This window comes from Haliotis rufescens, unplaced genomic scaffold (assembly GCF_023055435.1).
Source record: "Haliotis rufescens isolate VD_foot unplaced genomic scaffold, xgHalRufe1.0.p SCAF_88, whole genome shotgun sequence".
NCBI lineage: Eukaryota > Metazoa > Mollusca > Gastropoda > Lepetellida > Haliotidae > Haliotis > Haliotis rufescens.
The window spans coordinates 251,347-381,911 of record NW_025964381.1 but is presented as its reverse complement, the minus strand read 5'-3'; the positions used below and the strand labels follow the sequence as shown (position 1 = coordinate 381,911).

Below are 130,565 nucleotides of genomic sequence, written 5' to 3'. Positions count from 1 at the left end.
GTGAAGTATGCAGCAAGAACATGCCAGAGTCTTCATGAGATGGGCTGTCATGTTGAATCCGTCAGGTCGGAAGTCACACCGGAATAGATTCTAGAGACAGCACTTTTTGATCTGATCTTTCACTGACTACTCCTCACTGCTTTTTGCAGAAGTGACACTGCCAGGAGCTGGGAGTGCAGGTGTTGTCACATTTACACTGTCAATTGAAACAAAGGACTGAAATCTCACACTACTGCAGACAACTCCAACAATGTGCAGTTTGTGACACAAGCAGTTAGTGCCATGAGCTGCAGTTTGTTACATGAGCTGCAGTTTGTTACATGAGCTGCAGTTTGTTACACGAGCTGCAGTTTTTTTACATGAGCTGCAGTTTTTTATACCAGCTGCAGTTTGTTACACAAGCTGTGGTTTGTTACACGAGCCGCAGTTTGTTATATGAGCTGCAGTTTATTACACAAGCTACAGTTTGTTACATGAGCTGCAGTTTGTTACATGAGCCGCAGCTTGTTACATGAGCTGCAGTTTGTTACAAAAGCTGCAGTTTATTACACAAGCTACAGTTTGTTACACGAGCTGCAGTTTATTACACGAGCCGCAGTTTGTTACACGAGCCGCAGCTTGTTACATGAGCTAGTTTGTTACACGAGCTGCAGTTTATTACACGAGCCGCAGCTTGTTACATGAGCTACAGTTTGTTACACGAGGTGCAGTTTATTACACGAGCCGCAGTTTGTTACATGAGCTGCAGTTTGTTACATGAGCTGCAGTTTGTTACATGAGCTGCGGTTTGTTACACAAGTGTCAGTAAATAGGTAGAGAAAATAAAAGGCAGACTTGCCTGACTTGCTGCAGACAAACAAAACAATCAGCTTCAGTTGCTCAAGGACAAACTCAAATTAGAAGATCTTTTGTTTGTTTTCATAAAATTTAGTAACAAGTACATTTGACAAAAAATGTAAACTTCTCGAGAAGGACCAATCCAACTGATGACAGCATGTTGTTTACTTTCTGGTTTTGATACTGATCACGCTTTAAAACAACACTATCTAACATTAATACAACACTGTCTAACAAGAATACAACACTGTATAACAAGAATACAGCAGTCCAACAAGAATACAACACTGTCCAACAATACAACAGTAACAAGAATACAACACTGTTCAACAAGAATACAACGCTGTCTAACAAGAATACAACACTGTCTAGCAAGAATACAACTCTGTATAACAAGAATACAACAGTAACAAGAATACAACACTGTCCAACAAGAATACAACACTGTCCAACAATACAACAGTAACAAGAATACAACACTGTTCAACAAGAATACAGCACTGTCCAACAAGAATACAACACTGTTCAACAATACAACAGTAACAAGAATACAACACTGTCCAACAAGAATACAACACTGTTCAACAAGAATACAACACTGTCCAACAAGAATACAACACTGTTCAACAAGAATACAACCCTGTTCAACAAGAATACAACACTGTCCAACAATACAACAGTAACACGAAAACAACCCTGTCCAACAAGAATACAACACTGTCCAACAAGAATACAACACTGTCCAACAATACAACAGTAACAAGAATACAACAAGAATACAACACTGTCCAACAAGAATACCACACTGTCTAACAAGAATACAACACTGTCCAACAATACAACAGTAACAAGAATACAACACTGTTCAACTAGAATACAACGCTGTCCAAAAAGAATACAACACTGTCCAACAATACAACAGTAACATGAAAACAACCCTGTCCAACAAGAATACAACACTGTCCAACAAGAATACAACACTGTCCAACAATACAACAGTAACAAGAATACAACACTGTTCAACAAGAATACAACACTGTCCAACAAGAATACAACACTGTTCAACAAGAATACAACACTGTCCAACAAGAATACAACACTGTTCAACAAGAATACAACACTGTTCAACAAGAATACAACACTGTCCAACAAGAATACAACACTGTCCAACAAGAATACAACACTGTCCAACAATACAACAGTAACAAGAAAACAACACTGTTCAACTAGAATACAACACTGTCCAACAAGAATACAACACTGTCTAACAAGAATACAACACCTTTTCAACAAGAATACAACACTGTTCGACAAGAATACAATACTGGCCAACAAGAATAGAACACTGTTCAACAAGAATACAACACTGTCCAACAAGAATACAACACTGTCCAACAATACAACAGTAACAAGAATACAACACTGTTCAACTAGAATACAACACTGTCCAACAAGAATACAACACTGTCTAACAAGAATACAACACCTTTTCAACAAGAATACAACACTGTTCGACAAGAATACAATACTGGCCAACAAGAATACAACACTGTTCAACAAGAATACAACACTGTCTAACAAGAATACAACACTGTCCAACAATACAACAGTAACATGAAAACAACCCTGTCCAACAAGAATACAACACTGTCCAACAAGAATACAACACTGTCCAACAATACAACAGTAACAAGAATACAACACTGTCCAACAAGAATACAACACTGTCCAACAAGAATACAACACTGTCCAACAAGAATACAACACTGTTCAACAAGAATACAACACTGTTCAACAAGAATACAACACTGTCCAACAATACAACAGTAACACGAAAACAACCCTGTCCATCAAGAATACAACACTGTCCAACAAGAATACAACACTGTCCAACAAGAATACAACACTGTCCAACAATACAACAGTAACAAGAATACAACACTGTTCAACTAGAATACAACACTGTCCAACAAGAATACAACACCTTTTCAACAAGAATACAACACTGTTCGACAAGAATACAATACTGGCCAACAAGAATAGAACACTGTTCAACAAGAATACAACACTGTCTAACAAGAATACAACACTGTTCAACAAGGATACAACACTGTCCAACAAGAATACAACACTGTCCAACAATACAACAGTAACAAGAATACAACACTGTTCAACAAGAATACCACACTGTCCAAAAATGATTGTCGATATAGTTAACCAGTTAATGTGGATTTGAAACATGTTATGCTTCACAAGATCAAACTGAATTCATCTGTGAAACTTTTCTGTGACAACATTTTAATATTTATCTTTTCTGACCATTCCATGTGTACGAGGGCAGTGAAAATATTCACCTCTCTCTCACAGCCCATTGTAGTCTGCCCATATTTTTACAAATTCCTTGGGCAAGTAATAATTCTGTTATTATATTTACATGTCATCATTTTGGGGTATGTGCTGAAAACAATCATTTTTCTCCAATGAAAGCTACCTGTCATCTTGGTTATATTCTATTTATGTATGGCATGGGGATTCTGGGATATTCTGGCCCTACATTGTGTCTCATCGTATCTCCAGGGCATTGGTAGATGTTGGGATTCTGGGATACCGTCTGTCCCGGCCCTACATTGCGTGTCATCGTATCTCAAGGTCATGGGTAGATTTGGGGATTCTGGGATACCATCTGTCCCCTCCCCTCCATGGCGTGTCATCGTATCTCAAGGTCATGGGTAGATGGGGGGATTCTGGGATACCATCTGTCCCATGCCCTCCATGGCGTGTCATCGTATCTCAAGATCATGGGTAGATGTTGGGATTCTGGGATACCATCTGTCCCCTGCCCTCCATGGCGTGTCATCGTATCTCAAGATCATGGGTAGATGTTGGGATTCTGGGATACCATCTGTCCCCTGCCCTCCATGGCGTGTCATCGTATCTCAAGATCATGGGTAGATGTTGGGATTCTGGGATACCATCTGTCCCCTGCCCTCCATGGCGTGTCATCGTATCTCAAGATCATGGGTAGATGTAGGGATTCTGGGATACCATCTGTCCCCTGCCCTCCATGGCGTGTCATCGTATCTCAAGATCATGGGTAGATGTTGGGATTCTGGGATACCATCTGTCCCCTGCCCTCCATGGCGTGTCATCGTATCTCAAGATCATTGGTAGATGTTGGGATTCTGGGATACCATCTGTCCCCTGCCCTCCATGGCGTGTCATCGTATCTCAAGATCATGGGTAGATGTTGGGATTCTGGGATACCATCTGTCCCCTGCCCTCCATGGCGTGTCATCGTATCTCAAGATCATGGGTAGATGTGGGGATTCTGGGATACCATCTGTCCCCTCCCCTCCATGGCGTGTCATCGTATCTCAAGATCATGGGTAGATGTAGGGATTCTGGGATACCGTCTGTCCCCGGCCCTACATGGCGTGTCATCGTATCTCAAGATCATGGGTAGATGTTGGGATTCTGGGATACCATCTGTCCCCTGCCCTCCATGGCGTGTCATCGTATCTCAAGATCATGGGTAGATGTGGGGATTCTGGGATACCATCTGTCCCCTGCCCTACATGGCGTGTCATCGTATCTCAAGGTCATGGGTAGAAACAGGGATATGGTGTCATGCTGAAAGCAGCACAAAACCCAACTCACTCACTCACTCATTGTACCGTGTGTATGTGCTGACACTCGTCCTGACTTGCTCCTGGTTTGTTTGCTCCAAACAGGCCAGAATTTTTTAAACTTGGTTTACAAATCCTCCAACTCAAAAATTTTGAAAACGAAAACAAATAAAAAGATAAAAAAAGAGCAGTGTTTTTATAGTCCTCCGACCAGAAACAGGTAAAATGATAAATATGAATACAATATTTAAAGTACTATTATTAAATCCTGTTGAAATTTATCTTAAAAACTACATTTTAAACATTTTTACGAAATCAAAACTAAAATTTGGAATTTAATCTTTTCAAACTGACCTAAATTTTAGGCCAAAAATCCATAATCCATAAAGTCTGGCCACATCCGATTCCCATCACACGGAGCACCTGCTGACTCTGGCAGTATTGATGAGCACAGCAGTAAACCCATATATTCAGTCACCGCATGTATTTGAGTGAGAGATTTATGAATAGAAATTTTATTGAGACTGCCAAATATATATCCGTCCAAACATTGTATTAAAAAATTGTGTATTTATTTGCAACATTTGTATATATGATACCAACTTAACTTATTAAAACAATTATTGGAAAATATTTGTACTTTTGTTGTTATTTGAGTTAATATTTGCACAGCAGCCTCATCTGATTCTGTTGTGTACACTACATTACGAGTTATGTAGGTAGAAGCTAAATTTTAGATGATGACAAGCAAGCTGTACAGAATTATTGATTGTCTGCCTTGAGTTACTTAATTAATGTATGTCCTCTGAGGACATCGCTGGTTGTTGCAAGTCAGGGTTAATCTATAGTTCTGGGTAATGGATGTTGTATCCATTACTGTGATGTCGATCAAATGTAAATTGTCAATACATCTGATGCAGGCACAGACTAGAATCTGGAACAATGTTAGTTGCTGAAAATTACTGTTGCCCAACACCCATGTGCAGTAATGTTTGCCGTCTGGGGAGTCCGGGTTAGAATAGGTCCCCAGCAACCTGTGCTGGTCCTTAAGAAGTGACACCATTGGGATTCCGGGTTAGAAGAGGTCCCTAGCAACCTGTGCTGGTCCTTAAGAGGTGACACCATGGGGATTCCGGGTTAGAAGAGGTCCCCAGCAACCTGTGCTGGTCCTTAAGAAGTGACACCATTGGGATTCCGGGTTAGAAGAGGTCCCTAGCAACCTGTGCTGGTCCTTAAGAGGTGACCCTGTGTGGATTCCAGGTTAGAAGAGGTCCCTAGCAACCTGTGCTGGTCCTTAAGAGGTGACACCGTGTGGATTCCGGGTTAGAAGAGGTCCCTAGCAACCTGTGCTGGTCCTTAAGAGGTGACACCATGGGGATTCCGGGTTAGAAGAGGTCCCTAGCAACCTGTGCTGGTCCTTAAGAGGTGACACCATGGGGATTCCGGGTTAGAAGAGGTCCCTAGCAACCTGTGCTGGTCCTTAAGAGGTGACACCATGGGGATTCCGGGTTAGAAGAGGTCCCTAGCAACCTGTGCTGGTCCTTAAGAGGTGACACCGTGTGGATTCCGGGTTAGAAGAGGTCCCTAGCAACCTGTGCTGGTCATAAGAGGGGACCCTGTGTGGATTCCAGGTTAGAAGAGGTCCCTAGCAACCTAGGCTCGTCATAAGAGGGACCATGTGTGGATTCCAGGTTAGAATAGGTCCCTAGCAACCTAGGCTCGTCATAAGAGGTTACTATATTGGTCGGTGGTCAGACTGGGTGACGGGGTTCATAGTGTGTCATCGTACCTGACGGTGTGGATAGTTGCTCACAATATCCAACACTGGATTGTCTGGTCCAGACTGGATTATTTTACAGGATAGACAGGATTATTTTACAAACCTGACCTTCGGTCACCCCTTAGGACAAACAGAGGTTACTATATGGGCCTATTCTAAACCAGACACCACAATTGCTTAACCAAAGTGAGTTTTAAATTCGCCAACTTCAGAGTTACATGTATCACTTGCGGGGGTGTAGGATTCTACGAGATGCGTGGGCGTGGGCACCACGAGAGACTGAAGCTCAGGGCCTCCGCTGGCTGGCATTAGGATACCATAACCTCATGACGTTTTGCCTGTCACCCCAGATCCCTACTGACACATATAACTAACTCATAGTCTTGTAACCACCTCCGTTTTCTAGTGGATAGAGCGTCATACCAAAAAGACGTCACAAGGTGGTGTTTTCTCGCCTGTCGCTCGGCATTATGGGAATACAACACGGACTGGTCGGCTCGGGGTCAGGAGACAGTGTTTGATTTGGGTGTTCATGTTAAACTGCGGCATGGTATCTCATGGTAGTTTTTGAAAACCAAATGGGGGGGTGAGGCTCACTCCGTGCATGTTTGGTTTCTGTCTCCTTGAGACCGCCTCCGTGGTCTAGTGGTAGAGCGTCCGCCCGGAGAGCGGAAGGTCCGGGGTTCGATCCCCGGCCGCGTCATACCAAAAGACGTTAAAAGATGGTACTTGTTGTTACCCTGTCTGGCGCTCGTCATTTAGGGGCTAAAACAAGGACAGGTCGTCTCGGAGTCAGTATACTGTGTCTGAGTGGGGTATTCATGTTAAACTGCGGCATGGTGAGCTAGGACTATAAATCGACATCAGTCCGGACTAGTACAAGCAGCCACACAAACACACACACGTACATGTACGTAGCTATATATATCTTGGACGCGACGTTAAACCCCATTTCACCTCACCTCACCTCACCTCTGTCTCCTTGAGACACGCTCAGGTATAGCCTTGGCCCCGTTACACGAACTGTCTTAGTGCTAAGCCGTTCGTTACTCCATTGAACTCCGGGCTACGATTTAAGAAATCGGTTACGTTACAAGTAAATACACAATAAGCAGATCCGGGTTAGAAAAGGTTGTTGGTTTGTTGTTTTACGCCGCACTCAGCAATATTCCAGCTATATGATGGCGGTCTGTAAATTATCGAGTCTGGACCAGACAATCCAGTGATTTATATCATGAGCATCGATCCATGCAATTGGTATCGATGACATGCTTCAACCAAGTCAGCGAGCCTGATCACTGGTTGGAATAGGTCTTCAGCAAGCCATGCTTGCCGTAAAAGGCGACTAACGGGATTCTAAATAATAATGATATTCCTGCATTAAGAAAAAAATCTTCAGCCGTATCGATCGTATTATCGTGCTGACACACAAGATGCGCATATTGCAGGGCGTCAACGTTGAAGCGTATTTAACCCTAAGTGCGACCACATCTCCGGTATCACGGAGTCGCTAGCAAACTCACGACGCCCATGGCAGCGATAGGGTTAACGTTGTTTTCACGTCGAATTGTACGAGATCCAAATGTTCACGTGCTTACAGATCACGTGACGTACCGCCGCGCGTAATTTCACTCGAACAGTCCACGGCTTCAGACAGACACAAAATGAACGACATTTTACTCAATTTGAATGTATAAACTTGAGTCAAATGCCGTTCATTTTGGGTTTCGACCCTTGTGCGTACCAGAATCCTATGATCGTGGGAAAATGAGCTTCCATTGTGATTCTTGGTTTGCCATTTGGTAAGTCAACGTACAACACGGTAAAATAACGTTTCGCAAAAACTGACGGCGCCTTCCGCCTCCTCCCCTGAATCCCAAATATCATCTGAGTCTCGTGACTCACCCCTGAATCCGAAATACCATCTCTGAGTCTCGTGACTCACCCCTGAATCCCCAATACCATCTCTGAGTCTCGTGACTCACCCCTGAATCCCCAATACCATCTCTGAGTCTCGTGACTCACCCCTGAATCCCAAATACCATCTCTGAGTCTCGTGACTCACCCCTGAATCCCAAATACCATCTCTGAGTCTCGTGACTCATCCCTGAATCCCGGACCGCCTCCGTGGTCTAGTTGAAGAGCGTCCGCCCGGAGAGTGGAAGGTCCGGGGTTCGAACCTCGGCCGCGTCATACCAAACGACGTTAAAAGATGGTACTTGTTGTTACCCTGCCTGCCGCTCGCGGCATTAAGGGGCTGACACAACCTCAAAGCTGATCCACTCCATGTGGAGTTGCGAGAAACCTTTAAAAGAATAATAGTAAATTGGCTGTCGTTGTGACAACTTTAGCGCCATGTGCCCATCGGATATACTGAACAGACTGCAATGCTGGCCCAGTCGTCAAAGACGTCACAAGCACGAGTTCTTATCCCATATTCGTCCTCATCGTGTTTCTAAGTTTGTCATGGGCGCGGGTGGCGGAGAGTTGCGTCCCTTAGGCGTGCCAGGAACCTGTGAATATAGTGGTTCTAATCACAGATTCGGACGGATTATGGTTCTAGATTTGTCAGTACTATCCTCGTGCTCGTGGGTTTCACCAAAGTTGTAAACGTCTAAGACCTGCATCACTTTGGGCTTTCCTCTCAATTCAAGCTCCCACGCCTTGGTGTTGTAAACGATTAATGTTTCCGGACGAAAGAATATTAGCAAAATATTCCAGTGTCAGTAAGAAACCGGCTGTGGAAATAATATCCAGTGGATTTTTTCACCTGGGATATTACTTTCTCCTGGAAAAAAATCTTTATGGGGAATAAATATCCTATTACACAACCATTCATAAGGTGCCGAGTGAGTTACAATGAGTTCTGCGTCAGTAAACAAGTGTCACTGCCCAAAAGAATTCGATTTAAGACAAAGGATATCTTCAATATACGCATATGCCGAACAGGGCTTGGGAGAGTCTCGCGACGCTACCGTCTCACAGCCAATCACTGTTGCAGATCAAACAATGCTTGTGTGATTAATCCAGTTTCATGCGCCTTTTATTCTGGCAATAAATGGTTGTCCGACTCCAAAGAATTATGCTACTCAAAAGAAGTTAGAGAACACGCGATTCTTTCGTATTACTGAAGTTAATCTGTATTGCCATACAGGGGACAGCAAGTAGTTATCCAAATAAGGACATGGTCTGTGTCACACAGGGTAGTAGGTTTGTTTGTTTGTTTGTTTGTTTGTTTGTTGTTCAACGCCGCACTCAGTAATATTCCAGATATATGACGGCGGTCTGTAAATAATCGAGTCTGGACCAGACAATCCAGTGATTTACATCATGAGCACCGATCCACGCAATTGGGATACGATGACATGCATGAACCAAGTCAGCGTGCCTGACCACCCGATCCCGTTAGTCGCCTCTTACGGCAAGCATGGGTTGCTGAAGACCTATTCTACCCCGGATCTTCACGGGTCGGGTAGTAGGTAGTTATCCAGGGTAGTAATTTCTACATCTGAACCCTGGCTAGAAATGGACACCAGAGATAGACTGACATTTATTCCTAGAAATAAACTTATATTATTCAAGAATATATGTCTACAAAATAGACAAAATATAATCTAAATGGAGCCCAGAACGATCCTTAATTTCAGAGCTGAGACAATCTAGACTTGCTAAATCATTCAAGACTTGAGTTGGGCTCTTTTTTCAAGGGGCGGTCGGGTAGCCTAGTGGTTAAAGCGTTCGCTCGTAACGCCGAAGACCCGGGTTCGATTCCCGACATGGGTACAATGTGTGAAGCCCATTTAAGGTGTCCCCCGCCGTGATATCGCTAGAATATTGCTAAAAGCGGCGTTAAACCATACTCACTCGCTCACTCACTCTTTTTTCAAAAAAATTTCTCTCTCTTGTCTGGGAGACAGACTATGCCAGAGAGTACATGTGCGGTCAGGGTCGGACACTTGGCTCGCCAACTTGTCCTGGACATTTAACGAGCGCTTCAAGTTGTGATGATATCGCGCTCGTTTCGAATCTGGCCATTAAGACATCGCTGTAAATTATACTCCGCTGTCCGACCTTTTCTGTGACCCAGATAATTCAAACACGACCTGATTACTCTAATTTCACAGGACATTGTCTCAATTACTCGCACGGTGTCCATGACAACGCGGAAACCTTCGCGCATAGTGGTCATGGCCCGGGACATCGAATATCTGTCCTGCAGAAGGTAACATTCGTCCGCTGTCTTGGTACCTGCTGTGAATCTGATAATTCGATGTCCCGACACCGTTTTACCTAATCTGTGGTTAGCATCAAATAGAGATGGGATATTCAGGTTAAAATCAGGGTATACAAACATCACTTAATTCGTCTACTACAGTTTTTTAAAGCTTGTTCACTCTGACAGTGAGTAAGTTTGACGTGGAATCTGGACTTTTACAGTCAGTTATCTCCCTTGCCTAGGGAAGCCGCACCATGGCAGCAATAATTGACAGTGGACATCCTCCGCCTTCACCAGACTTGCCACCGATTTGAAACTCTTTCCAAACTTGATGAAAGAACCGTCTGCCCCGCGCTGCAGCCATATCGAAGGGGTCAGTCGTAGTCACAGCTCGCGAGCTGTGATAACCAGTGCTTGTCTCCCGCGTGACCTGGGGTGTATCGTAGCTTGTTGGTCGTTATCTTCCTCTGCTTTGTATGCAGAGAGAGGCACACACACCTTGGATCAGAATGTCAACTGGCATAAACTGACGTCAGCGAGTCGAGTGCGTGTGTGCGTGGGTGCGTGAGTGAGTGTGTGGGTGTGTGCGTGTGTGTGTGAGTGTGAGAGGGTGTGTGCGTGTGTGTGTGAGTGTGAGAGAGTGTGTGCGTGTGTGTGTGGGTGTGGGTGTGAGAGGGTGTGTGCGTGTGAGTGTGAGAGGGTGTGTGTGTGGGTGTGTGCGTGGGTGGGTGAGTGAGTGTGTGCGTGGGTGGGTGAGTGAGTGTGTGCGTGGATGGGTGGGTGGTTGAGTGTGAGAGAGTGTGTGGGTGGGTGCGTGGGTGGTTGAGTGTGTGCGTGGGTGCGTGAGTGAGTGTGTGGGTGTGTGCGTGGGTGGGTGAGTGAGTGTGTGCGTGGATGGGTGGGTGGTTGAGTGTGTGGGTGTGTGCGTGGGTGGGTGGGTGGTTGAGTGTGTGGGTGTGTGCGTGGGTGGGTGAGTGGGTGTGTGCGTGGGTGGGTGGGTGGTTGAGTGTGGGTGTGAGTGAGTGTATGGGGGGTGGGTGAGTGTGTGGGTGGGTGGGTGGTTGAGTGAGTGAGTGAGTGTATGGGTGGGTGGGTGAGTGAGTGTATGGTGAGTGTGTGGGTGAATGAGTGAGTGTATGGGTGGGTGAGTGAGTGAGTGTGTGGGTGGGTGAGTGAGAGTGTATGGGTGGGTGGGTGAGTGAGTGAGTGAGTATATGGGTGGGTGAGTGAGTCTGTGGGTGGGTGGGTGAGTGAGTGAGTATATGGGTGGGTGAGTGAGTGGGTTGGTGGGTGAGTGTACAAGAGAGTCAGCTCAAGTGGTTTAATGTTGTTTTTCACTCGCGTGTAAGATCTGAGTATTACATAAAAACTCAGTACACGTGACCAACACGGCCCATATCTTCCCGAGATAATTGATAAAAGCGGTAGAGACAAGGGACGCCACCATCTGCTGTCGTGGGCGTCAACGCCTCGCAGAGTAACTCAGTCGACAGCTTAGTGGCCTTACGCATGGCTTGTTGAACGGTGTTTCATGTAAAAACAAGTTCGGCGTAAACATTGATACTGTACCGTTTCTGTCATGCAGGGTTTCACATAGAATTGCCAGTGCCGATTCCGACTGAGAAGGTCCCCAGTTGCGTGAGTAAGTGAGTGAGTTTGTGTTAACGCCGCTTTGAGCAATATATCACGGCGATGCAGGTCTTGGGGGTGAACTACTAAGGTGAAACCATCAAGCACGGGTATGGATCTAGAACCTTGAGTGAGTGAGTGAGTGAGTCGGGTTTAACGCCGCTTTTAACAGTAGTCCAGTTATATCGCGGCGTGTCGGCTTAATGTGGGAGGAAAGTTTACCACTTCGGTGAAACCCACAAGCACAGGTATGGTGCTGACAAACATAGAAACATAATCGGGGCGAACAATCATAGGTTTCTGGCGTACCAAAGGGACGCAACTCTTCACAGTGAATCGCGGCGCCTTAGACGACTGGACCTCCCGTGCCCCCCTAGAACCTAGAAACATAATAAGAGCGAATCTGGGATTCGAACCCATGATCGTAGGTTCCTGGCACGCCTACGGGAGGCAACTCTGCACCGCCGTACAGACAGCTGGTCCACCCGTGCACACCGCCCCGGGTACCTATGCTAGTAAAAGAGGTGGCACAATAGATGAAGTGGTCAGCCTCCGTGATTTAAATTACGTGTTCGTAGCCCGACGACATGGGGCGTTGCTCTTAACATCAATCACTGGTTTGTCAGTCTAACTTTGGATAAAAAGGGAGAACGAAAGGCATTTACCACTTTGGTGACACCCTCGGGTACGTGCACCATGCCAACAAAGATTTATAATGGGCGCGCACTTGGGATTCGAACACACGACCAGTGGTTCCTGGCTAAGATGTGCCATTCTGCACAGGCAGTTGCTAATTCAGGAAGCTGTTATGACGAGCAAGCATCGAATAGAAGCTGGTTTAACCAGATCTTAGAGGTTTGGTTTTCTTTTACATATTAGAGGCTGGTCTTCGGGGCTTGTTTTTAACCAATATTAGAGGCTGGTTTGAACTAATCTTAGAGGCTTGGTTGTTTTAACCAATATTAGAGGCTGTTTTAAACTAATCTTAGAGGCTTGGATTTTTTTAACAAATATTAGAGGCTGGTTTAAACCGATCTAAGAGGCTTTTTTTGTTAACCATTTTTAGAGGCTTTTTTGTAAACCGATCTTAGTTATTAACACACATGGAACAAAAGAACGTGTCATAATTTGTCCCATGGTATAAATATATGTAATAAATATGTGGGACGCAATAAGGTATGTAAACTAAACTGACAGACAAAAGAAAGTGTACACTCGAAAACTGGATTTGACGAAACAATGTCAAACATTATGAAAAGGTTACAGGGCTGAAAAAAGCCGACAAAACACTGCAGACTTAGGGTCCCCCCCCTAACCACAACAAATACATCCCCATCGAATAACCATTCTTGTTTGTTTCGGTTGTAGCCACCATCAAACATGGCTGTATAGACTTTCTTTAACCCCGGCAGTTAAATTAGCATCGCTGAAACAATTCAATCATTAAGGTGTCCGCCAGTCCGCGGTCTTCCCCAACAGTCTCCATTTTATAACATCATGTCGATAATATATCACATGGCTTAAACAAACAAACAAACAAACAAACAAACAAACAAACAAAATGGACTCCACCGCACCCCAAATTTCTATAAATAATTGAAACATTGTTCCCAAATGTTCTGAAATCGTGACTGTTTCTTGGTGTTTTTTTATGCAGTTGGAACACGCCAAGGAAGAGAAAAAAATACATATTTCGGATTTTTTTAATACTTTTAAAATTCGTACAGGAAACAGGGGCAGCTTCAAAGACAATGGTATGTGAGGTACTTCAAATCCATAATTGGTGCCTCGATTACAGAGTATTTAGAGTGTATTGATGATATGCACCCCAAGCTTCCTTTCAAGGATTTACGGTATCTGGAAATGAATGCCCCCTCCTACTAGTGTACGTATTATTTCTGACATCCGTTTTCACGAAATACGCGGCTTGACAACAGAGAAAAAAAATCTTGCATTCCATTTTGTGCGTTACATGTGTAGCATTTGTTCGGGGACAGTATTACATTTTGTTGAAGTGCTGACACTCCAAATTGCGTACATTCTCAGAGATGCAACAAATTCTATACAACATATTGAGCCATCTAGTCTTTTAAATGAAAATAGTTTACACAAAATGCAGTTGTTAAATTATCTTCATTAAATAATATTAAAAAAACAGCATAGATACTGAAACTGCAGTTATCGAGACTTGCTACCTGTTATAGACTTGCATGGGCTGTATTGGATATTTTTGTTTCAATGTTTGTATGACAGACTAAGCCGTTCCGTGTGAGCGGGACTGCTGTTTATTTAGTATGTCGCACAAACAACAATGAACATGTGTTTGTTATGAAAGTACGCTTCGATGCGTGGAATAATACCCCAGTGAAAGTGATGATTGGAATTGGTCCTCACCAACCCTTGCTTGACATAACGGGATCGGGTGGTCAGGCTCGCTGACTTGGTTTGATGCACGTTATCATATCCCAATTGCGTGGATCGATGCTCATACTGTCAATCACTAGATTATCTGCTCCAAACTCGATTATTTACAGACCGCCGTCATTTAGCTTGAACTCTGCTGAGTGCGACGTTAAAAAAAACAAAAACAAAACAAAACACAATTACAGTAAACTACGGTTATAACGAACTCAAAGGGACTATTAATTTTAGTTCGTTATAACCGTAATTCGTTATAAGCATATATACAGCATAACTACAGCATATAGTCGGGACTAAAAAGTTAGTTCGTTATATCCGTTAGTTCGTTATAAGCGTGTTCGTTATAACCGTAGTTTAGTTTATGTAGTAATTGTCCATAATATGTGTCACTGTGATTAATTACACCAGCTGCCAGAATGTTCCCCAGATACTTTAAATATTATTATTTATTGAAAAAATAATTTTCTGCGAACATAATTATGAATATTCACAACATGTTATCTGAGACAATCGACACCCGCAATAGCCGGAGTCTTTCCGGTTATTAAACACAGAACTTAATGGCTGTTGGCGCGCCATTGTATAATTCAGAAAAAGCTAACTCGCTTTGAGAACAAAGATCAAGTGTGTGTAAAAGGAAACTCATTCAATGAAATTTTTTTTATACAAATGTTGAATTATTTTTCATTATGATGGCCCCACCCTCTTCAATGAATGGCGTTTTCTTTTGGACTTTGTTCGTCTGGTTACTTGTGTCCGCTCCGCTAGATTCCAGAGCGCAATGATTGTGTATGGCACCGTGCCCGCTTTTGTTTCAGTCTGTGTTAAATTTTATTTATAAAATGAAATAATTGTTAACTTTAACGAAACTTGAATGAGCACACACTTGTGCGTTATATTGGTACATTTGTAAAAAACTCAGTCTTGGATACATGCTCCGTCAGTAATGACTTACAACTGAGTGTTTGTTTTATCAATATTTTTTACGAATGAACTCGTGCAATAACATCACGTGCTATGTTCTTTGTTACATCAGTTTTGTGACTATGCAGTCGGGTTATGATTAATGTCCGACTATCCCGTGGATGAGTTTATTCCATTAACTGTGGTGAATTTGAAGTCACGTTAAACGACAGTCTAGTTTGTCCGATGACTTCATTGAAGGTGGGAGGTCATGAGACAAGTGACCTCGTGGGGTCACTGCGAGTGGGTCATGACGTCGTTTCCTTCCCGTCATGCAATGCCTGTAATGTCCGCCATTATCGCCGACTGACAGTGATATTTAGGTATAAGCTTACTTGTTTTGTGAATTGCATTGTTTTGAAAGGCATTATTGGAATCAAAATGTAATGTATGCCTCGGGAAGTGGTATATGACTCTTACGGAGTTGACTATGTGTGCCTGATTGAACCATGTCGCTCAAGAGAGCCCCTGTTTTGATTGTACGTGTTTGCTGCTAGACTCACGAGTCCGAGCAAAATGGCTGACACAAGGGTTTGTGACGATCCCAGTTTGCCAAAGAAAAAGAGCACGTTCAAAATAACAAGTGTCACTAAACCTACTCGTGGTGGAAGCGGTGAGTTACAAAATGACGCCGATGGAGACATGGATAGTATGGATGATCTGGACGAGAGTCATACGGAAGACTTCAGCTCAGAAATACTTGACAGCTCCAAAGCCACTGACATAGAACAGGATGCTGTGCTTACTCCAGAAGAGATTTTCAAACCAGCAGATGCCCAGTCTAGGTTCAGGGTAGTTAAAATAGAAACTAAAGAGCCATTTCGTCGTGGTAGATGGCTGTGTCATGACTTTTTAGACACACAACCAGCTTCGGAAAAGTCAGAGGTAAAACATGCTGATGAAATACACGTTCATTCTGGTACAAATAGTGCCAATAGTTCCATGCATTATGTGCATGGGGTGGATGATCCTTCAAGGAACCCCCTCGCTGCTGGTGCCTTGGGAACTGTACAGCATCTCTCTGATGCTAGATCTGCTAGTTTTTCTCCAAATCCAGGTGAAACATTTAAACCAATCCATCCAGCCCCCCAAGCTAGTCAAGCCCCTGCTATGCCAGTAACCGCTATTCCACCACAACGAAAAACTTCTGGTGTTGATACAATGATACAAAATCAGAACCAAACCATAAATGCTGGACAGCAGATAGGTACAACTATCCAACAAGGAAATCCTCAAATGCAACAGCCCATGCACATACCCGTCGCTTCACACCCAAACATACAGCAAGTGCCCCAAGCTCAAACAAGTACAGCACCAAGCATACCACAAACAGTAATGGCTACAAACGTACAACCCTCAATGCACGTACATCAGAGCATGGGGCAGAGTGTAAATGTGCACGGCCAGGCAGGGAACGTGGGTGCAGGACAAGGTGGTAAGCAGCTACCCCCTAACCATATTGGCCAGGGTGTTATGCAACCACAATCAATAGACCCTCACACACCACAAAGCCAGAACTTCCCCGCGATGACATCAATGTCCATTGATCAGATGTCGCAGGGCCAAGTTTCCCAGAATCAACTGGCCCAGCAACATTATGGACAGGTAAATCAGACTGGAAGTCACAGTATTAATGTCAGTGCTTCTCAGCAGAACCACGTTTCAAATCCAGATAATCAACCTGACAGTGTACATTCTCAGGTCCCCGATAGTGGCCAGGGGGGGCATCAGCAAGTGACGCATGGACAGGATGTTAACGCTTTATCACGGCCAGGGTCCATTTCCTTAACGAATGACCATGATTCGAACAAGGACCTTATGAGGGATGTGGGAAATGATTCGTCGGGACCACAGGCTCTTCTGAGTCCCCTTGCTGCAGCAGTTAGTGGCATGTCGCAGCCAGCTGACGAGATCAAGGATGATAGGTATGTACTGGGAATTATGTGTTCAAAGCGTTGCAATATGTTTTGTATCCAATCAAGAATACAACATTACCAAAAGCGGGGACACCGTAGTGATTACAGTTGTGTACAGGTGCTCAGTGTCACTATACAACTGGGGGCACGGGTGGCCCAGTCATCTAAGGCGCTGCGATTCGCTGTGCAGAGTTGCGTCCCTTGGGCGCGCCAGAAACCTATGATTGTGGGTTCGAATCCCGGTTCGCCCCAACTATGTTTCTAGGTTTGTCAGCACCATACCCGTGCTTGTGGGTTTCACCGAAGTGGTAAACGTCTGAGACCTGCATCACTTAGGGCTTTCCTCCCACATTAAGCTGACACGCCGCGATATAACTGGAATACTGTTAGAAGCGGCGTTAAACCCAACTCACTCACTCACTCACTATACAACTATATGGATTTGAAACAACACAGAATCCAATATGTTGGTTGATATTGCCATATTGGTCATGACATGTCTATGTCTATTATGATGATTATTTATATTTCTTTTCCCCTCTTAAAAACTGAGCATAATAAATGCCAGTTCAATATACAGAAACATACAGAGCCACACACTTCAAGTGGGATAGGGTCTAATAAAAAAAATCTTGTGGTTCCGATTACCTGACTGACCCTATGTAATGCTTCCGCCACTAATGTTATTTTCACTTTTAATTAACTTGATTAACATTCGATTGACACCGTTTTCCCAATCGCCAGTTTCCTGATTACAATGGAACTCGTCTCGTCGCACTTCTTGTCTGTGTCAATGAACATTTTGATAGCTCCATAAAGTGATGCAAGGATTCTGACACCTAAATGATTGTACTGTGTGCGGTGCATCGAATCGAGTTTATGAACTCTCGACATATGTAGACCGTACCGCTGATAACATCCTGCCAAGTACAATGAACTACTTCCCATCTCCACACAGAAAAAACATGATCGTTCCACCGAAAGTTGTGAGCGAAAACAATGACAGTTGAGTTGGACTTGATAATAGTGATGGTGGACACGGTTCCCTGTGGATGGACGCAGATCATGCAGATGAAGACATGGAGAAACCATCTTTGTACAAAATAAGATACACATGTAAGATAATTCAACACTGATAAAAACTTTATGAAATACAATTATCATGATTATAAGATACAAATTTCAGAAAACAAATTTTATTACTTCAAATGATTTGTTCTGTCACTTGAAGCTTGAGACACAATACAAATGGAGACACTTACCTGACACTTAAAATGTGAATTTTAGTTTTTTTTAAATATATTTTATTTTTTCAAAAGACACAGTATGTCATGACATGATGCAGCGCATGATTTGACACAGCAAAGCATTCAGTTTAGCAATTTTAGTGGTCTTCTTGGAAAGATAAATCAAATTTGTTTAAAAGTTAAAAAAATAAATCCCATCCTACAAACCTACCTACCCTATTTAAGAATTGCTGTAATCGGAACCACAACATATTTTTTGTGTCTATGTAACATGGTACTTATGTCATATGAGAATAATTGCGTTTGTACTCGATAACCATTTTAATACAATAAGTGCACGCCAGATAACTATGGTTGTGGGTTCGAATCCCGCTTCGTCCCCATAGTATTTCTAGGTTTGCCAGCACCATATCTGCATCACTTCAGCCTTCCTTCTACTGTAACGGGACATGCTTTGATATAACTGGAATACTGTTCAAAGCAGCGTTTAACCCAAATCACAAATACACAATGTTATTACCCACACGTATAAGCATGTTGGTTTTGAACACAGGGCTAATTGTACTCTTGTGCCAAGCCCCAGTTGTGTTATAGGGCCTTTGGTCACTGGAAGTATCCCAGTGTTCTGTGAGACGACTCACTAGATCTACCCACCTGCCTACTGACTGACCCTAATCCTTGATCCTTGTGTCAAGTCATGGTAATCACTACCAGGGGTATTTGACACACCCTTTTGGGTCCGCAACATTCATCACCCTGCTTAACCAGATACAAGGAAATGGATTTAATGGGTTAATGGGTTAAGTGTATCAGTGATAATTGTTTGGGATGGGATTTGACCTTTCACTTGATGCTTTTTTTGGCCCATTTTTTTTCCTGATTGTCTCTCATGTATTATTATGTTGTGCATGTTACATTTTGATAAAAATAATGTGGTTCCGATTATGCTTATTTCCAAACAGGGCGAAGAGTGCTGCAGGGTTAGACAAAAACTCGGGAGCATTACTAGCCCAAGACTGAATAATACACCCTTGTAATGTTAAACCTATGGGGAAATTGGGAAGACGTTCGTTCTTGCCCACAAGAATTTGCATCAGCCCTGAGCTAGTGGGCTTGTGTTACGTTCAAATCCTGGTGTTGCTTTTATTTGGAAACCCTGAAATTATGCTTCAGAACTGCTGTCAATGGGGCAGTGTTTGGTGTATTTGTAATGTGCATTCTTTGTTTATGAAAGTGACTATCACAGCAAAGGTGAAGGTCAGTAACTTAATCGGAACCACATCATATTTATTTAGGCCTTATGTTGTGTGGTCGCAGCCCTAAAGGAATCAGACTTAACTTTCACATTTGATCCAGCCTCACGTGTTATTGTCGTTAGTGTATTGACTTCATAAAATTGATTTCACTTCATTAATGAAAACACAACTTTATGAATGATGAACATTATATATTTTGACCGATGATACTTGAAAGATTATCTTTTGTTTGTTAGATGATACCTCTGCAGTGCTTGAGACTAACCAAAATATGTCAGTAGTCCAAAGGACAAGCACCAAAGGTTCTACTGGTCCTGTTTGATCTCTACTAGACACAATGGTGCTTAGAGTTTAGACTTGATCTGTAGCTGATTTCAAAAGTCGGACAAACTTAAGTACTTTGTTCATCCCAAAAAACTAACTAGACCATCGGACCATCATTTATTTTATTTTACTGGCCCTTAAGAAGACTCAGTGTGAGTGTCGAGCACTGCTCCGTATTACGCTTGTCATACCTGTTTATGGATGTACAGGAAATAAGATTCCTTTAGGGGCTGCCACACCTAAGTCATTCATCCTGCTCTTAAATAGAACTTATTTAGATATCATATAGATGTCACCATAGAATTGTTTATTGCCAGACCTTCGCAGTTGCCTTGTTTGCTTCTGTCTTCATCATCATGTAGCTGTGAGCTGATTTCCTTTGTTTTCCATCACGTCTTACCATGCTTACTCCAAGGTTGTATTTAGTTTCATTTAGTTACCAGATTTACTGCTGACCATTGTAGCGTGTTCTTATAAGTGTAAGCAAGGGTGACTGGAGTTCAGTTGTTATGGTTACAGGGAGAAAGGGGGTAAATTGAAACTGTTAACATTATCATAAGTGAGGATATCATTTTGTAAATGTCTGTGATTATACAAATACTTTTTGTTTTCTTCATATTCTTAATGGTTCAATGATATGGTTTCAGTCAAACATACCATATTGTATAGTTTCACGTTTGTTGACCTGCCATTACTGAATATGATTGAATTATTTCTACAAGTGACATGGTAGGCTCAATCATAAACAAGAAAGTTATCGGGTCTATTTAAATGTGAAGAGAAAACAATACCAGGGGGCAGTCCTCAGTAACTTTGGAGTTGCTGTCAAAGGGAGACAACTCTGATTAAGCCACCTCTCCCTTTCTCTCCATGTCAATGAAGAGGGCATGACTGAATGATGTACGCATTCATTTCTGGCTTTATTCAGATTATTGAGGAAACACATACTTTTATCCTCTGCTTCTCTGCAACCTGGTAAGTGCAGAATGAAAATAAAAGTGAAAGGCTTTTGTTGGTAAGATGCAGGAAAATATCATGAGTGAAAATTGATATCCGACAGATTGACTCAGCTCAATTAGTCCATTAGTGGCAACACAGTTTTTCCAGTCTTGGATTCATCCGTCCTGTATTTACATCTTAGCCTTCACAAGTGTTCCAATGTCTGAAATAGGCTTGTCCTGGGGTCCTTGATTTTTTTCCTGCTATTTCTAAATCCAGTGACTCCCTAAATCTTCAACATTTTACAGAAGAGATATGGCAAGGACCTCTAGACTTAATTGTGTTTAATTTTGGAACACTGTTACCATGGTTATTGTTAGGTAACTTTACATCAGCCCAGGACTGCCCCATTTTAATGTCAGGATAACATTGCAGCATTCAGCCCTGGCAAAAGGAAGCATGCTTGTTAAAATTTAAAGTACGGCAGGTATTGGCAAATCAATGTGTTCGTAACATGCTTAAAGGTTATCTTATTCAATTACGCACATAGAAAGGGAATTTGTCTGAAGCTCATGTTCAAAGACCTGCATGATTTGCTGCAGGAGAATCTATCTGAAAGGCTGGTTGCATTTAGGTTTCAGGACCAACTACATGGCTTTCGGCAACCAAACATATTTGACTTTAATTGCAGTTGCTGTGCTGATTTTCCATCAAGTCAATGTTAACATCAAATGGATCACAGGTTATCCTGAAATAGAATTTGAATTGCATTACACTTGAGTAAGGGTTGATTTTATCTGGAGACATTTTGTTTTATACGAGATTCCCTAGAAAACAAAATGTTTGGATGAGATCTGACATTTGGTTGTGGCGTACAACGTTGACGGTTATGGCTGATGGCAACTCTGTAGAGGATCAGTTTTGTGGACTGGTGAACATAAATATTCAATTCTAGTCCAGGTTGTAAGATGAGAAACCCAACATTCGCTTGTGGTGGCCTGTTAGAGGCTCCAGCAGTGTTGCTTGTGCCTAGAGTCATCAGTCAAGAAGGGACCTGTGGAGATCCGGGGTACAATAGGTCTTCAACAACCCATGCTTGCCGTAAAAGGCGACTATGCTTGTCGTATGAGGTGACTAACGCGATCAGTTGGTCACACTCGCTGACTTGGTTGATGCATGTCATCGATCCCAATTGCGTGGATCGATGTTCATGATGTCAATCACTGGATTGTCTGGTCCAGACTCGATCATTTACAGACCGCCGTCATATAGCTGGAATACTGCTGAGTTCGGCCTTAAACAACAAACAATCAAACAAACAAACAAACAGTCAAGGAGGAGTCTGTTCCAGCCAGCAGTGCATCCCAGCAGTATAGCCTGTGCATCATCTGCTGCAATATGATCTAAGTGGGACACGTCAATACCATCAGTCCTTGGTTTCATATTCAAGCAAAATGAATTCTGCATAAGTCAGCAGGATTTCGTTGGACTTGTGGCTCTTTTTGAAAACAGACTTTTTAGAAATATTAGTTTCTATTCCTGGTGCCCGAACCGCTCATGTAGAAATCATCTTCTAAAATCAAATCTTGTGATGTTTACTGTATGAAATACGAGTGTTTGGCATTACCAGTATATCAGGAAGCTTGTTTTTTCAGTCATTGATAACCGCTCGCTAGACACGCCAAAGACCCAGGTTCGATTCCGGACAGGGGTACAATGTGTGAAGCCCATTTCTGGTGTCCCCCGCCGTGACATTGCTGGAATATTGCTAAAAGCGGCGTAAAACTATACTCACTCATTCACTCACTCTTTCAATGATATGTATCAAGATATTATTTCAATGGGTCGGTTGATTTCAATATCAGTTTTGATAATGTGTTGAGTTGTTGATACCAAATACCTTCAAAATACCTTAATAATGTTCTGTAATATGAAATTGCAAAGTGGTTTGATTCTCGGGGAGATCATTGTCAGTTCATAGTTACCTCCCTAAGGTGCAGACCGCCTCTGTGGTCCAGTGGTAGAGCGTCCGCCCGGAGAGCGGAAGGTCCGGAGTTCGATCCCCGGCCACGTCATACCAAAAGACGTTAAAAGATGGTACTTGTTGTTACCCTGTCTGGCGCTCAGCATAAAGGGGCTAACACAAGGACTGGTCGGCTCGAAGTCAGTATACTGTGTCTGAGTGGGGTATTCATGTAAAACTGTGGCATGGTATCTCAGTGAGCTAGCACTATAAATCGGCATCAGTCCGGACTAGTACAAGCAGCCACACACACACATGCATGCACGTCGCTATAAAAGTGCAATAATCTTGGATGGAACGTTAAGGTGCATTCACAGAGTTAGTTGCATTTCCACCAACCACGATGGGAGAACTTCCCCTCCATAGCGACAGTCACACTTCCACATGGAAAGTAAACTGTCTGGTCCGGACTCGGTTATTTACTGGCTGGTGTCATATAACTGACATATAAACATCTTCACATCTATGAATCAATATTTGGAGAATTAGCTTATTTTGATTTCAGTCTGTTTGATGACATGTTTGCAATGAAGTATGAAAGGCAAGGGTTCTCATCATAACCTTAAACTTAAAAGTTTGAATAACTAGCGCCTGGGACTATAGAACCAGAGCTAATCACTATCCTTGCTCAGTGTGATAAGCCGCTGAGATGTATGTAGTAAATCGGTGTACTTGTGGGAATCATTTTTTATTGTTCCAGACAAAGAAAGAAATTGTTCTCGGGTTATACATGCTGTTCAGACGATAGCAATAACTAGCTAGTAAGTCGATGCTCAACTTCAATTTCTACTGTTTTCTTTTCCTAACTTCGCAGTATTTTAGAAATTGACAAATGTTTTTATTGGGCTGAAATAAACGCATTTCCTCATAGTTCTAAAAAAATCAAAGTCTGTACAGTAAACTTACAGGAAACAGTAAATAACAGAAAAAATGACGCAGTAGTTGTTGCCACCGCCCAGGACACGTCTCAGCATGGTGTAGTCTCGGGATCAGTCAGTCACGTGGTGTATTGTTCGACTGTTGGAAGATAACCGCGTTTGTATTGAGGATATACGCTGTTTATCTTTCACTATCTGTCATTTTCCCATATCTGCTGATGTGTACATGGTATATGGCATGTGTGAAGTGTTGGGATACAACAGATATGTTACTTGTTCGTACAGATTGCTGGTAAACATTGTGATGTTGGTGCAGCAGTCCACACTGTAGGCAAAATAAAATTAAATTCTGCGGCCAAGTTTTGAAAATTCTGTAATCAAATTTTGATAATTCTGCAAACTTTTTAGCTTGGTTTTTCGTTAATTTCATAGTTTTGCACATATTTGACTAGAGGCAGGGATGGGGGGGGGAGAAGGAAGCCTGCTTACATCTTTGAGATACTTTCTCATTGAATTCTTGGTTTCCAGTAACACCTCAACCTGATTCACTTGTGTCCCTGACAGTGTAAGGACCTGTGTGACTGGTCATGGTACATGTTAAAGAGTAAAAATTAGGATGTTAACTCATGGTCATTGGAAATTGTTGACTGGAGCATGATCTATGATAATACATTTTATATTAGCAGACCGAGTCAGTTATAAATGCCTTGAATGAGGCTGGCAAGGACTGGGTCAATCCAAAACGACGCCCCTTTAAATAAGGTCAGAGATATGGGTCATGCAGTCAGTATCTGGTGAGTGAGTGGGTTTCAGTGACGGTCGTCGTGACTGATGGGTTGTTAGGTACATTGATTTTGTGGGGACAGTTTGGTTGACAGTCAGTCAGTGTCCTGGAAGATGAACTGATCCGAAGCCAGGTGTAGGACAGGCAAGGGAACTATGTCTAGCATCAGCACGTCGGTAGACAAACACGGCATTGTAGGTGGGAGGTCAAGGTCGCGGGTGAAGCTTTTTGACAATCGGAGTTGGGACTAATTGGGCATGAAACGATTTTGACTCAAGTATGACAGGTGTTCTTTGATATGTCAAAGTAGAAACTCATACTTGTCATTTATGATATCTGGTGTTAGAAGTTAAGGTGTGTGTGTGTGTGTGGGGGGGGCCCTTGAGGTATGCTGCTGTGATATTTGAATCTACTGCCTCAGATTCTTTCTGTGGCACCTCCGATCATGGGTTGGGCCTAGTTCGCCACCATTAAACTGTATTCTTAGGTTTCACCAAAGTGGTAAACGACATGCGTGATATCACCTCAGGCTTTCCTCGCATATTAAGAGGTGAGGTGAAATTTGGTTTAATGTCGCGTCCAAGATTATTGCACTTATATAGCAACGTGCATGCACGTGTGTGTGTGTGCGGCTGCTTGTACTAGACCGGACTGTTGCCGATTTATAGTGCTAGCCCACTGAGATACCATGCCGCAGTTTAACATGAATACCCCACTCAGACACAGTATACTGACTCAGAGCCGACCAGTCCTTGTTTTAGCCCCTTAATGCAGAGTGCCAGACAGGGTAAGAACAAGTACCATCTTTTAACGTCTTTTGGTATGACGCGGCCGGGGATCAAACCCTGGACCTTCCGCTCTCCGGGCGGACGCTCTACCACTAGACCAAGGAGGCGGTCCTCGCATATTAAGATGACACATCATCATATTTAAGAGGCATTAATCCCAACTCACTCACTCAGCTTAAACAAGAAACATGACACTACTTTGAACAATGTTTCATGATGTCCCAGTGTGTCAGTGGAGGACGGAAGCCTGAATTGATGCAGGTCTTAAACATCTACTACTTGATGACTATAAACCATAACTCACTCACTCACTCACTTGATGAAACACACCAGTGAAGATCCAGGATAGATTAGGTCTTCAGCAACCCATGCTTCCCTGTAAGAGGTGACTGACGGGATCGGGTGGTCAGGCTCAATTATGTACAGACCGCTGGAATATTGCTGAGTGAAACGTTAAACAACGATCAAACAAACAAACTTGATGGAACCTACCAGCCCCTGTATGGCCCAGACAAACCGTGGATCGTTGCTGGAATACTACTGAAACTCAACCCACTCCTGGTGACCATTACGTGTACATGCCAGAGTGAATTCAAGTGTTTCCTTTATTGCTGTTTTATATCATGCTGTGTAATATGTAATATTGATGAGAAGAATGCTTCATTTTAATTTAACTAGTCAGCCAGTGACAAAATCTATTAGTCATTGGACAAAAACAGATGTGACAGTTAATATCTCTTTGATGCATCTTGCAGTGACAATATTTATTAGATAGTAAAAAAATTATTTGGTACAAAAGGCAGATGTGACAGTTAATAGAATGACTTTGAGGATGTTTTGTGGGATACCTCCTTCAGTGTTGTTCCATGTTGTTATGGGATTTGTAAGGCTGCAATGTCTTTTGTAGGCAGTCAGCGTTTTGAACTTTTATTACTCAGGAAATAGCACGTAGGACATCGAAAAAAAGTGAAGTCTGAAGAGTCAAAGAAGTTTTTGACAGTATTTACAAAGAACTACATGTGTGCAGTTTATCTGGCAGTATTGGGTGAATGAAAGTCTCCAGGGGTTGTTAACTTAGCTAAGTGTTAACACAATAGACCACGGGGGCACCTGCATGCAGGCAGGCAGGCTAGGAGCACATTAATCATGCACCGTGTGTATAGGTAGTTCAAGTCTGCTAACAGTAGGTCAACACGCTGATCAATAATGGACTAAATTATTATCAAATATTAACACTGGAGATGACATCTTGAAGATTCGTTTGTGGAACTTGTGAAGAGTGTATTCATCATGATCTTAATAATAAAAAAGCCTGTCTGCTAGGTAAACTGGTGCTGGCTGTATAATCTGCTTGGTGGGCTAAGTCAACAGACTCATGCTGTGTGGACAGACTGCCTTGTGGCGCGTGGTGGAGTGAAAGAGGGGAAGAAGTCGATTTATTCGGAACTTGAGGGTGGACCCGAGTTGTGGGGTGTTGGTTCCTGCTAACTTGTGGCATCACTTTCAGTAGATGTAGACTAAGGACCCTTGTTAGCTTAACTTGGTAGAGTGACACCCATGTTAAGAATTGTTTGTTTGTACCAAACTCAGCAATATTCCAGCTGTATGATGGCGCTCTGTAAATCCTTTAGTCTGGACCAGACAATCCAGTGATTGATATCATGAGCATTGATCCATATAATTAGGATCTGATGATATGCATAAACCAAGTCAGCGAGCCTGGGCAATATATTACCCAGAATCCCCAGAGGTTTTGTGTTCCAGCCTACTGTCTGAAGTTGCCGACACAAAGCTTATTGGTTTGATTGTAGAAACGCCGATGAATTTCAATCAATGTTGATCAGTTTTAGACTTTTCTTGTACAACATGGACTATACATGTTCTGACCCTGCAGTTTACTAAATAGAACAAAACAAAGAAATGTTTGACAATTTTTTTAGAAAAAAACCTTTTTTTCACCATTACCCTATCTATGGATTAGAAAATAGTATACACCAAGAAATAAAAAACACCTTATTTTGCCCAAGGGAAGTAACTCATGTGTTCCATTCAGAACATCTGTGGCCCTGTTGGTGATATTCTTCTGTTAGCCCCAAACCAAACTGTTGTCATATAATGGTTCAATTCAATTTGGGTCAGAAATAATTTTTTTATCATGTAAATTGAAATCAAAAGAAGAAAATCTGCTTGACAAACAAATTTCTGATCTGATGTCCAGAAAGCAGATATAGCACTATCTGTGAGTTCCGCCACTTCCTCTGACGACCAAGTCTTGTGAACTATTTAGTCCAGTTTGCTCAGCTATGACAGTTAATACTGTATGATACTTAATAATACTACAATGCTTCTCATAAGAGGCGAATAACGGGATCGGCTGGTCAGCCTTGCTGACTTGGTAGATGCATGTCATCGTATCCCAATTGTGTAAATAGATGTTCATGATATCAATAACTGGATTTTCTGGTCCAGACCAGACTCGATTATTTGCAGACCACCTTCATATAGCTGGTATATTGCTGAGTGCGGCGTTAAACAACAAAGAAACAAAACAAACAAATAATACTAAAAACCATTGAAGAAGATGCCAGGAGACAATTCTGGGAAAGAAGTGTCAGGAGTTTTTGCACAGACTGGTGTCTTAATGCCCTGATGACGTAGATCGGTGCTCGTAATATCAGTCACTGTTTTAAGAGGCCCTCATCATTTAATTGGAATAGTGCTGAGTGCGGCATTATACAACAAGCACATTCAGAAAATATTGGCCTTACAGTTACGCCAGTAATACTTTGGCCCTAGTTTTCAGTACCTGTACTGCACTCACTTCCTGAACCATGTGTGTCTACGTCTGTCATCTCAAGTAGACTGTGATCAGTCTGCAACTTGAGCCACTAGTTCTCAGTCCGCAACTTGAGCCACTAGTTCTCAGTCCGAAACTTGAGCCACTAGTTCTCAGTCCGAAACTTGAGCCACTAGTTCTCAGTCCGCAACTTGAGCCACTAGTTCTCAGTCCGCAACTTGAGCCACTAGTTCTCAGTCCGCAACTTGAGCCACTAGTTCTCAGTCCGCAACTTGAGCCACTAGTTCTCAGTCCGCAACTTGAGCCACTAGTCCTCAGTCCGCAACCTGAGCCACTAGTTCTCAGTCCGCAACTTGAGCCACTAGTTCTCAGTCCGCAACTTGAGCCGCTAGTTCCCAGTCCGCAACTTGAGCCACTTGTTCTCAGTCCGCAACTTGAGCCACTAGTTCTCAGTCCTCAACTTGAGCCACTAGTTCTCAGTCCGCAACTTGAGCCACTAGTTCTCAGTCCGCAACTTGTGCCACTAGTTCTCAGTCCTCAACTTGAGCCACTAGTTCTCAGTCCGAAGCCAGTGTCAAGTGACTTTCCTTTGGCAGCTTGAAACCAGCAGTGACAGCTCTTGTGTTGGAAGACTGCAGAGCTCCAGATAACTATCTGAGCAATTGAGTTTTTACTCAAAGGTTTCTATTTTAATTGGGTTATTACATTTTTCATTGGGCTACCAATATTTTTTCACTCATCTATTCATCACTCTATTGGGTTTTTTCCAAAATAAGTAAACATTTTGGGATTTCAAAAAAATATATTAATGTTTTAGATGTATATAATGGTTGTAACGGTGATTATTATAACAGTAATTGTGTTTCGGAAATGAGCTCCATTGCACGCATGCTGAAATTTGAGTTTTTCATTTCATGCATGTGTTTCTGTAAGCAAGATAATTGAAAGTTATTGGGTTTTGAATATTTTTGGGGAGTATTTTACGCAGATATGCTGCTTATCTGTAGCTCTGAGACTGGTAGACTTTGGCCGGCCCAAGGTGAGACATATTCACACACTCACTGCAAGTATTTTGGAATTGAACTTCCTGTATGTGTGTCAGTCCAGAAAACAAGTTCCGATGTCTTACCATGCTAACAACCATGACATATCCATCATGCTGCACAGCAACCTGGTCATGTGACGTCTCAAGTGCACAGTTGCCTCCCTTAGTACCAGGATCCGCTGATAGAGGTTTCGCATCTCAGCTACGTATGACACCCCTGCTCTTGGGACTAGACTGATGTCACCATTGGCTTCGGTCCCACATTATGGGAGGTCGAGGTTTCGAATCTCAACTTCATATGACACCCCTGCTCTTGGGACTAGACTGATGTCACCATTGGCTTCGGTCCCACATTATGGGAGGTCGGGGTTTCGAATCTCAACTACGTATGACACCCCTGCTCTTGGGACTAGACTGATGTCATCATTGGCTTCAGTCCCACATTAAGAATTTGCTTTTAGTACAGTTTGCATTTTGAATGTAAAAACGGCAAAAACATATTTGAGTCAACACTAAATGAATATGCTACTCAACATATGCTAAGGACCAAAATACTCATCTTCAGTCAAAGGTTTGGTTAGCAAATAACACTAGCAGACAACAATATGAAATCAGTGGCGTCATTCAGCGCAATAATGTAACGCAACAGCCAATCAGGAAACAGTGGTCAGTTAGTGGGTGTGGCCTCTTTTTTTAAGATTTTTATGGAAACAAACAATCCAATTGCATGGTTAGCCAATCAGATCGCGTGTCATCAGTTGCCATGAATTTATAATCATATTACTAAAGTTCTCTTCAAGTTGCAATTAATTTATTTCCTCATGCCGTAATAGATTAGCATATAGTCTCTGAAATCTTTGTTACACAATAGCTCTATTTATCATCTCTAAAAATCTAACAATGATTTTCCTGATTATTAATAGAGCTGGTTAGACCATGTAGACTTGCATTTGATTGGTTTTTGTTTCACAGTATACCTGTATTCCAGAGTCAGAGCATAGGATATCCTTGCACAAGTCTCTGAAGCAATAATTATTAGTTTAAATAATAATTTCTAGACTATGTAAATAATAAGAACAAGTTGTCCCTAAAAGAGACTGGAGTCCTTACTGTCCACATATCTTGACTTGCCTATTAGGAGGATAGAATTACTACACATCCATGGACTACTTTTTAAAACGCTGTGAAATCACAGGATCCCTATGTGAAGTGCCCGGTAAAGGGGTGAAAGGGGCCCCCGGTCTTGGGGGGTGTCTGACAGGCTCACCTTTACAGCGTGACCCACATTGACACGGTTGTCTCTCAAACGCTGTTTTATCAGGTACACATGTGGTCCAGTCCACCATACATACATACAGTCATTCTCAGTGGGAAACTGGGTCAAGCTATCAGCCCTTGTGAGCCAGTCAATGGCCTTTTTTTTTCACTCAGTTGTGATGTGTCAAAAAATCATTAGCCTTCTTATTGCTGAATCAGCTTGAATTGAAGGCCTTTTTACCCTGAATGCCAGGAAATAAATTTGTGTTAAATATTTATGCTTGTTGGTGTTACAAATACAAATATGATCTAGAGATGCTTGAGTGAGTGAGTGAGTGAGTGAGTGTTGATGTTATGCAGGATAGCGACTGGTTGATTGAAACACACTTAACCGCTGACAGTTACTCCCCAATCTATATTTAACCCATGTTATGCTGTCCTGTGCGGGACCGCCTCTGTGGTGTAGTGGAAGAGTGTCTGTCCGGAGAGTGGAAGGTCCAGGGTTTGATCCCCGGCCTCGTCATAGCAAAAGACATTAAAAGATGGTTCTTGTTTTTATCCCCGCTCGGCAAAAACAAGGACTGGTCGGCTCGAGTCCACACACACACACACTCACACTCACACTCACTCTCACTCACTCACTCACTCACTCACTCACTCACTCACTCACTCACTCACTCACTCACTCACTCACTCACTCACTCACTCACTCACTCACTCACTCACTCACTCATTGCTTTATAAGTCACTATTAAGGGATGTTAAACCCCATTGCACCTCACCTCACCTTTCCCGTGTTGGTTCCAAGAAATCATTTGTCGCCAGCAACCTGTGCCTGTCGTAAGGGCTATTAAATGGATCGGATGGACAGGCTTGCTGACTTGGTTGATCGCATGTCATTGTATCCCGATTGTTGGGAGCCAGCAGATTTGTAAACCAAGCTCTTAGATATATTCTGGCCTAACAGACAACAGTTTGTTAGATGTTACGTGTGAAAATATGTCAACTATTTCATGTGGTGATGTAGAAGCACTGTTGTCCCTACAGTGTTGCATTCACTGGAAATCAAGCCTGTGAGTCACATCAGTTGTCAGAGTGCCCCCCCTTTACCCCGCTCCCCATCCCCATCCCCATCCCCCTCCCCATCCCCCTCCCTTCTCGTCCATGTGGGGCCAGGAAAAATGCATTTCACATTCCAAATGTGTACGTTATATGAGTTGGTTGTGTAGCTGATGAAAGGGGAAATGCACAAAGAATGTATTTAGATGAGAAGATGTCAGATTACTTGAGGGGATGTTATGACATGAGTTTGTTTCATGTTGGAGTTAGGAGGGACCCCGTGCTTTAAGGTGCCTTGTTCACTTTGGTGAGTGGCCTTCCCCGCATCAGATTGGGGTCAGATGCTTGTGGGTCCAAATCCCATGTTCTTCAGCACTAGGAGTCAGGGTTGTCAATCAGAAAATGAACCAATCTGAAACCCTGTTCACGGGTTTCACTTTGAGTTTCACTTTGGGTTTCACTTTGGGTTTCACTTTGGGTTTCACTCCATGTTTGGCAGTAGTATCACTGAAATACTGAACAGGACATTTCAGAAACTGCCAAACAAAATGTCAAAACCACTTTTCAATTTTCATGCAGGACGATTTGAAAATATTTGTATAAGTTTGGACACATGATGACTTACAGTGGCCCACAAATCCAAACCAATGAGTGATTAAATGTGGATTGTAGTGTGAAAGTCAAGCTGTGATAAGTGGAGTGGAGGATGATGCAACTCGACTGCCTCCCTCCTCCATGGTGACCTACAGACTGGGATTACATATTCCAACAACTACTTACATATAGTGTGGTATCCCAGACATGCCGCTGTGGCAAGTCACATGGTTGGTAGGCCGCAGTATTTAGAAACATGAGAGAGTGTGGAGTGCAGTTCCGTGTCTGGAGGCGATCCGTGTCATGGGTGTATTTGTTGGGGGGTGAGGGAGTGTGGAGTGCAGTTTGGTGTCTGTGGAGGTGATCCGTGTCATGGGTGTATTTGTTGGGGGGTATGTGTCTGGAGATGATCCGTGTCATGGATGTATTTGTTTGGGGGTGAGGGAGTGTGGAGTGCAGTTCGGTGTCTGTGGAGGTGATCCGTGTCATGGGTGTATTTGTTGGGGGGTGAGAGAGTGTGGAGTGCAGTTCCGTGTCTGTGGAGGTGATCTGTGTCATGGGTGTATTTGTTGGGGGGTGAGGGAGTGTGGAGTGTAGTTTGGTGTCAGTGGAGGTGATCCGTGTCATGGGTGTATTTGTTGGGGGGTGAGGGAGTGTGGAGTGCAGTTCGGTGTCGGCCGAGGTGATCCGTGTCATGGGTGTTGGGGAGTGTGGAGTGCAGTTCGGTGTCGGTGGAGGTGATCCGTGTCATGGGTGTATTTGTTGGGGGGTGATGGAGTGTGGAGTGCAGTTCCGTGTCTGTGGAGGTGATCCGTGTCATGGGTGTATTTGTTGGGGGGTGAGGGAGTGTGGAGTGCAGTTCCGTGTCTGTGGAGGTGATCCGTGTCATGGGTGTATTTGTTGGGGGGTGAGGGAGTGTGGAGTGCAGTTCGGTGTCTGTGAAGGTGATCCGTGTCATGGGTGTATTTGTTGGGGGGTGAGGGAGTGTGGAGTGCAGTTCGGTGTCTGTGGAGGTGATCCGTGTCATGGGTGTATTTGTTGGGGGGTGAGGGAGTGTGGAGTGCAGTTCGGTGTCTGTGGAGGTGATCCGTGTCATGGGTGTATTTGTTGGGGGGTGAGGGAGTGTGGAGTGCAGTTCGGTGTCAGGGGAGGTGATCCGTGTCATGGGTGTATTTGTTGGGGGGTGAGGGAGTGTGGAGTGCAGTTCGGTGTCTGCGGAGGTGATCCGTGTCATGGGTGTATTTGTTGGGGCATAAGGGAGTTTGAAAAAAAATATTTTTGTTTCGTAATCCTAAGCAAATCTTCACATTTTGATTATCATGAAAGAACTTGAAAAAATGGTGTCCTGAGATTTCTCTTGTAATATTTCTCATATTAGTTCACATTTTGTCTTTGAAAGGTAAATATTTCAAAGTTTTCTTTCGGTTTTCTTTTAATATGTGTACATGAGCACTGATTAAGCACCAACTGATTCTAATTCCAATTTTAAAAAATGATGACAAGCAGTGGAACCCAAACAGCATGTTGTAAATGTCTGCTGCCGAGTGGGAACTGGAGACCTCCAGTTCAAGACCTAAATGGTCTGACCCAGGCACGGCACCAGAGGATGTGGATAGTCAGACGTCTGATCAGCAGACACGCCTCACGAATGTCATACTATTTTGTCTTCTTCTTACTCTGGGGCGGTCGGGTAGCCTAGTGGTTAAAGCGCTGCTCGTCACGCCGAAGACCCGGGTTCGATTCCCGACATGGGTACAATGTGTGAAGCCCATTTCTGGTGTTCAGAGTTAGCCCCCTTTGTTACCAGGATCTGTTGTCAGAGGTTTGAATCCCAGATATTCCTGATTGTGATCACAATGGTGAAGTATATGATCCGTTTCACAGCTTTCTCTTCCACTTGATGCTCGTCACACCAAAGACCTGGGTTAGATTCCCGACATGGGTACAATGTGTGAAGCCCATTTCTGGTGTAACCCGCCGTGATATTGCTGGAATATTGCTAAAAGCGGTGTAAAACCCTACTCACTCACTCACTGTAGTTGAATAGATCAACCTTGTGTCATTGGGCACTGCTGGGATGCCATGATAGTTAATATGATGTTGCATCGTTTGTTTGCTAATTAGGGAGGGTGAGGTGGCCTAGTGGTTAAAGTGTTCACTCGTCATGCTTGAAGGCCTGGGTTTGATTTCGTTGTATGGGTATAATGTGTGAAGCCTATTTCAGCGTGCGACTCAGCAAGAAGAACTTCTCCCATATCAGATTCGAGTTTCATGACAGTGTTGAGAGGGCTCTCTTCATTTCAGGTAGACACACCAGCCCTCACAGGCACTAGTGTTATTCAATAGGGGCGGTCGGGTAGCCTAGTGGTTAAAGGGTTCGCTCGTCACGCCGAAGACCCGGGTTCGATTCCCGACATGGGTACAATGTGTGAAGCCCATTTCTGGTGTCCCCCGCCGTCATATTGCTGGAATAATGCTAAAAGCGGCGTAAAACCATACTCACTCACTCACTCACTCACTCACTCACTCATCTTACTCTGCTTCCTGCAGCTTAGCCTACTAAATCATTAAAACGGCAAGAACAAACATGGCCTGGCCACATCAAATATAAACTCAATCACTGTTTGTACAGGATCATATGAGTTTTATCTCATTTTGTCAGTGTTGTCTATGTCGACTCCATTCCTGCCACAACTACTTCCTGTGTTTTGTTGTGAGGCCGCAAGATGCCCAGTTGTCTGAAAGCAGTACAGAGTTGCTTCCCCTAGCCAGTATCTACCTTCCTCACTTCAAGTATTTTGGACTTTGTGTTTGAAGAATCTTATCAGTCCAAAAAATCAAGATCCAGTTTTTGACTTTGAAATCATATCCAGCAATGTACAGTGGCATGTGCATGTCAAATCTTGTATGAGTTGGGGCGGTCGGGTAGCCTAGTGGTTAAAGCGTTCGCTCGTCACGCTGAAGACCCGGGTTCGATTCCTGACATGGGTACAATGTGTGAAGCCCATTTCTGGTGTCCCCCGCCGTGATATTGCTGGAATATTGCTAAAAGCGGCGTAAAACCATACTCACTCACTCACTTGTATGAGTTACCTCCCTTGGTACCAGGCTCCACAAGCCCCTTCCCAGCGCACTCCCCCTTCGTTACACTCTCAGTAACATCGCTGACGGCAGTGTGGTGGCGGAATCTTGAAATCTTCCATTTTACCCCAAATGTAGTCACGTTTATATTTTTTAAACATTTTTTTTATGTCATGGCGATTTTTGAAAAGGTTTACAACTGACCAATTTTTTCTAGATGGATTTACCTTTTTGTTTGTTCGATCAGATTAGTTTGAGATTGCAGACAAACGGAAAATCAACCAACTGCCACCTTACATTTGTACTGTACCAGTTACATGATAGTTGAAATGAAACAAGTTCAAATTGACAAACAAAGAAACTAATTTTGCAGTCACAGGGTCCTTGTAATAACCCTGATGTTGGACGTTCAACATGTCAGACATTCCAGATCTGATACTACAGCAGCATACCAAACCACCCCTGGACTCCAGCACTTAGAAGGACTGAAAAGGAATGATAGACACGATAACTATAACATGTTTCCTTTATTAATAGAAACGGGGGGCACGGGTGGCCCAGTCGTCTAAGGCGTCGCGATTCGCTGTGCAGAGTTGCGTCCCTTGGGCACGCCAGAAACCTATGATTGTGGGTTCGAATCCCGGTTTGCCCCAATTATGTTTCTAGGTTTGTCAGCACCATACCCGTGCTCGTGGGTTTCACCGAAGTGGTAAACCTCTGAGACCTGCATCACTTCGGGCTTTCCTCCCACATTAAGCTGACACGCCGTGATATAACTGGAATACTGTTAAAAGCGGCGTTAAACACAACTCACTCACTCAATTATTAATAGAAACGTGAAATATTCATGGAAAACACAACTAATAATTATGTAAGTTAACAATATTTGCTATCTCCACAAGAAGATGTTTTCTGAAAAAGGTTTCATTAATTACTTTGAAAACATTTTTATTTAACTTTAGAATTTTTTTTGGAGGGGGGTGGGTGGGGGGTGGGGGGTGCTGGTTCAAGCCAAAACACAACTCTTAGGGGTTGGTCACTTTTAGTTCCACGCAGTTCATGTAAAACAGAATAAATACTAATCCCTCACTCACTCTCTGAAATCCTCCACAGACTCAATCTCGATATGCTTGTCCAGTGAAGACATGGCGACGGTACTAATGGTAACATGTCGAACAGCTCAACATACCAACATGCAGAGGGAATTTTAATGCATTTTCCCTATCATTTCAAAGTTTCTATCAAGATCCGGTATAGGTAGGAGAAATATTTGACGTGATGATTTGCAAATTTTAGGTGTGCCACTTGTTGGTCCACTTAGCGCCATTGTCCTGGAAGTTGAAAACATCCAGTAGTTGGGTGTAGCTTCCAGCCTGCCAGGGGGGTCCGTCAGGGACGGATGTGGGGGACTTGACGACGTGGAAGTCGCTTACAGGGTTTGGTTGGGCAATTGTGGGCCAGATATTTCCCATTTCTGACAGGATGCTTTCCTCGGGGTCTTGCTCGAGTTTGTCTGCGGATGGAAAATATTGTAACATGTTTGTTTTCAATTTGCGAAGGTGTATTGTATAATGGTAATGGATGCCACGAAGCGTTCTGAATGCAGTCAAGGTCAAGTTTGTTGTTGTAAATATGGGTATTGATGATTTGGGTCCAGCAGGAGATGCTGTTGACATTTCTTATTAAAAAATTATGCATATATTCTAAATTTGGTCGAGAATACCAGAAAATATAAGTTATAAGTTCAGATTGTGAAACAAAAACAACAAATAGATTTACCTGGATGTTCGGAACAAATTGTGTTCCCCACATTGTTCAACTCCTCCGTTTATAGAAAGTGGTGTACACTGTGAGGCTCGAGGTGGGGAGAGTGCGTTTGAGAGCAATGATGATAATAGGTAAAGATTTTGCCACTTGGACCAGACAAACCAGTGATTGATATTGTGAGCAATGATCAACACCATCGGGGTGCGATGACACACAATCAACCAAGTCGCCAAGATTGACCACCTGATTAGTAGTGGGATGATGCATCGTTGGATTGCATTTTCGCTTCTCAATACAAGTATTGGTCACAATCACACACTAAGTATAAAGTATCGATTCTTACCTTAAATATATTCTTCAATAAGTGTTACATCCAAACACTAATTACTCGTGAAAATAGTAGAGAAAACGTCAATATTTTCATCCATTGCGCCATACTTGACACTGCCAACTGTAAATCGTCTGTGAGCCAGGTATCTAGCATCTTGTCTATGAAAAAAATGGCGAACATCACACATAAGAATATCGGATGCGTATCGGATCGCAGTCTCCTCTTACGTCCAGCATCTAATCTGGCATACCCATGGCTGTTTTATAGCATGTGATAAGGTGAGGTGAAATGGGGTTTAACGTCGCGTCCAAGATTATTGCACTTATATAGCGACGTGCTTGTACGTGTTTGTGTTTGTGTGGCTGTTTGTACTAGTCCGGACTGATGCCGATTTATAGTGCTAGCTCACTGAGATACCATGCCGTAGTTTAACATGAATACCCCACTGAGACACAGTATACTGACTCCGAGCCGACTGGTCCTTGTTTTAGCCCTTTATGCCGAGCGCCAGACAGGGTAACAACAAGTACCATCTTTTAACGTCTTTTGGTATGACACGGGCGGACGCTCTACCACTAGACCACGGAGGCGGTCCTATAGCATGTGATAAAGTTATGGAGATGCATCTTGTATTGCAACAAAGTGCACCGCTGCAATTCCAACTGTTGTACTTACATTATGTAATGCTGACGTTATAATAGTGACACAATAAAGAACTGACTAGGGGTACAGTGAGACAGGTTTATTGTAATGACAACTATCTGGTGGTATGAATCCTGTACCTAACTTGACTCCTGATCTATGGGTTTGTGTCCTGATGTTGATAAGTACAGGATCTAAAACAAGCACCTGTCACCTTATCTCTAGCGATAACTCACAACAAAGGAACAGGTACAACTGACCAGCTGACCTGGTCACTGGCCCAGATTCCACGATGGTGTTTGCCCGTGCCCCATTTCAAGGCATCGTGGGTAATCTGCCCACCCACTCCATCCAGTATGTGCTGGTTGTGGTTGGTCACAACAGGCTCTATGCCGTCTCTCATCACCAGGACATGTAAATTATGTGATATGGTGCTGAACTAGGTTATTGTGTGATGAGTTGTTGACATTGTTGTTGAGATGTGGCTGATTGTGGTGTGGCCTCTCACAGTTCAATCTGTCTAAAAATACTGATTCCCTGGTTCTGAGTGTCCTTGATGAAGTGAAGTTCTGGTGAAGCGGCTTCAGTTTTTGTGTGACATAAATAGAGGATATTTCATGTGTCGAGTGCAATATCATGTTTCTCTCATCGAGTGTTCTGTTTACTGCAATGAAAATATCACTTTTCCCAACTTTGGAGAACTTGGTCTTTCAAGCTGAAGTTTATATTAATGTTTTAACTTCAAATCTTGGTTACTATACATCTGCAGGAGACATGCAATTTTTAATGTTCATCCTAAAACATGTTTTAAATTGGGGTCTACAGACCACCAGGTTTTGGGCTGTGGTATTTGAATCCATTTGAGACCGTTGACATCATTTTCAGTAGATCTTAGTGTTAATGTGTGGAACTTTAGTAGCAAGGCTTACAAGACGGGATGGAGGTTTTCTAGCCTTGGGCAAAGTCTTAGTGGCTAAAGTCACAGATGGTAGGACTATTTTGGGATGTTTCAAAGTGAACATTTTGCATTGATTGGTTGTTTGTTGTTTAACGTCGCACTCCAGCTATATGATAGAGGTCTGTAAATAATCGAGTCTGGACCAGACAGTCCAGTGATTGACATCATGAGCACTGATCTACGCAATTGGGATACGATAACATACATCAACCAAGTCAGAAAGCCTGACCACCCGTTCCCGTTAGCCGCCTCTTACGACAGCGAGTCCTGTGTTGATTAGGTATGTGCCTAGTCCCTTATGTGTTTGTAAGTTGTTTAATGGGTTTAGAAGAGTTGGTAGTGTCAACTGGTTGTTGTGGTTAAGTGTAGTTTTGAGTGTTGTTCTATGTTGTTCTCTTTGCCTAGTCTGATGAGATTGTTGGAGCTTTTTAGTATCTGAAGGATTAGTTTTGGACGTTTTTTTTAATTTTTATTATTGATTTTTTATTGCCTGGAGCCCACTCAGTGAGTCTGTAAGGACTAAGGTTTTTTGGTGTTTTTTAGTTTGGGCGCTGTGTAGAGCTGTTAATATTCCCATTAGTTCTGCTGTGAAGATTGATTGGTTGTTGGGGAGCCTATAGGATTTGGTTTCTCTTGTAGGTTTGTGGTTTTGGGTGCTGAAACCTGTACATTTTGTGTCCGGGTCAGGGGACCTGTCTGTGTTAATGTGACACCAATTTGGCCATTTTTCGTGTTTGTATGCTAATTTCGTGGATTTGGCGGTATTTGGGTCAGTTTCTTTATTTAGTTTAGTGGAGAGGGTTATATCTATTTTGGGGGTTTTGAGTTTGGGTATAAAAGAGTTAAATGGTGTTGTATTTAGTTTTGAATCGTTTAGATTGTGTGGTTTACAATGCGCTGAGAGATGGGAACTAGCACTTGGAGTCGGGGGGGGGCTTAAGTCATTATGAATTATTCTTTGGATTTGGGGCTTATCTCAACCAGCTTGAACACACAGGCCTGCCAATCAGTCTCACCTGCCAGCTTGCTAGAATTGTTTCACTGAAATACTATTTGTGATTCCAAACTGGCTCTTGTTTGAGCACTAGTTACACAGCTAATGAAGCCTTGTTGTGTCATTACCTAACCTGTTACGTCACTGTAGGTACAGGGCTATAGAACAAACATCGGGGCTTTGTTGCAGGATCAGATGGGCTGATCTTACTCTTGTGTCATTTAATTAACATCAGTCCTGTAGTGACGGCAATGTTTGACTTGAAGATTAGTGCCTCGGTGTTATTATTTCCCTCTCTGTGGTCCTTGACCGCATGAATTCTGTGTTTGTTCATCATGTTTATTTTCAGTAAACTGCGTGACAGGGATGACATGAGAAATCTATAAGATGTTGATTAAGTTTAATGATTTTTATTCAGGTGTAAAATATGTTTTGGGGAAAATAGTTTGTATATTTATATGATTTATAAAGATTTGGCGATTTGATCGTGAATATCCTTTGTAATGAAACAGATGGGTTATTTCATTGACATGACCAGAGGACCAAAACGCATAAACTGGAAACAAAATGTTAAAAGTATGTCAAAACATTTATCAGTGGAATTGGAGCAAATTGTTAGGATTTCTCTAAGTAGGTGTATGAATGTATTAGCTGTGTGTTGTCAGTGGAAGACATTGAGGGCACATTCAGTTGACTTAAGGATAAAGGAGACATGTTAGCGAGTTTATCATATAGCTCATTAATTTATGTTTATTCAAGCATTGGCATTGATCAAGTTCCACAGACAATAAGTTGGGAGATTTTTCCTAGGATCCCACTGATCAAATAATCATTATGCTGCGGCCTTCAGTTAGTTCACTGCCTAGTGTAGCATTACATGACTGTCATGATTGCTGTAAACATGTCCTGCTGGTATAAGTGGGCTTCAAGGATTGGTAACTGTTTTCCTGTACGAGGAGAAATCTGTTGTGTTTGAGGAGGCAGTTACGTGCAGGCTAGCTAAGAATGATATTCATTGATTGTCAAGTCCCTTATGCACCAGCAAGTAAGTAAAGCTATATTGATGAATGAACCAGACTCTGGCCAACCCATATGCAAGCAGGATTCTGATTGGTGGAGCTTATTTATGCTAGGTCAGAATGTAAACATTGTCGCATGCAGTGTAGTTCAGCCATGTGGTTTCTGGTCTGGGAGGTCGCTGTCGGAAACTAGCACCTGTAAGACATCGCGTTAACTTGAGGCGTGGTGTGTTACGTGTAGCCAGCTCACACAATGACTATCTTACTTACATATATATATAGAGTGTGGAGTGTGTCCCCGCTTCAGACTGTCCTTGTCAGCAAGCTGGATTCATGCGGTTGCTCTTGATGATGTAATATAGCCTGACACCTATCCCACACTTCAGACTAAGGTTGGACTGGCCCACTGGAATTTCCTCCTCTGATCAGTTAGGACTTATACAGCTGAAGTGGAATTGAACTGCTAGAAATTTGATTTGTGAATTACAGTTCTGAAAAAGAATTGACTGGAAAACAAGCTTTGTTTGCTGTGTGAAGCATTGGCTGCCTAGGAAGACCAATTTTGCTGTTTCATTGGATTTGCTGTTATGTAGGATTATTCTTGGCCGAACCGATTGGTGACGACGAGGATTGTAACATTGGGTCAGTGCTGCAGACAGATGACTGAGGATCGTGTGTAACTTGTGGATGTTATCGCTTCTGTGACTGTGAGCTTAGTTCCAGTGTCACCAGTGACTGAGACCATCGCAAGCTACGCCAGTGAACAATTGCGTCACAGATCAGGTGCTGTAACAAATGAGCAGACTTAGAGAAGGCTTGCTTGTTGTTGGCCTCCAGAAGGAGACAAATTTACCATTTGCTGTCTGACAATTTTGTGAAAGAACATCAAATGCTACTGTGAATTAATGCTTTTTGGTTCGGGTTAAGCTGCAGTTAGAGATCTAGTGTCCCCCAGAGGGAACCGGGAAGTCACAGTAGCTTTCAGCAGCTATTGGAGTCTTATTGAACTAGTCTGCAGGGGCCATCGCTGTCAAGGCTCAGAAGACTGTGAGAAATTGAGTTATTATTGACGTGGAAAGGTAATTAGTCGTTCTACTGGACCACTGGCTTCGTGCGGTGTCACTGATCTCGAGGATTTAAGCCGTGGGTTGTTTCGTAGCATTTGGAAGAACTCTGAGAGGCAGGACAAGATTATTTTTATGATCTTACAGAAGTAAAAACACATCTGTTTTCTGGCATTCGTAATGTTTGTGAAGCCAGTAAACTTGGTGACTTCGTTGTGGAGACTTGGATAACGTTTGAACAGTGACACCTGCTTTGTACTGAGTGACTTCACGGATCCTTATCATCTACCAACACCGGAAAGACGGGTAGAGATATGACATAGACTCAGTAGTTCTCAAATCCAGTTTAAGTGGATTATTTTTGAGAGTTCATTTTCATACTGCGGCAGTGTTGAGGACAGTGATACTATAGTGAGCAGCTATACAGTGTTTAAACACCCAGGTGTGAAGTGCGGAGACTATACGGATCTCTAAGTAACACGGACATCTACGTCAAACAAACTGCAACACTGGATGACGTGTTTACTTAGAAGTATGCATGGATATTAATACTGATCCATTCACAAACATACCACCTTGCAATTGGGACTGCCTGTTGACGTCTGCCCACTCCAGTCACGTCTGCTTCACATAGATATAATCATTCAGCTGTAACCATGGTGATAATATCCTGAAGGATTGTCATTATTCTCTGATACTTGGCTGATGCTGATATTTGACATTTCCTGAAGAGTCCTTACGAAGAAAAGCCAAATTCGGAAATATATAGCCACATGTACGCAGGTCGTATCTGCTGCCTGGGGTCTTAGTTTAACATTGCCAGTGATTTGTTTAAGGAATAATTTTTTTTTGAGAAGTGGAGTTCCGTAAATTTTGATTTTATTGTCATTTGAATGAACATTTCCCTACCATTTGTAATGACAGTTGAGGCATTTTGATTGGCATATTAGACATTGAGGTTTCTAGCTACCATTGTTGTGACAGCATTGTTTTATAACGCGTTGGATCAGAATTGTGATCATCACAACAAAGTGCTGACAAATGAGGATTGTGACTCGGCTGCTGAGCCTCTAAACTGACCATCAAAACATAGCCCAGCCCAGCCTGTGCTGGAGTTGTCCACTGAGTGGTGGTAGTTTGTCACTGTCCAATTAGTGCTGAGGGCTCCGTGTGCTCAAACAGTTTGTGGAGGGTTTCGCTTGACTGCCCCTGGATTCCCTGACCTCGAGATCACCTGGTGTTGTGTTTACATCCTCACCTCGGCCAGACCCGGACCCCAGTCACAGGAGACAACCGAACTTTCTGTCTACCCTTATTGATCAACCACTGTGGTCTAGGGACAGTCCACCCCTCCCTTGGTCATAGTTTCTACCCTCATCAGCTCCCCATGGACACTGTTATAGTTCACCCAAGTACATTTCAGAAAGGGAGTTTTTAAAATTGTATATTGATGAGAGCATAAATCAGTGTCACTGATAGTTTTATGATCTGGCGAGATTGATTTGAACAGGACATCTTTGATCTGGTTGTTTGATTTTGACCTTTGGAGAAGATCACAGCAGCGCAAGAGATATTGTGATCAGTGGGTATTCTGGAGCTTGGCTAATTAGAGCAAATTACAGAACTAAGTAATCTTGGGACAGAACCAGTGAGACTGCTGCAGTGTGTACGTTTATGATCATCTCTATGACCATCAAGCTTAAAAATCTGTACCCCAGGGATTTCTAGAAGTCTGTGGAGACTTTGAGGATAATAAACACGTGATTTCATCAGGTGTAGCTACTCAGCCTCGCTAAACTGGAAGCAGATTATCCTGTGATTTCATCAGGTCAGGCTACCTAAGACTCACAAACTTGGCAGCATACCATACCGTGATTTGATCAAGTTTTTGGAGGTGCCCACACCATGCAGAAGTCCACCTCCCTCGACATGAAGGACCTACCACGAGTACACCCGTACACCATGTGTTCCGCCTGCCCTGCGATCGGCTCGTATGTGTACTCCCCGCAGTACACCTATGTGGTGTACCCGAGCCAGGTACCCACAGTTAGCATGTCCAGTAAACTGCGATACCGCTCCATGAGCTGCGACGACACCTACCTACGGTGAGTTTACGGCTATGTCGTGTGTAACTCTGCATATTCATATAACACTGTTCTCGTACTATATAATGACCGTGAAGATTCCGGGTTAGAATAGGTCTTCAGCAACCCATGCTTGCTGTAAAAGGTGACTCTGCTTGTCGTAAAAGGCGACTAACGGGATCGGGTGGTCAGGCTCGCTGACTTGGTTGATGCATGTCATTGATCCCAATTGCGTGGATCGATGCTCCTGATATTAATCACTGGATTGTCTGGTCCAGACTCGATTATTTACAGACCGCCGTCATATAGCTGGAATATTGCCGAGTGCGGCGTTAAACAACAAACCAACCAACCGTCAGTGTATAACACTGTTCTCGTACTATACCGTCAGTGTATAACACTGTTCTCGTACTACATGTAAGTGTATGATACTATTCTCGTACCACGTGTAAGTGTATAACACTATTCTCAAACTATATTATTCTCATTTCACATACTTATGCCCAGAATAAGGATTTTGTAAAAAGAGTTTTGAATTAGTTGGCATTTCATCTTTGCAATAGTGGCTAAAGTCTCAGTCTTAGTCTTGTGGTTCTGGCGTTCGCTTGTGGTGCCGTATATCCCCCATGTTCAAATGCAGGACACGTTCATCCTCAGACTGTGCTGTTCCCTGCATCTTCAAACAGATTTACATATAGAAAGGACAGAACACTCTCATCTCCTTTGAGTAGTATATGTCCAGATTAGCAAATCTATGTGTAGTAATTTCCCTGTAATAGGAGATCCCAGCAGTATTTGACTGGAGAGCAGGGCTCTGGATTAACAAGGTATGGACTTCAGGGGTGAAGCTTAAATTTTTAGCAAGAAAGCATTGAGGCAGTGTAAAGTCAGGAATAGTTTTAAACTTATATCCCATGAAGTGTTTCTTTTAGCCAGTGGTGGCGCACACTCCTGTTATTTTACAGTATAGGCTGGGGCAAGGTTGGCCAAGTGGTTTTATGTGCCCTGAACAGAGTTGTGTCCCTTGTCAGGGTTTGCAGCAATTGCTTGTTAGCGGGGCTCTCCATACTATCGTCACAGCTCCCCGCTGCTCTAGCGCTCTCAACCATGCAAGGAGTTGAACTCGCAACTGATTGACTTATTTTTACAAACATGTGATGAATGTCGGGAGGCTGAATATTCTTTCCCAGCTAAATTATTTTCTTTATTTGACAATTTATATTTACTTTTCATTTCAACTATCAGGTAATTGGTATAGTACGAATGTAAGGTGGAAGTTGGGTGTTTTTCCGTTGGTCTGCAATCCCGAACTAACCTGATTAAACAAACGTAAATGAAGGTGTCGCATACTAGGAAGGCCTTTGGTGTACTTGACATGATCCTCCTCATCACCTTGAATGGATACACTGGACCACTAGGATGAACTAGCTTACTCAGCTCTAGAATGTTTGTTTGTTGTTTAATGCAGCACTCAGCAATATTCCAGCTATATGACGGCGGTCTGTAAATAATCAGGTCTGGACCAGACAATCCAGTGATTGACATTATGAGCATCAATCCAACCAATTGGGATACGATTACATACATCAACCAAGTCACCTAACCTGATCTTGTTAGTCGGCTCTTATGACAAACGTGAATTGCTGAAGACACACTCTAACCCGGATCTTTGAGGGGTGGAGTGGAAGGGAGCATAAGTAAGGTACTTGGTCTCTCAGCTCCACTCCACTCCACTCCACTCCACTCCACTCCACTCCACTCCACTCCACTCCACTCCACTCCACTCCACTCCACTCCACTCCACTCCACTCCACTCCACTCCACTCCACTCCACTCCACTCCACTCCACTCCACTCCACTCCAGGATGCATTCTGTCCAGCTCTTGTCAGTGCATGTTTGTATTGCTGTGTTGCAAACTAAGATAGTTTCCTGGGTATGTAGAGCAGTGAATCACACCTCATCTTGATGTCGCAAAGCGTCACCATATACCACAATCGTGACTTTGTTCTCCGCTTTTATCACATAACACCCACAATAATTACTTCAAAGACATATTGTCGATACAGACCATTGATAAAATACCAGAAGCGACAGTTGGCTGTGTTATTAAACTAATGATGTCGGGATATACAGATCGTATTACACACAAGATAGCATTGGCCACAACTCTTGGAGTGGCAGTATATTTCGGTGCTACTGCGGTCACAACTGGGTTTGTGAAGTAGGAAGTCAATGGCAGCACTCGGGGGAAGTTTCCAGTGAAGAAAACAGGACATGAACTGCATACTAAAGTTCAGATATTTCTATATCTAATGATGGACCATCTGTCCTACTGTCCTGCTGAGGCGTTGTCTGTATTTAATTAGGGAAATCATTATCTGCTTGATAGATAATAAAGTGTGCACACTATATAAGCAAAGTTGGTTTCAGTGACTTGCTGGGTGCTGGGTCTGCCTGTGGGCCGCCGATCCTTGTCTCCCTTTAAGTCAGATTCATATAACTCTAAACAGGATGGGAATTTTTGTAGCATTGTGAAGCCATTGACTCCTGACACCCAGAGATAATCACATGGGACAGCCCAGGAAATCATTTGCAGTGTTAGAAATTGGCACTAGTCCTGTAGTCCTTGCCAAACTGCCCAATAGTTAAGGTATCATAAGGACTAGTAGAGATTGGCACTAGTCCTGTAGTCCTTGCCAAACGGACCAATAGTTAAGGTATCATAAGGACTAGTAGAGATTGGCACTGGTCCTGTAGTCCTTGCCAAACGGCCCAATAGTTAAGGTATCATAAGGACTAGTAGAAATTTTCCATTTTTAAGGATTTTGCTATATGTTATTGTAGGGACTGGTGGACTAAAAATGTTAGTTTCTACTGCTGATTTGTAATGAAAAAATCTTTACCAGGTTTAACCATTCACACAACATTAGGAGTATACAATGCAGACATCCAGGCAGTGATATTGGTAGGGTTCTTCAGGGTTAGAAACTAACAGTTATAGTCAACTAGTCCTTATAATGATAACATATAGAAAACCCCTTAAATTGGCAAATTTCTACTTGTCCTTATGATACCTTAACTATTGGACAGATTGGCAAGGACTATAGGACTAGTGCCAATTTCTAACGCTGTTCTTATGGAACCATCTTTCTGCACAGCGTATGGAATGATGTGTCTCAGTTCAAAAGTGTAAAAAAACTACAAGTCATATTTTAGCATGCTTGCTGTAAGAGGCGACTATGCTTGTCGTAAAAGGTGACTTATAGGACTGGTTGTTGCATTTCATCGTATCCCAGTTGTGTGGTTCGATGCTCATGATGTCAGTCACTGGATTGTCTGGTCCAGACTCGATTATTTACAGACTGTCGTCATACAGCTAGAATATTGCTGAGTGTGGAGTTATACAACAAACAAACACACATCCTCAGATGATGAAGAGGCAGTAAGTAGCCACGGAACAGTGACAAGAGCAGTACAGAAGTTGTTGTTCATGAAAACAGGCTTTTATTCCAACTGCCTGTCAAAGTGTGAAGGTTTTTTCATGGGTCTGTGATTCATGACCCTGCCTTCATTTCGGAACAGTGTTTTGGTTACAGGCCTATATAGTAATCTATTATATTTTGTTCAAGTTGTGCTTGATAAGCATGATAAGATAGGTGTATTTATAAAACAGTTGACCCCACCTAGAAAGTAGCAGAACAACATGGCTGTGTTGTGTGGGCTGCAGTTAGTCCATGTCTCAGACTCTAGAGACTAAAGGGGGCACGGGTGGCCCGGTGTCTAAGGTGCCGTGATTCGCACAGAGTTGTGTCCCTTGGGCATGCAAGTATCCTATGATTGTGGGTTTGAATCCCGGTTTGCCCCGATTATGTTTCTAGGTTTGTCAGCACCATACCCATACTTGTGGGTTTCACCGAAGTGATAAACGTCTGACACCTGCATCACTCGGGCTTTCCTCCTACATTAAGCTGACACGCCGTGATATAACTGGAATACTATTAAAAGCGGCGTTAAACCCAACTCACTCACTCACGACTAAATTAAGAATACAGTGTTTGACCAGGTGCACCTCAACATTGTGGGATGCTTTTACAGTCAATCTCTGGATTGTCTGGCCCAGACTTAATCTTCCACTGGCTGCCTCTATACAGCTGGAATATTGCTGACTGCAGCCAAAAAATGAAATCCACTCTTTCACTCACATAAAACAGACTACAATTACAAGATTTGGTTAAAAAAAGTTTGAACGAGCCAGGGCCTGCTGAAAACAACACAACAAATCCTTCGCCTGCAATAAACACTCAGGGGTACGAAAACCAGGTGTATGTTTTCAATTTCAGAAAAATTAGGTTAGACCAAATTTTAGTCTCCGGAATGGAGCCCAATTTAGCTTTATTTTTTAACAACGTATATACTTCCTGTGTTGTAAGTAGTGCACATTTGTCTTCGATTTCATACTTTGAATGAAACAATACGAGTTCCAGACCAAATTTTAGAGTCTTGTTCGGGCGTTTCCCGACTACCATATCCGCTCTCCAGGTGATTGTAAACAAATGTTGAGTAATATGTGACAGAGTATACGTGTGACGTTCATTACTTCGCGGGAAACTCGGGTACAGAAAAAATCAACTTCATTGAAAATATGTGGCACAGGAGAGAAGGGAAGAAGTTGAATTGAAATCATTAAGTGCAAAAGTCTGACTTGCAGACTTAGACTTTTGACATAGTCATGATAATGGGAATAATTTCTGTTATTTTGAGAGTGCATACAACATGATAGGAATCAGGAAAAATACTTGTACGATATTGTGAAACCGGTAGTCATTTTAATTTAATTTGGAAGTTTTTTTACTGAAATTATTTTGGTGTCCTGCTGTTTTGGGATAGAGATATATATATATGTCTTTTGGTTCATTTGAAATTGTAGGCTATACAGAACAATGGTCACCTGTAATCATGATGGAAAGATTGGTAATTTTCTCCGTTCTAATGCAAACTGATATTTCTTGAGACATATTCTTGATTTGGAGACAGTAAATTAGGAACTGACACTGGGTGGTCAGTATGGTTGTGATGAAAGTATTGGTGACAAACAAACTGATCGTCTCTCAACTGATGAGTGAGAGAAATGGTTCAAAATTATCGCCCTCAAATGCTACTACTCCATGAGGACTACCATTGATTTTGACCGGTCCTCAGCAGACCCTAAAGATCCGGGGTAGAATTGGCCTTCAACGACCCATGCTTGCCGTAAAGGGTGAGTAACGGGATCAGGTGGTCAGGCTCGCTGATTTGGTTGATGCATGTCATCGTGTCCCAATTGGCTGGATGGATGCTCATGATGTTTATTTACAAACTGCTGTCATATAGCTGGAACATTGCTGTGTGTGGCGTTAAACAACAAACAAAACATATCCTCAGCACAATGTAGTAGTCTGGGGCTAGCAATGTGTGAATGTCAAAGGCTGTTATTGTTAGGACTTAGAAATTTGCCACCTGTGATGAACTGACACAATCTCATTACAATCTGAACCTATACTCGGATACAACTTTCTTTCTGCATGAGAATTGGAAAACCCTCCTGAGAGGTCGTATCAGGCGAACTTTCTAATCAGCTTTTAGGCTTCTAAATTCCTGGTCCATGTGAAGAATTCAGAAAATGAATATCAGCAGTCAGTTCCTAATGGAAAATTAAAGGCAGTGCTAATTGTTTGGGATGTTTTGTACACCCTGTCATTACTGAGCACAATGGGATGACTTAGGTGCAAAGGGGGGAGGGGGGACTTTTGAGGGAATATTTGTCTTCTGTGTAGAGTTTATTTGTTATGATCCAACTATATCAATCAAGAGAGCGATCTCTCGTCACGCTGAAGACAATAGTTCGATTCCCCCTTGGGGTACAATGTGTGAAGCCCATTTCTGGTATCCCCCGGCGTGATATTGCTGGAATATTTCTAAAAGCAGCGTAAGACAATTCACTCACTCACTCACTCACTCACTCACTCACTCACTCACTCACTCACTCACTCACTCACTCAGGGTTGAAAAGAGTTTTAAAAGAATCGTTTAAGAAAGCTAGCATCTGATTGGCTGAAGTGAGTTTTGTTTAGATTGGGTGATCAAAGTTTCGTGAGTGTCACCTTATAGGACCTCTTGTCAGATCATCACCCAGAGAGGGATCACATCAGAGTACAATGTCTGATTTTAATGAGATTGTCAACTGACATGTTGTACCTGATACATTATCCACTGAACGTTTGCCCATACTGCATACACTTCACTGTCTGCATAACACTAGGGCTGTCACGATTCACTCACGTATACGGTGGATCGAACCGTATCCCTTCATGAACTGAATTCGTTATTCGCAGTCACTGGAATCAAATATTTACAATTTTAAAGAGTGTTTTTTACTTGAATTTGTCTGTTATGTTATAGATTTCTTAAGAAAGACAACTCTTATATATTTCATTTGACAGTAATGTGGTCACTGGACATTGTCACATTTGAGCAGATACTACCTGAATAAGTGCAGTATATAAATGTATAATGATAATAATTAACACGGTCAACATGGTCAAACCATGACAAATAATTTATTTTGTTATTGTTTCACTGAATACGATAAATAATACATCAACGGCTGACTTCTTGTATTCATGAATTAATATTCGTATTTGTTACCCTATTTTTCGTGATATGCATTGTTTTGGCCTCATAGTGTATTCATTGCAGCCCAAATATCAATCCATTCTCTTAAACTGTCGGGGCGGTCGGCCAGCCTAGTGGTTAAAGCGTTCGCTTGTCATGCCAAAGACCCTGGTTCGATTCCCGACATGGGTACAATGTGTGAAGCCCATTTCTGGTGTCCCCAGCCGTGATATTGCTGGAATATTGCTAAGCTGTAAAACTCACTCACTCACTCACTCACTCAAAAACTCAAAAACTCAAAAACTCAGAAACTCAAAAACTCTAAACTGTCATAAGAACCAAAATATATGAATGATATTTTTTCTAAAATTGAAACTTTGTTGAGGACCTGGTCAGTGATCTTTATGTCACCAAAATCTGTCCAGACTCCATTGTTTTGAAATTAGTTTTAGTGAAGGGAGATAATGTTGTTCGACCTGTCCCTCACATGTTTGATATTACAAATACAATGTAACAACCCCAGGCGATGTGTGAGAGGATGTGACGATGTGATACTACACACGTGTCTGGGCGGCCTCCACGGGAGTGGATGTGTCAACAGTCACTACCCCACGTGGTGTAGGTTTCGCTGTGCACTCACAGACTTGCTATTGTAAATATGTTGGTCAAGGTCTTGAAGCAAAAAAACATGTGGGGACAATCCTTGTTATGAAATGTTTTCATTATGAACATGATGAATACTTTCCTTCAGTAGAAGAGGTGATTAATAGAAGCATAATGGATTTAGTTCATTCTCCTGGTCGGAATTGGTAACGGCTATATCAATTTTATAGGATGTGACTGTTTAGACAGATGGATTGTCGATCAATGATGTGGGAGAAATGTGTGGTCAAGGGGAGGCAACTCTGAATGAATGACGAAAGTGCAGTGTTGACAAAGTGGGAGAAGTTTTCATAAAATATATATGCTATACAGGCAAGTCTTTCACATTGATTTTGTATCCAGCCCATGGGTTTTAGAGTTGACACACAACTCTTAGCGGTGAACAAACAGACTGTTGCCTGTAGTACTGAATACATTCTTTCTGTCTGTGCTAGGTTGACGTGTTTCATGTCAAGTCCCAGAAATCATGTTGAGGATTTGAAATTGAAATTGATTCTAAGTAGTCATTTTAAGTCAGTTATAATTGACAATTGACAATGGAACCCAGCTTGTACGAAGCTAGTTGTCCAGAAATCCTGCCGGCCGGACAACTGTTGTGAAAAATGAAAATATTACTGTATAATGCTCCGTTTGTCTGGATATTTCACAAACCAATAATGCAATCGCAAACTATTATTATAACACATTCTAGTTACTACTATGCTCCAATTTCCTGGACGGGGTAGAATAGGTCTTCAGCAACCCATGCTTGCCGTAAAAGGCAACTATGCTTGTCGTTAAAGGCAACTAATGGGATCGGATGGTCAGGCTCGCTAACTTGGTTGATACATGTCATCGATCCCAATTGCTTGGATCGATGCTCATGATATCAATCACTGGATTGTCTGGTCCAGACTCGATTATTTACAGACTGTCATCATATATCTGGAATATTGCTGAGTGCGGCGTTAAACAATAAAACAACCAACCAACCAATTCCTGGACAGCATCAATGCAGGACAAGGGTGTGGAAGACCTCTGGCCCCTTCCATGATTGGTTGATTGCTATTGCCATTTTATTGTAATTCATTTGTTTTACTGGAATAGGGGGAATGTGGTGTGTAAGTGAGCTGTTTGTGTTTGAGTTGTTAGGGGAGCTGCATCTGGTCAGTGAGCTGTTTGAGTTGTTAGGGGAGCTGCACCTGGTCAGTGAGCTGTTTGAGTTGTTAGGGGAGCTGCACCTGGTCAGTGAGCTGTTTGAGTTGTTAGGGGAGCTGCACCTGGTCAGTGAGCTGTTTGTGTTTGAGTTGTTAGGGGAGCTGCATAGAGTCAGTGAGCTGTTTGAGTTGTTAGGGGAGCTGCATCTTGTCAGTGAGCTGTTTGTGTTTGAGTTGTTAGGGGAGCTGCATCTGGTCAGTGAGCTGTTTGTGTTTGAGTTGTTAGGGGAGCTGCATCTGGTCAGTGAGCTGTTTGTGTTTGAGTTGTTAGGGGAGCTGCATCTAGTCAGTGAGCTGTTTGAGTTTGAGTTGTTAGGGGAGCTGCATCTGGTCAGTGAGCTGTTTGTGTTTGAGTTGTTAGGGGAGCTGCATCTGGTCAGTGAGCTGTTTGTGTTTGAGTTGTTAGGGGAGCTGCATCTGGTCAGTGAGCTGTTTGAGTTGTTAGGGGAGCTGCATCTGGTCAGTGAGCTGTTTGTGTTTGAGTTGTTAGGGGAGCTGCATCTGGTCAGTGAGCTGTTTGTGTTTGAGTTGTTAGAGGAGCTGCATCTGGTCAGTGAGCTGTTTGTGTTTGAGTTGTTAGGGGAGCTGCATCTAGTCAGTTTGATCCATTCACTAATAAAAAAGTTGTTTACCTAGATGGTTCTCAGAACAACGCTACAGGGTTTAACCTTGACTTACAGGGGGCACGGGTGGCCCAGTCATCTAAGGCGCGCGATTTGCTGTGCAGAGTTGCGTCCATAAGGCACACCAGAAACCTATGATTGTGGTTTTCGCCACAATAATGAGAAGTTAACTGATTATTTATTGATTACATTCACACCACCAGTGGGGGGCGGTCGGGTAGCCTAGTGGTTAAAGCGTTCGCTCGTCACGCCGAAGACCCGGGTTCGATTCCTGACATGGGTACAATGTGTGAAGCCCATTTCTGGTGTCCCCTGCCGTGATATTGCTGGAATATTGCTAAAAGCGGCATAAAACCATACTCATTCACTCACACCACCAGTGGTCAAGGCTTTCAAGTGGACAAACAGAAACAGACAGACTGTTCTGATAGAAGGGTTAAGGAGTCGCAATTTGCTCTGGACCAGGAGCGACACTTTGTGTGTGGATTTGAATCCATATTTGCCTCAATTACATTCCTTTGTCTCTCAGAACCATGCACATACTTGGGGGTTCCACCAGAATGTATGTCCTGCATCACTTTCTGAGATGCCAACCCAGACGATGGAAATAGTTACTTAAACTCACCATTAAGAACCCCATTATGATTGCCTTGACTAAAAGTAAAGAATTAGAAAAAAATGACTTATCATGTCATTTTTCAAACATTAATTATGTCTATTACAGGTGTATGTTCAACAAGTTCCCAAATGTCTTCTCATGATGTTAGACTATACATTTGTAGTATTTTTTTTATTTTAACAGCATTTAAAAATGATTTTATGAATTGCACCAATCTTGAATTGCCATCTACCACCCAAATGACATGTCCATGATACACTTGAAATAGTGGTAGCTGTTGTGTCTGTGATTTGGGATGTTTACCATCTTGTTGTGTGTTAATCTCAGATGGTTTGCCTTGACCGCTAATGGAAATAAGGTCACATTTATATCTAATATTGCTGATGCCACAAAGTAGGTGTCTTTGTTTGTATTGGAAACTTGGGCATAAAAACAACTGTTCATTTTACGTTTCAGTAAGGGGACATAACTCTTGTTGACTTGGTTTCACAAGCGGTTGCAAATGTCAGTGAAGATTTTATGTACGCTTCAGTCAGTTGCTGAAAATGCATATGTTCCTCATTCAATGCCAAGTTCTTTAGTAAACATTTTTCAATTTGGCTTTAACATCATGAAATGAAAATGGCTCTTGCATAATATTTAGAAACTTTCAAGATCATGAGCTCTTATCCTAATGATTGTTGATTCATAATAAACATTTAACAATGGCTTCAAATGTCCTTAAAACATTGATTTGAGTTCAGTTGGTGACATTCCAACATACTTCAAGTCCAGCCAGTCGAAGGGAGAGTAGGTCGTTCCCAGGACATGCTGCTACCTTAGGACGTTCCAGTGTCAGTAGGCAGCTTACCGTGTAGCTAGCATCTGAAGCCGTCATCCATCACAGGACCTTTTCCACTTGTATGATGGAGAGTCGTGTCTGTTTTGTGTGCATTGCCAGTCAGCTCAGTCATGTATAGACTAGTTTAAGTAGTTACCTCCCTTGCCTGCATCAGCATGGGTTAAGCAGAAAAGTTGGGAACTTGACAGATTTGACTTTGACTGTCTGTCTACAACTGAAATGTGAAAATATCAGAAAACACTAAGACGCCTTTCTGTTTTTTCTGACATGAGCACTGATGTTAACTTTCTTTACACTCTTCCAGTCCATTTTTGGCTCGACTGTAAATTTGGAGCCGGTCTCCCTGATTGTCAGCTTTGCCCTGAGTTTGTTGATACAGCAGCAACTCAATCTCATTTAAATCTGATCCTCGTTCGCTTTGTTTAGCGGAAGCGAGAACCAAGACCTGGTTTTAATGAGATTGAGCTGCAACTCAACGTCTTTGGTCCAGTCGTCTAAGGCGCTGCGATTCGCTGTGCAGAGTTGCGTCCCTTGGGCACGCCAGATACCTATGATTGTGGGTTTGAATCCCGGGTTCACCCTGATTATGTTTCTAGATTTGTCAGCACCATACCCGTGCTCGTGGGTTTCACCGAAGTGGTTAAGGTCTTAGACCTACATCACTGGGCTTTCCTCCCACATTAAGCTGACACGCCACGATATAACTGGAATACTGTTAAAAGCGGCGTTAAACCAAACTCACTCACTCACTTTAATATGAAAGCCATCAGTATTGAGGCATCTTTTTCCTTTGCTATGTAAATGAGCAATCATGGCTGACATGAACGTTCATGGCTGACAAATTCAATGGCGTCATCTCTGAAGTGATGGTCCACAGGTACTGACAGTCACATGAATTACCGGTCTAAGCCTAATTTTTCCGGAAAAAAACTTCCTGGTAATTACTGTAAACAGGAAGACTGTTACCACCTCCTGCCATCCAGGGGGTAGTCTTAGTACAGAATTCCACATCACATGTGTTGATGTTGTTGTTGTTTTTGATGATGATGTTATCGGTGATGGAGCTGCTGGAGGTAGGGGAGGGGGTTTGTGACGTCTGTCAGCCAGGTGTTTCAGTGTCCCTCAGCCGTATCATCATTGAGCCATCTTCTTATAGGGAGTGCCTGAAGTCATTGTGTTTATATATAATACTTATGTACTATTTGAAACTGATTACAGACCACTGGTATCTGAACTGCGAACAAGTACGGGAATAAGTGTCAAAGTTTAAAGTCTTAAACAAATTGTTGGACTGAGTTGTGACATTTAGAAGTCAGCTGATTGTTGACTTACCAGGGATGTATCGGGGATATTGGGATATTTTTATATTTTGTTCAAAATTTAGATGCTTTTAATGTTCCTAGTTTCTTAATTTCAGAAGTATTTCAACACTGTTAATTAACGTTACATTCAATGCAACAATTGAAGTATAATAGCCTCTTCCGATTGGTCCTTTTCTGTTGTTGTTGATGATGATAATGCTTTTTGTTTATATTTCTTTTTGGAGTACACAAGCAATAAGTTATAGAATACAGTTCACGTACAATCTTAAATACATACAAGTTACAAAGGACATCAATAGATAATAGCAAACAACTACCGGCCTTGGAGGAGCAGGTCTACATGTATCCCTGTGAACGTCCCAGATTTCCTCCCTTCTCGTACCTGGCTTGTTTCAGTAAGTGATGAAAGTGGGAGACGTGCTGTAACCGCATCTCACTCTTCCAGTGATAACCTGTGTTTGTTTATAAGCACAGAATATCTACTTCCTGTCTGTAGGACTGCATTATCTCATACCCATGGAGATTCTGGCTGAGAATATAGATCCCCAGCAACCCATGCTTGTTGTTTGAGGCGACGACGTGGACCGTGGACGGGGTGGTTAGACTCGCTGACCACTGACGTTATTGTATTTCAATTCCATGGATCGATACTAGTGATGTCAATCACTGAATTGCTTGGCCCAGGCTCGATTATTTACAGACCACTGTCATATTATTTTAAGGTTGACATAAGCTTGTGTTGTATAGCAGGGACCTTCACATCTCTCATCAGGACCCTTGAACAAAAAATATTTAGGTCCCGTTGATAATGGCAATAATTACCTGGTATTTGTAAAGTAAAATTTGAATACCTTATATCTATAATGTGATAAATTATCTGAGATTGAAGTAAAGTTGTTTTCATCAGACAATTCTCACTATTCATGCTGGTCTTATGAAATATAGAAAAGGGGAATAACCCCGCTCAAACAAAATGCCAGTTGACCCCATTGTGATCAGTTTACAAACCTCTGCCTTTCAGAGTGTTTGACAAAACTTAAGGAAAGAAGTGAGACAATTGTTTCTTTTAATGAATGAAATAACATTTACCATCAATAACCAAATATCTTCAGCAATGGCATCATTGTGTTGAAATGTAATTTTGGGATTAGGATTGGTGACTTGCTGTGATACAAGCTGGGTCTGATGTGTTAGTTCTGGTGATGAAGCTGTCGTGTGAGGCTCTGTTTCATCTCTGTCAGAACAGGATGCTGGGGATGAATGGAACATGGAGGATCCTCGACAGGACAGGCTCCCCCTCCCCAGCTCACCCACCATGCTTGTGTCTTTGTCACTTTCCGGGACAGTTTATTTGTTTGTTGTTTTCCACACCACTTAGCAATGTTTGATCTATAATTACGTCAGTCTGTAAATAATCAAATCTGGACCAAACAATTCAGTGATAGATGTCATGAGCTTCGATCCACTCAAAGGGGATACGGTGACATGCATCAACCAAGTCAGCGAGTCTGACCGACCAAACCTGTTAATCCTCTTTGACGACAGGTGTGGGTTGCTGAAGGCAAGTTCTGTCTTACCTGGATCTCCATGGGGACACTTGATTGTGCCTTTTCGTGGGATGTCATGAATATAAGCCACTCTCTCCTCCCTCCTAGGGATTCATTGATCTGTCACAATTTGTGTCCTTATTAGGCATGAAAAGAAGTGTTTACGTTGGCCAAAACAGCATGTACTGTTATTGAATTTGAAAGTACTTGCTGAGATATATTTTTTTATAAAAATATTTTTAAAATCGATTTCTTCACACTAGTATCTCATAATGACATTTAGTGTTTTATTAAATTTATACATATGAAACAATTTGAAACAATTTGCAAGACTGATGAAAAGTGGTTACCTATCGAGACATTGAGATTGTATGTGTTTGTGTGTTTCTTCGTGTCCTCCCGCCTTTGTTGACAAATGTGGCTGCCGTGTGGGAGGAACCGGACCCAATTAGAAGGGGACTTATCTCGTGCTTCATGCAGGTGTGTCCCACAGTGCAGCATGATGTAAGGCAGATGCTCTATACCTGGAAAGGCTATTGTAAAGCTCAACCTCTATCCTAGGTAATCTGCCCACATTTACCTGCTTGCATCGCTACAGGTACGCTCACCCCATTGTCAAGAAAGGAAAGGGTGTTCACACTTTCCGTGATAACCGAATACTCAGAATTCTTTCGGAGAAAAAACCTGCCGAACCACTACATGTTGTGTTAGCTGTGCTGGGTTTAGCTGTGGAGGTTTGCTTTGAGCTTATGTGTTTGGGTTAAATGAGTGAAAATAGACCTGTGACTGTGAAGTGAACAGTTTGACCCAGGGTGGTTGATCGTCCTATCCTTTACCACACTGCCTGATGAACAAGCTCCAGTTGGGTGATGAGTCAAGGGTCATTTCCCAGAACCCGATGCAACTATGGTCTACCATAATACTCAAACGATTGCTTTAAAGCAAGTCAGCTTCTGTGAACATGAAGTGTTTGATAGGCATGACTTAGAAGTTGATGGATGACAAGGTAGACACAATGTATGGACAACAACTTCTTTAATACTGTAAAAGCGTTCGGTATAGATCCTTTTTACCATTGTCAAGGAAGGACAACGGTATAAGGATCTATACCGAAACGTTGCCTTTACAGTATTACAGAAGTTGTTATTCATAAATTGTGTCTACTTTGTTATGTGAACATGGTTGTCTGGTATGGTTTTATCCAACTGTGAGCAATGAGGACATTACAATAAGATCTGAAATGCATTATAACATGACATTTTCAACTCCCATTCGGAAGAAAAAAACTCTGTACAATAACGTTGTGAATTTGAACATTTGTTTGGGGTGATCTCCAAGTATGAGCTACGTAAAATATTTGTTAGCAGTTTGAAAATGTGAGCATGTGGTGATTGCAGTCCGTCAGTGGGTGAAAACAAGCGGCCTTGATTTGTGGCAGAGACAGTGTTGTAGTTCCAGAAGGGCTTGTATTGATTGGGGAACACCCCTGACTCAAGCTCTATTTATAGAGACAATTATGTTTTAAGTCTCTGTTGGTGAAGTTTTATGAATGGAGACCAATCACATCCAAGACGAGGGTTCATGAGATCCACATGTTAGCCCTTGGCGTATGTTTAGACTAATTGGTCTGTAGAATGATTATGATTACATCTGGTGTCTCTGATGTTTTGATCAAATATACCTACAGGGCATCATCATAGATTAATGTTGGCTGTATGAGGATTCTCGGTATTGTGGGGAGGTGGGTAGACTAACATCTAGTCTCTGAAATGAACATATCGTACAGAAAAAACAATAGTTGTTCAATTATCTTAATAAAAATATAATAAAAGGGAGCCCAGAGACTCTCTTCATTTTCAGATACTGATACTACAGTAATCTAGACTTGACAAACACTATAGACTTGCATGGGCTGTATTTGATATATTTGTATCAGGGTCTGTGAGACAGATGAAGGAGGTGGGGTGAAGTGGGATTAACATTGCTTTCAAGATAATTGCACTGATATAGCGTGTGTGTGTGTGTGTGCATGCTAGTGCTAGTGCTAGTGCTGGTGCTAGTCAGGACTAATGTCAGTTTTATAGTGTTTGCTCACTGAGATACCATGCTGCAGTTTAACATGGACACTAAGACACAATGTCCTGACTCTGAACTGCTAAAAACAAATATTCCCGTAATACAGAAACCAGGCAAGGTAACAACAAGTAACATTTTTGTTGTCTTTTGCTGTCTTTTGCTATGGCTGGGAGTCAAACCACCAAACCTCTTCTTTCTGGGCACTCCCTCTTTTCTCTAGACCACGGAGGCGGACCTGTTGGTAATGAGTGTGGTTAATGCTACAATTGATCGTGAGATCATCTTGGAGATACCTGGTGTGGATTCACGGGTAGAATTGTGAATTGGTAGATTCGACTATTGGGGATCGGGTGGTCAGGCTTGGTGACTTGGCTCGTACCCGGATTGTGGGGATCGGTGCATGTGCTTTCAGTTAATTTGTCCAGTCCAGACTTGAGTATTTACATGTGGCTGTGAAATAACTTTGATATTGCTGACTACCTATCACTATATGGCGTGCAAAAGCAGTTAGGAGGCGACAAATGGGATCGGGTGGTCAGGCTCGCTGTCATCGTATCCCAATTACGTGGATCGATGGTCATGATGTCAATCATTGGATTGTCTGGCCCAGACTCAATTAATTTAAGACTGCCATCATATAGCTTGCATATTGGTGAATGCAGGGTTAAAGAAGTTAAAGAACACTGTTTCTTTCATGTTACTATTGTTAATATGTTAATGACAGATTAACTATAGTAATAAAGAAGAATAGAAGTTTCTTTTAGTACTTTTGAGTAACATATATTCTATTACATGTGGTAATAGAGTTAAACCAATGTTACCTAAAGACATATGTAAATAAGGTACAGTTTGAAAAAATAATTCACAATCAGTCTTAAAAAAATAAATGCTTTTGGCAAGGTGTTGATTTCATATGTAGCTGTTGGTGTGATTCTTTTGCCCTGAGAATTCAAAACACTGACTTAAAGACCTTGTTTACAAGCTGCAGTATTTGACACAATCCCAACAAACCCCATAGCCAGGACATCAGAATATGGAGCTGTGGTATTTAGGGAGTTTAATACACGATCGAGGGGTCACTGACATCTCGTCTAATCCCTACACACTGCAGTGGCCTTTCCTGTATACAGAGTTGTTGTTGACAGCGTGAATGTTATCCAGATGCATTGTGGCATGTGGTGGTTATTGCTTCAAGTCTTCTAAGGCAACCAGTATGAATACATGGTGGCATGTATGCAGGTAGTACTATGCCTTTGGAAATAGGTTGTGTGCTTGACATGTATTGATCACATATAAAAGGCTGTGGTATACATTCTAAATAACATACAGCCAGGTAACACCTGCCATAAATAGAAATTGAATTGAGTGTTATTTTGTATCGATCCTAACTCCATGAACTAGATGTCGTCATGGCTCTGAGTCTAGTCCCGCCGAGCCAGCAGTAACAACACTGGGTTTGTTATTGCGGGCTTCATGAATAGTAATGAGGCGACCAGGCCTGCTGGATGCTGATTGGCTGTCCTCCATGCGTGAAAGTGGTGATCAGCTGAGATGAGAGTCTGAATGCTGTGTGAGAGAGAGAGAGAGTGCCACCTGAAGGCTGGAAGACTGATATACATGCCATTACCAGCAGATGTGCCTGTACTGCTGACTGGTGGCCAGACCAGCTAGCAAGTGGTCGTGGGAGTAAAGTGTGTGTCACGCTGGTTTGGTGTGTGTGTTATAAACAGACAATCCGGTGCAGGTCTTGGTGCTTTGCTATTATTCCTGCCACGGTGGAGTCATACGTCGGCGTCTTCATGCCGGAACTTATGTGCCAGGTAAGGAAGGAGAACTTGGCCGTCTCAATGAGTGCCGCCGCTGTGATTATCAGAACGATGGAAAAATCGGCGGACATGGTTGAACAGTTTCCCTCGTTCCATTCGCCGGATCGGAAATTCCCGGACAGTTTTCTGGTGGCAGCATTCTCCTACCTCAAGTCCTATGGGTAAGGGAGGTGGGGGGGTAGTGCTTGTATCAATACTCTTCTCTTGCAGGGGTGGAGCGGAAGACTTGCACTGTTAGGTGGCTTCTCGTCTCTGCATGATGTGGTAGGGGGATCAATGAAGCTTATCATAATATTGATGTGCTGTGAGGCTGGTGTACCAGGATACCTGGAGTGTATCAGGGGAGAGGGAGATGTGTATGCTGGGATGCCAGTCACCATCGACCACTTGCTTGTAGAAGCATCCCCCTATACTGTTGGTTGTTATTTGGATTTAGGTAACCAGGAAACTAGAATCGGCGCCAGGAGGGAGTGTGCCTGTTGAATTGTGTTGGGCATCAGTCAGGAAATGCATTCAGAGTTATTGAATTTTTTAAAAATGCGCCAAACAAAATCGATGAAAGCTAATTGTGTATGGTTTGGAAAATAACATATTTGTAAGTTAGAAAAGATATTTTGTGTAGAGAGACTCTTTTGGGGCAACACTAAAGGACATGAACTAGCTGGTATGTTTCAAATAATGAGGCAGATATGTTGCATTGTTGACAAAATTAAGTCTATTCAGAATCGGCCTTAAGCTAGCAGGCAATACCACGTACCTTGGAGAACAAGGTAGAAGGGCTGTCACCATTGTTATTGACAACAAAGAAGGGAACAAGCAATTGAAAATAAGATCACCAATTTCAGCCCTTTTTTGTTGAGATCAAAGTCCACGTCCAGCATCAGTTGTCAGTCACAGAAAGGTGTGTTCGGTTATAGAAGCATGTCATGGTGTTGAATAGGGAATGTCACCGGATGGGTCTGCCCTGTATTGTTGTCAGATCAAAGGCTACAAAGCAGGTGCTTGGTGCACCTGACAGTGACGACCATTTGAAGATAGTTAGCACAGTGACCACAATCTCTAGACAGGTAGCACGGTGACCACAATCTCGAGACAGGTAACACAGTGACCACGATCTCGAGACAGGTAGCACAGTGACCACAATCTCGAGACAGGTAGCACAGTGACCACGATCTCGAGACAGGTAGCACAGTGACCACAATCTCGAGACAGGTAACACAGTGACCAAGATCTCGAGACAGGTAACACAATGACCACAATCTTGAGACAGGTAGCACAGTGACCACAATCTCCAGACAGGTAGCACAGTGATGATCTCAAGACAGGTAGCACAGTGATGATCTCGAGACAGGTAGCACAGTGACCACGATTTCGAGACAGGTAGCACAATGACCACAATCTAGAGACAGGTAGCACAGTGACCACAATCTCCAGACAGGTAGCACAGTTACCACGATCTCGAGACAGGTAACACAGTGACCACAATCTCGTGACATAGGCAACTTTGTGATGATGATGATGATCATCATCATCATCATGACGATGATAGGTGACACCAACATGATCACAAAATAGGTTCGGTAGCCTAGTGGTTAAAGCGTTTGCTCATCACATCACTAAGACCCAGGTTTGATTCCCGACATGGGTACAATGTGTGAAGCCCATTTCTGGTGTCTCCTGCCGTGATATTGCTGGAATATTCCAAAAAGCGGCGTAAAACCATACTCATCAACTCACTCACTCACTCTCAAAATAGGTAAAAGATGCTATGATCTTAATAGTTAGCACAGTGGCTCCAACAGCTGACGATCCCTTGACAACTAACACACCTGCCAGGTAGGCAGACAGACAGGTCGACAGGTATCCCACCATACATTTGCTTTAGTTTTAGTTTTGAAATCCTCATAGTATTCTCATCACACGTCGGAGACATGAGCAGCACACAGCGCTGTGATTTACTGACAGACTGGTTATGTTGAGTCTTGTGTCTGGTTCTGTCCTGACATTACAGACTTACTTGTGATTCATCCACACAAGGAGTTTCTCTAGTTTGCAGTGTTTACAATTAACATAAGTCGCCTAGTCTGTGTAGTAAAAGGGGCGGTCGGGTAGCTCGTCACGTCGAAGACCCGGATGATTCCCGACATGGATACAATGTGTGAAGCCCATTTCTGGTGTCCCTTGCCGTGATATTGCTGAATATTGCTGAAAGGGGCGTAAAACCATACTCACTCACTCACTCACTCACTCACTCACTCACTCACTCACTCACTCACTCACTCACTCACTCACTCACTCACTCACTGTAATAAAATGTAAGGACATGTGACATTTCCTTGTGCACAACCCCTTTTACCTTTAGGGAGACAACACAGATAATTTTTGCGGACTAGTGAATATAAGGGTTGTAACGATTCACAAATACCTACAATATTATTGATACTTAGGTACACACAGTACTTGAAACATCAGTTTGTGAGATCACAATATGCTATTAATAGAACAGGAACTAATAGAGTTACCTCCCATAATGGCAGAAGTTGACACCTGTATGCTTGTATGGTGGAGTAGCCTGGTGGTTAAAGCGTTTGCTTGTCAGGGCGAAGACAAGGGTTTAATTCCCCGCAATCCATGAAGTCAGTTTCTGGTGGCCCCATATATTGCTGGAAAGTGGCAACTCACTCACTAACCCAACTTCCGGGGTAGAATAGGTCTTCAGCAACCCATGCTTGCCGTAAAAGGTGACTCTGCTTGTCGTAAAAGGCGACTAACGGGATCGGGTGGTCAGGCTTGCTGACTTGGTTGATGCATGCCATCGATCCCAATTGCGTGGATCGATGCTCATGATATTAATCACTGGATTGTCTGGTCCAGACTCGATTATTTAGAGACCGCCGTCATATAGCTGGAATATTGCTGAGTGTTGCGTTAAACAACAAACCAACCAACCAACCAACCCAGCTCACTAACGCTGTTCTGCAGTGCACCGTACAAATTAATACATATACATATATATAATGTTACAAATTGAATAATCTGAATAATCAAAACTTTATTGAGTCAAATAAATTAGAAAAGAACAGCCTGTGGTCACATGAAAATCTGCTCAATATGATGCAAGACATTTCAAAAGGGTTTCCATAGCGATGACATATGCAGGGAATGCGGACACAGTAACGGGTATTATTTGAGTCGCTGCATGTATTAAACAACATGCAAGAAACCAGACAGTTTTACATCTGAATTTGATACATTAGAATTTCATCATGTCAAACAAGTGAAGTTTATTGTTCCCGAATGAGGAAGTGTTGCAACCCTTGTCAGTGTATAACCTCCCCAGGCAGAAAAAACAACACTTGTGGTTAAAATCAGGAATTTCTAGATACATTTTCAATCCTCCACAAATGTATAATTGGATGATGTTTTTATTACTAGAATTGCTACAAAACTTTAAGTCAGTACGGTCATTGAAAAATGAAGATTATTTTCCCCTTGTGTTTTGCGATGGTATCCTGTATCCGCCTACCGTATTCGACGTAATACCCGCCCAGGGCGCTCTCAAAATTGAGTTGAAAGATAAATTTCGTGGTTTATGCTGACAGCCTGAAATGTTCATGAACGACAGATATATTTTTCCAGAATTTAATTGCCCATAATGAAGGGTGCATATAACACACGATTGCGTATTATACGCGAATAAATAAGTCTTGTGTACATTGATCAATCGAAAGGGGTGCTAATTGGGATTGTTCACTAGCTAATATGTTAGCAATTATCGCCATGGGCGCTTATTAGAGCGGGGCGCTTATTACGTCGAATACGGTATATCCACTGGCGCCATGTTAATAACTCACCCATACAGGAATTAACATGTCTGACAGTGTATGTGAAAAGTGTGTCGGAAATTCATATTCACAAGGGATGTAGGTATTTGTATGACTAACAGGTAAAAATGTTACAGATGTAAATTATATTTTAATTACATCTCCAGGTGAATAATTACAGGTGTGCTGCCGACTTAATTAACATGCCATTGTGATGAGCATCATGCTCTATGTTGTGATGGGACGACATGGTGTAATTGTCCACACAACGGGGAATAATGTTTTGATTCCATCACAGGGACAAATTGCAGATGTAGTGTGGGCGTGTCAGATATATAATTATAGATGTGATTTCTTCTGATGTCATGGAATCCGTTGTAACGATAAGAAGTCTTCATTAGACTGTGAGACTCTAATAGGGACATTTTACAAGCTCTGATGAGCATAATATGCAGTCAAGTTATGATGAAGTCAATTTACAATACAGTCATGGTGGTGAGTATCAGAATAGTTGGATTTGATAACTGGAAAAATATTAACCCAGAAATATTGTAACCATTGAGATTTCTGGGAGATTAGAGCTGCTGACCTGTTTGTAATAATAGTAATCATAATCATAATCATAATCGTAATCATAATGGCGGTCAGGTAGTCTAGTGGTTAAAGCGTTCGCTCGTCAAGCCGAAGACCCGGGTGCGGTTCCTGACGTGGGTACAATTTGTGAAGCCCATTTCTGGTGTCCCCCACCGTGATATTGCTGGAATATTGCTCAAAGCGGATAAAACCATACTCACTCACTCAAAATCATAATCAGCATATTTATGATGCACCAAATCATCACCCTACAGCATCCTTAGGGCGCTACATTATTACCCCGGTCAATGGATCACCTTTCTCTGCTCCCTGGGGAGTATACACCCCAAGCTGCCTATAAAGGCGCTGGATGGTTAACAGTACCCATTCACTGCTGGTCCAAAAATCCAACTACAATAAAAATTGGTTTTGTGGTATTCAGGGGTCCCTGGTTTCAAATTGTATGGGAGCGAGTCTCAAAGACCCATGACCCCAGGGATACCCTAAATTTCGAACACTCATTGAAGATCCGGGGTAGAATTGGTCTTCAGCAACCCATGCTTATCGTAAGAGGAGGCTAATTTGGATCAAGTGGTATGCTCGCTGACTTGGTTCATGCATGTATCCCAATTGTGTGGATCCATGCTCATGATGTCAATCAGTGGATTGTCTAGTCCAGACTCAATTGTTTACAGATCGCCTTCATATAGCTGGAATATTGCTGAGTGTGGCTTGAAACAACAAACAAACAAACAAACAAACATGACCATAATCAATGTCCAACTGTACCCAGCCCCAAGTGTATCTATACACAACAGATTATCTTATCTTATCTTATCGTGCAGCCACCTGAAGCCATGTGACAGGCAGGGTGATCTGGTTCGTTAAGCTCCTCCCCCCACCTGCCTGACCTGAAATGACCCCTTGGTGTGAAGTCCGCCCTGTCCCGGTGTAAGTGTGAAGTGTCCTTGTGTGGCAGGTGACCCACGACCCCGCGGAACAGATGTGTAGTAGTAGCAAGGTGGTTGTTTACCTCGACCACAGTCTCACGACAGAAGCGTGGCAGTGTTTACTTATCGCTGTAAGCTGATAACACTGAAGGTGCCCTGCACTGCTGTTGACGGCTGGTCTTCGCTGTTTGCAGATGTACGCCAGTATTTACCCAAGGTCAAGGCCATGACTTGTTTGTGGTTACGAACGTGGCCCCGTGGCCGATCAGTGACCCCTCGGTCACAACCTGTAATGTATTTCACCATTTTACCATAACAATAAAATTGTGACCTGTAATCTTAGATTGGATGTTTCAGTGACAAATCTTTATGAACAACCCCTTTGCATTCTCCGGGATATTGTCCATGACAGGACCACAAGCGAAGCATGGTCTTCGCACATGTTGATGTAGACTTGGCCACATTCCTCCTTTGATGTTTTTATGGCGAGATGTGATCCATGGTAGGCTGCCATGCATGAGTTCTGACAGAGAGACACGGGCTGCACATCAACATGGCGTGCCACAGACTCCCCATCCCCGGCTACCTGATGCAGGGAAGCCAACTCTGACATTATAATGCCCACCCTGCAATAACAATACCTGAAAAACCCTGACAATCTAGCCAGCTACCTTAACTTAACCTTGAGCCGGCTTGTTGTCCGTATTCCTAAGCCTGGTGTTGCCCTTTGTGATGTAGGCTATCACAGGTTGCTGGCCTGAATTGGTCACTTGACATCTTTTTCAGTCCATTTTTGTGGGCATTTTTTAACTTACGTTGCTGGATATAAAGAAGCTTCACTGGACCCTGCTTCTGACTAGACTGTCTCTAGACTGTCACTAGACTGTCCAAAGACTGTCTCTAGACTGTCACTAGACTGTTTTCTAGACTGTCACTAGACTGTCACTAGACTGTCACTAGACTGTCTCTTGACTGTCTCTAGACTGTCACTAGACTGTCTCTAGACTGTCACTAGACTGTTACTAGACTGTCTCTAGACTGTCACTAGACTGTCACTAGACTGTTTTCTAGACTGTCACTAGACTGTCTCTAGACTGTCACTAGACTGTCACTAGACTGTCTCTTGACTGTCTCTAGACTGTCACTAGACTGTCTCTAGACTGTCACTAGACTGTCACTAGACTGTCTCTAGACTGTCTCCAGACTGTCACTAGACTTTCACTAGACTGTCTCTAGACTGTCACTAGACGGTAGTCACTGTCGTCATGGGGGGCACTGTTGGCCCAGTCGGCAAAGGCGCCGTGATTCGCTGTGCAGAGTTTTGTCCCTAGGGCACGCCAGAAACCTATGATGGTGGGTTCGAATCCCCATTCGCCCTGATTATGTTTCTAGGTTTGTCAGCACCATACCCGTGTTCGTGGGTTTCACCGAAGTGGTAAACGTCTTGCATCACTTCAGGCTTTCCTCCCACATTAAGCAGACACGCCGTGATATAACTGGAATACTGTTAAAAGCGGTGTTAAACCCAACTCACTCACTCACTCACTCACTCACTCACTCACTCACTCACTCACTCACTCTGTCGTCATGACAACTCTTGCAGTGGAGACAATTTCTAAAATGTTTCTTCTACCTATTATCCCAAAGTTTAATGCTAAACTATCTGGGCCCCGTTCTACAAAGCAATCTTAGGGCTAAGTCGATCGTAACTCCCATACTTTAACATAGACTTACAACTGTCGTAGCGCTAAGATCGCTTTGTGGAGCAGGGCCCAGGATTGTTTTTCGACAATATCACAATTTTCAAACCTGTTCCCAGACAGTGCAGCAGTACTAATGAGAATCTCTTCCGGCAGATTCCTGCAGCGGCAAATTCCTCTCAGACGCTGGATTTTAGAGGCTAGGTTGAAAGTGATTGGTGTCAGTAGTAGCAAGACACCATTGAGTGATTTAATATGCTGACTGTGGGGTGAGGGGTCAATTAGTTTCCAGGTAGCAGGCTTCAGGAGAATTATCCCACAAGCTCTCTAGTTTCCGACATTGCAGATTCAGCCACTCACTGTACTGGTTGGCCTCACTGCTGGATTCCATCAGAGCCGTACTCCCAAATATACGAATATCACACTTTCCTTTGAGCTTGGGTGCAATTGAGTAACACTGTAATTATGTACTATACCATATGAATAAGACCAGTGGTCTAGTCATTTGAGATGCTGAATATTGGCTCGGTCGTCTAAGGCGCTGAATATTGGCCCGGTCGTCTAAGGCGCTGAATATTGGCCCGGTCGTCTAAGGCGCTGAATATTGGCTCGGTCGTCTAAGCCGTTGAATATTGGCCCGGTCGTCTAAGGCGCTGAATATTGGTCCGGTCGTCTAAGGTGCCACAATTTGTGTTGCGAGTTGAGTTTCTCACTCACTCACTCACTCACTCACTCACTCATACCTGCTCCTGGAGTCTACCGAACGTCTAAGGCGCTGAATATTGGTCCGGTCGTCTAAGGTGCCACAATTTGTGTTGCGAGTTGAGTTTCTCACTCACTCACTCACTCACTCACTCACTCACTCATACCTGCTCCTGGAGTCTACCGAAGCTGTGAGATGTCGTTCATCACTTTGGGCACATATCACATGACATGCTGTGATGATACTGAAATACAGGCACCCACAACACATGGCTACAATATTTTGATTAAAGCAGGTGCTGGACTTCCTTCCTTCCTTCCTGTGCTTGTGAAAGAGATGTGGAACATGACAACATCAACCTTCCTGGACTCTGTTGCCAGAGAAGGGACAGATTCACCCCACCATTTCTTATCTTACATTAATTAATTCAATAAGTACAAATGAAAATAATGACTACCCTTCATCATGGTAGTCAGCGTGAGAAATTGTGCTGTAGTCCTTGCCAAACTGCCCAAGAGTTAACGTATCATAAGGACCAGTAGAAATTACCAATTTTTAAAGGTTTGCTACATGTTATCATCATGAGGACTAGTGGTCTAAAAATGTTGGGGTGGGTGTAGCCCTGTGGTTAAAGTGTTTGCTTGTGACACCGAAGACCCAGGTTCGATTCCCCACATGGGTACAATGTGTGAAGCCCATTCCTTGTGTCCCCTGCTGTGATATTGCTGGAATATTGCTAAACCATATTCACTCACTCCAACATAAAGCAGACGGGTTGCCACCATAAGAGTCGCCGGGGTGACAAGGTGATTCAATTTTGTATGTACTTTATACGCTAATACCTACATACAATTCAACAAATTTACACTACTCGTTTACACCGAGCTATAATACCCTGGTTGAAAGAAACTGGTAATAGACGCCCTTCACTGTTGACATGGCTACGGTCTAGTGAGTAGAACTTCTGGCCAACTCTGCTACAAAGACCTTGACATTGACATACCTGTTTTTGTCCATGTTTTAAAGTGGCCCTCTTCCTGGCAGGATGCTGTTGTTTAGATAAAAGAATAAAAGCTGTCGAGATATTGCATTATCATGCTGTTTTTTATCACGCTTTTATTGCGCGACCATGTCAGTATTGTTGATAATATGCTGATAGGTATTTTTGTGATGGATGGGTGGACGGAGTCTCCACCTAGCCCTCAGGGAACACTTCATCACAGAGTCAGGAAACATTGTCACCACGCTCCCGTCAATGTTGCTTTGCATGGTTTTAATAACTGTGTGTATGGTGGCACTGTTGTGGCAGTTTAGCTTCTCGTAGTCTTGGAAGAGTTTGGTCAGAGGCACTGTGTGCAGAGTAAGCCCCCTTTGTTACCAGGATCTGTTGTTAGAGGTTTGAATCCCAGATATTCCTTATTGTGATCACAATGGTGAAGTATATGATCCGTTTCTCTTCCACTTGATGCTCTTCACGCCGAAGTTCTGGGACCTGGGTTCGATTCCCGACATGGGTACAATGTGTGAAGCCCATTTCTGGTGTAACCCGCCGTGATATTGCAGGAATATTGCTAAAAGCCCCGTAAAATCAAACTCACTCACTCTTTCCACTTGATGCTGACAAGCCATGATAACACGGAAATAATGTCCTGAAAAGCTTTAACCCTTAGATTGAGTGTCACAACTATTTAATTCAGCAGTTTGACGGTTAACTCTTTTAGTGTGAGTGAGTTGGGTTTAACGCCGCTCTTAACATTATTCCAGTTATATCGCGGCGTGTCAGCTTAATGTGGGAGGAAAGCCCCAAGTGATGCAGGTCTCAGACGTTTACCACTTTGGTGAAACCCACGAGCACGGTGCTGACAAACCTAGAAACATAATCGGGGCGAACCGGGATTCGAACCCACAATCATGGGTTTCTGGCGTGCCCAAGGGACGCAACTGTGCACAGCAAATCGGGGCGCCTTAGATGACTGGGCCACCCGTGCCCCTGTTAACTCTTTTAACACCAGTCACCCAGAATCTTTTACTGCTGTGACACCGAGTTCCCTGAGACTCTGGTGTGTCAGATGAAGCCTACATTTATCAAGGAAATTATCTGCTTGTAAAACATGTTTCCTACTATATGTTATTCCCATTTGAAAGGTCTAATCCTACTGTATATAAATATGAAAGTAATGTTTATCACATTATTTAAATAATGCATTTACAACTAAGTTAAGTTTTTGTTATATACGGTAAAACATGTAAGGTAACACATTCATTACGTACAGATTAAGCACTAATATAGCGAAAATTTGACGATTTTTGGCATATGGAAGATTTCATAATATCCACTTAATTATTTCTTTTTTATTTTCATTGCTTACATAATCGGAACATTATTTTAAAAGGAATAATATATTATTTTGATGTAGCTAAGGCTTGGCTGGTGTACTGGTATGTGGTGTTGAGCTAAGCCAAACCTCACTCTTATAAGATCTCCTTCATAGAACATGTGTTTGTTTGTGTATGTTTCTGCAGATACCTCACTTCATTGCTTGACATGCTGGTGATAAATTGTGACGTGGATCGATAATTACCTTTACAATCTTCTTTCCCAAGTAGCGATAGCATAACAGGACGGCCCCTGAGAATTTTGATACCCTTGCGATAACATTGTGGGAAAAACTGCCTGAGCTTGAGGTTTACAACTTCTCATCATAAGTTAATTGTTTTTGATGGGAAGAGGAAGATGATGGGACAAGACTGTTTATGAACAAGCTCCTGCTTCCTTGTCTTGAGGATGGTTGGTAACTAGGACTAGAAGGTAGATTCAATAAGTAGTCAGAGCTTCTGCAAACATCTTTTCAAAATAAACATGTTCCACTCTTCATGACTGATATCTCATGCTTCTTAGATCATCAGTTCAAATTCATTGTAACTCATTCATTCTTTAAAATATTTCTGTGTCCAATAAATGATTTTTAAAACAATTTTTGAATTCAATTGGCTTTTTCAGGTGCAGGACTCTCAATGCTAGTCTCCACGGGTAAAGCTTTACTTGGTCTCCTAGCTAGACTGTGTTCACTGCCGCCCTTGTTTCAGTACCAGGACTGTTTGAGTGTGACTTAATCCAGTGTGATTATCTCTCTAATCCTAATCCAATGGTCTTCAGCGATTAACACTGCTCACATTTTCCTGTTTGTTTCAGAATCTTGTAGATTCATTCATAGCTCTTTGTTTTTTGTTTTTTATTTATTCATCTGTTTTTTTTTCATTTAGTGCCATTCATTCCATGGTGTGACGCATGGTTATAGGATAGTGGTCTTGCCACAGACGAATGAATTTAGGGCAGGTTAGGGCAGGTTTCATGATGTGATCACCTTTTGAAAGGACATAATTGTATAGGATTAACAGATTTGAATAAAATCCTGGACATTAAAATTTTGGACGTTTTGGATGACAGTTATGTCCTAGAGAAGTACCTGATCTGAAGCTGTTATGCTATCCTTGTAAGGGCGGTTGGGTAGCCTTGCAGTTATATGGTGGGCTCATACCGCCAAAGGGCAAGGGTTTGATTCCCAACATGTTGACAGTGTGTGAAGCCCTTGTGTTCCCTGTTGTGATATGGCTGGATCGTTGCTTCCGACCAGTGTAACTGTACTCAAATTGTTCCAGGGAAAGACGGGGGCACGGGTGGCCCAGTCGTCTAAGGCGCCGCGTTTCGCTGTGCAGAGTCGCGTCCCTTGGGCATGCCAGAAACCTATGATTGTGGGTTCGAATCCCGGTTCGCCCCGATTATGTTTCTAGGTTTGTCAGCACCATACCCGTGCTCGTGGGTTTCACCGAAGTGGTAAACGTCTGAGACCTGCATAACTTCGGGCTTTCCTCCCATATTAAGCTGACACGCCGTGATATAACTGGAATACTGTTAAAAGCGGCGTTAAACCCAACTCACTCACTCACTCACTCCAGGGAAAGACTGGTTTTAGTCTTGTTAGGAGGAACCCAAACGGTGGTTTGATGTGAGCAATGTCTGCCAATGAGAAGCAGTGTGACCACCTTTCAGGACCAACTCAGATCAGTGACCAAACTCTCATTTGACGATAGTGGTGACCCAAGGTGATGATTACCATGTGCAGAGTTGCTTCCCTTAGACATGCCAGGTTCTGCTAACCTTGGGTTCGAACCCCAGATTTGCCCAGATGAAGGTTCTTGGTTTTCAGACTTTCCATCCACTGGCACACTTGGGTGTAACTGAAAGGCTTTTCCAATGACTTTTAACTCCTGTTTATAAGTGCGTTGTCCAATGCTTGCACTGTCCAACCCCGGTGTCACTGATCCTGGCCGGATAGATGTGATATAGCTGACACTGCATAAAACAATGATGTCATACAATTTCTTTTCAAATAACCCTTGTCACTTTCCTAGTTTCGTAGTCTTAGAGCATAAAGATATTCCTTATCAGTGTTATCAGGGATCTAAGTCAAGGGGTGCTTGTCATTATGTTAAACATTAATGATTCATGGGTCTGCAGGTTTGACACTTCAGCCCCAAACAGACCCTTTAACCCCTTTAACCCCTTCTACCAACTCCTGAAGGTCAGAGGGGTAGCCCAGTGGATAAGGCGTTAGCTCGTCACACTGAAGCCCTGGTTTCGACTCCTCAGATTGGTCACTCACTGACACTTGAAGGGATATGATGAAAATAAGTTTAAAAACCAATAAGTATCTCATTTTACAACAGAACTAACATGTTTTGTGAGTCTGATGTGAATGTTCCGACCCAAGTTAGATCCTGCCCTCACTTTCGAGGAGTTTGCATGGGTTGTTTTTGTGACGTTGTCATGTGTAGATTGTGATAGTTTCAGCATATTAATAAATTACTCCACTTGATGAACACGACAAGCATGTTTTGATGTGTTCTTCCTCTCTTGTATTCCAGTAACCGTGACCTAATCCATCACACAATATGATATTTCCAAAACTTGTAAATAACTGCTGCTTAGATAATGTGGAGGCGGTCGGGTGGCCTAGTGGTTTAAGCGTTCGCTCGTCATATTGCTAAAACCAAACTCACTCACTCACTCAGATAATGTAGAGGCGGTCAGGTGGCCTAGTGGTTAAAGCGTTTGCTCGTAATATTGCTAAAACCAAACTCATTCGCTCACTCACTCACTCAGAAAATGTAGAGGCGGTCAGGTGGCCGGGTGGTTTAAGTGTTCGCTCGCCATATTGCTAAAACCAAACTCACTCACTCACTCACTCACTCAGATAATGTAGAGGCGGTCGGGTAGCCTAGTGGTTTAAGCGTTCGCTCGTCATATTGCTAAAAGCGGCCAAACTCACTCACTCAGATGGGGGCACGGGTGGCCCAGTCGTCTTAGGCGCCGCGATTCGCTGTGCAGAGTTGCGTCCCTTGGGCATGCCAGAAACCTATGATTGTGGGTTCGAATCCCGGTTAGCCCCGATTATGTTTCTAGGTTTGTCAGCACTATACCCTTGCTCGTGGGTTTCACTGAAGTGGAAAACGTCTGAGACTTGCATCACTTCGGGCTTTCCTCCCACATTAAGCTGACACGCCGTGATATAACTGTAATACTGTTAAAAGCGGTGTTAAACCAACTCACTCACTCACTCACTCAGATAATGTAGATGAGGGTTTTAGTTTCTGCTTAATTTAGTCAATATGAGACTTGAATGTACTGATGCTGGTCTCCAAGTCTTATTTAGAACTTCTTCAGGGATAATTAAGACAGCTGATTGATCAGTGTAGCACTTTGCAGAAGCATTCTGAATATCATCGCTGAACCAGAACTTGATTTCTTGAAAATGCACTTTAAGGTGATGCTATCCTCGTTAGATATCTCATCCTGCTCCACCACCATCTTGAATGCTCCGGGTCGGATTAACACAGGCAGTAATCACTCCCACATTTGGCCCTCAGTAATTTGACCTCCCTCAAATTGGTCCTCTTCAGGCATGGCCGTTTGGATGGAAGATCACTGCGTCCCAGGTGGGGAGGAGCTCACCACTCAGAGCTTGCTTGATAATGAGAGCAAGCGACTGTTGGAGCTGGTAGTTCATTATCGATCTGTGTTTCTTGGTTAGGTAGTGGTGATATTGAGCGTTTTCTTTCAGTGCAATCCTTTGGGTACTTTTCTCAACATCTTGGCACATGTTTGTTGGACAAATCTTTGACCCAACATCGTTAAAATAATTAGCTTATTGCGCTGGCGTAATTCTTGTTTATGGACGTCTGGAGTTATTAGCTGGTGTTTGGATCATGTCCTGAATGAGTTTATTCATGGGAATTGATTCTTTATGGTTGATGCTCCTATTTATGAATATTGACAGATTGGAGGGGGCTTGATGTAGGCTTCGTCAAGAGGTCTCAATCTGTCTGGCTTTTAGCCATGGCAGTGTTTGTCAGAGGGCTCTTTGAGATCCGTGTGCAGAACTCTAGTTTATGGAAAGTCTTCCTGAGAAGTTGGATTTGTTTCATATTCAGAGTACTGCATCCCACAAGATTCTATTTATTTATTGTCTGCCACAGAAATTCCCTGTAAGAAATGTTGGCCCAGCTTCAAAACTGGTTGTTTAAAGTCTGTTCTGTAAGTTGTAAAATAGCGTTCACTGTTTCATGTCTTATGTCTCCCCTCTGATACTCACTAGCCAAGTGGGTTGTGGGTTTGCTGTCTTCACTACAGGTTTGAATTTTGGTTTCCAGCATGCGTACCATATCTGTGTCTACACATCACAATACTGTTTCTCTGCAACCCTTCAGTCTATATAATGAGGCTCACTTCCTTTTGTACTCCCTGAAGGGCAATTTCATAAATTTAATATGAAGGTAGTTTTTAGTGTCTGAGCAATCGCTTTTTGGTGTAGCTATCTCACAGGCATCTTGATGAACACTTGTTGAAGTTACAGTGACCTTCACACTTGGCTGCCGTCAGGCTGGTGATGCTGACAGGGGAATGGATGTCCTTGGGGTTGCACTTGTACACGACAGTGTGTCAAGATGATACGATCATCACAGGCAACATGATATGATCGTAACAGGCAACATGATACATTACACTTACCTGTGCTTGTGGGTTTTGGCATGACCTCCCACATTTAGCCATCACATCAGACCGCCCCCATGGTAAGTGGATAAAGTGTCTGCCCAGAGACCGACTCCGTGGCCTAGTGAATTGAGCGTCTGCCAAGAGACCGCCTCAGTAGCTAGTGGGTAGAGCTTCTGCCAAGAGACTGCCTCTGTTGCCTAGTGGGTAGAGCATCTGCCAAGAGACCGCCTCAGTATCTAGTGGGTAGAGCGTCTGCCAAGAGACTGCCTCAGTAGCTAGTGGGTAGAGCGTCTGCCAAGAGACTGCCTCAGTAGCTAGTGGGTAGAGCGTCTGCCAAGAGACTGCCTCAGTAGCTAGTGGGTAGAGCGTCTGCCAAGAGACTGCCTCAGTAGCTAGTGGGTAGAGCGTCTGCCAAGAGACCGCCTCAGTAGCTAGTGGGTAGAGCGTCTGCCAAGAGACCGCCTCAGTAGCTAGTGGGTAGAGCGTCTGCCAAGAGACCGCCTCAGTAGCTAGTGGGTAGAGCGTCTGCCAAGAGACCGCCTCAGTAGCTAGTGGGTAGAGCGTCTGCCAAGAGACCGCCTCAGTAGCTAGTGGGTAGAGCGTCTGCCAAGAGACCGCCTCAGTAGCTAGTGGGTAGAGCGTCTGCCAAGAGACCGCCTCAGTAGCTAGTGGGTAGAGCGTCGGCCAAGAGACCGCCTCAATTGCTAATGGGTAGAGCGTCTGCCAAGAGACCACCTCCGTGGCCTAGTGGGTAGAGCGTCTGCCCAGAGACCGACTCTGTGGCCTAGTGGGTAGAGCGTCTGCCAATAGACCGCCTCAGTAGCTAGTGGGTAGAGTGTCTGCCAAGAGACCGCCTCAGTAGCTAGTGGGTAGAGCGTCTGTCCAGAGGCCGACTCCGTGGCGTAATGGGTAGAGCGTCTGCCCAGAGACCAACTCCGTGGCGTAGTGGGTAGAGCGTCTGCCCAGAGGCCAACTCCGTGGCGTAGTGGGAAGAGCGTCTGTCAAGGGGCCGACTCCGTGGCCTAGTGGGTAGAGCGTCTGCCCAGAGACCATCATACCGATAGATGGAACTTGTTGTTACCCTGACTGTTGCTCAGCATGAAGGGGATAAGACAAGGACTGGTTGACTCAGTCAGTATACTGTGTCTGGAAGGTGTATCCATGTTAAACTATAGCGGTGTATCACAAACACTCTATCTCTCTCTCTCCCAACATGATTGTCCGATATTTGTCAGAAGCGTTACGTCAAATTGTGCATCTCCAAGCTGTTTTAGATTATTAAATGATTTGGGGATAACTTTATAGCTGATTAGGTTGTGGTTTCAATTAACCAGTAGTTGTTCATTCCTAGAATATCGTACAGCTATTAATATTGTGAATTCAATTACACATGCTTGTTATTGAATTATATCCTTATGATGCTAAATCTACAGTAACCGTACAAAGATGTTCAGCGGATCTAAAGCTTTACCCACACGCTAATTGTTTAACATGGTTTAGCTCTCAGGAATATGTAGAGTCAATTTCTTGGATGGAAATTCATTATGGGTACTCTGAGCAGGATGTAATTGCAGCTATTTAGCCATACATTTATATAAAGCATGTTAAGAATAACCACAAACACAAGGGATTCGGTTAATATTTAGTGGCGCGTGGCCCATATTTTAGCCATATAACGACTACTGTACACAAACTCTTAAAAGATCCACGACTATTAGGATAAAATTAAAGATAGACAGTACTGAAAAACAGCATGAAAATTTGGCAAGTGGATATTTGATCTCCAGGCAGCTTGTCAGAATGTCATGTCAATTTGAGAGAGGCTGGTGGGTGAATAATTGTTTGTTGTTTAACGCCGCACTCAGCAATGTTTCAGCTATATGATGGCGGTCTGGACCAGACAATCCGGTGATTGACATCATGAGCATCGATCCACACATCTGGGATGGATGACATGCTTCAACCAAGTCAGCGAGCCTGACCACCCAATCCCGTTAGTCACCTCTTACAACAAGTATAGTCGCCTTTTACGGCAAGCATAGGTTGCTGAAGACCTATTCTACCCCGGATCTTCACGGTTCTCTTGGCTAAAAGAATTGTCCTACACCTGCAAAACTTTGTGATTCACACACGAAATTGTACTTCAGGAGATCTTGTTATGAGAACTGATGATACGTTTTACCAGTTTCTGTAAGGGAAAGGTAGTTCATGTCGGTTTGTGTTGATCAGGACAAAGTTTCTGACAACTTGTATCAGTGGTTCACAGTTATTGTGTTAATTTGATCCTTAGTGGTGAAACTATCCCCTCACTCACTCACAGCGCTGACAGTTGTGTGGTGAGTTGCTTGCCCTCCTCAGCTGATGCTGAGATAAGTCTGTCTATCAGTGTCTGCAAGGTGCTTGTGGATTGTTCATGACAGGGACCATCTCAAAACATGGAAAGTAGTTTCAGGACTCTTCATGAGAAAGGTTTTAATTTGTTTTAAACATTCGTTTGTGTGTAGGTTACTGGGACTATATATATTTTAATGGAATGCCATATGATCCTTTTTGTTGGTTTACAAAACCAATTGACAAAAAAACAACAACCTGAAATTAGAAAGAAAAATGACTTCACAAGATATTTTTTTGTCCGACTCTGATTTACAATTAGGGATAGTGAAATTGTTTTTGAAATTTTATTACCGCTGGTTGTAAGAAAAGGTGTATAATGTGTATAAAAATCCTATTCTAACAAGAAGAAGAAACCAATCAATCGGTATCTTGTTAAAACTTGTTTTGCATTTGTAGAAATACTACAGGGATTCATCTAAGGTTCCAAAATAAGTGGCACTGTTGGGAAAATTGGGGGAAAATGCAATCAAAGTTGGAATTTTCTTTGTTTATAAGTAAATTCAGAGGAATTGCGAAATCTTAATTCAAATTGGGAATTGATATTTGCTAAAGACCTGTGGACTAATATTGGCCTTGGAACAGGTCAAGATAACCCCTGGTACAAATCTGGAAATTGAAATGTTTCTCTTTCTTTTCTTTTTTTTGACCACCTACGTTGAATTTTTAGCCCAAACAATTTGTAAACCAACAAATACAAAGTGAATGGCCTACTTAGACTTGCAGACAAGAGGAGAGTAGAAACTGTGTAAATAGTTTTGAGATGATCCCCCACACATTTGTCTTTTTTTTCTGGGTTAGTCATTAGTCTCAGTATCCAGGCTTCACAAGGGAGAAGTAGTTCCGACACTTTGCAGCACAAATAAGCGTTTGACCAGTGTTTCTTTAGGTTTCAGCTGTAAATAATCTCTGAATGGAATAGAGCTGTTGATGGGGTAGCCCGGAGGTAGATAATCGGGTCAAATGCCCTGAAGTTCTACTTCCAGGGACAGATAAAACTGAAGTCGAGAGAGCTCTAAACACTGTCTGGATTTAGACAGCACTGTAAAAAGTTGATAGCCTAATGTTGATTTAACTTGGCATCTGGAGCTGTTTGGAGATGCAGTTCAGTGGTTGTTGGTCTGATGCAGAATGTGATGATAGTGCTGTGGCGAGAAGTCTAAACGTTTGGGATGTCATGTAAGTGTCTGTGCTGCTGTTGTAGAGTTATGACTACGTAAGTCTTTGTTGAAGGGAAGGCGGTACAACAGTTACGTAGGTTGCTTTGCTGCTGTTGTAGAGTTACGACTAACGTAAGTCTTTGTTGAAGGGTAGGCAGTGCAACAGTTACGTAGGTTGCTTTGCTGCTGTTGTAGAGTTACGACTAACGTAAGTCTTTGTTGAAGGGTAGGCGGTACAACAGTTACGTAGGTTGCTTTGCTGCTGTTGTCGAGTTACGACTAACGTAAGTCTTTGTTGAAGGGAAGGCGGTACAACAGTTACGTAGGTTGCTTTGCTGCTGTTGTAGAGTTACGACTAACGTAAGTCTTTGTTGAAGGGTAGGCAGTGCAACAGTTACGTAGGTTGCTTTGCTGCTGTTGTAGAGTTACGACTAACGTAAGTCTTTGTTGAAGGGTAGGCGGTACAACAGTTACGTAGGTTGCTTTGCTGCTGTTGTCGAGTTACGACTAACGTAAGTCTTTCTTGAAGGGAAGGCGGTACAACAATCGCAATCAGTATGTGTCATTAGCGTAGACAAGTTACGACAGTTGTATTGCACAAATAGCTCTGGTTCTTTATCAGTGGCGTGGAGTGTTGATCATTGAAGAAAGTATTTGGCTTTTCTCCTACACATCAATCAGCTGGAACAGTGTTACCCATTTGGCCGAGGCTAAAAGGAACTGACTCTTACAAATTGCTGATTGTAATGTTTCTTTCCGTGGAAGTTTGTAATGTTCAGTAGTTTAGGGTTTGCATCTGTGCATTAAAATCCAAAACACAGGAAGTAAGTGGAGAACTTTCTTTCCAGTTTTTGTTGGTTTTTGTGGCTTGAGGTTCATGCCTCGATCTCAGACAGGAAGTACTGTTTGTTTTATCTAACTTCTTTTGTTCAAGATCTTTGATATGACTGTTATGACTCTGACTTATGACATTTTTTTTGTGGCTTTGGGCCAAAAACGTCACGTTTTGATTTCCTGAACTTGTTGGGGTTGGAGATTTTGGAGTTTATAAGATTTCTTTAACTTGAGGAAACGAGTTACTGGTTGTATTTAAAGTTGATGAATAAGCTAAAACTCACTAATCTTGTGGGGCTTCTGACACAGTAATTTAATTTAATCTTTAACAAATACTATTGCCACAAGTGTTGACCACATATCACAAGGGTATAATGAATCAATACTTGTGGGCGAAGACACTGATAAATTTATAATTAGACAAAGACATAGGGATGGTAGTTCTCCCAGAGAGACCACATGCATCGCTTGACTGTGTGGAAGATGGGCCTCGACGTGGGGTGCTGGGGATGGTGGCGTCGGTGCAGGCAACACGTCTTCTCTGGGTGGTAAATGTGTTTGAGTGAGATGACACAAATATTGATGTTGCCTCTGTGGAGATTCCGATATGATCAGTGTTCTTGCATCAAGAAATGTTTACGATGTTAGTTTTGGTGTTTTGACAGAAATGATGTACAATTATTCAATAAGGTATATGAGATTGTTTAGAGTTTGTTTTTTTACATAGTGATTATCTTCAAATTATCATCTCTATTTTTTGGGTAGCCCAGTGGTTAAGGCCAGGGCTCCAGTAATAGTTATGCATTATAGAGCGGGGTGAGATTGGTGTCAGGACTGCATCATATTTTGGCCCCAAATGCACATAACATTGCACAACGCAGTTCTTCTTGAAGATGATCAACGCCCACGGCGATATTGGCTAATATATTGGCTAGTGAACAATCCCAATTAGCAATTCCGACTGATCAATGTACACAAGACCTATTTATTCGTGTATAATACGCACTCATGTGTAATAAGCACCCTCAATTATGGGCACAAACCACGAAATTTATCTTTCAACTGTGTTTTTTTTCCACCAAAATAACATTCTAATAAGAGCCCCCTATTTCTAATTTTGAGAGTGCCCTTGGCACTTATTACGTCGAATATGGCATATCTATAAGGTGTTGGGTAATATCCCAGCGTCTACCTTGCCATTGTATCAACGGCATTTCATTTGTCTCTCATTATTTTGCGATTTTTCATTATTAATAATGTCTGATTGCATGCAGGTAACTTTGGAGATCGCTTATGTGTCACCTGCCTGACTGTCTTGTTGGGATATAAGATTATTTCAAAAACTTATCCACAGGTACCTGACCCATTGTAAACAATACACCCTGAGATCATGATGAACAACAGAACTAAATAAATAAACATTGTTGTCAATTGCGTGGGTGCCTGTGTGTTTTTATAAAACTTTGTTTTTTTAAATACCTTGCATCACCTGTTTACATTCAAAAGGTATGTTTTTGTCAAAGTGACGTCGGTGTGTGTATGGTTAAAGTCTACACACCGAACTATTTGCATATTGTATGACGTATGTAGCTTGTATCTGAACTTGAAAACTTGCTCTGGATGTGAGGTCTGGTTCTCTGCAGACCCCGAGGTCAGCTTTCCATGGCAGATTAGAAAGGAACCAACTGGGGAACATGGCAAGCTGGTTCAGGCCGTGGCGCCATTCATCTGCACCCTGTCTCGCTTCCTCCCGACAAACAGCACTTAAAACTGTGTACACTCAGTGTCTTGACTTCATGAACGACTCAGCGGAGTAGGGGGACTTTTGGCAATATTTTGTTTTGGCTTAACTCCGAATGGGAATAATACCAAATGTGATCGTTGAGATGTAAAAATATGTCTGCTTCCTCATGAAAAGACAGCTCTGATTGGCTGACGGGACACGGTAATGAATGAAACGACCTGTCAGTTTTATATCTCGCCAACAATTTTGACTGTCACACATCACATCCGGTGCTTAGGGTTCGTTTCTAATTGTATTCAGCAAGGATAATATTTTTGTCCATTTAACATGTATAATATTATGCCTTTTCAAAATTTATTTTCCTAGAATTGTTACATGTTAAAGATGTCAGTGACCTGCCACAAATTTGTTGTGACGTAAGCATGACCACTTTGATGTGTCTCTCAACAATGCCATCATGAGTACATGGAGATAAAAACATTGTTTACCCCTGTTGGTAGATATTTAGCAGAGGATATGCTTTAACACTAAATGTGTTATGATCAATTAATATCCTTCAAGACTCAACCGACCCGTGAAGATCCGGGGTAGAATAGGTCTTCAGCCACCTATGCTTGTCGTAAGAGGCGACTAATGGGATTGGATGGTCAGGCTCCCTGACTTGGTTGATGCATGTCATCGTATCCCAATGGGTCAATCAATGCTCATGATGTCAATCACTGGATTGTCTGGTCTAGACTTGATTATGTACAGACCGCCGTCATGTAGGAGGAATATTTCAGAGAGAGGCGTTAAACAACAAACAAGCAAACATGACTCAACTGTTTTCTTGACATGTCTTCTTTTTAACAAATAACTGAATGGATCATTATATATTAACTTGTTCTAACATTCTTTACTCATAAGGAGAAAAATTAACACAAATGAAGACAGCCTTGCTTGACAACAGTATAAGGAGCAAAAACGAAACCTTGCTATGAAACTATTATAAAGAAGTTGTTATCCATAGACTGTTTCTACTTTGTCTACTTCAAAGAAATGTCGATTCATTTAGAGATCTATAAAAGAACTAGAAACTACAGCGATATTTATAGTCTCTGAAGTCAGTGTTAAAACTATGTATGCTTTGAGCAGGTGTTATGAATGCTAGCTATGAAATCATAGGGATTGGCAACAGTAAAGCCTCGATTGTGAGGGGCTTGAAACACATGGAGCTGACATTCCAACAAGCATAGGTAAACAGGTCGCAGTGTGGCGCCAGATCGTGCACTGGGGAACTGGCAAACAATGACGGAGCCACTCACGACTGAACACAATCATATTTCTCCCTATAAGGCAGGGAAGGTTGACGTCACTTTGTTCAAAGTACGTCACACGTGGAATGACTTAACAGGAAGGGGCTAGGGTGTATTTGACTTCGGTCAATTAGAGATTGGAGGTGTGAGAAGACTCATGATCAAGACATCAAAATATACACAGCGGCTAGCACATGTGGTTGTCATAGGCTCTGGTGGGAATGTTGTGGAACGAGATCTGGCGGAGTTTTTTGGTGCAGTGTGGTATTTACCCTGTGAGTTGGGTACGGTGATTTCTATACAGGGTGGGTGGTACATGGTCACTAGATGCAGTGTTTCTATGGAATAATTCCTTCACGAGGTCGTGAAGTGCGGTTCATATCTTACCACAATAATATCCCTGCATTTCATGTGTAGTGTTGGTTGGAGATGAAGTATTGATGTTAGCAATTAAGGGAGGTCCTTGCGTCCCTTTCAATTTTGGCAATAGTATTTATCACAGGACCCCTAAATTTATCATAATTGACCATTGGGACCATGGAGCTCACCCTTTACCTACAGCACTGGATTTCAGTCGTAGGCTTGTGTGGGACAAATTATTATTATGATCATTATTGTTTTGGTTTATTGTTAATGCAGTGCAAATTCCTTGGTTTGAATCCATGGTTGGGTGATTTGTTCATCAAACTATAGCAGGCCTTGCGTCTATGAGCACTAACTTGTTATCTCAAACCTGAGGATGTCTTTGAGTAGCCCAGCAGTTAGGGTGTCCTCGGCTACTATGATAGCTGGAATGTTCTAAACTGCATGAAGCAAGATCTGGTTCGAGTAGGTCTAAGGCAACCCATGCTTGCCGTAAGAGGCGATTATGATTGTCGTAAGAGGCGACTAATGGGATCGGTTTGTCAGGCTCACTGACTAGGGTGATGCATGTCATCGTATCCCGATTGTGTAGAGTGATGCTCATGATGTCAATCACTGAATTGTCTGGTCCAGACTCGGTTATTTACAGACTGCTGTCATATAGCTGGAATATTGCTGAGTGCGGCGTTACACAACAAACAGTCACACATGAAATCCTCACACAAGATCAACATCACCTCTATACGACCACAAGTAGCTGGTCTCACTTCCTGATTAACAAGATGAGTTGATGGTCTAATTATTTAAAGCGTGTGATATAAGTGAAATGTTGTTTGTAGAATGTATCATCTGATGTCAAGTTTCCAAGTGAGTTGTATGATAAGTTACTTGCAAGATGAAAAATCTATGGATGGTGTTTCCTGACGCTGTGAAACTAAAGATGACAGTGCTTGGTGATGCTACATCATGAAACTCATCTCCTGTCCAATATTTGGTATGTCAACATTCTGAACATTGTTATTGACATCTGCAGATTCACAAAACCATTAAATGAGTTTATAGTGATACAATATCAAGACTGTCTTATATTTGCAGTGGTTGTCGTGTTAATTATCAGCAGTAACACCAAACACAGTTCTTAATGTCTAATAGTTGACCCTGGCACCATTGCTGTTTCAGATAATGATAAATATATTGAGATATATTGTTTAATATTATTTTTTTCAAATCTCTGAAATTAGTTCGTAGTGGAATCCATTGTTGCTATTCTTGTAAGAGATCCGGGTTCTTCAGTACGGACAAATATGCCTTGATCATCACCGACAGGACGGGTTTCCTTAGGCTGATCCGCTTGAGTAGAAATATGACGGTCGAAAGCAGTGGGGAGACCCAGCTTTCGTTTCCTGGTAGTGAGTCAGATCTAGCTAATAATAGACCTACCAGCCACGCTCTGGTCACACGACTCCACCCAGTGGAGGGACACACCCACTTGTTCACACGGTGTGACATGCCGTTGATTATTGATTATTGTATGTTTGGCTCAACAAACATGTCGAGCCTATCAGATCCATGTTTGAAGTGTGAATACAGTAGCACCTGAACTGTGTGTGGGAGGGTCCGTCCGTCGGTCGGTGATCACGCCTCACCAGGGGGTGTCGCATGTAGGGAGAGTCATGGCAGCCTATTGAGACTGTTCAAGCATTGAAATCTTTCAAGAAAAGTTTGATTAAAATAATATGTGTCATTGTTTAAGTTATAGTCCTGCACCATGACTGTGGAATATATTTATTTTATGAAAAAAACACAATCTAGAAACACATACAAAAGTAAGTCTAGCCAGCTCAAGAAGGATATTGTGTAATATAAGATTTCATCAACTAAATGTTCGTCTATTTAAGTTATTAATTGTGTGAGAGATCATCATATATTTGTGGCATCCTATTTATTTCATGGTAAGACTAATTATGTTATGAGCTTATGTTTTTTAAAATATATATAAAAATATGTCTTCATTGATATACAATATTCAGGATTTGTTTTTCAAACTTCCTGTTCAGTATTAAATGTATCATGTTGTTTTAGTTGGCCTAGAAAATCCAGGAAGCGAAAAGTAAAAGTAAAAAGACTTGCATTTAGTTGCTGTTCAACATGTCATATCCATCATGTCACTGTGACCTCCAGCAAGCACCTGGTTAGAAACTAACAGTTTTTGTCCACTAGTCCTTAAAATGATAACATAGAGCAAAACCCTTAAAATGGGCCAATTTCTACTTGTCCTTACGATACCTTTACTATTGGGCAGTCTGGTAAAGACTACCAGACTAGTGCCAATTCCTAACGCTGAAATTTAGCACCTGGTTAGGACAGGCGCAACAAGTGCCTGTATTATAGAGGATGTCATGTTTTGTATATTCATGAGATGTGTTTTTGTATGTCATAGTATTCTACTTAACCTTTGATAGAGATAATCCGATATGTCATTCTATTTTGATACACAGTAAACATGTTATAAGATGTGTATCATGAAAAGTTAAAAATATCCCCATCCAAAGTGGTGTATAGGGGTGGCACGATACATTATTGCATCGTGAGTTTTCATGCGAAGATATGATACCGAAGTTTTTTTCTGTATCGATACAACACGATACACTTGCTAAAATAGACTCCTTTTACTGAGGTCGTGTTGGTGAGGTCGTGAATGAGATCCACATCACAACAGTGACTGTCTCTAACAGTGTTTTCTAATGAAGCATGTTTTTACAGAGGAATGTTTTGTTTTGCAGTGGATCCAGCACTGTGGCCATCGACAACAAGATTGAACAAGCTATGGTAAGTTATCAAGTTGAAATTTATTATATATTTTTTGGACCACCTACATTGAATTTCAGGCCAGTATTTAGTTTTGAAAACAAATGAATAAAAAGTATAGATCTTCGTCAGTGTACCCTAAGGACGTGGGCATTGATCGTGTGTCGGACTCAGTTCCCGTGGCACTTGTTTCACGTGATAACTGTCCACAACATGGGTCGGGGGAATGGCGAGACAGGATGCCTCGGTGATCATCATACCCGTCCCATGAAGATTCGGGGTAGAAATGGTCTTTAGCAACCCATGCTTGCTGTAACAGGCGACTAAGCTTGTCATAAGAGGCAACTAACGGGATCGGGTGGTCAGGCTTGCTCACTTGGTTGATGCATGTCATCGTATCCCAATTGTGTCATTCGATGCTCATGATGTCAATCACTGGACTGTCTGGTCCAGACTCGATTATTTACAGACCGCCGTCATATAGCTGGAATATTGCTGAGTGAGGCGTTAAACAACAAACAAAGTACCATCATACCATAACAGCATGGGGCGTTGCTAACTGTCTCAGGGGAGCACAGGTGGCCCAGTCGTCTAAGGCGTCTAAGGCGCAGTGATCCGCTGTGCAGAGTTGCGTCCCTTGGGCGCGCCAGAAACCTGTGATTGTGGGTTCGAATCCAGGTTCGCCCTGATTATGTTTCTAGGTTTGTCAGCACCATACCTGTGCTCGTGGGTTTCACCGAAGTGGTAAACGTCTGAGACCTGCATCACATCGGGCTTTCCTCCCACATTAAGCTGACACGCCATGATATAACTGGACTAATGTTAAAAGAATTGTTAAACCCAACTCACTCATTCACTAATTGTCTCAGTCACTGGATTGTCCAGTCCAGACTCTCATATACAGGCCACAGTCCTATAGCTGGTATATCTGCTTAGTGTGGCATTCAACAACACAGCTGATTATATATGGCTTGTAACTGGCTGTTTAGTTTTCGTCTTTCTGGTTTTGAATTATTTTTTAAATATTTCTGTAAATGTTATCGAATATCCAGAAAATGGAATTGCTGGCTGGGAGAGTAGTCCTGGTCCCAGGTGTCAGTCTTGCTGTGATTGTTGTCCTGGTCCCAGGTGTCAGTCTTGCTGTGATTGTTGTCATGGTCCCAGGTGTCAGTCTTGCTGTGATTGTTGTCCTGGTCCCAGGTGTCAGTCTTGCTGTGATTGTTGTCATGGTCCCAGGTGTCAGTCTTGCTGTGATTGTTGTCCTGGTCCCAGGTGTCAGTCTTGCTGTGATTGTTGTCATGGTCCCAGGTGTCAGTCTTGCTGTGATTGTTGTCCTGGTCCCAGGTGTCAGTCTTGCTGTGATTGTTGTCCTGGTCCCAGGTGTCAGTCTTGCTGTGATTGTTGTCATGGTCCCAGGTGTCAGTCTTGCTGTGATTGTTGTCATGGTCCCAGGTGTCAGTCTTGCTGTGATTGTTGTCCTGGTCCCAGGTGTCAGTCTTGCTGTGATTGTTGTCCTGGTCCCAGGTGTCAGTCTTGCTGTGATTGTTGTCATGGTCCCAGGTGTCAGTCTTGCTGTGATTGTTGTCCTGGTCCCAGGTGTCAGTCTTGCTGTGATTGTTGTCATGGTCCCAGGTGTCAGTCTTGCTGTGATTGTTGTCCTGGTCCCAGGTGTCAGTCTTGCTGTGATTGTTGTCCTGGTCCCAGGTGTCAGTCTTGCTGTGATTGTTGTCCTGGTCCCAGGTGTCAGTCTTGCTGTGATTGTTGTCTCCAGCTGGTGTCAGCTCCTACGTTTATCTGGACATGTTTATTGGTTATACCGTTTATCTGGACATGTTTATTGGTTATACCGCAATAACACTATGATTGGTACAAGCAGTTGCAGTGTCATCAGATGACCTGGTTTATGAAGTTGGTGTTTCTGGTTCAGTGCACTGTAGTTCAACAGGTCAGCAGATGCTAGTAGTTGATGTTGGTGAACATTGTGTGTACCAGATGGGATCATTGCTGGTTAAATGACTGACAAATAACTGACAAATAATGTTAGAACACAAAAAAACACTGGGCCGAATTTTAAATTGTGATTTTGTTTATTTTGTACTTTTAGTAAATTCTAAATCTTTTATAAGATTATCCTCATCTAATTCTTCATCCCAGTAAATACCAGTACACTTTAATTCTTCATGCCAGTAAATACCAGTACACTCTAATTCTTCATCCCAGTAAATACCAGTACACTTTAATTCTTCATGCCAGTAAATACCAGTACACTTTAATTCTTCATCCCAGTAAATACCAGTACACTCTAATTCTTTTGAGTTATTTACTGAAAATCACAACATGATATAATTTTTTTTAACATGAACACTCTTATTCTTTTTAATAGATTAATTTTGAATTGTTCAAAATCTTATAAGTGTAATTTTCACCCAATTTCATGCTAGTATTGGTTTAGTTTTATTGACAAATTGAGAACTCTAAGACTAACACTTTTACACATCTGCATATACAAACAGTCCATGTTACCAGCATGATATTGATAAATAGTAAATTATAAATGAAAGTCTAGGAGTGCTTGTCATGATATCTCCTGTTATTTAAAAGTTAAATATTGAAGGAGGGAGCAGCTGATTTAAGTCCTAGCACAGCATTAGTCCTCACACAGGACCCCTTGACCTTAGTGTACAACAGTTTAGATGTGGTGTACCTGTGGTCTGTGACCGTCACCTCTCTGTACTCGGCAGACACTGGACACCGAGTACAGATGAGTGGAGGGGAAACTACACGCAAGTCTCATCATCAACTCATCTCATCAGCTGACCTTTGATTCATTGATTGCTTTGAAGTTTTCAATATAGAACCACAGCGGTAACCACTGCCCTAACCAGGAAAGGGCAATCCTCAGTCTTCAGATCAATAATCTGGCAGTGACGGCTATCATCTGCCGTATATATACTGCATTTATAAATACACATCCGGAGGCCGTGTCCTCACAGATGACACATTCAAGACACAAAGGTGTCGTCTTGTTCCATATAGGGCATTGGGTGGGGTGACTGTGCTGGGAGGCGGGACTTCGGCAACTGCTAAGCAACAGGAAGGGTTACACCAGCGAGGGCCGTCCTTAGGCTAGAGGCTTGCTCAGAGGTATATTTAGATCCCGGTGAAGCGGCTGCATTTATTAATGCCTGGGCCAGCGGAGAGAGAGGACTTGTGATAAGCTGTGTTGTGATAAAGTCTCACTGAGTTTGTATAGCTGGCTGAGGTGAAGTAACTGAAGACACTTGGTAGTTGCTGTTATCCAGTTTGAGAAGTTGTCACTTTAGATTGTCAAAGAACCAGTTACTATGAGTTGTGCAGTTGCTCCTAAGTCGATGACGACAGCAATGTCTCAGAACGCGGTAGGTTACCTGCGACGGGACCCCACTAACATCATAAGGACTCTTGATATGAAAATTGCTGTGAGTAGTGCTCCTGGTCTATCCTCTACTTTCATCTTTTTCTGCATGACTATTTACTTATCTTTTTTATTATTTTCAGGTTCAAATTCCACTAAACTTTCTGCGTTTTATGTTCTGAATGAATCTAATACTTGCTTCGTAAACGAATGATTTCTTTTCAGTTTAACCAAAACATTGCATCATGCATGACTCATTGATCAATAGTTTAGAAATGCACGAAGCCTGGTGTATTTTGTTCAGCAATGTGACTCCATTCACGCATTTGTTTGTCTATGTGTGCCTTGCAGTAAGTGTAGTCCGTGCTGGAGGCCTGGGCCGGCCGGCCGTGTTGATAAGGCTGATAACCTCCTCAACAAGCATTATCTAAAGTAGACCTGCACTTATATAAACCACGTCCTGAGCTCACCATCATAAGTCCAGGTGGACTCTGTAATCTGGGAAAAACAGCTTAGTGAAATCTGACTGAGTGTACAGGGAACCTTTTGAGTGGAATCATCAGCCATGTTTATGGGTGTTAGTGGTTTATGCAATGCATTATGTTGAGGCTGGTATCTTGGGTTTGTGGTTTACCTCTAGGACAGGGCCTGCATATCTCCGAGTATGTACACCCTGTGTTGTGATGGTTTCAAGGACAAAGGGCAGTTTTATCAGTTGATTGGCCTGTCATGGACTTTATTGTTACAGGGAATCTGAGATCCAGGCAATTTTGTGAAAAATTGATTTTCAATTATTCATAGTCAACAAGTTAGCATGGCGCTATCAAGCTACAAATTAAATAATTCTCTCTGGCTAAATGCCATCATAAGATAGATTGCTAGAAACTAAACCAAACATATTCATGTAAAGGAAGGACTATCTGTAGTTTGGGCTGTCATTACCTGGCTGTGCGGTGAGCACACTTGACCTGGATGAACTCAAGGCTGCTACACATATGTTAAGTGTCATGTAGGTAGCGTGGCTGGAAAACCCCCAGACTCTCTCGCATATATACGCAGTGGGGATTTCACAGTCAGCAACTAGGAAGTATGACCTGTTGTTATAAGTTATAAGTAGATGTTCCTTGATGTCTCGATGTTTGCTTTATTTGGAAAGTGAAAACTCTCAGAAAAGCTCAATCTCATGAAAGGACTGCACAAAAAAATATTAAAATAGTTATCAGTTAGTTAAGTCATAGATACATATACATGTATAATATAAGCTCAGAATTAAAATAATTAGTTTTGATAGACCCTCTTAAATACATATAATGTAAATATCATAAGCTTGACTATTTCCTCACATAGTTGTGCCTTTGTGTCATACACTGTAAGTGTCCTCAAGTATCGGCAGACTGATAAAACAGGATTTAAACTGAACTCAGTAAATGTGTATTTTTATGTTCAAACCTGAGACTCATCAAAAACACAACATTACCCTTATTGAATTTTTATTAATTAATAAGCCCTGTGCTAAGGAATTTTAATATAGATCATCTGCACCAAGTGCCTCCATACTTGAAATAGCTCTGTAATTAACAGCAAGCTTACGTAACAGCTTTGTATGGCCATGTTTGAATTGAAGCCACTACAACGAACTCTCCGGCAGTGTTATAACAATTAGTTCAGCCCTCTTTGTAAACATGGGTTTAGTCTTCACAGACTAAGGACTCATCAAATTTGTCGTAATCCATGTCAATGACAAAAACAGCTTCATGCTTTTTTAACACTGCGAGGCTCCAGGCGGAGTTAGCTGTGGATGCACTATGGCGGTTTTGCCAGACAACAGTGAAATTGATTGCTCCTTGTGAAGGCGACTGAACAAAATGCTTGTAACATATGATTAATTTACTGTTAGCCTGACCAGTTTTGCTTTGGTTAGGGGACCCTCTAGGCATCTGAAAAGAAAATCATTGAAAGTTTGTTGTGATTTTCCAGAGTGTGGTCATATTGGATTTTTCTGCTAATGTGTTAAAGGTTCCTGAGCCGATATTCTGCAAGTTGGTTAGCCAGAGTGAGCCGAAGTTGTACATTTTCGATTGATTTTCATTTAGAGTAGGTAACAACATTGGATTTCCTGCCTGTTTGACATTGATTAAGAAATAATGATATTTTCCCATTTCCTGGGAATTTCTGTTGCTTAGGAATGTGTTGTGGAAATCTGGCAAAGTTTCAAAGTCCACGTCACTCTGTTGACCTGATAATGCAGAACCAAACACAGCTATGTGCAAAAACTGCGTTGTTATAACATTTAGTACAGGAAGTGTAGACTGCAGCATGTGCATTGGATGCATGTCAGTGCAGTGACGGCAACAGGCGGCCGGCGCAACATGTGCAGGTGGTTGGAGGCTAGCCTTGCTCCAAGGCTGTCCTGAAAGAAAAGTCCATGGATGTGTAGTAATTCTATCCTCCTAATAGGCAAGTCTAGATATGTGGACAGTAAGGACTCCAGTCTCTTATGTGGACAATTTGTCTAATTATTTACATAATCTAGAAATTATGATTTAAGCTAATAATTATTGCCTTAGAGACTTGTGCAAGTCTAGTTGGAGGCAGGCACTTCACTGCTGGCTTCCAGAGCTGCCTGCAGCAGATAGTCGACTAACACTGCTGATACTCGTCAGCCTTCCGCACAATAAAATGTCTGGGATGGAGGAGGCTGCGTTTTTTCCAGCATTCGTCAAATGATGGTCGAATGACGGCGGGAGTGGATTGTAGAGGATAGGAAAAAAGTGGGTTTGGGAAATATTTGGATTGCTTAAATCATAATTCCTATAGTGGGGAATTATCGTGACATCGTTGTTTCATAAGACAGGAAGTCTAGTGGGTGATGAGGTTATTGCTTACCAAGGACACGGGGTCCGCGGCGACCCTCCGCTATGAGCTGATATATGCCAGGGTGCTTCCATCACTGGTTACACAGAGACACACAGTCGGGAAGTTTCCATCTCTCGGTCATTGTCTTGGCAGTTGGAAGAAAATTCTATTTCAAATATATTGTTGAACCAGTGTGATTTGTGGAATTCAGCTCAGCTTGTATGACCCTGATGCTTGAGAACTTTATTAACTGTACTTACAAATCGTTTTTTAACTCACTGACCCAAATTTCAAATTTTGTTTTGAACATTTAGCAGTGGTTCGCCAGTCAGCATCAGTTTCAACAATAATGTACAATTTGGCTGTATTGTCTTTCATTGTTCGAAAAGTCATTTACCCAAAATGTTAAAATATTTAAGAATATTCAGCAGTAAAAATGAGTTAAAGTTAGGTCTTGCCAGGGGTAGTAGGGCTGGCCTGGGCTAGCGGTGTCCGGAATAGTTGATTTAACATCAGTTCTGGCCTCAGGCTAATGTCACTTCCATCCTTTATAATACTAGAATAGATCTGCCTGGTCGTCACTCTTATGCAGAAGATAGCTCTATCTGTGTAAGGGCTCTGCTTTGGTCAGTGACAGAATGTCAGTAGGCCTGAAACAGCTTGACAATCAATCACCCGAGCTATTTCTGTGCTGAGTGACACAGATCGGAGTAATATGACACGTCATATTGCTTGACAGGGCATACAGGATTGTCTCCTGTGTAGTACGGACAGGTATTCCCCGTATGTCCCACCTAGCAGTTATTTATGTCTGCAAGGGGTCATGAAAGCCTGGTTTGTCATGTGACTTTGGTAGACAAATGGACCATCGATCACATGGAGTGCATTTTATTTATTTATTTATTTATTTATTTATTTATTTATTTATTTATTATTATTATTATTATCTGTCCATTAGGGTTGGTATCAAGGACAGTTTTTATAGGCTCACTATTGACTTGCCTGGCCGACTGGGATACAGTGCTAATTCCATCTATCGGCCCACTCTAAATATGTGGTGCCTCATTTATTGTATAATCAGTCTCAGACTATGAAATACAGCCTCTAATTCACTGGTGCAATAAGTAGTAGAGCCATGGTAAATGGTCCAGTTTATTGCAAGGAAAATGGTGGGTTTGCTCCTCAAGGACAGACTACATAAACAGTCATTTATCTCCAGCTGAGAAGCATGTCTGGCACTAATGACCGTTTTTACCCATTAGGCGATACGGTCAGGTAAACCACTCAGGGAGATGAATCCAATATGTCCGAGATGGTCACTTAACACATTATCCATCATTCCGGTCTAGCAGCAATCTTTTCCTCATTTCTGTCCCAACTCCATGAATTTCATTGAATACTGACCTAGTTTCAAAGTCGTCAATCACTAACTTCGCCTATTGATAGTTAACCATTATCCCCATCTTTAAGACCGACCATGTTAACCACATTCCTCCGACCCCTCATCCCTTCAAGGGACATGCTGGCCATATAACAGGATCCTGCCCTCTGCAATTAGCTTTATTGGAGTCAAAATATTGCGTACTCGTTCTGCACATCCTCTTGTGGCCTCCTTCCCCGCCAGGTTTTTGCCAAGGCGAGAGTAGTCGGTCAACGGGGAGGTGCGGGGATCACACCAACTTGACCGCAGATTATTGATCAGTTTAGGGAAGATTTCCGAGGGAATTGAAAGAGTCTGTAGGAGCAGATAGAGGTTGGCATCGGTTATGGCTGGTCCTTGTGGTTCTCTTATGTGATGGAGGTAACGTGGATGTTTGAAAACACGGTGGATGTTCTCGGTGGCGTTCAGTCACTTGGTGGTCCAGTAGTGAACAGTTTGGGATGTGGAGGACGTGTGTTGGAGTGTGGTGTCTGAGGGTTATTGATCACCGCTGCCAAGTTTGCGCTTAAACGTTCTTGTAGGTACTTCATGTATTGGTAATGCCCCTTCCTGCTCATGATGGATGAAGCTGAGTGGGTTTCAGCTGTTGCTGAGCATCCTTAGTAGGGACTCACTGTGTTGATAGCTGGAAGCCACTTTTTGATGCCTTTCAATACTTTCAGGTTGACAACGGAGGTCAAATTTACCAACAATTAAAAGCTTTATGTGTGATTGATATACATTGTGGATGCTTTTATGCAGTTCTGGTTAAGGAAACTTTCATTGATACTTTCTGACATGCCTGATTTGGTTGTGTGACATGGCTCTGTCTTACGTCAGCTTGTTGTGTTTCAGGACTTGGTCAAGAGTCACCTGATGTTCGCAGTCAGGGAGGAGGTCGAGGTCCTGAAGGAGCAGATCAAGGACCTCATGGAGAAGATCGGCCAGCTCGAGTACGAGAATGGGGTGCTCAAGGCCAATGCCACGCAGGAGACGCTGTCGAAACTGAACCTGCCCAAACCCCAGCCTCCATCCTCCTCATCCTAGCATACCCTGCCCAGCTTCCATGAATATAGAATCATGCATCCACCAAGTTCAGCTTGATAGTTTCAAGCACAGCCTCACGCTGTTAGCTCACGCGTGATCCATGGGATGGGATACTTTGACTGCGCCCAGTCAACCTACTCCCCGCCCCCGCCGCGTGTGGATTGGGAGCATCATTTTACCAGAACTGATCAATTTTCTGTGTTCGGAGAATCATAGAGAACTGTTCATGATATCATCATCATATGGCTGGATCACCAGATGCCACGACCCGGAGCCGTTACAGAGCCTCCTGAACAGGAAGCAGCCCTTAGTCTGTGACTGTTTTATCCGTGGTCCTTCACTATACACACAGATCCAAGCTTGGCCTTCCATTTCTCTTACAGTACTCTCCAACTCCTTGAAATCTTCATTGGGACTTCTTTGGAATCATCCATGTGACTTTACTTAGTCTTTTATGAAATATGCTAAACAAGTATCTTGACTTTTGACTTTTAACATGTCTTGCTTTTCACTGTGTCGGACTTTTATCTACTTCCTATAGACTATGCTGTTCATCATGAAGTGCTTTGAAAGATCAGTGGTGACTTGTTGAAAGTATTGCGAGGATATGGCGAGACTGCCTGTTGGCTGATGTAAGGTCAAGGTCATCATCCTACACCTGTCTGACTGTGATTGGTGGCAGTAGGTCATGTGAGAGCATGGCCTTCCTGCTGCGATGTAGAACTCGTAGTTAGTGTCCAATTAGTGGTCAGTAATCAGCTGCCCAGCCATGTCCATCTGAGCTCCAACTGGTGGGGCTCTGTAAGGGTTGTGGAGGGGTTCCGTAGAGGATGAAGCTAGGGGACACCATGGGGGAGACATGTGACAAAAGCGCCATCGGTGTTGGCTCTGTGTACCATGTGTATCGGGCACTATGTACCATGTGTATCGGGCACTATGTACCATGTGTATCGGGCACTATGTACCATGTACAAGTCCTGTATTGGGCATCATGTACCTGTTCTGTAAAGGGTTAATGTCTCATACCATGTGCATATCCTGTAATGGGTTAACAAAACACAGAGTACACTACAGATTGACATTCTGATGATGTCGTACATCTTATGCTGATGCAAACCAAGCCGGAGGGTGATGGTTGAAGTGAGATATGAGCTCAGATGGACATGGGTCTTACAGGGGCTGACCGCCCGTGATCACCGAGTGCTTATGTATATATAGTGTATTATACCCTAGGCTGATGTATCACAATGTATGCATTGCCTGTGCTGACTCAGCATAATTTGTATTTTATGCGAGAGTGTATATGTTTTATATTTCACACAGTGTGATATAAGCTTTGTGGATGATAACAAGCTTTAACCCCCTACGGTGACTGTATATTTCCAATAAGACTTGTGAATCTGTACATAGAGATTGTTCGTTGCATATTCTTACTGTTATGACAGATGTTCTCATATTTTCCTATGTGAAACCAAGCGCCAGTATGAGATGGCTGAGACATGCTCGTCGTGTCTTTGTATGGACGATGGTCATTAATTCCTGATAATGAATAACATTGTCAACGAATAACAATCCTACAAGTTGACATGACAATAGGTCCTATGGCCACAGTGTCCAGACATCTTGTAATAAATGACCAGGTATAATTGTACTGATACTCATAGCCTACTTCATATTTATCCCTTAAGGAATATCTTTGTTGGGCATTGCTATTTTCCAAGGTGACGACTGAGGTAAGACTAGTCATTAAGACAGGGCAGTGTGCTCTGTAGGACATTCAACCCCGACATTCAACCCCGACATTCAACCCCGACATTCAACCTCGACATTCAACCCAGACATTCAACCCCGACATTCAAGCAGGTTCCTGGTGCTAGGAACCTCTGTAGTCTTTATTCTTGGAGTGAAGTAAAACTATAATGCTAAGTACGAACGTCAAGGGGCCCTCGTCCCACCCTCATGTTATTAAACAAGACACAATATGGGTTAGGATCCATGGACATATGTCAGCTTCTAACACTGTACTGTGTAAGTTTAACACTTTGCATTGTAAAAGGACACACCTCCTTCCGCTCTGATACCAAATTCATTTATTCCGATCAAGGTTGATATGAGTTATTGAGTGATGTGATGTGAGAGAGACATGGTAACGACATCTTCGAGACCAGAGGATAACAATGCATTCCAAACCTGTGTGGGCGATCCTTGTATGCTAGAATTGTCATTCTTAGTAGAGGCTGATGTTGGATCGACCAGACAATCACCTTCACTATCGGTCTGCTTGACACCAAACTTTGGCCAACTTTGATTGAGTGTTTTTGGTACCTTGCCAAAGACTTCTTCTAGATTTCCCCCTTGACATCCCTGTGATCCTTGTCTTCGTCTTTTATCCTTGGACGTCTTGTCCTGAGATCACCTGCCACCAGAGTATGACTGTGCACAGAGTTCCACAGAGCTCCACAGGGTTCCACAGGGTTCCACAGGGTTATCACAACAGTTGAATGGTGTGTCATTCTTCTTGCTCCTGTAGCTCAGGCCCACTGGGACACTGCTTCAATGACTGTTCTGTGCCATGCACTGTTTAATACCCTATTCTTGATCAACTTCTGGCCCATTGGCCCCTGCCCAGTTAAAATGTCAAAAGGGTTTGTCAAAATTTCACCCCTTCTCCATGCATGTTTAATTTTTTGAATTGGACACTACCCTAAGTCATGTAATTTTGATGAGAAAGTAGGGGCAATGAGGTCTTGTGAATGGTTAACTCAAAGAAAGATATATGTGGATCATCTCGGTAGAAGGACAATCTGCATCGTGTAATGTTGTGTACAACAACATCTTTATTTGGTCATAAATCGCCACGAGGTAAATAGAAGCCAAGATTTAATCTCAGAGTGCAGGAAAAAAATGTTTCAGGGGTGAGGAGATCTAAAATTTTCAGAGCCCCACAAGGTGGCTATGTGACCTCGGGTTCAGCCGCTTCATGGCCTCCACCATTTAGTTCTAGGCCAGTTAGTTTGGAGCAAGCCCTGCTGGGTACACACAAATTTGTAGTTAAATCTTCCCCTGGTTAATATTCACTTTGCTAATAATCACCTGAAACATGTACTCCGGAATATTTCTTGGACTCGAAGAACTGCCAGGCTGATTGCTGTAACATGTTTTCAAGGTAAAATTATCCAAAATTGTGTTTTACAAAAATCTTTTGTCATTATTTCGTGATATGATCTACAATTTTATCAAAATTATATTGAAAAAGGAAGTAAATACTATGTGAATTGTTTTGAGAAAAAATGTCAAATTTTCAAATGTGTTTGCGTGAATGAGACGGGGTCATGGTAACAAGTGACTGGACAAGATGTGACACTGTTGGTGGTAAACCCGGACACACGTTTGTCCGGAGCAGTGAGACTGACGTGTCAGTAGATGGAGATAGTTCATCATCAGGTGTGGCATGCTCCTAAAGATACTTTTACTGCAGCCTGTACCGGGCTTGAAGATTGAGATATGTATAAAACTGTAAATATGTTGATAAACGGACTTAAATGTTTGTTTGAATTGTAAATGCTTCAAGTCAATTGCTACATGAATAAATAAACAATGTTCATTACAAGATGGCATGTTTTGTTTGAATACTGGCCAGAGGGAAGACTGCATTTGTGCACTAGCACAGTGGATAGTGTCGTAGGACAATCACAAGGTTTGATGGAGTAACTGGGAGCTCCTACTCTTTGCATTGAGTTTGTATGTTATTTATTTGTTTGATGCAGCACTCAGCAATATTCCAGCTATATGACAGCGGTCTGTAAATGATGGAGTCTGAGCCAGACAATCCAGTGATTGACATCACGAGCATCATATACGCAACTGGGATCGATGACATGCATCAACCAAGTCAGCGAGTCTGACCACCCGATCCCATTTGTCGCCTCTTACCATATGCATAGTCACATTTTACGGCAAGCATCATTTGCTGAAGATCTATTCTACCCCTGGTCTTCACAGGTCTTTGAGCAATTGAGTCATTTATTGACCACCAATTTCTAACTCAGATCTTCATGGGTGCCATGACTATACAGATATATTCCTCAAAACAGTCACTCACTCCTTGACAAAACTGTCTTGGTAGCTCCCTCTCCAGACAATTGTTCCAGTGAGTGAGTGAGGTCAAGCCTTATCCTAGGACAAGAACTGCATTCAGACAACATTGGGGAATTGAACCCAGGTTTTGGGGTGGCAAGCCCGCACTATAGCTACTAGGCTTCACCCTTGTTTGAATGCTGGCCATTAACAACTGAAATATCCATGTATAATGTTGATGGTTGTAGGACATTGAAAATGTACAGCTCTCTCCTCAGTGATGAAGGGTGGTGGGGTAGCCTAGTGGTTAAAGCCATGGGTTCGATTCCCCACATGTGTACAGTGTGCATGGCATAAAACTATACTCTCTCAGTGTTGAAGGGTGATGAGGTAGCCCAGTGGTAAAGCCATGGGTTCGATTCCCCACATGCTTACAGTGTGCATGGCGTAAAACCATACTCTCAGTGTTGAAGGGCAGTGGAGTAGCCTAGTGGTTAAAGTCACAGGTTCGATTCCCCACATGGGTACAATTTGCAAAGCTTATTACTGCTGTCCCCCGCCGTGATATTGCTGGAAAATTGGCGGCGTAAAATCATATTCACGCACTCAGTGATGTAACTAAAACAGGCGTCTACATCTCAACCGTGGATCATTGTGACTCAGACCACGCGGCCTTCACCTTGAGATGCAGGAGGTGTTGACGTGACACATGAATCGTCCATTCATTCACTTCCGGAAACGCGGGACAACAAACCCCACGGCATGGAGATCAGATAACGGAACCGTAGTCTTCCGGTTAATTAAAAAAACAGGATTTGAAACTTGGCCAAATTAACAGTCTATCTCCCACACTTATCGTTAACCCCATTCGTCGCCACTCCCATCTTCCATAACCTACAGTGACCCTCTTGCGGGAAAGGGGCGAGTGTTGACGAACAGGTCAGACGTCCCCATTTCTTGATGATTGGCGTAATTCCGCTGACGGCGGTCTCTAAATAATCAAGTCTGGACCAGCCAATCCAGTGACTGACATCATGAGCATCGATCTACGCAATTGGGATACGATGACATACATCAACCAAGTCAGCGGGCCTGACCACCCGATCCTGTTAGCGACTTTCTGCGACAAGCATTGCGGAACGCTACTTCTCACCACAGATGTATGGAACGCTGAACCCCTGGCTCGTCGACACCAATCATCTAGGCGTTCCTGTAATGAACTAATTGTACAACGAACTAAGACTATTTGCCCAGCGACTTGTGCGAGAATATGTGGCAAATGACATAGCTCATTACTTCCCAGGGGTGGTGGGTAGCCTAGTGGTAAAAGCGTTCGCTCGTCACGCCGAAGACCCGGGTTCGATTCCCGACATGGGTACAATGTGTGAAGCCCATTTCTGGTGTCCTCCGCCGTGATATTGCTGGAATATTGCTAAAAGCGGCGTAAAACCATACTCACTCACTCACTCATTACTGCCTTTGTGTTGTGACTGTGGGTGGTCCTCGGTGGTCACGGACGCTAAAGTAAAGTGTGAGTGAGTGAGTGACTTTAGTCACGTCGGCATATTTAAGCCATAGTGTGACTTGTTATACAATATTTCTGAAACACTGTCCACGAAGGAGGGCTGTATAATAACTAGCAATATAGCACAGATTGACTCCAAACTAGTTGTAGAATATTCAAAATATCTGATTATTGGGCAAAGACACGATATAAAAATCGGTCCATAGATCACCAGCAACAAAGGTCAGGTCGCCATGCTAGGGACCAAGGGGACTTCTGGTACCTCTGCTACCTGCATGGTTCCCCAGCAGGATTTACTCCTTTCCCTTAATTACTGGCGATTGTTGCAAGTTTAGCCAGAGATTAAAAGTGAACTGCTATTCGTAGAGGTGAGTGAGTGAGTGAGTATGGTTTTACGCCGCTTTTAGCAATATTCCAGCAATATCACGGCGGGGGACACCAGAAATGGGCTTCACACATTGTACCCATGTCGGGAATCGAACCCGGGTATTTTACTAGAGGTAGGTATAAACATACTTGGAATGAGGCCCTCACAGACCCTCTCTGGGACAGCTACAGCCAGCCGGGCTATACATGGGTTCCACACAATTGTCTGCACTGTGACGGCGTCCAGTGTACACGTATATCGATCCTTCTGAAGATCACTGCCGAGCCCTGTGGAATGTCTGGAGCCGATGGCTGTCAGGTCTAATCGAATCAACCATGGCGTCATTGGGTTGTGTGGTCACAACCAAAAAACGCCAATGACGTCATTGTCGAGCGAGTGATTAATGAGTTTTGCTTTATGAAAGGGCTATGCGGAAAACTCTTGAAAACAGGTCATCAGAAGTATCCCATTGCTGTCATCTGTTTTATTCTGTCTTTGATGGAGGGCGTGTTTGTTGGATCTGTTGCTTCAGATCTTGGCTGAATCTGTCTTGACCCAAAACCATTTTGACGGCGGTAGCATAAGTCTCCGTCTCAGAGGCTCCTTCATTCATAAGTTCCTTCAATACACGGCGGTGGCGCTGGAGGCCCAGTCGTCTAATCGACTTTGCGTCCCTTTGGTGTACCAGGATCCGCCGATCGTTGGTTCGAGTCCCAGATTGGCACTGATTATAATTCTTTGTTTGTAGAAAACATTCCAACTTCAGATTTCTGTATACCCCTTACTTCATAACGAAACGACCCATTCATTGTAATTAAGAAGTTGGATATCCATCGAACTATCTTCCTCGGGCTGTTTAGTTTCTGGCTGGTGGTTAGAAATCCGAAGCCTTGGAACCCAGCCTGCTGAAACCTTGATCATGCCAAGTTCCTTCCTCAGAATGTGCTCAACTCTCTCACGAGACACTGTTTCAGCTGTCTGACGTGTGGTGATATCAATGAGGGGGCACGGGTGGCCCAGTCGTCTAAGGCGCCGCGATTCGCTGTGCAGAGTTGCGTCCCTTGGACACGCCAGAAACCTATGATTGTGGGTTCGAATCCCGGTTCGCCCCAATTATGTTTCTGGGTTTGTCAGCACCATACCCTTGCTCGTTGGTTTCACCGAAGTGGTAAACGTCTTAGACCTGCATCACTTCGGTCTTTCCTCCCACATTAAGCTTACACGCCGTGTTATAACTGGAATACTGTTAAAAGCGGCGGTAAACCCAACTCACTCACTCACTCACTCACTGATATCAATGATATCATGTACTTTAACCACATCGTCCTCTGCGGTCCTCTGTTGAAGGTCCTCCTGATCTTGGATCGCTTTAAGCACTGGGGCTATGGTCTGGCTGGGTACTGGGTCGCTTTGGATGGCATCTCGTTTGAAGAATATTCTTACTTCTGTGATCAATACCATTCACCATCAAATTCAATAAACTTATTGCATCATGATTTGCTAACGAGGGAAATGACAACGTTATTAAGACATGAAATTCATTCTGGCGTTGATCGATACACATGAAATAAGTGTGGAGGGTTAATATTTCAATAGATATAGTGTTTTCAGGCCTATTTAGAACGGGCACGAAGTGGGACGGTTGGTTTGCACATTATTATGGCGTTACAGCAAGACGTCTAACTATTACAGTGAACTCTGGGGCCATCTTTTCATGCGAATTGTTAACAACTCTTTCGTCTGTCGTTATTTGATATGTCGGGGTACGGATGTCCAGTCATTGTCTAGAGTTGCGTCCCTTTGGCGTGCAAGAATCCGATGATCATGTGTTCGAATCCCAGATTCTCCTTTATTATCATTTTTCGGTACTGACTGACTGACTGACTGACTCACTCACTCACACACACTATTGCGGGAATATGACGGCCGCGGACACTGGGACTCACACGTTGTAGCAATGCGCGCAGGCTGGGAATGAAACTCGTATATTCGGCGTGACGAGCGAACACATTAACCACTAGGCTACTCCAACAAGTGGAAACGGGATACAGTTCTAGCACGGCCCTACCATGTTTCAAAGCCCTATCTTGCACATACACATAGTTTCAAGCTGGACTTTGTCTATTTTCAATAATTAATTCAAACAGTCATACCCCACGCATTTGTCTCGAACAATCTTCCACGGCCCGGGGTTAGAACAGGCCCCAAGTACTCGCGACCAAAATGTTTTTTTGGTTTGGTTTGTTGTTTTACGCCGCACTCAGCAATATTCCAGCTATATGACGGCGGTCTGTAAATAATCGAGTCTGGACCAGACAATCCAGTGATTAATATCAGGAGCATCGATCCACACAATTGGGATCGATGACATGCATCAACCAAGTCAGCGAGCCTGACCACCTGATCCCATCAGTCGCCTCTTACGACAAGCATAGTCGCCTTTTAAGCAAGCATGGGTTTCTGAAGACCTATTCTACCCCGGAATCTTCACGGGGAGACAAAAATGTACACCAATCTTTATTATGTTGTAAATAAAGCTGAAGATTGGGAATCAATATGGCTAAAGAACATTATACCACATGGAGCCAATGAGTAAGTTTTGGACAAGCCTTTGCGTTATTTCAGAATTATCAGAGGGCACCGAATGTGACATGTAGTACCAGTGTAGGAATCAAACCCGGACCTACGCTGCGACGAGTGAGCACTTTAACCACCCGCCACATCATTAGGCAATGGTGACGTCACATATGTGACATGACTTCATTTCTTGGAGCCGATCTACATCAATCGACCTTTATATACTCACCGGCAAAAGAAACGCGAATGCCATACATGTTGGTTAATGTGTCGCTCCACAAACGAACATACTAGTGTGTTGTGTGAACCGACGCTCATGAACGCGTCACATGTGACGTCATAGATCCATGACCTGAGATGCAACATTTGTCTCGTGCAGGATTAGCGTGTTAAGTCTGGAAATCACGTGCAGCATGTCGTGATAGGACTGAAGACACTGTCGTCACACTTGACTGATATGGTTCGCGTTTCTTTTGACGGTGAGTATATTATGGATGAAATAACCTAAAATGTTTTTATTCACATCGTTAGAGCTGACAACATCATAGTCACTGAAATAAATATATGTTTGTTCAAAAAAAGAAAAAAGAAATAATTTTGCAGCCCTAAAAACATCGGACACAACTGGGAATTTGGGGCAAGCTGGTGAAAAGCTGTGCTATATGTAGTGAAAGAGTATATCGGAGACGGGGCGGAGGGGGGCGTTGGCAGAGCCTCGTCGGGGCAGCGGTATGTATAATATACGTGACCATAGTGTACGTTGTACAACATGGAGAAGGGGCGGAGGGGGGAAGATGGCACAGCCCCGCGAAGGCAGCCATTCATACGACTCTTCCACTTGAATGCTATACTGCAGATCTTTCCAGCGTGATGCTCCCCTGTGTGCTGTTCCTTACACGAGGCGACAGCCGCAGTACGATTAAAGTCAGGTCATGTTTAGTTGGCCTTACTAGGTAAGTGTTGATATCAGCGTTAAACCGTTAACACGTTGCCACTGTGGTCAGAGGAGACTTGAGATGGCCGTGTTGTCACTTTGTGCACCTCCGCGACTGTGGTGTGTCTCTACATACACCGTCTTCATCACCCAGGTAGTCATGGTTGTGACACGCACCGCTAGTGTAATAACGGCCAGTATTAAGTCGAGCTGGTTCACAGGGAGCGTAAGAGCGATCCCTTCATTTGAACTGTTTCTAGTTGTGTTAACTAACATAATTTTGATTCAGATTTTTTAGATCGAAGAAAATTGTGTTATATCTTATTTCAAGCTATTGCAGAGAGAGAGAGGGAGAGAGAGAGAGAGAGAGAGAGAGAGAGAGAGAGAGAGTTGGTTGGTTGGTTGGTTGGTTGTTTAACGCCGCACTCAGCAATATTCCAGCTATATGAAGGCGGTCTGTAAATACTTGAGTCTGGACCAGACAATCCAGTGATTAATATCAGGAGCATCGATCCACGCAATTGGGATCGATGACATGCATCAACCAAGTCAGCGAGTCTGACCACCCGATCCCGTTAGTCGCCTCTTACGACAAGCATAGTCGCCTTTTACGGCAAGCATGGGTTGCTGAAAACCTATTCTTCCCCGGAATCTTCATGGGTCGAGAGAGAGAGGCGCGTCATCTACTTGATACACATTATGTCAAGAACATCATTTCTCTGTGATTTATTAATAGAGAGAAAGAAACAACAACTTCAAATACAAACGTAGACTTGTTCTATAAATGACTTCAAAACATGACGTAAGCGTGTGTCGCAGTATCCTATCCGTGGCACCACACAGTAAGTCGCCCGTCCCGATACGTACGTTCCGATACTACAGATTCAGGAGCATTACCCACGGTGCTACCTGCCCAACAATAAATCACTACCCATGACGTCATCAAAGCGTCCCGCCGCTGTCGTCGATTGTTCGTGTTTTTCTCATCAATATCACGCTGATTAGCTCCTCGTTAATATCGTGATGATAGCCAGAATCCGGTTCGGTTAAGCCGAGTTATTTTGAGAAGGGATCAATGACGACAGTGTGATGTTCGATTTTGTCCTCCCTGGCTGTTCTGCGCCATTGTCCTTTCAAAGGCAATTTCGCAAAACTGTTTTTCCCATCAGTTGTCATCAACTTTGGACGCATTTAGATTTGCTGCCGTCAGTGTAGTCAATCGTGTCAAACCGACTTAGTGTAGCCATATCTATGACCGTGTGTCATACCTTTCCGATATATTCACTTCGGGATTCCCTCCCACATTAAGAGGACACGACGTGAAATACTTTTCAAAGCGGCGTTAAACACAACTGACTCACTGACTATTACACTGCTTGATCCGTCATCCGTCACAAAATGATTACATGATATTATCTGAGGTGAGGTTAAATGGGGTTTAACGTCGCGTCCAAGATTATTGCACTTATATCACGACGTGCATGCACGTATGTGTTGCTGCTTGTACTAGTCCGGACTGATGCCGATTTATAGTGCTAGCACACTGAGATACCATGCCGCAGTTTAACATGAATACCCCACTCAGACACAGTATACTGACTCCGAGCCGACCAGTCCTTGTTTTAGCCCCTTTATGCCGAGCGCCAGACAGGGTAACAACAAGTACCATCATTCAACGTCTTTTGGTACGACGCGGCCGGGAATAGAACCCGGGTCTTCGGCGTGACGAGTGAACGCTTTAACCACTAGGCTACCCCACTTGTGTCAGTATTCAAAATTTGAGTTGACAAATTTTTTAAAACCATCTTATGTTTGGAGATAGTTAATACTGTAATCACTATTGTGTCGTTTTCCATCAATTAGTCTCAGAAACAAAAATGTGGGAGAGTTTGGCAAAACTGTTATTAGCAATGCTATTTCCCGTCCAAGAAACAACGAGAATAGCCTTAGAATATACGCTATTCGCTTATTTACACTGCACCTTATACTGAAGAGGTCAATGGCCTCTAGGTCGAAAATAACCTTCTCGAATGTATTAGAGATTAAAAAAATATTGCTTGTCAGGTCATATGATCGGAAGAAATTTTCACCTTTTTCTACAACTTTATTTTAGATAAGAGTTATTGAGATTTAAATCTTTATCACGAGCAGGCAGCGTTTGTCTTTTACCGCCAACTTAAAAAAAACATCATGGCGGCAATTGTTGGGCGAGAGTCTTCACGTTCCACAAAGACATCAACATCTAGAATATGCCGGCTAGTTCGGACTGGCGTAGACCTCTCGACAACTCTACAGGCAGGAGTAACTCCATTCAATGTGCCTCCTAAACTGCCGTCTTACATTTAATGGAATTCTCTGATTAAAAGACGGCATCATTTCGGCGAGTTCCGGGTCTTCTCGCTCAGAGTCACGTCTTCAGATTGCATCACGTGACCTCTACGTGACTTTGGACGAGACTTGGTATTGATCTTGATCACAGAAACATAACCGAATCTGCAGCATCCGTACAATGATTTGAACGAAATTTGTGATTAAACTCTAGAGTCACTCCAGGCATCATCTATATCGTGTGCGAGCAGGGTGGTTCTCTCTCGGCGTTAGCCGACGATGAAAGGGATAATTTAGTCCAACTATTTTGGAATGAAACCAAGGTTTTTGAACTTTAAATATTTCACCCATGTGAGGTGAGGTGAAATAGGGTTTAACGTGGCGTCCAAAATAATTGCACATATGTAGTAGTAGTAGTAGTAGTAGTGTGTGTGTGTGTGTGTGTGTGTATGTGTGTGTGTGTGTGTGTGTGTGTGTGTGGCTGCTTGTAGTACTAGTCTGAGATACCATGCCGCAGTTTAACATGAATACCCCACTCAGACACAGTATACTGACTCCGAGCCGACCAGTCCTTGTTTTAGCCCCTTTATGCCGAGCGCCAGACAGGGTAACAACAAGTACCATCTTTTAACCTCTTTTGGTATGACGCGGCCGGGGATCGAACCCCAGACCTCCCGCTCTCCGGGCGGACGCTCTGCCACTAGACCACGGAGGCGGCCATTCACCCATGTATAAATATTAACAAATGAGACAACTCGAATTTCGGTATTTCATAGTAGGAACTCAATAGCCTATATAACAACCCCGAGTGAGTGAGTATTGTTTAACGCCGTATGAAACAGTATTTCATTACATTCGGCGTTAATGTGTGAGGGAAGCCAAAGATGAAACAGACATTTAACATCTTGATGACACCAGATCATAAAACGAATATATCTGGGATTCGAACCCATTAATAATAACAAACTCATAAGCAAGAGCTGCAACTTGCGGCCCCTTAGACCGGGCTTCCCCTTCCCCTAGAACACCGAAGATGGTCGTTATTGTCAAACAACCCCTGCCATTACCGGAAGCGAGGGCGGAGTTTGTTGGCGTTATATCTTGCCCCGACAGCATGGGTCGAATATGTGAAGCCCCTCTATGACCTAGCCTTAATAATGCCGACAGCATGGGTCGAATATGTGAAGCCCCTCTATGACCTAGCCTTAATAATGCCGACAGCATGGGTCGAATATGTGAAGCCCCTCTATGACCTAGCCTTAATAATGCCGACAGCATGGGTCGAATATGTGAAGCCCCTCTATGACCTAGCCTTAATAATGCCGACAGCATGGGTCGAATATGTGAAGCCCCTCTATGACCTAGCCTTAATAATGCCGACAGCATGGGTCGAATATGTGAAGCCCCTCTATGACCTAGCCTTACTAATGCCGACAGCATGGGTCGAATATGTGAAGCCCCTCTATGACCTAGCCTTAATAATGCCGACAGCATGGGTCGAATATGTGAAGCCCCTCTATGACCTAGCCTTAATAATGCCGACAGCATGGGTCGAATATGTGAAGCCCCTCTATGACCTAGCCTTAATAATGCCGACAGCATGGGTCGAATATGTGAAGCCCCTCTATGACCTAGCCTTAATAATGCCGACAGCATGGGTCGAATATGTGAAGCCCCTCTATGACCTAGCCTTAATAATGCCGACAGCATGGGTCGAATATGTGAAGCCCCTCTATGACCTAGCCTTAATAATGCCGACAGCATGGGTCGAATATGTGAAGCCCCTCTATGACCTAGCCTTAATAATGCCGACAGCATGGGTCGAATATGTGAAGCCCCTCTATGACCAAGCCTTAATAATGCCGACAGCATGGGTCGAATAATTGAAGCCCCTCTATGACCTAGCCTTAATAATGCCGACAGCATGGGTCGAATATGTGAAGCCCCTCTATGACCTAGCCTTAATAATGCCGACAGCATGGGTCGAATATGTGAAGCCCCTCTATGACCTAGCCTTAATAATGCCGACAGCATGGGTCGAATATGTGAAGCCCCTCTATGACCTAGCCTTAATAATGCCGACAGCATGGGTCGAATATGTGAAGCCCCTCTATGACCTAGCCTTAATAATGCCGACAGCATGGGTCGAATATGTGAAGCCCCTCTATGACCTAGCCTTAATAATGCCGACAGCATGGGTCGAATATGTGAAGCCCCTCTATGACCTAGCCTTAATAATGCCGACAGCATGGGTCGAATATGTGAAGCCCCTCTATGACCTAGCCTTAATAATGCCGACAGCATGGGTCGAATATGTGAAGCCCCTCTATGACCTAGCCTTAATAATGCCGACAGCATGGGTCGAATATGTGAAGCCCCTCTATGACCTAGCCTTAATAATGCCGATAGCAGCGTAAAACAACACTCACTCATCTACATGCGCAGGGACGCGTGAAGATCCGGGGTAGAATAGCTCTTCAGCAAACCATGCTTACCGTAAAAGGCGACTATGCTTGTCGTAAGAGGCGACTAACGGGATCGGGTGGTCAGGCTCGCTGGCTTGGTTTGATGCATGTCATCGTATCCCAATTGCGTGGATCGATGCTCCTGGTGTCAATCACTGGATTGTCCGGACCAGACTCGATTATTTACAGACCGCCGTCATAAAACTGGAATATTGCTGAGTGCGGTGTTAAACAAACAAAACATGCACAGGAACGAGAAGTCTGAGTGTAAGTATTAACAACACAGGTCGATAAACACTACAACCCTCGCCATGTTTACACGAGTAAAGAAAGGACAGTCGCCATCATGGACAAACTTTCCGATCCGACTCGGACGATATCTGTCGGCGTTAAGACATTGTCATTGTCTTCTAGTAATCGGGAGTAATTAACCAGACCAATCTAGTTTGGCATGTCTCCAAGGCATAACCTTTCATCGTATTTATTCAGGGAACACAATCGCGGATGCAAACTACCGCTCGCGATGTCAACAAACACGAATAGCGTAGACGGAAGTCACGTTATGGATTGGTATGAATACAAACCCGATCGCCAGGCAGGGAAACAACAAGTACCACCTGTTAACGTCTTTTGTTAAGACGCGGCCGTGAATCGAACCACCTGCATTCTACTCTCTGGGCAGACGCTCTGTCCACTACGTCATCTACATGAAGAACCTGCGTAAGACGTATGAAATGACTACACTTTAACACAACTTTCTGGAATATTGCTAAAAGCGGCGTGAAACCATCCTCACTCACTCGCTCACATTCAATAGTCTTCCACAGGCTGGGTATCTTCAGGGACACGTGGTTATACGAGCACGGCAAGTTGTATATTCAGGAGGAGGTAGGGGTAGCCCAGTGGTCAAAGCGTTTGCTCGTCACTCCGAAGACCCGGGTTCGATTCCTCAAATGGGTACAATGCGAGATGCCAATTTCTAATGTTCCCCGACGTGATATTACAGGAATATTGCTAAAAGCGGCGTAAAACCATACTCACTCATTCTATACAGGATATGATGAATCCACATTCATCTGGATCTCATCCTCGCTTATCCAGGGCGTAATATCTATCCGGTTATGATGAGTACCGCGGACCTATTCCCGACAAAAAACTTCGCTTCAAGCCCGATTCAAATTCCAAGACGTATAAATGAGATTGAGATGACGTCACTTCCGAAACGGAGCTTGAATGGCGAATGAGTCCGGGGCATGTTATGAGATATAACATCCAGGACCATCAAGGGTGTCGTCTTCCTCTACGTTCAACCGTTACGCTAAGATGGTCTTGGTCAACCGTTTTCGAGGTTTATTATTGTGGCGTTAATATGATTAATACAATAAACATCTGAAAATCCATGCTGTCATATTAATAATTTCCTGTCCCACATGGCTTTCAGGTCTTATCCGAGCTAAAGGTCAGCCTGACCTACCAGGGTGAAGGTCACTCATGACTACTAGAAGCGCCATCATGCGGGGCAGCAACAGTAATAACGCTAAGACCCCGCCTAATTAGACATTGCTCAGTGTCAAGAATGGCGACTTACCAATTCTCATAAAAATGTAATTGTTTATTTATTCAAATCAATGCGCGATGATGTGAGGGTGAGAAATGGAGGGTTGGTTCCTCGCGAGATCTCGCGTGACAATATGCATGTCTGCTTCAGGCCCAACTGCGACGATGAATATTTAATATTGGGATAGGCAGGCAGGTTCGAAAAGAGATTCTATCAACCACGAAGTCTAACCACTTATCAACGCGTTCATTATTGATTTTATGTCTTTGAACGGTTTTGATACATACCTCCACATCTCCTCGTAAACAATGGATGTTTGCAGGGCAATGTAGTTTATCTTCATCAAAAACGTCGATTGCGTCATGTAACACGGACCCAACACAAAGACTGTTGGGGATGGTAGAGCAGAAAAGGTGTTTATGAACCACCCAGAGTTGGTGAGGTTCAGTGAGTGGACACAGTATGTCGGCGTGAGTGAGTGAGTGAGTGAGTGAGTGAGTGAGTGAGTGGGTGGGTGGGTGAGTGAGTGAGTGAGTGGACACAGCACGGTATGTCGGCGTGAGTGAGTGAGTGAGTGAGTGAGTGGGTGGGTGAGTGAGTGAGTGAGTGAGTGGACACAGCACGGTATGTCGGCGTGAGTGAGTGAGTGAGTGAGTGAGTGAGTGAGTGAGTGGGTGGGTGAGTGAGTGAGTGGACACAGCACGGTATGTCGGCGTGAGTGAGTGAGTTTGAGTGAGTGAGTGAGTGAGTGGATGGGTCGGTGAGTGAGTGAGTGAGTGAGTGAGTGAGTGAGTGGGTGGGTGGGTGGGTGGGTGAGTGAGTGAGTGGACACAGCACGGTATGTCGGAGTGCGTGAGTGGGTGAGTGAGTGAGTGGACACAGCATGGTATGTCGGCGTGCGTGAGTGCGTGCGTGAGTGAGTGAGTGAGTGGACACAGCACGGTATGTCGGCGTGAGTGAGTGAGTGGGTGGGTGGGTGGGTGAGTGAGTGAGTGAGTGGACACAGCACGGTATGTCGGCGTGAGTGAGTGAGTGAGTGGGTGGGTGGGTGAGTGAGTGAGTGAGTGAGTGAGTGAGTGAGTGGGTGGGTGGGTGGGTGGGTGGGTGGGTGAGTGAGTGAGTGAGTGAGTGAGTGGACACAGCACGGTATGTCGGCGTGAGTGAATTAGTGAGTGAGTGGGTGGATGGGTGGGTGAGTGAGTGAGTGAGTGAGTGAGTGAGTGAGTGAGTGAATGGACACAGCACGGTATGTCGGCGTGAGTGAGTGAGTGGGTGGGTGGGTGGGTGAGTGAGTGAGTGAGTGAGTGAGTGAGTGAATGGACACAGCACGGTATGTCGGCGTGAGTGGGTGGGTGGGTGGGTGGGTGAGTGAGTGAGTGAGTGAGTGAGTGAGTGGACACAGCACGGTATGTCGGCGTGAGTGGGTGGGTGGGTGGGTGGGTGAGTGAGTGAGTGAGTGAGTGAGTGAGTGGACACAGCACGGTATGTCGGCGTGAGTGAGTGAGTGAAGACAAATTAGAAACCAGTGCCAATCTAGGATTCGAATTCGGCTTAATAAAGGTTTACGTAGCTTCGATAAAACAGATGAAAATATAAGATTCAAACCCTTGATCAGCGGATTCTCGAACAACTAAGGGACATAACTCTGCACAGTGAATTCGGTACGGCGTCTGTGACTACTCCCTGTTTGATGGGTTAGACAACATATAATCCAGGTCAACACGAAGGCACGTGCATACGGGGGCGGTGGGGTAGCCTAGTGGTTAAAGTGTTCGCTCGTCACGCCGAAGTCCCGGGTTCGATTCCCCACATAGGTACGATGTGTGAAGCCCATTTCTGGTGTCCCCCGCCATGATATTGCTGGAATCTTGCGAAAAGCGGCGTAAAACCATACTCACTCACTCACTCGCACCTACACAAGCACGCACGCACGCACGCACGCACGCACGCACACACAGCTGCGTTTGAGAAGATGCCGTTCCTTGACATGTACATGTATGCCGGCTGTAGTATCTACTTATAAGCCCCGGGGATTGTTTTTAAATATAACTTTGCATAAATAACTAAAATGTGAATATATTAACTTGGTCTCGTCGCTATATGGCTGAATTACTGCCGATGCGACGTTAAATTTTAACTCACTCACTCACTATAAGCACCGGGAGCCACCGTCTTAATTACCACTAACCTCTCACAACAGACACGATCTAATTTCCCACAATACAGTTCGAATTGATAATGCCAAACCGCGATCTGCGATAATCAAAGAAGGCTCCCATTGACTCCAAGCAATCGCCCAGACAGGTAGGTCTATTACGACTTGTGTGACGCAACACGACCAGACAGTCGAGTCAATAATTAAAATCGTTCTAATCTGGAAAGAAAACACCCGCTAATTTATTTATATAGTCCCATGAAACAAATCTGACGGCTGGTCAATACCGCCGTAGTGGATGCCGTCAATGAGTCTCGAACCAGCTACCTAGCAACCCGATCAACCCCCCCCCCCCCCCCCCCCCCCATCGCGTTCCTGTCGCGTAATGGTTTTACATAACCCGATCAGCTTACAGTTGTGACATATCGATAAATCGATACCTGACTTCTATCCGATAGGCGACATAATGATTGATACTGCATGTTGGTTATAGCGAGGGAAATTGATTAATATTGATATTTCCTAAGTGTGTGATAAGTGGAACTTACCATAAAGTTACAAAGTATATAGAAGCTTTTCTTTACATATTTACATTAAAAATCAATATTCAGGTGGATTAATGATATGAATTAAAGCAGATTTAGTCAGGGTATATTTTTAATACATTTAAATTTATAATGTTTATCATGATTGGGTTGGGTTTAAAATACGAATATTTTAACACTGGCATGTTGACTAATCAAACAATGCAGAGCCATGAGTGGAATCACGCTTGTTATAGTGAGGATTCAGCGTGTTACATACATATACACTCCCATATACACACAGGTGCTTACCTGGAAATACGCGACAGACGCTACTTCTCATGGTTGTATACGACTGACTATATGTAACATTGTATTGGCGCTGTTGTCGGTGCAGTTTTATCAATAAATGCAGAAATTGAATATTATATCGTTTGAGTGGTTATTCATACGGCTGAACAGCGTCAGCCCCAACACCCACATTACCGCATTCCCATGATGTTGTGTTGTGTTGACACAGCGAGATCAAAGGGCCGTGAGAAAGGCAGGTAAAATTACAGGTAGATTACAGGTAGATTACAGGTAAACTGTTTTGTTACAAGGTTTGTTGGTCCTGACTACGGACACCAGCTAGTTCGAACTATTGTGAAAGGGATATTGGTTAATACGGACACTCAACATTTGAACATCCTCTTTAATTTGGTATCCGCTAAAGCGGACACCCATTATTCCGGGTCCTCGTTATTACTGATCTCCGTTTATCCGAAATGAGTTGAAACGGGCAACCATTATTACGGTGGGCCATTAATACGGACATCTGTTGAGCCGACACAAGTTTAAACGTATACCCATTATTTCGACAGACCGCTGATACGGACTCCGTTTAGCCGACACTGGTTAAAACGGACCCCCTTTAATCTGTACGTCCTTTTATACTGACATCCGTTGGCCCGATACTGATTAAAACAGACACCGTTTATGTCCTACTCCTTCAATACTGACATCCATTTAGCCAGCATCTGTTAGTCCAAACATTCGTTAATAAGGAAACCTGTTAATACAAATATCCGTTATCCATTGTTGACATAGTGTGCACAAAGATTAGACCGAGTGAACCAGTTTTCCTCTACCTACTTTCTGAAAGTCCATTCTGCTTTCTATTTCCATATAAGGTATTATGTAGCTATGGGAACGATCTCAAGGAAGCAGGTGGTAAGATAATGAATGAATTAATGAATGAAAACATTGTGCTGACTGAAGAGGTCTCGTTACTATGACAGTCGGCGCACCTTCATCTCGACCCATAATAAGTCATGTCGTTATTACCAGATATAATTTATGACTTATTTACTGTCAAAATTCAAGCTAAATTCCGTTACTGTCGTTGTTCCTTTACATCACTTACATAACACCAGAATATTTTTTATTCATTTAAGAATTAACCGGGCCAGGTGCACACTGAGGTGTCACTACATCTTAAAATATACCCAAGACACAGTTAAATGTGTTCAAATCATACTGTATAATTCCGCACGTCCCAATGTGCTTTAAATTGCATCTGAAATATATATAATACATGGGGAAATATATGTGAACCATTACGCAACGAGTTGACAATTGTTTTAGGTATGCCCGTTTACGCTAAGACGGAACCCGGTCGCAAAAATGGCCATGAGAGGGGCACGAGTCGTTTTTCGGCTTGTCCCGGAATAACACGAGTTGGTCACGAATGCTATCATAGGACTCGAGTAAATAGCAAGTGATTCCCTGGCATTCCGGCGGACTACTGTTCCTGATTGGCTGATAATAGAATGGGCGGGGCTTGTGTTGCTAAATTGATGTCACTGATTTCGTATTTTTCCCAGTATATAAGATCTTGTTTAATTATGACCTATTTGAAAAGTGTCAACATAAATGGATTGCACACATCAAACGAACTTTTGACGACCATGGGCTTATAGTTGCATCTGTCTATCACCAAATTCCACAACCCCTACTTATCTAACATTTCGTCACGAAACATTAAATGACATTAACCTACAGTGTTGGATAAGTGTACGAGATACGTCTTCAAAAGGCACAACGTATAGAATCATAAAAAAAGGATTGTCTAAATTTTAAACATTACTTGAACGTACTTGAGGAAAACGTTTGGCGAGTCTCACTTAAGTTAAGCATTTGTAACCATAAGCTAACTATGGAAACTGGGAGATGGCGAAATATGGCTTGAGCCGGAAGAACGTCTCCACTTTGTAAACTGTCTGACACAGATGGGTTCACGCAGTGTAAACACCAAGGTTTACATTAATACCTCCATAAAACTATTGAAGTCAGTTCTAATATATCAACAGGCATCAACCTAGCGTGTCATACAGACCCTGAAACAAATATATCCAATACAGCCCATGCAAGTCTATGCTGTTTGGCAAGTCTAGATTACTGCAGTATCAGGCTGAAAATGAAGAAAGTCTCTTGGCTCCTTTTCATTATATTTTATAACTATATTTAACAACTGTTTTGGCTGCAAAATATATTCATTTTAGAGACTAGATGTTAGTCTAACATCAGCCCTACGGTATATACCTCCTACCACGTCACTCCGTAATGGATGACTCATCCGTTTGAAAAGCCATGAATATATATTGTATATTTCTTTTAAAACCTCACCTAATTCCCCCTGTTTAGCGCTTGACTGTCATATCATGTCATAGATCAAGTATAAACTCCAGAAATAAATCTTTAAATCATATTGAGGGTTATGAATGTCACGATAACAAACAAAGCGATAAATGTTATTGTCTGATTTCTCCAAGAATAGATGTTAATAGAGGAATCTATATGAAATATAAATAAATAAACAGGCTTTTCTAAACAACACGCCTTATCTGCTTATGTTCTTATCTGAGACTAAACACGGGCGAGGAGTGGACTTATGGCGGCCTACATAGAAAGCTCAGGAGCAGTTTGTCCTGGCATGAAACTATTTGAAGTTCTATAGCATGTTTATTTTAGGTCGTCCTAAGAAGGTACATTATATCACGCCTATGTTTTCGTCTTTGACACGCCATACGTAATGCTACCATGAATTTGGAAAAAAATCGATTTTGATTGGTTAATCAGAGGTATCAAATCACAATAAACCCCCCTCTGATTGAACAGCCGATTTGAGGGGCGCATCACCGCGGAAGCTTATATGTTTAGAATAGTTCTTCTTTTACAGTCATTGTCGGTAGGCGTAATAAAATAATTATGTGTACAATTACAGGCAACAAAATGCAAAGTTGCGGTTACTAGAAAATTCAAAGGATGTGTGGCAATACATTTCGTACAGAAAATACGATTGAAATCTACAAAGAGAATGTATGTCAAGTTTTGTCCAATTATAGCAACAAGTGCGCATGCTCTAATTAGACTTCCTTAGACTTACATCTAGTCTCTGAAATGAACATATTTTACAGAAAAAAAGTTTTTAAGTTATAGTTATAAAATATAATAAAAAGGAGCCAAGAGACTTCATTCATTTTCAGATACTGCAGTAATCTAGACTTGCCAAACATTATAGACTTGCTAGTGCTCCCTCATCAACACAAGATATACTTCTTTCGCCTAAATAATCTTTCATTGTTATCTTCGAATGTTGTTGCTGTCGTGTCAGTATTAATATGAACATGCGTCTACAAGATTTATCTGTATTTTCAAAACAACAATTAGATCACATCGCTACATCCCTCAAGGATAGGACATGAACAGCATATCCTGTTCTGATCATACACATTGCAGTAAAATATGTTTTCGACGAAATTAATTATATATTTAACAGCTATTGATAGCATCCAGGTTTTTCTATATCGTCACCCTGGAATGTTTCTTGTTGCGTTTGAGATGCGAGTTATGTGCTGCTTGGTTGACTCAGTTCTCTGTAATCAACTCGTTACCCTCCACCCACAATATTCACACCGTGTTACTATATATAGCCCAGTCCTGGGGCTGGAGCTGATTGGCCCGTCACCTTTAAAGACAGGTGGTTGGATGGTTGTGTTTTGGCTATATGTTTCATGCCATAGTTCTGTTTGTTTGTTTCAAGGATTGTCCAAGATATTCAACTTCACCACGGAACCACAGCGTCTACGTGTACGATACAACGACACCTGGTACAGAATCATAGATGATATTAAACGTGTAACGACAGGGTGAACATGGCGGTGATATAGTTAATGTTTCATTAAAGGACACAGAAAGGTCGTCAACACAGTTAATGTTTTTGAGTGTTCGCCCAAATACAACTTACATGTGTTCATAGCCGACAAGCAAAACAATCAGGAATAGCACAACACTACGCCAGACCGTCATTATTTACAATAAACAGAACCTGACCTTTGCCCCGAGTGACACCATTTGATAAAAAGGTTTATTTAGGGTAGTTTTCGCCAAGTGGAACAAGCAGACATGTTTCTCTTGCCGAGTTCAGGGTGTGCCCAAATAGCATCTGTTGTATCCAGAAACACGCCATCGGTATGAATATATTTTTTGTATTAGTTTGTATTGTGTATCATAACTTGAAATGTACATATATTCCACATTTACACTTAAACCCTCTGTTCGTGGCTGAGTGAATGACTATGGTTTTACGCCGCTTTTAGCAACATTCCCGCAACATCACGGCGGGGGACACCAGAAATGGGCTTCACACATTGCACCTATGTGGGAAATCGAACCCGGGCCTTAGGCGCGACGAGCGAACGCTTTAACCTCTGGACTACCCACGACAACCTACACTTCATGAATTTAATACTGGACCGATTCTGCTTGGACTATTATATCACGCCATGAATATCTTAACGCAATGCACGACCCAATCAGTTTCCCTCCTTGAGCCGAGACACATACCGAGTTCGACGCCTCCGTGGTCTAGTGGTAGAGCGTCCGCCGCGTCATACCAAAAGACGTTTAAAGATGGTACTTGTTGTTACCCTGTCTGGCGCTCGGCATTAAGGGGCTAAAACAAGGACTGGTCGCCTCGGAGTCAGTATGCTGTGTCTGAGTGGGGTATTCATGTTAAACTGCGGCATGGTATCTCAATGAGCTAGCACTATAAATCAGCATCAGTCTGGACTAGTACAAGCAGCCACACACACACACACACACACACACACACACACACACACACACACACACACACACACACACACACACACACACACACACACACACCACACACACACCACACACACACACACACACACACACACACACACACACACACACACACACACACACACACACACACACACACACACACACACACACACACGTGCATGCACGTCGCTATATAAGTGCAATGATCTTGGACGCGACGTTAAAATGCCAGATTTACACTGACAATGGTTCTCTAAGACCTGCATCATCACATCAAGCTGACACTCCGTGATTAACTAGAACACTGTTCAAAGCGGCGATAAACCCATCTCACTCACTAACCCGTACTTGACCTGGCATAGAATGGATCAATTGTATGTTTTCTGTGTTTTTTAAGAACGTGGTCAAGCAATGCGACAAACTCTTCATTTCAAGATGAACTATGACCCTCAAATCTCACCAACCTACGGTAAAAGAACATCATACAACTACATCCGTGTTAAAAAGCCAATGCGTTAAAGTATTGTCATACATGTTCTCCGCGTGTGTAAGTTTGAACATGATGTTTGTTTGTTGTTTAACGCCGAACGCAGCAATATTCCAGCTATATGACGGCGGTCTGTAAACAATCGAGTCTGGACCAGACAATCCAGTTATTGACATCAGAAGCATCGATCCACTCAATTGGGATACGACATGCATCAACCAAGTCAGCGAGTCTGACCACCCTATCCCGTTAGTCGCCTCTTACGACAAGCAACGTCGCCCTTTACGGCAAGCATGGGTTTCTGAAGACCTACTCTACCCCGTTTGAATATGTGGAATGTGTGACTCTTCATGCATGAGTTAACTGCGTCTTGCATAAAGTCTAAGCACACATTCTCTTGTAATACAAGGTATGTTGTATGGTGTCGTGCGAGAAGCCCGTTACGGGATGAATGAATATATATGTATATATATAGTGTATTACTCAAGCTCTTCCTCGGGAGAGGTAATCTCGAGGAACGTTCGCGTTCTGCTGACTCACGACCAGTCGATACTTCTGTGGCGTGATGTATCGCCCGCCGGGCTGGGTGCCTAGTGCGTACGGCGGCCGTCTTTTATCAGTGTACAACCTGTATGTATTAGCTCCGTCAGTAAACAAGCCACCAGTATATATACCAGCAGCTTAAACATGCAGTTGATGTGAAGCTCTTAGAGTATGTAGGCGGTGTGTGTGTGTGTGTGTGTGTGTGTGTGTGTGTGTGTGTGTGCCTCTGTGTGTGTGTGTGTGTGTGCGTGTGCGTGCGCGCCTGCGTGTGAGGGAGTGCCTGTGTGTGGTTGTGTATGTGTGGCGTGCGTGCGTGTACGTGTGTGTATGTGTGTGTGTGTTTTTGTATGTGTGTGTATGTGTATGTGTTTTTGTGTGTGCGTTTGTGTGTGTGTGCGTGTGCGTGTGCGTGTGCGTGTGTGTGTTTGTGTATGTGTATGTGTGTGTAAGATTTTGTTTCTTTGTCTGTTTTTGATTAACGTCGCACTCAGCAATATTCCAGCGAAATCACAGAGGTCTGCAAATAATCGCGTCATGACCAGACAATAACAGATCCATGTTATTAGGATACGATGACACGCGTCAACCACGTCACGAGCCTTAGGAAAAAACGAATAGTTTTAAATTAGAAATATCTCCATTTGGACTGATATTTGATGGTGAGTCATGCTTACGATACAAGGATTTGAACAATGGACTCTGCTTGTAGCAGAGATTTCTTTTGTTTATGAAAAAGGTTTTGTCGTTTTTAGTCAAGAAATTTATATTTTATTCCTACATGGAAATGTTTTTTTATTATACATGGCACGTTTGTTTGTTTGCTTCTTGTTTGACGCCGCACTCAGCATTATTCCAGCTATATGACGGCGGTCTGTAAATAATCGAGTCTGGACCAGACAATCACGTGATTGATATCATGAGCATCGATCCACACAATTGGGATACGATGACATGCATCAACCAAGTCAGCGAGCCTGACCACCCAATCCCGTTAGTCGCCTTTTACGACAAGCATAGTCGCCTTTTACGGCAAGCATGGGTTTCTGAAGACCTATTCTACCCCGGATCTTCACGGGTCCCTAGCACGTTGGCATATGTTGAGTTTATAATAGTCGGTGAAAGTTCATGTTCCCTTCAAACAAACACAGGCGAACTTTATAAAATGATACAACTTCGTGTGCAGAAACCGTTCCACATATCAATACCCATGATCAATAACACATACATTTCACACGAGATACTGACAAGGTCACAACGTGCAGACAAGAACTCAAAGAACTTACGGTTTTCCCGTTAATTTGCATTTAGAGAATTGAGGGTATTTGTTCTCTAGCAGTGTCGTTTTATATTTCTACAACAATGGTTGTTTGTGACATGATTATTGATCGATAACATCTGGTGTTACAAAACATATGTATGATATTGATGTTTGGTTTCAGCAATATTATATTCAGGAAACAAAATAACACGTGTTTTAATACGCCAGCATGCTGAAGAAACAAACGTTTATGTTTACAGTTATACTTGGCGTCAAGCCAGACGCTAATTGTTTTTAATTAGCCAATGAAGCCTCCGTATACATGAAAAATAGATAAATGTTGTGTACAGTACTGTGTGGAATTGAATACTATATTGAAATGATTAACGTGTTAAAAAACACTATGCAATTATATATATAAGGTGATGACGTTCTTCTTTAGTTAAATACAAAACATAAACCGAAAAAAAAGTAAAAAAAGAAAAAGAAAAAAAAAACCGACGGCAAAAAGACACTTTGCCATGGTTGTAAATCACTCTAGTTTAACAACCACAAGAGATAGATGCATGAAGTAAAATGTATTGAAAAGATCAAAAGCTGAACGAAATCAATATTTTAAATGACTGCCATACAGCAGCCGATATTGGCATGACAGTCGCCCGAATTGAGGTGGGGCAGCAAAAACAAGCTTTCAACGTAATGGTAAAAGGGAACACACATTTCGCTCACGTTTAATATCACGACACATTAATAGCATGTATGGCCACCTCCTGCTACAAGACACGCAACAACTCTCCTGCGCACAGAAAGAGAAAGTCGCCTGATGACGTCACGTGGGATACGTCCCTATTCTTCTTGTAGGGCCTGGATCAGTTTTTGTTGGTTGGCAGGAGGACGTGGTCGCTGTCAAACACGACGATCCGTGACGTCCCAGAGGTGTCTATTGGCGACATGTCTGGGGGGCGTGCAGACCAGGGCAAGACGTTGACGTTGTTGGCTGCAAGGAAGTTCTGTACGATTCGGGCTGTATTCGGGGGTCTGGAATTGTCGTGCTGATAAAGGACAGCACGTAGTATAACGTAGTAGATGTTAAAGATGTTAACGAAATGGTAGGATAATCGGACAAAGAATGTCATCAATATAACGCTGAGCTATCAAATGTCTGTTAACGATGACCAGTGGTGTTCTCTTCTGCTTTCAAATTCCTCCCTACACTATAACACCTCCTCCGGATCCACCATACAGCACGACCTCCTGAACGCAACAGGCCACCGTTCTTTCTACCCTTCGGCGATAAACGCGTTGTCCTCCATTAACTATGAACAGACAGAACTGGCTTTCATCAGCGAAGACGATCCTCTGCCTGTCACGTCGCTGCCAACGACGTGCAGTCCTGGACCATCTCAGTCTCTGACGACGATGTTGCACTGTCAATAACTGTAAACCCTAATTCCTTCAGCCCTGAATCGCCTGGCCACTGTCTGTGCAAAGTGCGCAAGTACCGGTCTTCATTGGGCGTAGTTACCCTGGATCTGACTGTTCTTTGCCTGTCTGATGTGACGTTGCCTGTAACGTTGCATCAGGTTAGTTACATCCACACGGGAGCAATCAAAAGTTCTAACAATGTGGCCATGAGTGGCTCCAATCTGTATCATACCCAGTGCTGGCTCGCGTTGTTTGAGTGTCAGTCGTGACATTTCTGTGGTGTTTTTTTTCTATCAGTGTGAGTGTCTGACATGCCGTTCGTATGATTTACATACCCTTATTGCTCATGGAGTTTCGGCTGCCCAAGCTTCACGTGTTTTTCACTTGACGCATTTTCTACACAAAAACGTGCCGTGGACGTGTATCACATTCTTGTGTGTGGACGATGTGTTTTGCATTGATTTAGTTTGAACTTGTGTTTTTTTTAATTTGTGCAATTTTATTTTTAAAGTGGCCAAGTTTCTTTTGGCCGTCAGTTTAGTTGTTACACATGCACACACCTTCAGCTGCACAAGATGTAGTATATTTCATATTATTTGATCTTTAAATATCCATGTGGAAAATCAGTCAACTGACACAACAAGACATACTTATCACTTCAAAAGAAACTGTTTGTATATGGATTATTTTCTTTGCAACATGTATAGATAGACGACATTTCTAACTGTAAGACTGTGTTGAAAATAAGTGAGACGGGGATCAGCAGAAGATTAAACAACAGGTGATACCAGGTGATGGGTGAACACGACACAGGTGTTGTGATTTTACACCTGTAAATGTTATGTAACGAGCATACGATGTTCTTTTATGATATTTTCTGATTTTTAAGTTTAATTAAATCCAAATCAAATAATATGTTCTCAAAGGAAGGACCAGGAGAGATATAACTTACATATATTCCATGTGGGTATACCCAGTTTTAAATACGCATCTTATTATTGTCATACGTCGAAGTTTAACCTGATATGATTATTATGATTAAAAGATATGTGGAATGAAAGTGAGCTTTAACCTAAACTATTTGAGAGATTTGACACTTCTTAGAGTAAGTCATTCTTTAAGAACTGTAACGGGCGATTGGTGTAACGTGTTAATCTAACAGAACTGTAGAACCCGAGGGGAGTGACCTGGGCCATGGGTGGAGGGGAGTGACAAGAGGGGAGTGACCTGAGCCATGAGTGATTGGTTTGGGGCCCAGTAGAGGGGAGTGACCTGAGCCATGAGTGAGTGGTTTGGGCCTAGTAGAGGGGAGTGACCTGATCCTTGAGTGATTGGTTTTGGGCCCAGTAGAGGGGAGTGACCTGAGCCATGAGTGAGTGGTTTGGGCCTAGTAGAGGGGAGTGACCTGATCCTTGAGTGAGTGGTTTGGGCCCAGTAGAGGGGTGTGACCTGAGCCATGAGTGAGTGGTTTGGGCCTAGTAGAGGGGAGTGACCTGAGCCATGGGTGAGTGGTTTGGGCCTAGTAGAGGGGAGTGACCTGAGCCATGGGTGTGTGGTTTGGGCCTAGTAGAGGGGAGTGACCTGAGCCATGAGTGTGTGGTTTGGGCCTAGTAGAGGGGAGTGACCTGATCCTTGAGTGAGTGGTTTGGGCCTAGTAGAGGGGAGTGACCTGAGCCATGGGTGAGTGGTTTGGGCCTAGTAGAGGGGAGTGACCGGAGCCATGAGTGTGTGGTTTGGGCCTAGTAGAGGGGAGTGACCTGATCCTTGAGTGAGTGGTTTGGGCCTAGTAGAGGGGAGTGACCTGAGCCATGGGTGAGTGGTTTGGGCCTAGTAGAGGGGAGTGACCTGATCCTTGAATGAGTGGTTTGGGTCATGAAGAGGGGCGTAACCCGAGCTCAAATTATTAAGTGAATTATTTAGGGGTTGATTTGAGTCTGCTACACCGGCATTGAGCATCCAGGTTGACGCACTCTGCATCCCTAACTAAAGTTAGCTGAGTCTCTAGAAATATACAATTTTGATCAAAATAAACAATTGCATTTAAACTGAAAAGGAGCCATAGCGAAATGGAAAATCTAGACTTGCTTCATTTAGGGCAATAGCATAACAGTAAGGAAGGAAGGGTAAATAATATGGTTCAGGGACTGTGATACATAATATTTGCACCCTTGTGGGAATCGAACCTGGGCATACAGCGTAACGAGCGAACGCACCACTCTCGCGGTAACGCCACCCTTCCATAACTGACAATAGAGACAAGAATTCAGTTTGAATATTATTAATGTACTCTAATCACACAAAAGGATTGTGTACATTTACACTTAACAACAAAGGTTAGACCAAATTCGTTTTTCACCCATTTTACCTCGCGCCATCGCTGATTTTCATTTGTTCATTCATATAACTTCCACAGCTATGTGCTCTTAACGCCAAGTGACCGCCTCCGTGGTCTAATGGTAGAGCGTCCGCCCGGAGAGCGGAAGGTCCGGGGTTCGATCCCCGGCCACGTCATACCAAAAGACGTGAAAAGATGATACTTGTTGTTACCCTGTCTGGCGCTCGGCATTCAGGGGCTAAAACAAGGACTGGTCGGCTCGGAGTCAGTATACTGTGTCTGAGTGAGGTATTCATGTTAAACTGCGGCATGGTATCTCAGTGTGCTAGCACTATAAATCGGCATCAGTCCGGACTAGTACAAGCAGCCACACAAACACACACACGTACATGCACGTCGCTATATAAGTGCAATAATCTTGGACGCGACGTTAAACCCCATCTCACCTCACCTCACCTCACCTCACCTCACCTTAACGCCAAGTGGAATCTGGCCTGATTATTCTCCTGCATTGACAATTTATATTGGACTGTATGATATCCCACGATCGTTGCATTGTTGATCAAAACATACGCCCTGACACTGAATGGCGACCAATTGCGCAATTATTGATTTGTTTGACTTTTTAATTGGATAAACAGCTACACCTGTCGCGTGATGACCATATATGGTGATGACCATATATGGTCATCACTTCTTCGGATAAAACCAAACACAAATAATACATGTGAGAAGGTGTGTGTGGAGATAACGATTCGAGGATTTTGTCGGAGACAAGTTGGCATCGGAGAGAAAGATCTGATTGATATGAGATTGGTTGTAGACACAGGTGCATGCCGAGGTTTACAGTGCTCACTTTAGTGATCGCTGACTAGCACGTGACAGTCACGTGACGGAATGAACTGCACGGGAAAGTTTCTCGCCAGGGGAGCAGTGGTTTCTTCTCATATACAACTAGAAAAAAAAATCACGCGTCCTCTTTCTGCATTTCCATATCCCGATCTTCCACCTTCCTTTTGGAAATATAAACATGTGACATTGATGCCTTATGACAAATATCTCAGATGCCACCGACAGCCGCTGACATGTTGGTACATGGTCGATATATAGTTATCCAGATGGTCGCGATCAAACTAACATCTAGTCTCTGAAATGAACATATTTTACAAAGAAAAAATTGTCTTAATTAAATATTTTAAAAAGGAGACCAGAGATTAGTTTCATTTTCCTGACAAGTAGTCTAGGCTTGTCAAATAATACAGACTTGCAAGGGCTGAATTGAATATTTGTTTGTTTGTTGTTTAACGCCGCACTCAGCAATATTCCAGCTATATGACGGTGGTTTGTAATAATCGAGTCTGGACCAGACAATCAAGTGATTGACGTCATGAGCAGCGATCCACGCAATTGGGATCGATGACATGCATCAACCAAGTCGAGCCTGACCACCCGATCCCGTTAGTCGCCTCTTACGACAAGCAAAGTCGCCTTTTATTGGATATATACTGACGGAAATGAATAAGGTAACACTCAGTTTTAGACACAGTAAAATGAAATGCTTTCATGGATTTCCAGCCATGTCTATCAAATACGGGATGGAAACAATGTACACAAACATATCTCAACATTTGATTCTAATGTGGGTAGAATTTATCTGTGTGTTATTTCAAATGTACTGAAAAAAACTTATTTCCCAATATTTTTCATTGTTCCCTTATTTGTTGTCATCAGTATATTTGTTTAAGGGTCTGTATGACAGACCAGGGCCCAGTTCCACAAAGCGTTCTTAGCGCTACGATTGTCGTAAGTCAGTGTCAAAGAATGGGAGTTACGATCAACAGACCAGGTCACATAAACTGAGCCTTGTTTTACTCTGGTTGAAGCAGACGAAACAACTGAGAGTGAATGGGTGAGTTCGGTTTTACGCCGCTTTTGGCAATATTCCAGCAATATCACAGCGGGGGACACCAGAAATGGGCTTCACTCATTGTACCCATGTCGGGAATCGAACCCGGGTCTTCGGCGTGACGAGCTAACGCTTTAACCACTAGGCTACCCGACCGCCCCGAAACAAGTGAGAGGGTGGTCAACTCTATATGTAGAATCCTTGCCGTGGAACAGTTCCCAAACATATCAATATTTATTACATGCCCGTGAAGATATCACCTGTTTAATAAACATACAGCTGTATTACAGATTGTGTAATACCAAAGTGCGTGCTAATGTACTGCGGGAACAAGGTACACTAACAAACATTGAAAGCTCTCAACATCACTTGGCTTATTCAACGACATTGCGTGAGGAGATGATAGATCATTGAGAGGAGCTTATGCACACTCAATGACACCAGCAACCCCGTTGCTAGGCTGACGTCACATGGCATTGTTTCGCCGGTGGATCTTGCGATAAAAATCCACAAATCACGTCATGGAGTATTGTGACGTGATTGTAAACTTTGTTGCACAGGGCCACGGTCTACAAGGCGATCGTACTGTAGCGCAACGACAGGAGTGAATTTCTGTTAAAGTATGTGAGTTAAGCCCCTATTTCACATACATGTACATGATTTAAGAAATTGCGAACACGATTTAAGAAAAGTTGAGAAATCGTGTTCGACCTTGTGGTTTATGCACATTTCTTAACCAAACACGACCCTCATACGACCAAAAAACGACCCTTATACGACCTTCATACGACTGAACACGACCGCCATAAGATATTCATACGATACAACACCATTTAACCTCATTTAACACGACCCCAATACGACTGTCATACCACCAAACACGACTGTCATACGACGCCCATATGACTTAACACGAATCAACATGACCGCCATACGATTAAACCCGAATCATTACGATGTCCATACGACTACAAAAATAAACACGATCTCCATACGACTGAGGAAGACCGTCATACCACATATTTTTGTTTATTTTGGTCACGTGGGTCATGTAGTATATAAGCTGCATTGCAACAGCATTTCTGTGTCAGTTTTCACCATGTTCAACAAGGAACAAGACCCACAAGAAGCACTTTAATTTGGAGGAGGATGTCAGTTTCAGAAGTTGTTTTTGTTGTTGTTGGCGATTTTGGTGGTGGTTCAGAGGTTTCAGCTGGCTCATCTTGTCCCTGGGTACCGGGTGGATGTTCATCCATGGTTGGTGGTGAAGGATGTTTCCCTTTCGAAGGTTTTGCTGGGAGGAGCTTCCGTTTCGGCCGCCTGATGTTTGGCATGGCTGTAGAATGACCTTCACTTTCAGGGGGTTTCCCACGTTCTCACTCAGTCACGTGATGGGCTCTTCCGGTCGTATGACAAACGTATGGATTTCGTGTTCAGGCGTATGGGAGTCGTATGAAAGGCGTATGAAAGTCGTGTTGAATCGTGTTAAAACGTATGAAGGTCGAATGAGTTTCTTCCCACGCTCCCCAACACGACTGAACGCGACTGAACACGATCTTCATACGACTGAACACGATCTTCATACGACTGAACACAACTGTCATACGACCTTCATACGACTTTCATACGACTGAACACGACTTTCCAGCTCGGTGTTAAATTTATAACACCATTTAAGCCGAGCTGCGACGCCCATACAACCGCACGCGACCGACCACGAATGAACACGAATGAGTGTGCGACCTTCATACGTTCTAACACGATTTAAGGAAAAACGTTAAATCGTGTTCATTTGTGTTTAGATTCCTGAATGAGAGATAGGGGCTTTACGATAACCTTAGCGCTACGAGAACTTTGTGGGACGGACGCCTGAATTCTAAAGGCGGGCCCTTGAATGATATTAAATGAATAATTGTCAACGATTGGCTTGTTTGAAGACACATTCTGTTTCACGCAACTTCCATGTTGGATGCTTGTTTAAGGAGACAATACTTACATCGTATCACGGTACCCGTGAAGATCCGGGGTAGAATAGGTCTTCAGCAACCCATGCTTGTCTCCCCCCGTTAAGATCCGGGGTAGAATAGGTCTTCAGAAACCCATGCTTGCCCTGAAAGGCGACTATACTTGTTGTAAGAGGCCACTAACGGAATTGGGTGTCAGGCTCGCTGACTTGGTTGATGCATGTCATCGTATCCCAATTGTGTAGATCGATGCTCAAGATGTCAATCACTGGATTGTCTGGTCCAGACTTGATTATTTACAGACCGCCGTCATATAGCTGGAATATTGCTGTGTGCGGCTCAAACAACAAACAATGTTAGCTCTCCTTTCTTCAAATTATTAATAATTAGGTCGTTCGTGATAAATTCTTCAAAGATTCTTATTGAGTAGCACCGATGATCTTGTTAGATTGTGTACGGCTTTACGGGCGTGTCAGCTGTTTTGTAGCGTCTGTGGCGTTATTGTAAGTATATATGTACTGTGTCATATATCTAAATAAGGACTGGTTGTATTCTGAGATCCCGTAAGTGAGTGAGTAAGTGAGTATGTTAATACGCCGCTTTTAGCAATATTCCAGCAATATCACGGCGGGGGACATCAGAAATGGGCTTCACACATTGTACCCATGTCGGGATTCGAACCCGGGTCTTTGGCGTGACGAGCGAACGCTTTAACCACTAGGCTACCCGACCGCCCGGGATCCCGTAAGTATATCTCATACATGTTGTAACGGCCAGGGTTTCACCAACTTACACACTGGGAGAACTTCACACGTGCATACACGTCCACCTCTCACAGCGGCGTTAAACTTGACAAGCACCAAACTTAAGTTACGTTTTATTATTTACAACATGACCACGTTATATGTAGAACACTCATGTTGGTAACAGTTTATCTACAGACATAATCTTACATGTATGTGTGTCGGCAGTGTTATCTGTCAAGTGTAGCATGTGGGTTTATCATGTCGATACCATGAACGGTGCCAAGTGCACTGGGTCATGACGTCACAAGTCTGCGCATGCGTGGACCTAGATATTCACTAACATTCGTCACCAACCGCCCCTTTCCGTAATCTGCTATTCGGCTTAACACGAGTTGGTCACGAATGATTCACTAAGTGCAGGGGCGGTCGGGTAGCCTCGTGGTTAAAGCGTTCGC

The 130,565-nt window shown here is 43.0% G+C and overlaps 2 protein-coding genes across 4 annotated transcripts; both read left to right on the top strand.

Annotated features, from left to right (window-relative positions):
- The first annotated feature begins 15,671 nt into the window (after nucleotides 1–15,671).
- On the top strand, nucleotides 15,672–99,410 carry LOC124114577 (TSC22 domain family protein 3-like). 3 transcript variants are annotated; one of them, XM_046475201.2, is made up of 4 exons: nucleotides 15,672–17,397; nucleotides 72,436–72,465; nucleotides 87,059–87,104; nucleotides 95,609–99,410. In XM_046475201.2, the coding sequence occupies exons 1-4, from the start codon at nucleotides 15,989–15,991 to the stop codon at nucleotides 95,798–95,800; spliced, it is 1,677 nt and encodes a 558-aa protein (XP_046331157.1). In that variant the 5' UTR covers nucleotides 15,672–15,988; the 3' UTR covers nucleotides 95,801–99,410. The 3 variants fall into 3 exon arrangements, with proteins under 3 accessions (XP_046331157.1, XP_046331158.1, XP_046331159.1); XM_046475203.2 differs by lacking the exon at nucleotides 15,672–17,397 and adding an exon at nucleotides 61,386–61,845; XM_046475202.2 differs by lacking the exon at nucleotides 72,436–72,465 and having other exon boundaries at nucleotides 15,679–17,397.
- LOC125377293 lies at nucleotides 52,579–53,642 on the top strand. The gene is made up of 2 exons (XM_048390248.1): nucleotides 52,579–53,175; nucleotides 53,260–53,642. Exons 1-2 carry the CDS (start codon nucleotides 52,726–52,728, stop codon nucleotides 53,464–53,466), a joined length of 657 nt encoding a protein of 218 aa, XP_048246205.1. The 5' UTR covers nucleotides 52,579–52,725; the 3' UTR covers nucleotides 53,467–53,642.
- Nucleotides 99,411–130,565: the final 31,155 nt, after the last annotated feature.

Excerpts from the sequence above, each read along its gene's own strand:
- LOC124114577 (XM_046475201.2), top strand. The coding sequence starts at position 15,989 with ATGGCTGACACAAGGGTTTGTGACGATCCCAGTTTGCCAAAGAAAAAG. Across the intron at positions 72,466-87,058 it reads CTCAATGCTAGTCTCCACGG|TGGATCCAGCACTGTGGCCA; the intron begins GTAAAGCTTTAC and ends TTTGTTTTGCAG. Across the intron at positions 87,105-95,608 it reads ACAAGATTGAACAAGCTATG|GACTTGGTCAAGAGTCACCT; the intron begins GTAAGTTATCAA and ends GTTGTGTTTCAG.
- LOC125377293 (XM_048390248.1), top strand. The coding sequence starts at position 52,726 with ATGTGGTGTGTAAGTGAGCTGTTTGTGTTTGAGTTGTTAGGGGAGCTG. Across the intron at positions 53,176-53,259 it reads ATCTGGTCAGTGAGCTGTTT|CTGTTTGAGTTGTTAGGGGA; the intron begins GTGTTTGAGTTG and ends CTGGTCAGTGAG.